At 45.0% G+C, this 144,179-nt stretch overlaps 1 protein-coding gene across 1 annotated transcript; it reads right to left on the bottom strand.

Annotated features, from left to right (window-relative positions):
• Positions 1 to 32,188: 32,188 nt before the first annotated feature.
• On the bottom strand, positions 32,189 to 106,770 carry SMAD6 (SMAD family member 6). Its single transcript, XM_083371576.1, has 4 exons — positions 105,344 to 106,770; positions 95,796 to 95,852; positions 90,901 to 90,975; positions 32,189 to 33,116 (listed from the first exon to the last, which is right to left on the bottom strand). Exons 1-4 carry the CDS (start codon positions 106,056 to 106,058, stop codon positions 32,572 to 32,574), a joined length of 1,392 nt encoding a protein of 463 aa, XP_083227702.1. The 5' UTR covers positions 106,059 to 106,770; the 3' UTR covers positions 32,189 to 32,571.
• Between the last annotated feature and the right edge of the window lie 37,409 nt (positions 106,771 to 144,179).

Here is a 144,179-nt window from a genome sequence, read left to right as displayed (position 1 = left end):
AAAGGGATTTCAAGGAGAGAGACTGAGCTGTGAAAAAGGTAACCACAGGTTCTTTCCCTTTTTCTTCTCAGCAGCAAGTAAGGTTACATCTGAAATCTCTTGGGATTAAGCTGATTGGCTCTCATCGAATTCCACTGGACTCTTTGACTCAGTTGAAACTTTGATTTGCTATCAGAAAGAAAGTGAATGCAGGTAGTCCTCAATTTACAACAGCTTATTTAATGACTGTTCAGTTACAATGACCGTGAAAAAAGTGAGTTATGACCATTTTTCTCCCATATGATCCTTGCAACATCTCTGTGGTCATGTGATCAAAATTCAGACACTTGGCAATTGACTCATATTTATGATAGTTGCAGCATCCCAGGGTCACATGATCCCCTTTTGCAACCTGCAAATTCAAGGGGGAAGGATTCACTTAATAGTTTTACTAACTTAACACTTGCAATAACAATAATAGAGTTGGAATGGACCTTTGAGGTCTTCTAGTCCAACCCCCTGGTCAGGCAGGAAACCTTATACCATTTCATAACAGTTTCTTCTTAAATTTTTTTAGAGTTGAAGCATTCACAACTTCTGGAGGCAGGTTGTTCCACTAGTTGTTTGTTTTGACTGTCAGGAAATTTCTCCTTAGTTCTAGGTTGCTTCTCTCCTTGATTAATTTCCATCTGTTGCTTCTTTTTCTGCCTTCAGGGGCTTTGGAGAATATCTTGACTCCCTCTTCTTTGTGGCAGCCCCTCAGATATAGGAAGACTGCTGTCATATCACCCCTGGTCCTTCTCTTCATTAAACTAGACATACCCAATTCCAGCAGCCATTCTTTATATGTTTTAGGCTCCAATCCTCTGGTCATCTTTGTTGCTCTTCTCTGCACTTTTTCTAGAGTCTCAACATCTTTTTTACATCATGGTGACCAAAACTGGATGAAGTATTCCAAGCGTGGCCTCACCAAGGTATTGTAAAGTGGTATCAGCACTTCACATGATCTTGACTTTATCCCTCTGTTAATGCAGTGATTCATGTTAATGCAGTAATTCACTTAACTGTTATGGCAAGAAAGGTTGTAAAATGGGGCAAAGCTCCCTTAACAAATGTCTCATTTAGCAACAGAAGTTTTGGGCTGAATTGTGATTGTAAGCTGAGGACTACCTGTAACTGTCAAAATGGGTCTGACCAATTTAGAGCTTGAAGTGAAATGCTTTTGAATACAATCTCCAAACTAAACACTTGCACAACTCTGCTTTTACAACTCCTTGACCTTGCTTGAAGGGGAAGGGGCAAGGACAATTGGTCTCCCTTTTTAATGTTTTTCAACATTTGAAGAGTTTTGCTCACAGGACTGAAAAAAATCAGGTATCCCTGATGAAGGGCTTAAAGGAATCAAGAGATCAGCAGCAGCTGTGTGATTGAAGCCTGTGATCAAGTGGAAACCATCTTTGTCTCATTACAGGTAGTTCTTAACTTACAACCATTTGTTTAGTGACCATTCAAAATTACAACGGCACTGGAAAAAGTGACTTATGACTGTTTTTCACACTTACGACCCTTGCAGCATCCCCATGGTCACGTGATCAAAATGATGGATACGGCTGAACCAGTGTCCAGTTCCATCCTGCAAGGAACACCTTGCAACTCGACTTGAAGCTGAAGTTTGGGCTTAAGGGGGCAGTGAGCTCCCGTACGGCAAACACTCCAAAGGCTGGAGCAAAACCCTACTTTATGCTCCCCTGGGGCCCCGGTACCTCTTCTGATTGGATCATCCGATTGGTGGTCCTTCTGGCGACCTCTACAGACTGATGCGATGTGGCCGGTTTTCCTGCAGGCCCGACATGTGGCTGTCCGGAACTGGCAGTCCGCTCATTGGCGGCAGCCACCAGAGCCCGAACACTGAGGGAAAGGAACTGCCTGGTAAGGGGGCTTCAGTTCCTTGTCATGGTGCCATTGGATCTTGTCAACTTCATGGTCAAAGTCAGCATCTTCTGGAAGTTCGGCGTCCTCGTGGTGGATGGCTTCCTTGTGAGGAGTGCTTTTGGAGGACCGCAAGGCCTTCACTGCTCCGCCTGCAGCTTTGTCCACCATGACTTCTTTTAAGGCTTCCTGGAGCAAGAGAGTCTCTTTTGTAAAAGGTTTCTGTTGCAGCTCTCTGTTCCTTAGTCCACAGACGAGTGGGTCTCAAAGCCTTTCTTCCAAGTCCGAAAATTGGCACAGGTGCAAAGCTTGTCTCAACGTTGCGATGAATTCAGTGGCCACCTCTTTGGGTTGCTGAACTCATTTGAAAGCATGCCTCCACACAATCACTGACAGCTTGGGCTGGAAATGGTCGCCGAGCCTTTTCTTCAGGTCTGCATAAGTAATGGACTCCAGCTGCGCCGGTGCAACTAAGTTCTCCACGATGTCGAATGTTGCAGACCCGCAGACACAGAGGAGTGTTGCTGCCTTCAGGCCATCTTCGGCGACTTGGTTGGCACAGAGGTAGTTTTCTACTCTTGAGATGTAGGATGACCATCTCTCTGGGAGAGTAACATCAAATTACTCAAGCTTTCCAACTTTCGCCATCATAGGGAAGTCTTCACGGCTCGTACCTATCGTTGCCTCATCCTCCTTCTTCTGTAGGCCCTGGGACTGGTCCTCAGGGCGATGTGGTCACTAGCGTGGCTTGCTAGGCCGACCAAGGGGGGGGAACGCGGTCCCTGCCAGGTGCTTTGCTGGCCTCACCCTCTAGTGACTTTCAGCTCACTGTCTCTTTGTTCTCACTGTCAGGAAATTAGATTGCATCTCTTTTTGATAAGTTTCCATCCATTACTTTTTGTCCATCCCTCAGTTGCTTTGGAGAATAGGCTGACCTCCTCCTCTCTGTAACAACTCCACAGATTTTGGAAGACTGCTGTCATGTTACCCTAGTACTGCTTTTTCTTTGTTAGACTAGACATTCCCATTTTCCACATATGGTTTAGCATCCAGTCCCCTAATAATCTTTGTTCTTCTCTATACTCTTTCTAGAATCTCAACAGCATTTTTGTATAGTACCCTGGTGAGCAAAACTGGATGCAGTATTCTAAGTATCATGTTACCAGTGCAGTACACTTTACATGATTTTGATACATGTCTGTTGATGCAGTCCAGGACTGCATTGGCGTTTTTGGCAGCTACAACACACTGTTGGCTCATGTCCACTAGGACTCCTAGATCCCTCACACAGTTACTGTTGTTGAGGCAAGTACCACCTTCTATACCAATGCATTTGGTTTTTCTTGCCTAAATGTAGGGACCTTACTTTTCTCACCACCAAATTGCATTTTGTTGGATAAGACCCAGTGCTCAAATCTGTCAAGATCCTTTGGGGTCTTTAGCTTATCTTCTAAAGTGCTGGATGTCCTACCCATCCCCCCAGCTTGATATCTGCAAATTTGATGAGTATGCTATGTCCACAGCATTTCGCTGGTCTACTAATTTAGTCACTTTGACAAAGAATGAAATAAGATTTGTCTGGCATGATCTGTTTTTGACAAACCTGTGTTGGCTTCTAATAATAGCTTTGCTTGTTTCTAGGTCTTTGCAGATCAATAATCCAAGTATTCATTGTTTTAGGGCAGTGGTGGTGAACCTATGGCATGCGTGCCAGAGGCAGCACTCAGAGCCCTCTCTGTGGGCACACGCGCCACTGCTGCCAGCGGCTTGCACATGTCCATTTGGCCGCCGCTGCTGCCCAGAGCAGCAGCTCCACCAAGCACAAAGGAGGTGAAGCAGCCAGCTAGCAAGCTCGAGTAGAGGTGGCAGAGGATGCCCATGCCCAGCAATCCAAAGGCCACCCCGAGTGGGAAAAACCAGATCCCCATCAGCACCACGGCCCCCCAGTCCCAGCTAGGAGTGCGTGCCTTCCCCATCTATGCTGGGCCTCCTGTCCACCGCCCCACCTGCCAGAGACCCCCTGGATCTCCCCCAACCCTGCCCGGCCCCCGCAGGCATCCCCCCATGAGCAACATTGAGGTGGCCATGCACACTCCAGCCACACCCGTCCAGTCTGCTGTGACAACGGCAGCCATGCCCACCCAGTGGGCCACACACCCCTGCCCCTCCTGAAGGCACCACAATGCTGATGCGGCCCTGGCACAATGCGATAAATAAGTGGGTTTGGGGTTGTGGTTTGGGCACTCGGTCTCTAAAAGTTTTGCTATCATTGTTTTAGGGGAACTTTTGGAAAATTTTGTGTGTTTTATCATTCCCTTACTATAAAAGATCCAAAGCTTACTTCGCAAAACCCAGAATTGTTTTTATGGGTTCTCAAGTAATCTCCTGTCCATGTTACATCAGGAGCAATGAAATCTAATATTCTTTTCCTACATGTTTTCCATTATTTATTCACTGTTGTGTCACTTAGAATACAGATCAAATAAAAAAAGCATAATTCTTAATGGCTTTACCCATTGTTATTCTTTGACAACTGTGCTGATAAGCCAATTCCTGATTTAATAAAATATCTGCCAAATGGAAGCTATCAAGACACCCCATGCTCTGTTCTTCCAGACTACCCATTGATATAGGCCACATAATTTTTTTAAAATTTTTTTATTAAATTTATTATTTAAAAACATTGGACACAGTACCAGCGGGCTGACAAAACTTTTTGTCTACAATGTTCAAATATATATATATACATGTATATATGTACATCAAAGAAACACTCAGATACACTTAAGTTACAAATCAGTGAAATAACAGAATATTTAAGACAATGAGCTAGTCTGTAAAACCTATTAAAGACCTTTCTTTTTATCCCTCCAAAGATACAATTTGTTCCAAATTCTATAATAGTCTGATTGATCTTTATTCTTTAGTTCCAAAGTTAATTTGTCCATTTCTGCGCAATCCCAAATTTTCCTAATAACCTCTTTTTCTCCTGGGATCTCATTCTTTTTCCATTTTTGCGCAAATGACATTCTAGCTGCTGTGATAATATGGATCGTTAAATATAGCACATCTTTAGGATATTTCTCTTTCGTAATTCCCAACAAGAAAAGTTCTGGACTAAACTCAATATCTTGTTTCAATATTTCTTTCAGCCAAATCCAAATCATTCTCCAAAATTTTTGTGTTTTACTGCAAGACCACCACGTATGGAAGTATGTGCCTATCTCTTCAGAGCACTTCCAACATTTGGGAGATGCTGTTGTATACATTTTTGCTAGACGGGCTGGGGGAAGATGCCATCGATAAAACATTTTAAATAAATTTTCTTTATACGATGAGGCCAGTGTTATCCTTTTATTTCTGTCCCAAATTGTTTGCCAAGTACCTAAGTCAATGTTATGTCCTAAATTGTTAGCCCAGATCAACATGGGATCCTTTACTTGCTCTTCAAACAGCTTATATCCCAAAAGCAATTTATATAAATTCCTTATTTGTTTAGAGTCTGGTCCCAATAATATTTTGTCCAATGCTGTTTCAGAGGTATATATCCCCCATTCATTTTTATCCTTCCTAAATCTTGATTGGATTTGTAAGTAGGCCCACCAATCGAGTTTTATACCTTGTAATTCTAGTTCATTCCTAAGTTTCAATTCCCCCTCCTCATTCAGAATATCCTTGTATGAAATTATGTTACCCAAATCAAATAGATTTGGGTAAACAATCGCTTCAAGGGTGGATAGCCAGACCGGTACTTTAGTGTAATTGTGAAATCTAATTTTTTTCCAGGTATTAAGTAAGGCTTGCCTGATCCGATGTTTTTGAAAATGTGAGAAAAGACCTTGTTTCTCCGTCCACAGGAAAGCATGCCAGCCATATTGCAAATCGTGACCCTCTAAAGTTAATAGTCTTCTATTTCTCAAGATTACCCATTCTCTAATCCAACTCAGAGCCGCGGCATGGTAATATAATTCCCAGTCTGGCAATCCAAAACCCCCATTTTCCTTCGTGTCCTGTAAATATTTCAATTTAATTCTTGGTTTTTTCCCCTGCCAAACAAAATTTAATGATAATTTATTCAAATTTCGAAAAAATTTAGAATCGAGTTGTATTGGGATATTCTGAAACAGAAACAGGATTTTAGGCAAAATATTCATCTTAATGACAGCGATTCTTCCCAATAATGAGAGTTTTAGATTTCCCCATCTTTCCAGATCACCTTTTATTTGATTCACTACATTATCATAATTATCTTTTTTGAGTGAGGTGCATATAGCCGTAATATTAATCCCTAGATATTTTATTTTCTTGACTATTTCTATATCCATGATTCCAGCCAGATTTTCTTTTTGTTTATTGGTCATATTTTTAACAATCATCTTGGTCTTATTTCTATTTATTCGCAGTCCGGCAACCTCACCATATTTAGATAGTTCTTCCAATAGATTTGGTCCCGTCTGACATGGATCCTCCATAATAAAAACCAGATCGTCCGCGAAAGCTTGAAGTTTAAAGGTTTCCTTTTTAATGGTTAATCCTTTTATCTTTGGGTCGTTTCTTATAATTCTCGTTAATACTTCAAGTGTCAATATAAACAGCAATGGTGATAAGGGGCAGCCTTGCCGTGTTCCCTTTTGAATTTGAAACTTCCTAGATGCTTCCCCATTAATAATTATTTTTGCTTCCTGGTTGTCATAAATTGCCCTAATTATATTTATAAATTTTTCACCCATATTCATGAAGCTAAGTTGTTGGTGCAAAAAAGACCATTTAACATTATCAAATGCCTTTTGGGCGTCTAAAAAAAGTAATGCCATCTGTTGTCCACTATGTAATTCATAGTACTCCAACGTATCTAATATTATTCTAATGTTGTGCTTAGTGTGTCTCTTAGCGAGAAAACCATTCTGGTCTGCGTGTATGAAATCGTTCAGAAATCGTTTCAATCGTTCCGCTATAATTGATGTAAATATCTTATAGTCCGAATTAAGAAATGATATGGGTCTATAATTTTGGATTAATGTATGGTCCGTATTATCTTTCGGGATAAGGGTTATGTTTGCCTCCGACCAAGATTTAGGCGTTCTTGCGCCTTCTAATACTGCGTTAAATACCTCCACTAGGGGTTGTGCTAAGATATTTTGTAGTTCTTTATAGATTTCTGACGGGAGACCGTCAGGGCCCGATGCTTTATTGTTCTTTTGTGCATTGATAGCTTTTATCACCTCAGATAGCCGAATTTCCTCGTTTAGCATATTTCTGGTATCTTCTGTGACCTTGGGTAGTTTGGCTTTTTGAAAATATTCCTCCATTTTCTCCACACTTGCCTGGCTATCTTCTTTGTATAAACGCTCATAAAATTCCTGGGCTATGATTTTTTTCTTTTCGGTCTTTTCGGTCTGCAGGTCAAGACTGGCATGTTGAGCTGACCAGATGGATTGAAGTTTGGTTGGTTCAACAGTGACGAGACAGATTTCGATCCATATGTAGCTGCTCCAGCTCAACATAAGTTGATGTAAGCCAGTGGGTCTAGCAACCTTTAATTTATTTATTTATTTTGCTGAAAGAGTAAGGCAATAGGCATGAAGGTGAATAAACATTATGTTAAGAGTAAAGAAATGGTTATACAATGAAGGGGTGCTAAAAGTGCAGCAAGGCAAGAAAGTGATTTTCTTTTTTTCTTTTTTTAGAATTTTAGCAGAATACTACACCTATATCATGCCATACAAAAAAGAATCTGGTGCACAAGGCAGGAAAAGGAGAAAGATAGAGACAGAGCAACAAGCTAAGTTAGCTGGAAGCCTTCACCGGTTTTTGGTGAGTACTGCTGAAATTACAGCAGGACCATCAGCAGCACCACAGGAGACTCATAATCCTGATCCTGTGTCGGTGGACATTCCTGATCCTGCATTAGAAGCAGAGACAGTTTCATCTAAGGATGTTTATACTCAGCCAAATCTGCCAGAAAATATTGACCAAAAAGTTTATACTGATATTGACTATTGGCCTGAAACCATGGATGAAACCTTGAAAACTGAACTTGTCAGGCGAGGGACAGAGGAACTGCAGAATAAGGATGCATGGTTTCCAAGAGACAGTAATGGCAGGTCATTTTCCAAGGATTGGTTCTACATATATTTGGAGAATGGTGAGACTATGTTAAGGACATGGTTGGTGTTTTCTCCTGTAAACAATGCTGCATATTGCTTTCCTTGCATGCTTTTTCAGAAGGCTAAAGGGAAAAGTTCATTTGGAAAGTCAAGTGGATTTAATGCATGGAGAAAGTTAAGCCCTAGATTACTAGAGCATGCGCGCAGTTCATATCACTTGAGTGCATTTACAATGTGGAAAGAATTAGAAATGCGGCTGCATAAACAGGAGACTATTTAGATGCATTTTACTTTAATTACATCAGTATTTTCATAACAAACAATACATGTGCTTAGGGGGTAAGGGTTTCTTTAACTAATCCAGTGGAAGAGACTCGAGTGCTAAAATCCACGGGTTAGGGGGCGCAAATTACTTGCCTTGCCCCGGGTGCTGACAACCCACGCTATGCCACTGAGTGGAGGTAGCACAGCTCCTCACATAACTCTCAATGTTTCTTTTCATCCCTGGCCACCAGAATTGCCTCAGCACTAAATGTAACATTTTCAGGAACCCAAATGACCTGCCTGCTTTGCATCACTCAAGGGCTTGGAGTCTGAGGCCATCTGGGAGGTATAACTTAGAGTCTTTTTAGTTTCTCGAATGCACCTTGATATTCTAGGGACCAAGGCAATGGCTGACAAGGTCGGGATTTCTCCCCCCCCCATTATCATTATCAATAAGTTGGTTATTGGCATAGTTATCTTTGCAAAAGAGGGGATAAATTGGCAGTAAAAGTGAGCAAACCCAGAAAGCTTTGAAGTTGTTTACTTTTTGTTTCACTTTTGAAGGATCCATTTTTATCCCCTCATTTGAAATTTGGTACCCTAGATCAGGGCTTTTCAGCCTTTTCACAGATTGTACCACTTTTAGGACATGACAATATTTGAGTACCACCAGTGCTTAGCAGGGTGTCAAAAACATGTCAAAAAGGGGGGGGGGAAATTTGGGTTTTACTGATTAGATTCATTTGTTGTTGTAGAAATGGCTAGTTTATAATATTATGGAAAAGTAAAAACTTGAGGTTCAATGTTAATGCTTCCTTCTACTGCAAGAGAGGAAGTCTGTTCTTTTTCCCTTCTCCCCCTCACTTCCCCTCCCTTTTCCTCCCCACTGGGTCCTACTATTTGCTTTTGTATTTTTGTATTTTATTCTATAATCTAATAAAATATTACAAACTGTAGAAAAAAGTTTTAATTTCTTTGGTGGCTGTTCCTTTGCTGAATCACTTTCCCTTTGCATTGACAAATGTATGATGAATTTATCCATGTTTATTAATATGCACCATTACCAGCTAGCTCAGGAGCCTTCAAACTTGACACTTTTAAGAATTGTGGACTTCAGTTCCCAGAATTCCTCAGCCTTCATGGAATTCTGGGAGTTGAAGTCCACAGGTCTTAAAGTTGCTAAGTTTGTAGACCCCTGAGCTAGCTGGTCAGCCCTTCTTCCTCTCTCCCTTCTGAGTGTAGTAAGAATGCACACACACACCCAATCTCTGTGCCCTTAAAGACACAGGAATCAAGTGCAAAGCAAGAAAGGCTCACAAAATAAAGAAACTCCATTTTTTTAAAGCTGCCTCAGGTGTGTCTCGTGTCACAATGTTGCAATCTGAGACTGAAAGGCTCCCTCATTTGCAAAACGTTTTAGCCTTAAATTAAGCCTGTTTACCTTCAAAGAAAACTTTCTAAAAGCCATAGACAGACTCACGATAAGGGGTAAAACTAATTACACTTGTTTAAAGAGATAAAACCTACAGAAGTCAACACTTTGGACTCATTGCTAGCCTAAAATACAGACTAAAATATTTCAGACAATCCTTCAGCTGCAGCTGCCTCTCCCTCAGGATTAGGTCACTTTGGCTCATTCCCCTCCCCCGCTATACTTGGCTAGCAATCGTGTACCACCTGCCACATGGCAAAGTACCACAGGTGGTATGTGTACCACCAGTTGAAAAGCCCAGCCCTAGGCATGTCTGGTGAAACTCACATTGAGAAAGCTTTGCATACAGTTTAGCCTTCAGCAGTTTCCTCAGCACTTCACGGACCAATTTAATGTGCTTTTCCATAGTCTCAGTGTAAATGAGAATGTCATTAAGATAAACTAAAACCCCTTTTAACAGATTATCATGGAGCACCTGATTGATTAACTGCATAAATAGAGAAAAAACTTCTTCTGGTCCAAAAGGCATCACTTTAAACTGGAAGCTTCCCAGGGGGCAGTTTTCTATTTGTCCTCTTCCTTAATCCGGAAGCAGTAATAAGCCTCCCTTAAATCCAACTTTGTAGTTCTAAGATGGCGGCACCTGGATCGGCTGCGGCTGCATTGGCTCTCGAAGATGAAAAGTTTTGGGAGGGATATAAGGGATATAGGCCACATGATCAGGAAGGTTTTGATGTGTTTGAGCAACATGATGGAACTAAGCTAACATACGACCGACAATCTTTGCTGGCATGGTGAGTTTCTAGCTGTGTCGGAACTGTTGGTGAGACTGTTAAGTCATTGGTGCTGTTTGAAATTGTTCTCCTGGCAGCAAGATCGGACTGCTGGCCCAGCGATGGATTCTATTGCAAGTCAGGGCTGTTTCCAAAGAAGGCAGAGGAGGAGAGGTCCCGGGGCTTATGGAACAAAGGAACTGTATGAGGCTGTCGGCAGGCCCAGAGGAAGAGAGAGAGGCTTTTGGAGGAGGTGGTGGTGGCAGCAGCAGCATGCTCCAGGGGTGAAAAAAAGCAAGGTCTCTTTAAGGAAAAGGTGGAAGAGACAGGAAAGGAGGCAAGGTTGTCATGCAGGAATGCAAGCTAATTTGAGGGGTAATCCACATGGAGCTCTGTTTCCATCTGTCCTGTTTACCATAGTTCGCTCCCTAGAGACTAAAATGGACGATCTGAAACTTGAGCTGGCCACAAACAAGGAGTGGATATTGGAGGTGGTGACCCTTTGAGAGCTATATGCAATGAAATTTCATTTTAATGTATGCTGATTGGTGTGCATTCAAAGTGACAATAAAGTTGTTGTTCTTGTAAAAACTTTCCCCTTTGCCATGTGGGTTAACATGTCCTTCATTAAGAGGATGGGGTACATGTTCTTGGCTGACAGTATTTAATCCTTTAAAATCCACGCATAATCTCAATGATCCATCTTTCTTTTCTTTGAACAACACATGGGCTGCTACACAAGATTTTGCTGGTTGGATGAAACCCCAAGCCAGGTTCTTATCAATGTACTTTCTTAACTCCTTCATCTCTCTGGGCATCATTAAGTACATTTTTGACTTTGGGAGCTTGGCCCTGAATAAGATTTCAATGGCACAGTCCATAGCCCGGTGAGGGTGGAGGACATCACATTCTTTCTCACTAGCCTCAGCTAAATCATGGTATTCGGTTGGGACAAGCTGGATTCCTGGCAGCTTCTCTACAACAGCAGTTAGTGTTTCAGGATGTTCTCCCTGAGCCTCATTTATGCTATAGTCCTTTGTGTCACTGGTGGTGGCAGGTGGGAGGAGGCCTATCCCCAATCTTAAATTCCTCACTCCATTCTCCCACCAGATGGTTGGGCGCCACTTATCAAGCCAGGACAGACCCAAAATCACAGCCTCTGCCATTTTTGGGATCACCACAAAATGAATGATTTCCCAGTGCTGGTCTATTTCCAATCGCACTGGTTCTGTCAGGTGCATGGCAAGTGCACCGCCAATAAGGGATCCTTCAGCTTGTTCAAATCTCATGGCTAGGAGTAACAGCCTTGCCTGAATCCCCGGCTTGATCACTGTGGATTCAGCATCTGGTGCAACCTGAGTCTATTAACACATTTAAGTATATTTGGGGCCCAGTTTTGGGTACTATTATGTTGGCAGGGATAGCAAAAGGTGGGATGGGTTGACTTACCATTAGATCCTCCTCGCCTTCCTCATCACTGTCACAGGGCACCGACATCTGTAAGTGTTGTGATTCAGGGTCAGCCTGTGGGTTCAGCATTTGGGTTGGATGATTCAGAGGAGGAGGAGGGGGGTGTTGGAGAGGTTGCTGAGGGGGTTGGAGAGCTTGCTGATGAGAGCCCTCAGCCAGGCCCCTCCCACCTGGTCACGACGCAGACCCAGCTGTGTGAGCCTGACAGCATGGATGAAGATGACCCACAGCTGAAGGACGCCCGACGCAGGAGGCAGTCAATCAGGAGTAAACAGAGGAAGGCAATGGGGCACCTCGGAAGGAGGCAGAGAGAAGCCACGCCCTGAACTGTATAAAAGGGGAATGCGTGGGAGGGCTGGTTTGCTGAAGGCAACCATTTGAATAGTTCCTGTTTCATGGTTCGTGTTTGCTCTCTTTGCTCTCTTTGCTCTGGTTTTTATGTTAATAAATTTGGCAAGCTTATTTCCAGCCTCTTGCCTTCTTGTAAAGGGGTTGTCCCTGCCTTATCTGCAGGGCCGGTAGCAGGCTGGTACAGAACAGTAATGGCTCTGGTTGGGCTCTTGCCTCAGGCTTGGCAGGAGGGGGGTGTCGAACGGCTGGTTCCTGTCGTGCCCAGTTTGTCTTGTCCCTTCCTCCCCTGGGGGCTTTTCATGACTTTAGCGGTGACAGCTGGTGTGCTTCTGGCCTGGGGCTGGGGGCTAGGCACTCCACAGCACGGTGACCTATTTGACTGCATCAGTAGCATTTTATTGGAGCTCTGACTGGTGCTTGGGGGACGTTGGTGGTCATGGTGGCTTGCGAACATTGGCCAAAAAGGCGCTTCTCCTGGGCATGCAGTGGCTTGGTTTTGGCTGTGCCTGGCTTTCTGGGGTGATCCAATTCAATGTCCAGCATTACCGCCGTGCTGTACCACTCACGCAATTGGTTAGGAAAGCCCCAAATGAAGCAGGCTTGTAGCAGGTTGCAGTCTAGCCCCTGCTTGAAGTAATTGATCAATGATTGTTCCAGCCACTGCCCTAGGCAACAAGCAACTCGCATGAATTCACAAACGTATTCCTTAGCGGGGTGGCCTTTTTGCTTCAGACATTGGATCTCCTTCTTGGCCAACAGAGCCTGGTATTTGTCTTCAAAACGATTTCTCAATTACTACCTGAATAGGTTAGCATTCTGCAGCTCAGGAGCCCCTTCATCAAAGTGGTTGGTTGCCCAGTCGGCCGCTTCCCCCTCCAAATTGGCTGCCTGTCAGAATCCATTTATATCGCATTCATAAATGTATGTTTAAAATATTGTGACCTCCCTGGATTCTGCCATGTCTCCGAGGGGGAGAGGAGAAGGCGTTTATTCAGCCTGGCCAGAGGCTGCATTCAAAGACCAGGGAAAACCCTTTTGATCTTAGGACAACAAAGGAGGGGAAGGGAGGGGGATCTGGTTTGTATCTCCATTTGAATCTGAAAAAGAAGGAGGCAATAATCATAAAGACACAGGAAGTTCCCTCTTTCCCACAAAAGGGTTGACACTGAAGTTTAATTGATGTGGGTCTGACCAAATGGGTTTTGAGGGGAGGGGGTTGAACCGGGAACTCTTTATAAAGTATCAAGTGTAACACAATGCCAGATCCTGTCTTGTATTTCCACAACCAATCACATCCTAGTAAAACCTCCTTTTGGACAAGCCCTGGCTCCAAGAGTTCTTTATTTTCCTAAGATGTGGATTGGGGTGGGTCCTGACACTGCCACAGCATTCACCATCTGAGCATCATCCAGGTAGGCATAAGAGTAGCGATCTAGATGAGCCCACTCTTGGTTCAGGAAGCTTCTTGAGCTTGATGGGAAGTGGCTCAAATCATGGTGGGGCCACCTGCTGAGCTGCTTGTTGGTCCTGGGGATGTGGCCGAACCACCCTCCAGACTTCCCTTTGCCGGGCTCCTGGACTGGCTGCCCGAGGCCACAGAAGCAGGCTTGGTGGGATACAGGGCTTGACATCACCGCTGTCTGGGAAATAGATGAGGCAGCATGGGCTCCTGCAGTTGGGCTGGGACTCCAGCGAGGGGGGGAAAGAGATGGGTAGCCTTTGGCATTCCCCCCCCCATGGTGCACACATCCTGGGCAATGGGAACTGTCCCTTTTATCTCCAATCTGCCAAACTTCTCCTTCAGCTGCTTGAGCAAGGGGCTGTGAGAGTCGTCCCCTCTGATCGATCCCTTTCCCTTCTGATATGCCATGGATGAAAACCCCTGGGATGGCAGCAACAGGAGTTCCTCTTCAGCAGCAACAGGAGTGCTCCTGTGCTGAGGGGCAGCCTCAGCTTGATAGAGGTCCACCAGGATTGTAGTTTCCCCCTGCAGTACCAGCTTCCCAGGTTGGATCAACCGGGACTTTGGCCCTACCAGTGACACCTCCTTGGTGGCTGGAGCGGCTGCTTGTTCCACTCTTTTCCTCAATCCTCAAATCTTTGCTGAGCCTTTACTGGTCTCCCAAAGGATGGGTAGGCAGTCGGGTCCCAGGACCCCAAAAGAAAATGAAAATTTTAACAGACTTGGTTTAATGTCATGGTTCCGACAGACAGAGACGAATAAAGCAGAACTCTGACGCTTTGTGCAACCTCAATTACACAGTCACAGCTGCCATCTTGAAGTTTTGGATCCTGCCTGTGGATGCTTCTTTTTACACACATACACACACACACACACACACACACACACACACTTGTCATGCTTTTTAATAAGATACTCTTCCAAACCACTTCGGCCCACTTTGGATAATGATGCCGGGGGGGTGGGAATTCAAGAGATGCATGGACAGAGTAAGCAGAAAAAAATCTGTTTCATTACAGGGAGTAAAGTGTAGGGAGGTATAAGTTACCTCTAAAACATAAGTTTGGGGAGTGATAAGGAGCACAAGTGAGATGAAATGCATCATGGCAAAAAACAAAACCAGGAGTCTCGTAATTATGCATTTGAATGCAATTTGTTAATCACAAAAGGTGCTTCCTGGCTTATGACTTTTTGCCAGTATTGAACAGTACTTGTTTCTTAACCTCAGCAACTACAAGATGTGCAGAGTTCAACTCCCACTATTCACCAGCTAGCACACTGGCTATGTGGACTTCAGCTCCCAGAATTCCCCTGTCAGCCATGCTAGCTGAGTATTCTGGGAGTTGGAGTTGGCAGGGAATTCTGGGAGTTGATGTTCCACACATTTTTAAATTGTCAAAGTTGAGAAATCCTGGTTTAAATATGTGTGATCAATACTTGGGGTGCCTTTCGTGAGGCCCGGTCACTCCAGCTGCTGAGCAGAAGGAGCCCCGCGGCACTATTAATCCACTTGCCCTGCAGCCGGCAACCTCATCTGAAGAGCAGAAGGCTTTACCAACGGGGGACAGATAGGAAAGGGAGGGACACGAGTGACTTCTGGGTGGCTCTCCAGCGTCGCAGAAGGTCGGAATCGACCGCCGGCCCTTTGTTTCTGTTTAAACCGCTGAGCAGCCGACAATCAACTGCTCCGCAGTGTGAAAACCCCACCCCTCGGGTGAAGAGGGGAGGGGGAGTTCTCAGGTAGGGGTAGAGCACCCTTAGAGCCCCAGAGCGTTTGTTCTGGGGCTTGAAGGGTGAGGGCCCCCCCCAAAGCCTGGGAGTCTCCAGAGCAGAGGAATCTTCTGCTGTTAGCAGAACAAGACGCTGAATCCGCTCCTGCCAGATTTGATTGACATCTAGAAACATTGTTGCAGCAGAGCAGAGACAGGAGTTCTATAAACAGCAAGTACAAGGCTTTAACCCTCGAAAAACAATTCTTTTTTCGTCCTGCTTATTATTTGGAAAAGAAAGGGAAAATGGCATCTGAGTGAATAGGGAGGAGAGAGAGGAAGAACTTTTTTTTCCTTTTTTATAAGAGGTGAAGGGGTTTTTCTTTTTTCCCCTCTCTCACCCTTTTTTATATAGTGAAAGTGTTTGCTGGGAGATTGAGGAAGAATTGGACTTTAAATTTGCTTTGCCTGAACTTACAAAATGTGGTTTTAGTTCTTAAAGGAGAAGAGAAGTGAAAGTGTGAATGGAGAGTTAAGTGCCTTGAAAATGGCTTCTAAGCCTCCTAGAATCCCTGTTGCTAAAAGTGCAGGGACATCGCCTGTTCAGCAATCTGGACTGCAGTCTTTGACATCATCCCCTGCAGCTTCTCCACCTGTAACGTTAAATGACCTGCAAGATGCGTTAAAAGCGGCTTAGCCACTCAGTCTGAAAAAATAACTGAAAAAATAACTGAACAGGTGGCTGAGCTTATTGAGGAGAAGAACAAGGAAATGCGGGAGGACATTCTCTTAGCACTTCAGGGGTTGGCAAGATGTATTGAGACTTTGAATGAATGGGTGGAAGAAGTGAAACAAAATAATTTGTTGTTGGAGGCTAAAATGGGTGAAGCTGAATTTAAAATGGACAAAACGGAGGAAGAGGTTTTGATGTTACAGTATAGAGATATGGAGTTTGCTCTAAGGATCAGAGGCTTGAAAGAGAATTTTCAGGAGAACTTGCAAGAGATGCTGGTGGATGCTTTGGCACCTGTTTTGGGGTTTAAACCCGAAGAAATCTTTGGGGAGATAGATAAAGTCTTCAGAGTTAACTCTTGGATTGCCAGGCAGAGGAAATTGCCAAGAGATGTGGTGGTGTATTTTACGAAGAGGAAGATAAGAAATGAGATTATCCAAATTTTTTATAATAAGAGATTTACAAATGCTGGTCAAGAAGTGTTGATTCTGAAAGAGATTCCCCCCAAAAGTTTTGAGAAAAAGGAAAGAATTTGCCTTTTTGGCAGAAGAATTGAAAAAACAACAGCTTCAGTTCAGATGGGAGATTCCAATGGGGATTGTGGTGAATTTTGCTGGAATAAGATACCGTCTTAATACAGTTTTGAAGGTACGAGATTTTTATACTAATATATTGAAAACAGCAAACTTCAGAAATTCTGCAATCCTTGGCTTTAGCAGAAGAAACTTTGACTCGAAAGAATAACACGGGCTGCATCTAGACGTAAGGCACAACAACAACAATGGCAACAGGATCAATGTTTGATGATTACAACTCAAGAATCAAGTGAAGCAGTGGGAGGAGCGAAGCCGAAGAGGCAGATTTCTGAAGATCTTCAGGAGGCGCTCCGGAGGCTTCAAGTCGCAAAGGATGGCGACAAAATTCCTGACCTGGAATGTTAATGGTTTGAATTCACCACAAAAGAAGAAGAAAATATTTCAGTATTTGAAACATTTTAAAAATGATGTTGTATGCTTGCAAGAGACGCATATTTGCATATCTGATCAGAAATATTTGATAAATCTGAGACTGGGTACACAATTTATTGCATCCGCTCCAGAGAAGAAAAATGGTGTAGTAATATATGTGAAGAAGGGTTTGATAACAAAATTAATAGAAGCAGATATACAAGGAAGATATATTATTATTGAACTTTTGATTGAAGGGAAGAAAATACTTTTAATTGGAATATATGCTCCCAACCAACAATTTTTTATATTGCTTCATAACAATATAATATAAGCAATTTTATAAATTGCTTCATAACAAAATAATTCAATGGGACTACAAGTCTTGTATTTTCTTGTCCTTCTGCATGTCCATCACACCATTCCAGTCTCCCGACTGGAATGGTGTGATGGACACGCAGAAGGACAAGAAAGGTTTTTTAAAAAAATACTCCTAATCATGCTAGATTGCCTAGATCTTTTTTTGATTTGAAAGATGATTTGGAATTGAGAGACATTTGGAGAGAAAGAAACACGGATGAAAAGGATTTTACTTTTTTTTCTGACAGACATCAATCTTTTTCGAGGATTGATTTTATATTGATTACTAATGATTTTTTTTCTAGGATTAAGAAGATTAAGATATGTCCAAGAACTTTATCGGATCATAGTCCAGTTTGGATGGAATTGGATAAGGGTAACGGTGATAGAAGATCATGGAGATTAACTGAATATGTATTTAGATATGTAGAAAATGTGGAAGCATGTGGAAGAATGTAAAAAGCAGATGAAAGAATTTTTTATTATGAATAGGCACCTCTATTGAAATGGTATGGGATGCAAGTAAAGCTTACATGAGAGGTGTCTTGATATATTTGAATAATAAATATAGACGTAGAATGGAATTTAAGCATAAAGAAATAGAGGAGGAAATAAAGAGGAAAGAGAAAGCCTTTACTATGGATCCATCTGATAAGAGGCTAAAAGAATCAATTAATTTGTTAAGAAGTCAGTTTGATATGTTAATGGCGGACCAGGTGGCAACAAATTTAAGATATGCTAAACATCATATTTTTAATAATGCAAATAAACCTGGTAGGTGGTTAACTTATTTATTAAGGGAAAAACAAAGATCTCGTCATATAGACAAGATAGAATATAGGGGTAAAGAAGTATTTCAGCAAAATCTTATTAAAAAGGCCTTTGTTGAATTTTATTCAAAGTTGTATGCAAAGGATAGTCAAGGTGTAGATATAGATAGTTATTTGCAAGGAGTGAAGATCCCGGCGCTTACACAAGAGCAACGGGAAGAGATGAATCAATTGATAACCACTGAAGAAATTATTTTAGCAATTAAACAATTAAAAGTAGGACAGATGGATTGACTGCTACTTATTATAAAAATTTACAATTAGAGATGGTGGAACCTTTAAAAGAACTGTTTAGAATGATTCAATCTGGAGGGGAGGTACCCCCATCATGGAAAACAGCATTTATAACGTTGATTCCAAAGGAAGATCAAGATCCTGTACAAATCAAAAATTACAGACTGATTATAAGATATATGCAAAAATTTTAGTAAATAGATTGATGAAGGTTATGCAACAAATGATTTATACTGATCAAACAGGATTTATAAGTGGTAGGCAAATGAAAAATAATGTGAGATACATTGTAAATGTATTAGAATATTTAGAAAGAAATAACCAAGTCCCTGCAGCGCTGATTGTTCTGGACGCTGAAAAAGCTTTTGATCAATTGGACTGGCAATTCTTATTTAAAGTATTAGAGAAGATGCAGTTTGGGGATAAGTTTCTACAATCTATTAGGGCTATATATCACAAACAAACAGCTCAAATAATAATTAATGGTAGCTTATCAGAAGCTTGTAAAATTGAAAAGGGTACAAGACAGGGATGTTCATTATCACCATTGTTGTTTGTTTTAACATTGGAAATATTATTGATTCAAAGAAAATACAGGAAATTAAAATTAGAGATCAAGATTATAGACTGAGGGCGTTTGCAGATGACTTGGTTGTTATGTTAAGTCAACCAATTCAATCAGTTTTGGATTTAATGGAAATAATTTTACAATATGGACAAGTTTCTGGATTTAAGGTAAATAGAGAAAAAACTAAGATATTGTCTAAAAATATGACTATAGAACAAAAGGTTGCTTTAGAAAAATTAACGGGATTTGAAATAGTTAAAAAGGTTAAATATTTGGGGGTATATCTTTCAGCTTCAAATACTAAATTATACAAGAATAATTATGAATTTTTATGGTCAAAAATACAAAAAGAGCTTGATAGTTGGAAAAAATTACAACTGTCTTTATTGGGAAGAATTGCAGCTGTGAAAATGAATGTTTTACCCAAATTTTAATTTTATTTCAAATGATACCTATATTTAAAAAAGATTCAAATTTGGAGGAATGGCAGAGAGGTATTAATAAATTTATCTGGGCAGGGAAGAGACCGAGAGTTAAATTTAAGATAATGCAAGATGTATGTGAAAGAGGTGGTCTCAAAGTGCCCAATCTTAAATTATATTATGGGGCGGCAGCAGTGGCGTAGCGTGGGGGGTGCAGGGGGGGCCGGCCACACCGGGCGCAACATCTGGGGGGGCGCGCTCGCACTCGGAGGGATGGAAGACGCGCCGAAGCGCCCTTCGCGCGGCTGGAGTCCCGCGGGGGGGATCCGGGGCTGAGGCGCACTCGGGGAAGCAGTAACTCACAACCAGCTACTCTTGGGGGACGGAGGCACAAAGCCGGCCAGACAGGGCTCGGAGCCATCCCAGACCACAGCTGCACTTCCACCTTTCCCAGGGCGGCCCCTGCAGACGGAGTGCAGTGCAGGGCACCAGCATGCCCCACTGCCAGAGAAGCGCCCGCCAGTGCGGCCCCGACTCCCTCACCCCGCGGCAGGTGGCGGCGGCATAGCGGGGCTTGCGAAAAGCAGGGTAGTCGGCGGCGGCTGCTCCCGGCGCCGGGCAAGGGCAAGCAGGGCAAGGTCGCTCCTGCTCAAAAGCCAGTGGCTGGCGAGGCGCTCGCGCGGGGCTCTCCCGGGGCTGGCGGCCCGAACGGGGACCGGCCTCCCCCTCTCCGCGCGAGAGCAGCCCCACGGTGGCGGCCCGGCGCACGTGGCTGAGGGGGCGGTGGTGGCGGGAGGGGGGTCAGAGGAGCGAGCCGAGCTCTCCCGGGGCAGCAGGTGCGGGTTGGTGCGGCTCCAGGCTCAGCCGCAGCTCCGGCCATGGGCTTCCAAGCTCATGGGGCATCGTGCCGGCCCCCTCCCTCGCTCCCCGCGCCCGGATGCACCCCCAGCAGAAGCCCCGGCCAGCTGCGGTGCATGCCTGAGCGAGACGGGCAGCTGCGCTGGCGGGTCCCGCTCTTTTCCAGGCATCAGAGGTAAGAAAGGGAAGGTGGCGCCCCCAGCCACCCCCCCTGCCGGCTCCGAAGCGGAGGCTCCGCTGCGCCGCCCACCTCCTGGCATGGCCTCAGGTCCCGGCGCTTCTGCCGCACGTGAGGGAGGGGATGCCGGACCTTCCCCCTTTTCCCGGGGGAGGCGTGGGTGGGGGGTGCGGCGGACGCCCAGGATGCGGGGCTCCCTGCAGCAGACTCGAGTGCTAAAATCCACGGGTTAGGGGGCGCAAATTACTTGCCTTGCCCCGGGTGCTGACAACCCACGCTATGCCACTGGGCGGCAGCATTATCGTCAATTAGTGATTGGTTTAATTTAACACAAAGGAGTCTATTGAATATTGAAGGGTGGGATTTGTTATATGGGTGGCATGCTTATTTATTGTATGATAAAAAAATGGATAAAGTCTTTAAAACACATATATTAAGGTCTGCCTTGTTGAGATTTTGGAAAAAATATCAATACAAGTTGAATTATAAAATTCCTATTTGGGCAATACCTAAACATGCAATAGAAAATATAAATGTGGGATTTAAACATGATGTGATAACATATAAAGAAATTCTTAGATTAGAAAAGAATGAATGGCAACTGAAGTCTTTTAATATTTTAAAAGAAGAAAAAATAGTACAAACTTGATTCCAGTATGGGCAGTTACAGGCTAGATGGAAAGAAGACCAGAAAATTGGTATTTCAATATCAGATGGAAATTTGGTAAAGCAAATTAGAGATCAAAGTCAAGCGCATATAAGAAGGATATATAATGTATTGATAGAAATTGATTCAGAAGAGGAATTGGTTAAGGATTTTATGATAAAATGGGCCCAGAACTTTCAAGAACCAATAATAATGGATACTTGGGAGAAAATATGGGTAAGGAATGTCAAATTCACACAGGCACAAAATCTAAGGGAGAATTTTTACAAAATGTTTTATAGATTTCATTTTCATTTCATTTTATTAAATTTGTATACCGCCCTTCTCCCAAAGGACTCAGGGCGGTGAACAGGGCATATATAAATAGCAAATACAAAAATTAAAAGAGAATTAAACAAGTGCCCAGATAAAAAAACAATAACAATATAAGAAACCCATTAAAAACCCTAACGTCCCCCATCAGGCCAGACCAGCTTGTTCAAATAAATGGGTCTTCAGACCGTGCCAGAAGGAGCGAAGGTCCGGTGCCATCCGGAGCTCAACCAGCAGTTGGTTCCATAGAGCCGGAGCGCCCACAGAGAAGGCCCTCCCCCTGGGGGCCACCAGTCGACATTCTCTGACCTGAGGCACCCTGAGGAGGCCCTCTCTGTGGGAACGCACAGGACGGAGGGAAGTTGACGCCGGCAGCAGGTGGTCCCCGAGGTACCCCAGACCCATGCCATGTAAGGACTTGAAGATCATAACCAAAACCTTGAATCTCACCCGGAAGACAACTGGTAACCAATGTAGCTCGCGGAGCAAAGGTGTAACATGGGAGTACCGGGAAACTCCCAAGACAACTCTCGTGGCCGCATTCTGTACCAGTTGGAGCCTCCGAGTGGTCTTCAAGGGAAGCCCCATGTAAAGAGCATTGCAGTAGTCCAGGCGAGAGGTCACGAGCGCATGAGTGACCGTACACAGGGCATATCGGTCCAGATAGGGCCGCAACTGGCGCACCAGGCGAACCTGGGCAAAAGCCCCCCTAGTCACAGCTACTATATGGTCTTCCAGGGTAAGCCGTGAATCTAGGAGGACTCCCAAGTTGCGAGCCCTATCCACGGGGGGTAAAAACTCACCCCCCATAGAGAGAGGTGGAATATTTTGAATGTCCCGGGATGCCGGAATGCACAGCCACTCAGTCTTGTCAGGGTTGAGCTGAAGTCTGTTCCTCCCCGTCCAGACCCGAACCGCCTCCAGACAACGGGACATCACATCGAGGGCATCACTGGGGTGGTTTGGGGTCGAAATGAAAAGCTGGGTATCATCGGCGTACTGATGATACCCAACTCCAAAACCACGAATGATCTCACCCAGCGGTTTCATGTAGATGTTGAACAGGAGAGGCGAGAGGACCGACCCCTGAGGAACTCCACAAATGAGAGTCCTTGGGGTCGACCTCTGCCCCCCTGCCAACACCGACTGCGAGCGTCCCAGGAGATAGGAGGAGAACCACTGAAGAATTGTGCCTCCCACTCCCAATCCCCTGAGACACCGCAGCAGGATACCATGGTCGATGGTATCAAAAGCCGCCGAGAGGTCTAATAGATCATTCACCAGAGATCATTCACCAGAGATCATTCACCAGAGCGACCAATGCCGTCTCCATGCTGTACCCGGGCCTGAAACCCGATTGGAATGGGTCTAGATAATCCGTTTCATCCAGAACCAAGGGGAGCTGATGCGCCACCACACTCTCAACAACCTTCGCAAGAAAGCGAAGGTTGGAGACCGGACGAAAGTTATTCAACACAGCTGGGTCCAGGGCAGGCTTCTTGAGGAGAGGTCTCACCACCGCCTCCTTCAAGACAGCGGGGAAATTACCCTCACTCAAAGAAGCAGATATAACTGCCTGGAACCAGCCTCGTGTCCTCTCCCGAGCTGCATAGACCAGCCAAGAAGGGCACGGGTCCAATAAACATGTGGTGGAGCTCAACCTCCCCATAATCCTGTCCACTTCCTCAGGGGTCACAGAATCAAACTCCTCCCAGATAACATCGACAAGACCGCCCGTGTCCTGATCGTCGGACTCTGCCCAGTTGGAGTCCAGACCGGTCCGAATCCGAGCGATTTTATCCAGCAGATGTTGACCAAACTCCTCGGCACGACCCTGCAAGGGTTCCTCCCTCACCTCCTGATTAAGGAGGGAGCGGGTCACCCTAAACAGGGCGGCCGGGCGATTATCTGCGGACGCGATGAGGGCAGAGAAGTAATTACACCTCGCCGCCCTCATCGCTGTCTTAACCTAATAAAGGTTCTTAGTCACAACCGGTCGGATTCGGATCGGCTGGACCTCCAACAGCTCTCTAGGCCCCATTTCCGATGCTTCATCTCCCGGAGCTCCGTAGAGAACCATGGAGCTCGTTGGGATCTGCACCGGGTCAGGGGCCGCAAGGGTACAACTCGGTCAAGTGCCCCAGTGGCCGCCCTTTCCCAGGCTTCCACTAGGGCATCCGCCGAGTTGAGAGCAACGGAGGCAGGTGGGGACCCCAGTGCTGCCTGGAACCTGTCAGGATCCATTAAGTGCCTGGGGCGGTACCATCTAGTTGGCTCCGTACCCCCACGGCGGGGGGTGGCAAAACAGAAGACCAGCCACAGGAGGTAATGATCGGTCCATGACAGGGGCATAATGAATGGAGAGCCCCCACCAAGATCATCAAACCACCGTCCAGATAAAAAAACCAGGTCAAGGGTGTGGTTGAGTTGGTTCAGAAATTACTTGCGTCAGGTCCATGGCCGTCATGGAAGCCATGAACTCCCGAGCTAACTCAGATGAACCTCCCAGGGATGGTAGATTGAAGTCACCCAAAACTATAAGTTTGGGGAACTCAATCACCAACCCAGAGAGGACATCAAGTAGCTGAGGCAGGGCTGCCGCTGCGCGACTAGGCGAAACGTACACCAGCAGCAAGCCCAACTGCGCCCCCGGACCAAATCTCAAAAAGAGAGACTCACACCTGACTATCTGAGGAACGGTGGTCTCCCGCGGACATAAGGTCTCCCTGATAGCTACCGCCACACCCCCGCCCCTACCTTGAGCCCGGGGCCGGTGTAGCACCCGGAAACCTGGTGGGCAGAGATCAACCAAAGGGACCCCACCCTCTGGGCCCAACCAAGTCTCCGTGATGCAAGCCAGGTCCGCATGCTCACCCTCAACTAAATCCCGAACAAGGGGAGCTTTATTAACCACGGACCTGGCATTCAGGTACACCAGCCGGAGCTCAGGAGGCTGCGCATCCTCACTCCCGGGACCTCGGGGAAGAAACAGAGGGTCGGAGCGCCTCACCGCTTGTAAGTAGCGGAGACGACCCCCACGGTAACGATACGGCCCTCTGTTTATGCACCTGCTGCCATTCCCCAATGTCGTGGGAATCGGTAGTCCCACGACCCGCTCATGAGTCCCGGAGGCAACCACACCCCGCTCTCCCCCCGCGCGATCAGACCCAGGCCTGGCCTGAGCCACTGTTGATTGACCACCCCCCATAGCCAAACAACCCCCACCCACTCCCACCCCTCTCCCTAACCCCATAAAATTTTTTACTAAAAAGTTAACCAGGGGCCTCCTATTAAATTTATATTGAAGGCCCCTGCCCCTGCCTGGGGGCATTTAGATGGCATTTAGATCCCAAAAAATTAGCATGTATGTATCCAAATTGTTAGCCAAAATGTTGGAGATGTGGTTGTGATGATGCAATGTATTATCATGTATGGTGGACTTGTAAAAAAGTTAAAGCTTTTTGGATTAAAATTTGGTGGAATATGCAGAAGATTTTTAAGAAAAAGATAAGATTTTTACCACAATTGTTTTTGTTGGGTATTATCACTGATTGTACTGCTGTAGAAACCAAATTGATGTTGAATTTAATAACAGCTGCAAGACTTTTGGTAGCACAATACTGGAAGAAGGAGGACCTACCTACTATTGAAGAATGGACTTTGAAAGTTTCGAACTTGGCAGAAATGGCTAAAATCTCGGCATATGTGAAAGATCATTCGCAACAGAGATATATAGTGGAATGGAAAAGATGGATTGATTTTATTCAGAACAAATATGGGACTACAAAGTATCATTTAGCATTTGAATAGTTATTAGTTATTGTAATTAGAGGTTATATTATTTTTTCCCTATGTTTAAGGAGAGTTAAAGTGCGATAGGGTTCAAAGTGTAATTATAGTAATTAGATTATTTTAGAGTAAGATTGTATGATGTAATTTTTATTTATTTATTTATTTTTAATTTTAATTCCATTTATATCCCGCCCATCTCCGAAGATTCAGGGCGGCTTACAAGCTTAGCAGTAGCCTTCATTCGGCTCTGGGAAGTCGGGGTGGTGGTGTTGGGATGGGAGGGATGGGGAGAGGGGTGGGGTGGATGGGGTATATGTTTTAAAAATGTATTTTAAAACTTTTCAATTAAAAAAAGGAAAGGGACACGAGTGGAGAGCTGATAATCGGGGCTAGCAGCTTTTGGCTCAGAGGCGTTCCTGCAACCGCGTTGGGGGAGTGGCGTGAGAAGACAGAGCAAGCAGGAAACCGAAGCTGTTGGGTGGGAAAACCACTTCACCGAAGCTGTCCTGAATCCAAGCAAAGAAGTTGTTGCCCCAGTGCAACAGGCCAGGCATTGTGTACTTTTCCTTTGCGGGGGGGGGCATGTTCCCCCTGTGTGGATCTCTCTCCCAGAGTTCCTCAACTAGCAGAGCCAATGTTGACAATGCTGGCACGTACCCAAGCTGGAGAAGGCTCTATGAAGCCTCTTAATTTGTTTACACAGATGCAAAAAAGAGGGCAAGAAAACTATGAATTTTTCTCTGCAGTTTCTGTCCAACCACTGGCATCAAAAAATATACCATACCTGTATCTGGAGGTTTCAGGCTATTCTGAACCACTGACAAGTTTGTTCTCCTGGAACTGGGCTGGTCTCTTTGAATGGCCTTGGAATTGAGTGGCCAGCATCAGACTTCCAGGGGCTAAATTCTGCAAGTTCACAAAATGTTTGATAAAGAGGGCACTTCTCTGGGGAATCCACAGCTTTCTACCTAACTGCCTTAAGATTTGCCCCAATAAAAGACAACCTCACGACACCCTCATTGAACACACTGACTCTTTTGATGGGTTCCTGTGACACCTGAAGCCCAAAGACAGAAACAAAGAAAGAAAACACAATATGACCATCTGCTGAAACAAGGACTGGATTCCTACCACACCCTGAATCGCAAACCATCCAATCTCCAAGTCACGTGTGAACTGACCCAGTGGAGACTCCTGGACGTCTCCTGGCATCCCTTCAGGTTTTAAGATGAAGGCTTGGTTTGGAAAGGAAGTGGCTGGAATTTGCAAGACCAGGCTGCAAAGATGGCCCTTCACTTGTTTCCCAAATAAAGTAAACATCAACCCATTGTTTAGAGAAGATGTGGCTTTTCAGAGCAAAAGCAACATTTTGCTAGGGGGAAAGATAATTGTTCTGCAACACTCATTTTGTATAAAAGCTGCATTTGAGAGGGATTGGAGAGAAAAAAGGAGGATGGAGACAAACAGATCACACACACACCCTTCCACCATTTGATAAATCCTGAAAGACTCAGAAAGACTCCAACATTCTGATCTACGACTTCATTGTTTGCCACACCAAAGCGGAGTTTTACAAGAGTATCAAATAACCCACAAATGCCACAAAGGACAGGATGTGCGTGTTTGCTAAAGAACAACCCGAAAGGTTTCAGATGTCACATATTAACCAACTACAGCAGCTCAGCTCTTTGCAGTGAGCAAGCACAGAGGATTCCCAGCCCACCTCTTTGAAATGCAATTTTGAACAGTGCATGCTACATACTAATCAGTCAACTGTAAAACTTTTTTCTTGCTTGCTACAGCCCAATGGCTGTATTTTGGCTGTAATAAACTTACCCCTCCATAACCACTCCCTCACCTCACTTTTTAATGTCACATTTTACAAATGCATCTTACCTAATGGAAGAGAGTGTTTTTTAAAAACAGTTCTGAATAAGAAAATAACAGAATTGGAAGGGACTTTAAGTCTTAAAGTCTGGAAACCCATGACCTAGAGTAATCATTGGAAAGAAGAACCCAAAAACATTGTCTACTCTTCTGGATCTCCTTGTGACCTTCCAGATGCTTTTTTGGAAGCTGTTTGAGATTCAGGAAGCAATACTCAAGATTAAGCCCACTTTTCCCCCATGACTCGTCCAACTCCTCAGACATCCAGACTGGTGACCATCCTAGCCCAATGGCAATGGTTTTTTTGAAGCCACCTCCATTTAATTAGACATTTCTCTGAATTTAGCAATGTTGACCATCATCTCCCAATTCACTACCAAGATCTGAAATAAGCTGTAAGAAAGAAAAGACCTGTTGAAACCAAGAAAAACCAAGAGAAGGTCCAGATACCTGGGCTTAAAAGAATGGAGGCTGAGCAGAAGCATCAGCAGAAATGTCTTCCTAGAAGAGGGGTGGATTTCTTCAATTTTTAAAGGGAGCTTGATGGTCCTCTAAAAAGTACCAGAAGATTTCTGATAGAGCAGGAGTTGGATTAAAACAGCGTCCTGTCCCGGCCACAAAAGGAACCTCTGCCACATAGCACATCTCCCCCTTGCCTCATCCAAACTGTGGGCCTCTGTGGAGTGGTGGGAGCCCTCCCAGTGAGGAACAACACATTCAAATTGGTTCAGTCTCCTTTGCCAGGGATTAGTTGGAAGTCTGCCTAAAATCATAAAACAGCTTTGTAAAAGGAAGAAGGAAACTGACAGCACACTGCAAACTCTGGTGATGTCCTGGCTGAGGCTGGGCTCTTGTTTATCTCCCTCCATCTTACCCTGGATTCAATTTTATTATTTAAACAGTACAAGGAACAAGAAAGACTTCAGTTCATGAATCCTGGGAGAAGCCAGCTTCTTTTTGTATAAAGGCAAGGTTTTGCTGCTGCCGCCTTATCGGAGAAATAAAGACATGTTCTTTTTAGTTAATCAATCAGCCTATTGGATGAATGTGGAAAAACCAAGGTGCCTCGATTTACCTTCATACCGAGTGAGGGGTCATTAAGCAAGCAGCTGGGTGGAAGATGCCTGTGTCTCCATTACATGTTTATTATCACCAAGCACATGCATTTGTAGGGAACACACATGTTAGAAAGAGATTGCTGAAGATGCATTTGATTATTGTTAAAAAAAAAAGTCTTGTGCTCACAAAGGCACAGCTCTTAAGAATGCTTGTAATTTGTCCAAATGGGAGCTATGAAATAGTTGAGGTTGATTGTGTAATAGAGGGGCTGTTTTAATTTAACGGAATTTAGTACAACTGCAAGGCCATGTTTTCATTTCATTTTATTTTACTTTTCAGAGTAACCTCAGGAGAGAGACAGCTTTTTGGCAGGGGTGGGGGGAGAGCAAAACCCTGATGAGGCAGGATTCCTCAGAAGAGATTCGAGGAGAAGATGCTGCAGCTTCTCTGTGTGTGTGTGTGTGTTCTCCTGAGATGTTCAGCCAGGACCTGTTCCAGGCACAAGCAACCAGATATTAACATCCCTTATAATTGAGTCACCAACCAGAAGGTGGCTTCTCTTTTTGGGTACCTTTCTTTTCTTGCATGACTGATGTGTAATACCTGATTCACACTTCTCCCTGTCAGAAACAAGTTCATCTCGGACCACAGTCCCCTGCTTATTTGAGTTATCACAATTACCTTGACCTGTTTCCTTAATGTCCCTGTTAAGGTCAGCAAGGGCACTGTATCTGTTATGCAGGGACACAGCTAAAGATTTGGGTTTATGGTTCACAGCTCTCACTCTGCCAGATCCCACAGTTGTCCACACTGCCCTTCTCCTACAGGATCTTTGCGGTAGAGGGGGCTGATAGCGTGGAGGCTCAGTAGAGTAGGAGGGCTGAACTGAACACCTAATTTCTGCCTGAAGTGCACAGATTACAGACCCTAGATGAATAATCTTTCCTTGTAGACTAGTAATTTGTGTACATATAGGACAGTTTCCCAGTTTGAAAACAGTGCTGCGAAAGACAGCTGCAAAACAAGTGTTGCACTGAACTAAGGCAGACATGCTGAGATGAAAGGAATCTCAGATGCACTTGCCCTGAATATACCACCATTTTTGATTTTGTTATATGATTTGCACGCCGTTAGGTGCGCTGGCCGCTACTGTGCCCCTCCACCCACTTCTCCTTAACTCACAGTTTTGTAGCTTTTCCCAGCAGCCTCTGGCAGTTTAAAAGCAAAGAGGGTCCAATCAGCAAGGACTTAGCTACTGTGCCCCTCCACCCACTTCTCCTTAACTCACAGTTTTGTAGCTTTTCCCAGCAGCCTCTGGCAGTTTAAAAGCAAAGAGGGTCCAATCAGCAAGGACTTAGCTACTGTGCCCCTCCACCCACTTCTCCTTAACTCAGTTTTGTAGCTTTTCCCAGCAGCCTCTGGCATTTAAAAGCAAAGAGGGTCCAATCAGCAAGGACTTAGCTACTGTGCCCCTCCACCCACTTCTCCTTAACTCACAGTTTTGTAGCTTTTCCCAGCAGCCTCTGGCAGTTTAAAAGCAAAGAGGGTCCAATCAGCAAGGACTTAGCTACTGTGCCCCTCCACCCACTTCTCCTTAACTCACAGTTTTGTAGCTTTTCCCAGCAGCCTGGGAAGTAGTTGGTTCACATGGTGTGGTAGGATGGAGTGTAGTTGGTTCACATGGTGTAGTAGGATGGAGGGTTTGTTGTCACTGTGTGTTGGGGTGAGAGAGAATGGGGGGAGGCTCAGCTAATCTCAATGTACACATGTTGTACTTTGACAATAAAGGTTTATTTATTTATTTATTTTATTGGCCGCCTAGTGGCCAGCAGTATAAATAGCTGCATAGAAGCTTTGATTAACAGTTCAGTTCCTGCATTCAATGAAGCATGTTCCTGCCTGAACTCTCTCGCCTCGTCTCCTGCAAAGAACCCAGTACACAACAGCAGCGTTCCAATAACTCAGGGGCTGCCACAAAAAAGAGGAGTCAAGCTATTCTCCAAAGCACCCAAAGGCAGGACAAGAAGCAACGGATGGAAACTAATCAAGGAGAGAAGCAACCTGAAACTAAGGAGAAATTTCCTGACAGATTAACCAATGGAAAAGCTTGTTGTGAATGCTTCAATACTGGAAGTTTTTAAGAAGAGACTGAACAACCATTTGTCTGAAATGGTATAGGCAGAGTTTCCTGCGTAAACAGGGGGTTGGACTAGAAGACCTCCAAGGTCCCTTCCAACTCTGTTCTTCTGTTGTGTTCCATTCCATTCCATTCCATTCCATTCCAGTCTATTCTATTCATTGAGTACCAAACAAACAATGAGTACCAGGACAAGTTTCATCTCAAGCACCAAATTCAGTGACTTTCAAAGCAGTAGAGTACTGATGTACAGCACCTTTCCTGTAAGTTGCTAAGGTTTTGCCATTTTCAGTCTGAATTTTTCGTTTTAATTATGAAGTTTAAAAGAATTGAATCAGGTAGGAAACTGGCAGGCACTAAGCCAGCCATCTGTGGACTTTCTGGGCCTCCTGAGCATCAGGGACTTCTACCAACCTAAACCAACCTTGCTCGACCTAGTGCTCTCAAAATGTGTTGGATTACCCTTCCCGTGTTTATGAAGCATGGAGGGACCTTAGAGGCCATCTAATCAGCCTCTCTCACCTGGGGCTTTCTAGTTGCAGTGGGACCACAATTTCCAGAATCTCCATGTTAATTGGGAATGGGGGCTCAACACATTTGAATTCTAGACTCTGCTTTCAAACTATTATTTAAAAAAACAATTGCTGGAGTTCTTGCTTTGACTGTTAAACAACTTCCACAGTTAGGAAGCTTTTCCTGATGTTTTCCAACATCTGCTTCCTCACAAATACCATCCTGAACTTCAAGTCTGCTCCATCTTCCATCTGGGCATTGGATGACCACTATCTTCTTCATTCTTATCCTCAATTCAAGTATTCTTTGTTGGCTTTGTTCCAAGTTAGGAGTAACATGCCCTAAAAATGATGGCACATAAAACCAAGATGGAACTTGCAAGGTAGAAAACATTTCACAAAACATTTAATTCCCACAATCTGAGCCGCACAAAGTTTTGGCTTATGCCATTTTAAGCACACTGGTTGCACTGTGGATGTCTAGAATTTTTCAGCCTGTATCATTGCCTCCCTGGACATCGCAAGTTCCCAGAAGGCAGATTCTGATGCCAGTTGGGAAAGAGGGAGGAAAAATCCTAACAGGAACCGTAGTTGCCTAGAACAATTAGTCAAAGAGATGGGAAGGCTTCTTGCTGATGGACATGTTTAAACAGAGATTAGATGTGCATTTTTTTGTTTTAAATCTATGACATATGATTCTAAGCTTGAATAGGGCCTTTTGCTCAGAATATATGTGCACACCATTTTGAGAAATGCAAGGCCTTCTAAAGCAGGGGTCTCCACACTTGGCAACTTGAGGACTTCAACTCCCAGAATTCCTCAGCCAGTCAGGCACTAATGATAGTTTTAAAGCAGAAATCTGAGAGTTGAAGTCTACAAGTCTTAAAAGTTGCCAATTTTGGAGACCCCTGTTCTAAAGGAAACACAGATAGAGGAGACTCCTTCTACTTCATTCCAAGCCAACTCCAGAACTATATTTTCTTGAAGTTGTAAATAGTTCCTCTTCCAATTTTCTTTCTTTATTCAAAATGTAATAAAAAAGAGACAATGGGGCACTTATAAATGCAAATAGTTTATTATCAATGAGCAACTGGTACTAGCTTTTGGCCTGGATATTACTATTAAAAAAACTATACAGCCAAAATCTTGGTAATACTCCAATATTTGCTGTATATTTTTTCCATCTTTTTTTTTAAAAAAAAAACCTGTAGTACTGAAAGACTTTTAGCCAAAGTGCATTTTCCATTTTTTTGTCCATATACACATTGCACAGTACATAAATAATGACACTGTAAAAATGACTCCATAGTTACAAGTATAATATATATTTTTTCATTCATGTGTATATATGTATATGTGTATACATACATACATATATATATACATACATATATATATATATATATATATATATATATATATGTATGTATGTATGTATGTATGTATATGTATATGTATATATATACATATATTCACACACATACATATATACACACACACACACACACAAACACACACACACACACATATAAAACTTTATATTAAATCTAGATAGATGACATTTTGGGTCCTCGGGCTTTGCTCCTCAGCATCCAACAGCTATCTGTTGTTTGTGTTGAGCAAAATTTCTAGCCAGCAGGGACAGGAGGTGATAAACTGCCTGGAGTAGCAGGGCCCCCAGCCTTTCGCAAAGCTGATCCGGACACTATTCGGGTCATAGGGCCCATCTGGATACTCTAAGTCAGTGACATGCTTCAAGAGACAGGACTTCTCATAGTCAAAGGCCTTGATCGAATATCCAGGCATCACTTTGTGCACGATTAAGGTTCGACAGTTGGGGATGTCCAGGGTTGGGGAATTGACAAAGATTGGGTGTTCGCTTCGGTTGTAAGCCCACACACCATCTGCTTCTTTGCTGAGCAAAATCCCATATCCAATTTTGTTCCGAGTCCTCTGGACTGTTTCGTTTCTGTTCTCCAGGCTGAGCTGTCCGAGACAGAAGCCGTTTCCTTGAGGTAGGTCATAAAAGATACTGACAGATTGTTCATACACTGTGTAGAGGCGGCCCACGCGTGTCCGATGCTCCCAATAGGCGACGCTGCACCAGTGACTGTGCTTCATGGCATCAGGCGACATGCTGGCCTCTGGAAAGAGAAGAAGGACAGGTCAGGTCAGCCCAAAGCTTTGAACCAACATGGTTGCTCAAGGCCTAGCTGTCAGAACAGCCCCCTCACTGCCAGTCTGACATGAACCCTGGGGGGGGAGTTGGAGGAGGGGGGGCACGAGGCCTGCAGGAAAGTGAGCGAAGACTTCAAGGTCGTTTCCCTGGGAGAAGAATTCCAACAGGTAGAGTGACTGTTTCCAAAACATCTCTTGGGCAATGAGAGACAGAAAATGGGAAGGGACAAAGGGAGGAAAGTTAACTGGCAAAAATCTGGTGCCAACTTCAGTTCTGGCTCGTACACTACTATAATTCAGTTGACTTCTAGTAAACCATACCTTTGTCAACAAATGCAGTTAAAGATCGTTTTTACTTAGAAGCCCAAGTTGAGGCAGATCTGCCGTTTTAGCCAAGTGGCCCCTTCCACAGCTGTCAATGAACATATCATCATACAAAATCATTATTCACAGATAGCTTTATTCAGGATTTACCTAGCTGCAAGTATGGAGGCTTGGAGAGGAGCGATGTTAGCACTTGCCCTTTCCTTCCAGAACCCACAACCTCCAAGAAATAGACTGAGCAATAACTCAGAGGGAAGGGCTTGTCTGGAAGCTTCTGGAAGTTTCTATGCTGGGAATCTCAATCCTGAAATGACCCCCAACGATGAAATAACATCTTTCCAAGCAAGTAAACCAGAAAACCTAGCAGGCTCTTTTCCAACAAGAGGACACAGTGGAGAATTCTAAAGATGACCGTTGACTAAATAAATTCTTCATCAAGGCAACCCCTCTCTTCCTTCAACTCCAGTCCAGCTTTTTTGCAGGACTGTTTCTGCTAAGTTGTGATTTTTGCATTTGACCCCTATGCCTCAGCCACCTTTGTCCTTTCCATCATCCAGATCATTTGTTCCCTAACTAAAGGAATGTTGCAGCTTCCCACCACATGGAGGGGTGCTGATCCTCATGGATGAGATAGGAAATCATGCCACAAAATGCGTCCCTGTTTTCTGCAGCCTGGAGGCCTTGCAAAGGAGACAGGAGCAGCTGGCTGGGTCTGAGCTGGCCAGTGGAAATTTTGTGCTGCTCACCAACCGCAACACCCAGTCCTGAGCACCCTTTTTCTGTCACTGCCCTGAACCTCTTGGCCAGGAACTCACTCCATACCACGGACTACCCTCAGAAGCGAAGTTGGGGGGTGGGGGGGGAGAAAATATTCTACGAGGAGTCCTCGACTTACAAAAATTCATTTAGTAACCATTCAAAGTTACAACAGCACTGAAAAAGTCTAACTGTTTTTCACTTGCAGCATCCCTGTGGTCACATGATCTAAATTCACATACTTGGCAACTGTCTCATATTTATGACAGTTGCAGTATCCTGGGGCCGTGTGAACCCCTTTTACGAGTCAGTGTAAAATCAAGTAAAGTCAATGGGGAAGCCAGATTCACTTAACAAGTGTTACTAACAACTTCAGTGATTCATTTAACTGTGACAAGAAAGGTTGTAAAATGGGGCAAAATTCACTTAACAATCATCTCACTTAGCAACAAAAATTTGGGGTTCAATGATGGTCATAAATTGAGGATTACTTGTATTTTGTTATACTATGTTCTACAGTTGAAATAACAATGGAAAAAACTGAAAACAACTCCACAACGAACCTGGCTGCAGCCATTTCCTTTGTTCTAAGTTGACACAAGATTGGGAGGGGGATGAGGATTTCTACTAGTCTAAACTTTTTACTGTCCTGTGGGAACCAAAGCCATTTCTGTCAGTTAGACAGGGGCTGGAGCATTTAGTTAGAAAGCCCGCCAAACTCTTCTATTGGGGAACATAGCAAATTGCATAGCACTGGGGTGGGAAGTTTAACTTTGTAATATTAAAATAGAATAGAGCTGGAAGGGATCTTGGAGGTCTTCTAGTCCAGCCCCCTGCTCAAGCAGGAGAGCTTATACCATTTCAGACAGGTGAATGTCCAGTCTCTTCTTAAAAATCTCCAGTGATGGAGCGTCCACGATTTCTGGGAGTAAGCTGTTCCACTGGTTGATTGTCCTCACTGTAAGGAAGTTTCTCCTTAGTTCCAGGTTGCTTCTCTCTTTGATCAGCTTCCAACCATTGTTTCTCGTCCTGCCCTCTGGTGCTCTGGTGAACAACCTGCCCCCCTTTGCCTTGTGGCAGCCTCTCAGATACTGGAATACTGCTATTATGTCTCCCCTATTTCTTCTTTTCTTTAGACTACCCAAACCCAAGTCCCTTAGCCATTCTCCATATGTATACTGTTGCTCTCTGAAGGGAATTTCAGACTTGGTTTGACTTTTGACCATGCCAATACTATATAACCAATAAATATGTTCTCTGAGGAAATCTCAAGCCTCAGAGTTCTGATTTGTTTGGTCTTCTCTGTCAGAACCTTGACAAATGGGTGAATACAACATTACTCAGACTAATTATAAACAATGGCATAGCAGCCACTTTCATCCATTGGAATCTGTACAAAGAAATTATTGTTGGTTTCCCAAATGTAGGACAGACAAAAATTGAGAAAGTTGTTGAAAATGAGGTTATGGGATTTTTTCAAACAAAATGATTAGGATCTAGGACAGTGATGGCGAACCTTTTAGAGACCGAATGCCCAAACCACAACCCCAAACCCACTTATTTATCACAAAGTGCCAGGGCTGCATCAGCATTGTGGTGCCCTCAGGGGGGGCATGGGGGTGTGGCCCACTGGGTGGGTATGGCTGCGGTTGTTACAGCAGACTGGATAGGCGTGGATAGGGTGGGCATGGCCACCTCTATTTTGCTCATGGGGGGGATGCCTGTGAGGGCTGGGCAGGGTTGGGGGAGATCCAGGGGGTCTCTGGCAGGTGGGGAAGTGGGAAAGAGGCCCAGCATAGAATGAGGGAGAGGCACACAATCCTAGCTGGGGCTGGGGGGGGCGTGGTGCCCATGGGGATCCACCTTTCCCTGCTTGGGGTGGCCTTTGGCTTGCTGGGTGTGGGCATGGACTACCACCTCTACTCGAGCTTGCTAGCTGGCTGCTCCACCTAGGGTGGGGATGCCGCTCCGGGCAGCAGTGGCAGCCTAATGGACCTGCACAAGCTGCTGGCAGTGGCAGCGGGCGTGCCCACAGAGACGGTTCTGAGTGCCGCCTCTGGCACGCGTGCCATAGGTTTGCCATCACTGATCTAGGGCATCACATTCCAAATAATGCCATAATTGGAAGGAAAAGAGCAATTTTTGCAGATATGGCAGTTTTGAAGATAAAAAAAGATTGAAATGGATGGATTATGGAAAAGTCATCCTTGTAGTGATTGATACATTAAGTGGAATAAGAGATTACACAAATTTTTGCAAAGAGTACAGATTTTTACAAACCAATAAGACTTTTCTGGCTGTTATGTCTCACAATGATATTTGGATAATTTCTAGGTTCCTGGCTGGAATCTGAATTTCCAAAGAGTTCCCTTCATCCTGTGTTAATTTTTTGATGAATAAAAAACAAGGTCAAACAGAGCGTCTCTCCTCTTGGCTGTTTAATTCTTGCTTAAACCAGAATCTAAGATGTGTTGACCTTTTCATTTCACCTTTATCTTGAACCCTTCAAACCTGAACAGCCCAGAGACAGAACCCCCCTTTCTTCTGTGCCTTTTTTTTTGGAGGGGGGCATGAAAATACTTTCTAGCAGCCTCAAAGTTGTTTAAGAGATGCCATGTTTAAATAACTAAGCAAATGGAGCATTAGAAGGTTGTCCCTTTGCTCCTATCTGCAGTCTGCATGCCATGACTAGTTTCCCCATCTCTGGCTAGACTTCCCCCCCCCAGGTCTTGTGGAACATCAGCCAAGCATTCTTGGTTTGTGGGAAAACCCTGAACCTGGTTCAGAGATTCCCAACAACCTATCTCAAGACTTCGCCCTTCTGACCTTGTACCTTGATGCCATCAAGTCCAATTAACTCTGAAGTCAAGCTGATACCATCATTTTGCTTGAGAGAGCAGCCTGACTCACTGGATTTCAAAAACAGAGGCCTACTTTCTCTCTCCCACCCTCCCCCCTTTCATTCTCAAATTTCACTGCCCAGGGAACCAACCCTAAACTGCTGTTGTTTTGCTAAAGATTAACTTGAGTTGTAACTCTAGTTTTCAAAGGAGAAAGGAGAAAAGAGGAGGAGGGGAAGAACTAAATGCCCTCTTCTCCCCCAGGCAAAACCTTGGACCAAGAATTTTTTTTGGACCAAAAAACAAAACAAAACCCCAAAATGAGTTTAGGCTACTTTAACCATTTCAAAAGCATGCTTGTGAGAATGCTCAAGATTAACAGCCACAGGGAAAAAGTGCCTGTGTGAATTGTTCTTCTGCAATTTGTCTCCTTTTATTATCAAATTGGCTGATGCGTTGATAAACCATGTTCTCCTGAACCTTGAGGTCTACTAAAATACTTTTTTTTATTGAAAAGTTTTAAAATACATTTTTAAAAGCATAAACTCCATCCCTCCCCCCCACTTTCCCACCCTTCCCCTCCCCCCCTGACTTCCCAGAGCTGAATACAGGGTATAAACTTTAACCAACTTAAGCTAAAATATGCTAACCAACTAAAAAAAGACACTTTAAATTCTATTGCACTTTAACTCCTGTTAACATACCGTATATACTTGAGTATAAGCCGACTCGAGTATAAGCCGAGACCCCCAATTTCACCCCCAAAAACTGGGAAAAGTTGTTGACTCGAGTATAAGCCGATCCGCCGTTCTGCAAGCCTCCGCCGCCGGCGGAGGCTGGATCCGCGCTCTGCAAGCCTCTGCCGCCAGCAGAGGCTCGATCTGCCATTTTGCAAGCCTGAATACACAGGAATACCCTGTGTGGCCGCGGCTCTCGGGGAAGCCCTGGCTGTCCGCTTCCTCACTCCACGCTGCCATTTGGGGCCCGCGCGTTCCCTGGGCAAATCGCGGCGCCCAGCAGGCGAGGAAACACGCCCGTTCCAGTCGCCCCCCCTTCCCTCAGGAGACGCGAAGCAAGTGACTGCCCGGAGCTTACCGAGGACTTGCGCGCGGCCGAGGCTTCGGTGCTTCCAGGATCGCGCGCACCTCTCCCAAGCCGCCGCCGTCCGGAGACCTGCCGACGTTTGGGAAGGTTTGGGGAGGTGCGCACGCACCTCCCCAAACCTCCCCAAACGTCGGCAGGTCTCCGTTCCTCCGCGCAGACCTGCCGACGTTTGGGGAGGTTTGGGTTTTTAATTACCCTGTAAACCGCCCTGAGTCCTCCGGGAAAGGGCGGTATATAAATGTAATAAAATAAATAAATAAATAAATAAATAATTGCCAAAATAATTTCTTCAGCATTTATCAATTGATTCATCCCTTTCCTTTTTTCTTATGTAAGTACAGGGATATTCACTTCTTGTAAATATCTATCTATATCTAAACCTTGAATTTTATCCCCGGCATATAACTTAGAATAAAATTCAACAAAAGCCTTTTTAATATAATTTTGCTGAAACAGCTCTTTACCCTTATATTCTATCTTATCTATGTTACGTGACCTTTGTTTTTTCCTTAACAAATAAGCTAGCCACCTACCCGGCTTATTAGCATTACAAAAAGTATTGTGTTTAACATACCGCAGGTTAGATGCCACTTGATCTGCCATCAACATATTAAAACTGACCTCTTAAAATAATTGCTTCCTTCACCCTCTTATCAGATGGGTTCAAAGTTAGAGCCTTCTCTTTCCTCTTGATTTCCTCCAATCTACGTCTATATTTATTATTCAAGTATATTAACACTCCTTTCATATAGGCTTTACTTGCATCCCAAACCATTTCAATAGGAGTACCCTTATGCATATTTATATTAAAAAATTCTGTCAACTGTTTTTTACATTCATCCACATTCTCTTGATATCTAAACAAATTTTCATTTAATCTCCAAGATCTTCTATCTTTCCTCTCCTTATCCAATTACAACCATACTGGACTATGATATGATAAAGTTCTTGGACATATCTTAATCTTCTTAACCCTAGAAAAAAATCATTAGTAGTTAATACAAAATCAATCCTAGAAAAGGATTGATGTCGATCAGAAAAAAAGGTAAAAATCTTTTTTTCCAGATTTCGTTCTCTCCAAACGTCTCTCAATTCCAAATCATCTTTCATCTCAAAAAAAGATTTAGGCAATCTGGTATGATTCGGAGTACTTTTAAAAAGACCTTTTTTGTCTTTCTGTGCATCCAAGACTCCATTCCAATCTCCCATCAAAATACACGATTTATAATCCCATTGAATTATTTTATTATATAAAAATTTATAAAATTCTCCTTGTTGTTGATTAGGTGCATATAGTCCAACTAAAAGTATTTTCTTGCCTTCTATTAAAAGTTCAATTATAACATATCTTCCTTGTTTATCAGCTTCAATTAAATTGGCTGTTAAATTCTTCTTTACATAAATAACTACTCCATTTTTCTTATCTAAAGCAGACACACTAAACTGTACACCCAGTCTGGAATTTATCAAATATTTTTGGTCTGATACATGAATGTGCATTTCCTGTAAGCACACAACATCATTTTTAAATTGTTTCAAATACTGAAATACTTTCCTTCTCTTTTGCGGGGAATTTAAGCCATTAACATTCCAGGTTAGAAACTTTGTCGCCATCTTTTGTGACCTGAAGCTTTTGGAACACATCTTGCAAAACCACAAGCACCTGCCTCTTCGGTCTCGCTCCTCCCACTGCTTCACTATAAGTAGATTCTTGAGATATAATTGTGGATTTCTGTTCTTCTTGTCTTATTCGTCTGGTTGCAGCACACATCATTCTTTGTTCCTTAACCTCTTCTAATGATGCCTGGGGCTGCAGTTTCTGAAGTTTGCTGAAGTTCTTTAACCATCCGCGAAATGACTTCTTCATCTCCCTGTGTACTCTCCATTTGTGTCTGTCACCCTCCATCTTCCTTCCTTCCTTTAAATTCTGGGGATGGCGGAGAATATATTAGAATATATATTTCAATATATTAGAATAAAAGTCTCGTGCCTTCAAAACTGTGTTGAGATGGTATCTTGTGCCTGAATAATTCACCACCAAGCCTATTGGTATCTCCCATCTGAACTGAAGCTGACGTTTCTTTAGTTCATCTGCCAAAAAAGTAAAGTCTTTCCTTCTCCTTAAAATTCTCGGTGGAATTTCTTTCAAAATTAAAACTTCTTGATCAGCAACTTTAAATCTATTGTGATAAAAAGCTTGGATAATCACATTTCTGATCGATCTCTTTGTAAAATAAACAACCACATCTCTAGGTAGTTTCCTTTCCTGGAAATCCAAGAATTAACACGAAATATTTTATTTATATCCCTTATAATTTCTTCTGCTTGACAGCCCAAAATCAGTTCCAGGGCTTCTGCCAGTAACACTTTCAAGTTTTCCTTTGGATTTTCTTTCAATCCTCTTATCCTCAAAGCAAACTCCATATCTCTATATTGTATCATAACCACCTCATCCTCAGTCTTATCTATTTTATTCTCAGCTTCTGACATTTTAGCATCCAATCTCAAATTATTTTGATACATCTCTTCCACATGTTCATCCAAACGCTCAGTGCAAACTGCCAGCCCCTGAAAGGCCACTAAAATGTCCTCTCATATTTCTTTATTCTTCTCATTAATAAGTTCAGTTATTTGCTGAGATTGATTTTTTAAAGCACCTTGTAAATCTTTTAATGTTAATGCAGGTGCAGGTACCGCAGGGGGTGGCATCAGTGCCTGTAATGAAGAATGTTGAACTGGTGATGCACCAGTACTTCTAGGAGCAGAAGCTTTAGCTGATTTAGAGGCCATTTTGACACCCAATTAATCTTCATTGTGCACTTTCACTTTTCCACTCAGCTTGCAACTTTGTTTCTCCCCTCTTAAATATACAAATCCTTAAGTTCACTTTTAAACCAATTTCAAATATTTTGCGCAGAGTGACTTTAAAAAAAACGATTTCTTCCTTCTCAGTCTTTATATTTTATAATATATTCCTTGTCCTTTTATTTTTCACTAACAATTCACTCCTGCGCCATCTTTCTTCCTTTCTTTTAGTATAAACCGGAGTTAAAGATCATATACTTGCTGTTTCAAAATTCTCCTGCACAGCTCTGCCTGCATCCAAGTAATCCAAAATACAATGTTGATTGCAGGGATGGTTGCAGTGTCCTGCTCTGTTCCAAAGCCTTGGAACAGAGGAGTCCCTGAGTCCAGAGCTAATTCAGGCTACGGGGGGGGGGGGAGCTCTCACCCTTCAACCCCCAGAATAACAATTCTAGGGGTCTAGGGGAGCTCTACCCCTGCCTGAATTCTCCCCCTCCCCTCTTTTCCTGAGGGGGGTTTTCTGAACCGCAAAAAAGCTGATTGTCGCTGTTTTCACGGTTCAACGGAGAACAAGGCTGACGGTCGAAACGGCCGCCATCAATGGAGCCTTGCCACCCGGAAGTCCAAAACGAGGTCTACTAAAATACTTGTGTCCAAACAAATCGTGCCACCTGCCACACAGTTCCTTAAAAACTAAGTTAGGAGGAACATGAGGGCTTGGCCTGAAAACAACAGTCCTAACTTAATCATCATCAAGCCAAGGAATAAAATATGGTTTCTGAACTGAGAAGATTGAGGGAAACATGGGCAGGTTCAGAGGAGTTACTCAGCAAAGCAAGGGCAAAAGATGAACATACTTGGAAGGCCCTGAGAAGGGACAGGAACCTACATCCTTAAATGAGAGATTACTGCCCTTTGACAAGGTTGAGGCTCTTGCAAGTGACTCTTCCAGCTCATCTTCCAGATTTATATCCGATTCTGGCAGTCACCCATTGACTGATACCAGATCTAATGATCTTGGAGGTATTTCCTGGATGTTGTGATTCTGAACATTTGGACATTTGGGTGGCAATATATATTTTTGCATTTAAAAACAAAAAACTATCAGAGTGCTGCTGGCACATGAATCTTACTATAGATGTTTGTGGGATCTAAATGTAATAAAGTATTCATTCTTGGTGATAGGAAACAAAAAGAAAACATTTTGAGGTTTCCCAAACTCAAGAGACTCGGCATTCGGCCTTGATTCTGAAGGAAAGGCTCAAAAACTCAAAGGGTTACTGAAATGCCAGATTTTGTGGTGGAAGAAACAGTTCCTGCTGAAAGCCAGTCAAGAAAAACAGCATTAATTGGAAAGGAAAGACTGGACATCATGTAACTCAAGGCCTGGCTCATTCTCTAAAGTCATGGAAAAACTCTGCACTTGGACTCAGCTGGACTCTAAACAACAACAAAATGGTTCCTGATGCATCCAAATTCCACTGCCATCTTCCTCTGAAAAACAGAAATGGCTCCAAAGACATTTGACAGTGGCAAACAAAATTTAGAACATAGAATGTCAGAGTTGGAAGGGACCTTGGAGGTCTTCTAGTCCAACACCCTGCTCAAGCAGGAAACCCTAAACCATGTCAGACAACTTACTGTCCAGTCTCTTCTTAAAAGCCTCCAGTGATGGAGCGTCCACGACTTCTGGAGGCAAAAGCCATTCCACTGGTTGATTGTTCTCACTGACAGGCAATTTCTCCTTGATTCTAGATTGCTTCTCTCCTTGAATAGTTTCCCTCTTGTCCTGCCTTCTGGTGCTTTGGGTGGCAGCCCCTCAAATACTGCAACACTGCTATCACGTCACCCAGTTTTGTTCCTAATTCTTCTACATCTCTGTGGAGCTTCCAAAGCTTGTTAGATTAATTGGAACCACTTGACAGACTTTTTGCATGAAACAGAAAAGAATACAGGAAGTCCTCGACTTACAACAGTACATTTATTGACCATTACAAAGTCACAATGGCATTGAAAAAAGTGACTTATGACCACCTGTGCAGCATCCTCGTGATCATGTAATCGATATTCGGACACTTGGCAACAGGTTCATACTTGTGACGGCCGCAGTGTCCCAGGATCATGTGATCACATTTTGTGGAAGAGCACTTTATTACATTTTGAAAAGCTCATATTTTAGAGGAAAGCCTGGGCAGGCCTGAAAATGCCGCCCTTCAGCATTCTGTCCACAATCCTTGAGGATGCAGTGTGTGGTCATCTCTCCTTCAGGGTCAAACAAGTTTTTACTTCCTTAAAAGAAGTAGGTATTAAGACCTCTACTGAAAAAGGTTTCTTTCGGAGATCTTTTAATTATGGGCCAGCCTCAAATATTCCATTCTTGGGGAAAAGGAGCAAGAAAATGATGGCATATGACAAGTGTTCCGAATCTAACTAAGATTAGTGCAGGAAAGAAGGCGGCGCCACAGGGGCTAGGGATGTCTTCAAGCCCTTCTAGCCAGAAGTCCATTGAGGACATGCTACAAAGGGAAAGGCCAAACTCCTTTAAAGATTTACAAGTCCTCTTACAAAATATGCATGAAGCAATGACCAAGAACCATGAGGAGATGAAGAAAGAGATAGGTCAAGTAAGAAATGATACTGGTGAGCTTAAGGAAAGAATAGAAGTGATTGATGGTAAATTTGAGGGGATCCAGCAACAAATAATTAAAAATGAGCAAAGACTACAGGAAATGGAAGTGAGAATGGAGAAGGAGGAGAAGAAAGTAGAGGATTTAAGTGAAACATTACTTCGGGCAAATAGGGAGCTCGAAACAACAGTGATATTCCTGGAAGCGGAGAAGGCTGCTCACTACTTGCGCTTTCAAAATATTAAAGAAAAAAAAGGTGAAGATCTGCCGGATATGATGGCAGACTTAATGGCAAAGGCGCTTGGCATAGGGAAAGATGAAATGTTGACGAAAATTGATGAGACATATAGGGTTCAAACTAATTATGCGAGGAGACATAATCTCCCAAAGGAAGTACATGTAAGGCTGGTCAAAAAATCGATTCAGGATGAACTATTACATAGATCAAGAGAAGAGCCATTAGACTTTGGAGGACAACAGATAACAGTTCTCAAACAAATACCTAAAAGGCTGAGGGACTTGAGACATGGTTATCAATTCTTAACATTGAAATTGATTAGATATAATGTGAATTTTAGATGGCTAACCCCAGAAGGTATTTTAGTCACATGGCAAGATAGAAGGTACAGATTGGATTCGATAGAGAAGGCAGAAGATTTCTGTAAACTCCACTTTAATAATGAAGATAAAGTAGAAGTAGAAGATCAAGATGGAAGGGATGTAAGAGAAAGAGATGTAAGACGGATAGCCATAGAAGGGAAAGTATTAGGAGCAGAGGACAGAGGAAATAAATCTGGAAAGACTACAGAGATATATGGGGGTAGAGATAAAGATGCGAGAGAGCCCTGGACAATGAGAAGCACAAAACCTAGATATAAGTAAAATAAAGGGAGAAGAATGTAGGATCTTGTCCCTGAATATTAATGGGTTAAACTCGCCAATGAAAAGACGGAAATTTTTTAATAAACTTATTTGTCAAAAACTAGATTTAATTGCAATTCAGGAAGTTCATATAAAGGAACAACAAAAATATCTGTTAGATCAACCAAAACTAGGAAATCTATTTGTCTCATTAGATTGACAAAAAAAGTGGGGGGTGGCATTATACGTGAATGAGAAATTGGTAAACAAATTTATAATGGTAGCGAGGGTAGAATATTGATAGTTGAGGTAGAAATAAACTATAGGAAGGTGATGATTGTAGAAATAAATGCCCCGAATGGAAATCAAGAACAATTTTTAAAGCATTACATAATAAGATATGTAGTATAGACTATGATGAGATTTGTCTGTCAGGAGATTTTAATGCCATTTTAGACAACAATTTGGACTATAAGGGTAATAAGACCAGGAAAAGGAAAAGAAGAATATTATCGAGATCCTTTTTTAAATTGGCCAAAGACTTAAACATCCAGGATATATGGAGGGAAAGGAACCACGAGGCTAGACAGTATACATTCTATTCTAACCGACATAGTTCATGGTCCAGGACTGACATGGTGTGGATGTCAAAGGAAATTAATTCCGAGGTTGAAGAGGTGTGTATAGACACAAGCACCTGGGCAGACCACAACGCTATGAAATTTAGTTGGAAAGGCCTCAAAAAAACACCTAGATGGACTATACAAAGATCAACTTTAAAAGAAGATGACTTTAGGTTAAAGATGGAGAGAGAATTAGATTTCTTTTTTAAGGAAAACAGCTGAAGACACCTCCATACAAAATAATTGGGATACAGCCAAGGCGATTATGAGAGGGGTAGCAATGGCATATATGGCAAAAAAGAATAAGGAGAAAAAACAACAACAGAAAAGGTTAGAAGGGGAATATAAAAGATTAGAAACAATATCCAACAGGAACCACCAAAAAAGAATGTCAAACAATTAATGGCTTCAATTAAACATAAACTTAATATTTTAGACAAAGACAAATTAGCTCAACAGATGAGAGGTATAAAACAGAACTTCTTTGAAAATGCAAACAAACCGGGCCGATGGCTTGCATATAAATTGAAAAAATAAAAGGAGAAAAGTTGGATTAGTAAACTATGTGATGATAAAAGGAGAATACACTATCAAGAAGAGGAGAAAAAGATTATAGCTCAGGAATTTTATGAGCAATTATATAAAGATGATAGTCAGGAAATTTAGGAGAAAGCAGAGGATTGTTTCCAAAAAGCCAAACTACCCAAAATCACAGAGGAAATTAGAAATATGTTGAATGAAGGAATTAGGATGTCTAAGGCGATAACGGCTATTAATAAACAAAATAATAATAAAGCATCGGGTCCTGATGGCCTCCCGATAGAAATTTATAAGGAACAACAAAATATTTTAGCATATTTTAGAGGTGTTCAATGAGGTCTTGGAAGAAGCAAGAATTCCTAAGTCATGGTCTGAGGCAAATATAGTCCTTATCCCAAAAGATAATGCCGATCATACATTAATTCAAAATTATAGACCTATATCTCTACTTAATTCTGACTACAAGATATTTACAACAATCATAGCAGAACGACTAAAAAAGTTCCTAAATAATTTTATACATGTGGATCAGAATGGTTTCCTTGCTAAAAGGCAAACTAAGCACAACATTAGGGTAATATTGGACATGTTAGAGTATCACGAATTACATTCTTAGATGCCCAGAAGGCCTTTGATAACGTTGTTATTCTTAGATGCCCAGAAGGCCTTTGATAACGTTAAATGGTCATTCTTATATCAACAACTTAGATATATTGCTATGGGTGAAAAATTTACAAATATAATAAGAGCAATTTATACTATGGTAATCAGGAAGCAAAAGTAATTATAAACGGGGAAGCATCTAGGAAATTTCAAATACAAAAGGGAACACGGCAAGGCTGCCCCTTATCTCCATTACTGTTTATATTGACATTAGAAGTCCTAACGAGGATAATTAGAAATGAACTGCAGATAAAAAGATTAGACATTAAAAAGGAAACTTTCAAACTTCAAGCATTTGCGGATGATCTGGTCTTTATCATGGAGGACCCACAACATTCAGGACCGAAATTGTTGGAAGAACTAGTTAAATATGGTGAAGTTGCTGGGCTGAAAATAAATAGGTGTAAAACCAAGATGATTGTTAAAAATATGACTAATAAGCAGAAAGATAATTTGGTTAGAATTATGGACATAGAAATAGTTAAGAAAATAAAATATTTGGGAATCACTATCACGGCTAGATGCACTTCACTTAAAGAAGACAATTACGATAAAATAGTGAAACAAATAAAAGGTGATTTGGAAAGATGGGGAAACTTGAGTCTTTCACTACTGGGGAGAATTGCGGTGATTAAAATGAATGTCTTCCCTAAAAATCTTGTTCCTGTTTCAAAATATTCCAATACAACTTGATTCAAAAAATTTTCAAAATTTGAACAAACTGTCATTAAATTTTATTTGGCAAGGGAAAAAACCAAGAATTAAAATGAAATATTTGCAGGATGCAAAGGAAAACGGGGGATTTGGACTGCCAGTCTGGGAAATATATTATTATGCCGCAGCGTTAAATTGGATTAGAGAATGGATAATTCTGAAGAATATAAGATTACTACCGGTAACTTTAGAAGGCCATGATTTACAATTTGGTTGGCATGCTTTTCTATGGACTGAGAAACAAGGATTATTTCCACATTTCCAAAAACATCAGATTAGACAAGCGTTATTCAATATTTGGAACAAAATTAGAAACCAAAACTATACCAAAGTACCAGTCTGGCTGTCCACCCTTGAAGCAATTGTTTATCCAAATCTGTTTAATTTGGGTAATAACATTACATACAAAGATATTATGGATAATGAGGGGGAATTGAAATCTAGAAGCGAATTAGAACTACAAGGGATAAAATTAGATTGGTGGGCCTATCTACAGATACAATCACGATTCGGGAAAGATAAGAAAGAATGGAGGATAAATACCCAAGAAACTGCTTTGGATCAAATATTATTGGGGCCAGATGACGAACAAATAAGGAAATTGTAGTTTGTTTCTGGGATATAAAATGTTTGAGGAACAAGTGAAGGAACCTATGTTGACTTGGGCCAAAAATTTGGGACATGGCATCGATCTTGACATATGGCAAACACTCTAGGATACAAATAAAAGGATAACACTAGCCTCAGCCTATAAAGAAAATTTATTTAAAATGATTTATCGATGCCATCTCCCCCCAGCACATTTAGTCAAAATGTACAAGACAATATCTCCTAATTGTTGGAAATGCTCTGAAGAAATAGGCACGTATTTTCATGTATGGTGGTCTTGTAGTAAGACGCAAAGGATTTGGACTTGGTTAAAAGAAATACTAGGACGCAAAGTCGAGTTTAGACCAGAATTTTTTTTATTGGGCATAACAGATGAGAAATACTCCAAAGAAGAGTTATATTTGATGATCCATATCATTAGAGCAGCAAGAATATTGTTCGCCCAGAATTGGAAAAGGAGTGAAATACCAGAGGAAAGCGAGGTGACAAATAAAATTTGGGCGTGCGCAGAAATGGACAAATTAACTCTGGAAATCAAAAATAAAGATCAATCAGGCTATTATAAAATCTGGAATAAGTTCTATTTTTGGTGGGAACAAAAGGAAGGTCTCCATTTGAGTTCATGGATTGGTTGCTTGTTTTAAATATGGTATAAGTGTATATAACTGATGTGTATATTATGTGTATATGTAAATCTCAAAAACAATGTAAGACAAGAAGGTATGTCAGTCCATTCACATCGTGTCCAATGTTTTAAACAATAAAATTTGATTAAAAAAAAAGAAAAAGAAAAAAAGAAACCTCCTCCAAAACCTAGCTGTGAACTGCACCCCCCTGTCCGAAATTATTCGTTTAGGGGTGGCTTTAGGACTGGTTAGATACTGTCACCAATTTAATAGCCCCCACCTAATTGCGAAGGCCTCCTTCTCCCAGATTGCCCATCTCCTCTCTCTTTCAGTAAATTTTTTAGAGGTGTAGGCACAGGGTTGCAGGACCCCACTTTTGTTCTTTTGCATTAATACAACTCCGACTGCCACGTTGCTGGCGTCAGCTTGAATTACAAAGGGCTCTCCTGGGCAGGGGTGCTTTAGGATCAGTTCAGCAGCAAATAGTATTTTTAAATTCTCAAAAGCTGTTTGACAGCTCGTAGTCTATGCTAGAGGTTGGCCCAGTTGCGCTTTCCCTTCTCCTTTGCCTGTTTTGAGTAGTTCTGTAAGGGGTAGGGCAATCTCGGCAAAGGAGGGGATGAATTGACGATAGAAGTTGGCAAAACCTACAAAGCTCTCAAGCTGTTTGCAAATCTTTGGGGGCTGCCAACCTATTCAATTGTAGGTTTCACTTTGGCTGGGTACATTTCAATGCCCTCGTTGGAAATTCTATAGCAAAGATAATCTAATCAGGTCTGGTAAAATTCACATTTTGACAGTTTGACATAAAGTTTGGCATTCAATAGTTTCTTTAATACTTCTCTCACCAGCTTTATATGATCAGTCATGTTTGTGCTGTATATCAGGATGTCATCAAGATACACCAGAACCACTTTGTATAAATAATCATGTAGGACCTCATTAATCAACTCCATGAATTACAGCTGGGGCCCCCTGTAGTCCAAATGGCATGACTTTGAACTGATAGCTTTCCATGGGGCAGTTGAAGGCAGTTTTTCACTTATCTCCCTCCTTTATTCTCACCCGGTAATATGCTTCTCTCAGGTCTAATTTAGTGAAGACACTCCCCTTAGCCAGATGGGTTAGTAAGTCTTTTAGGAGGGGCAGGGGGTATTCATTTTCCACACTCACAGCACTGAGACCCTTATAGTCTACGCAGAGATAAAGAGACCCATCTTTTTTTTCTTTAAACCATACAAGGGTATCACAGCAGACTTGGCCCATTCAATGAATCCCCTTGCTAGGTTTTTGTCCACGTATCACTGCATCTCCTCCATTTCAAGGGGGGACATAGTGTACATTCTCAGTTGTGGGAGTTTGGCTCCCAGCAACAGTTCAATGGAACAATCATTGGGTTGTGAGGAGGCAGGGCATCACATTCTTTCTCACTAAATGCCTCCGCTAGGTCCCGGTACTTGCTGAGGATGAGTGGCTCGCCTGGGGGCAGTGAGGCAGCCATGTGCACTTGCTCATTGGATAGGCTAAATTTTCCTGTAACGTCTGTTGAATCAATGGGCCCTACAGGTAGCTTCACAGTTCTCATTCTTTTTTCCCACCAGATAAATGGCTTCCATTTGTCCAACGAGGCTAATCCTAGGATCAAAGTTTCAGTCATTTTTGGAGCCACCAGCAAGCAAAACTCCCAATGCTCACCTATTTCTAGGCATAGGAGCTCAGTTAATTGTGTGACTAAAGTCCCTCCCATCAGGGAGCCATCAGCTTGCTCTCAAACCTCATGGGTTTGGAGAGCAGTTTTGCTCGTATGCCCATTTTCATGGCAAATGGCAAGTTAATGACGCATTGGGACAATTCAGAATCAACTAGCACTTTTAAATCTACCTGTGTACCCGACTTAGGGATTATGAGTTTGGCAGGTAGTGAGAAAAGTGGGATGTGTTGACTCACCATCGGGTCGTTCTCTCCTTCGTCGTCGCTGTCAAAAGAGGGGGGGGTGAGTTCCGGCATCCTCCTGTGTGGGGGATGTGACTTGAGCAACAGATTCCTGTGTGATCCAGTTAGATTTTTCTCTTGTTGGCTGCTGGGCAGGTTTCTTTCTCACTGCTGGCCCTGATCTATTCTGCTGTTGGAGGTAGGGGACTGGGCAATTCAATGTGCGATGTCCCTGCTGTCCACATCGGAAGCACTTGATTGGCAGGCCTGCAGGTGGCCTGGGTCTTTCAGCAGTTGCAGCAGTTGGAGGTTTTGGGGGCGGGGTTTGCCATTTGGGTTGCTCTGGCCTCGGCTCGGCTTCAGGTGGGGGAGGCTTCTTATAGCGTGTGAGCTGAACTTCTAGTCTTACCGCTGCCTGGTATCATTCTTGCAGCTGATCAGGTACTGCTCAATGCATGCAAGCCTGAGAGAGGTGATCGTCTAACCCTTCTTTGAAGTGATGGACTAGGGACTGCTCAGGCCACCTCTCTATGTGAGCAGCTATCTTGCGAAAACTCGTACGTACTTCAGAGCAGGCCTGCCGGCTTGTTTTATTGTATGGGTTTGTTCTTCTGCTTTGAGGGCAATGGATGGGTCCCCACACCTTGCTCAGTCCTAGGAGGAAGAGGTGGGGGGTCGTCCAATTCAAGGGCTTGCTTGTTATATAAATTATTCAGCCATTCAGATGCCTCTCCCTCTAAGCTGGACGCAATCACATCAACCATAGCGGCTGGGTCAGGGTAGAGATAGGCACAGTGATTCACATGAGAGCGGACTTGGTTGAGAAAAAAATCAGCTTCTCTGGGTCCCCATCGAAGGTTGCTCTGAAAGGTGGAGCAATCAATGGCTGCTGAGCCCCCCCCTGTGGCTGTTGGACCCCCAGTTGCTGCTGGCCCCACCCTGGCTGCTGCTGCATTCCCAGTAGTTGCACATTCGAGGGGCTGCTGCAGTCCTCCCTGCTGCTGGTCAGCGGGGAGCTGTGGCACCCTCAGTTGCTGTAGGCCCCTCAATGGTTGCTGAATGGGTGGGGGTTGCTGCTGTCCCCCCTGCTGCTGGTCTGCTGGAGCAGTGGCATCCTCAGTTGCTGTAGGGCCTCCTGTGGCCTCGGAAGGGGTCATTGCTGGATCTCCATCATTTGTGGGCCCCTCAGTGGTTGCTGTACATTCAAGGGCAGTGACCAACCCCCTTGCTGCAGCTGTCCTCCCCTCGGTTGCTGGTCTCCTGGCCTCTGCATCACCCCAAGTTGCTGCAAGGCTTGTATTAGCTGCTGCAAGCTCAGAAATTGCTGACCTCCCACCTGCAGGGGCTGCCATATTCCCCATTGCAGCAGGGGGCCCAGACTGGGTGATTGATATGCACATTGGTTGGGGACTGGCTGTCCCAGCGACTGCCCAGGCCCTCATCTCATCGGAAGCGGTCAGGGCTTCTGGAGGGGTGGTGACTGGAGCTCTCTCTCTCTCTGTGGGGCTGGAGACTCTGGTGGGGGGCTTAAGGGACAGGAAGGCCACCTGATCTGTGAAGGAGAGGCTGGTTGTTCCTCTCGGCAGGAGTTGATGGTTGCCTCGTCAATCATCCTGATCGCTGGCGTATGGGGAATGGGAAGGTTGTTCTTTGCTTCTCATTTCTACCTCCTCAAACTTATCCACCAACTTCTCCACTAACTGACTATGAGCTGCAGACAGGTACTTCCACTCACCCGAGTCCTCAGTGGCAGACAATCTGGTAACTCTCCACCGGCCTGAGGAACACGATATGCAGGAATCCCTTCATGGTAGCTCAACCTCGTCTGCTTTTGAAGCACTTGAGGGTGGCAAGGCCGTCTCGAGGCATCTGGAATCTCCGCTGGGCTGGGCCCATTCCGACAACCAGATCAGCTGTCCTAGCAGCTTGAGTTTTGCTCCCAGCTGGGACGCCTGAATAAGCTCCTTCTCCACCAGCGCGCTGGCTGTCGCTCCCCCCACCAGGGTAGCAGCTGCTGCTGGGGTGCTGGCTTCAGGCGTTTCTCTTTCTCCATGATGAAATCTTCCCCGAATCTTTATCAGCTTATCCCTTGATTCTAGGGACAGTGACTGGGGCTCAGGACCCCTAGATAGTTAGGAAATTTGGAGATTTTGGCTTAATGTCATGGTTCCAACAGATGAAACTCTTCAAAGAACTTTGAGGCATTGTTTTCCTTAAAGAATGTTTATTCAAGTAGCATAGCATCGGCATGTACATAGGTGAAGCTAAAATCTGAATTCCCCTCCCCTGAACACATAGTATCAAGCTCAATTCTCTCCTCTGATTAACAGTCATAAATCACATTCTTCAATTAGTTTGAAATGCAGGCTTTCCCTCCAGTTCTCCAACCCATTTCTTATCATCTCTTATTTCAAAAAACCTTGATTCTCACACTGCTACAATATTGTTATAACTAACATTCACATTCCTCCTCTTCCCCACCCCCCACCCCCAGTATCATCTAATTTTAACTCTAAGAGTAAAACATAAGAAGGAAAATGGCTGCATCTCCAAGAACATCCGATGTTAGCAGCGTTGACACCAGCGTCTTAACTACTGAGCCATTATGCTGCCCTCCACTTTTTAAACTAGGAGTTAGGTGAAGGGAATGTAGCCTTCCAAAACTTACCAGAGCACTTGGCCACTTTCAGTATTATTGGCTTTGATACTCTTTGGGACTATGATGGATTTGGGCCTTGAGAGGTCTGTTTTGCCCAAAGGTGGGTGTTGTAGGCTGTTGACCTTTTGTGTCTATTAAGAGTCTGTCTCCTACACTATTTAACATCTATATCAGGGTTGTCCAATCTTGGCAACTTTAAGACCTGTGGACTTCAGCTCCCAGAATTGAACTGAAGAAGCTTCTTGGATTAGAAGTGAAGCATTTTCAAAGAAAACACTAAGAAAGTCCAATAATTCTGTTGTGCGAACTGCACTGGTTGCTGGTTTGCTTCTGGGCCAATCCAGTGTTGGTTATCATCTTTAAAGGCCTTCATGTCACGTGTCCAGGCTACCCAAGGAACCATCCAATCCCAATGGAATTGCTGTGCCCCACTCGCTCCGGCAAAAGGGCATGCTGCAGATCCCATCAGACAAAATTGTTTTCATGTTTTTGTATTTTGGCTTGTACGATGTTATAAATTGCCCAGGATCACTTGGTAGTGAAACAGGCAGCATATAACTGTAATAAATAAATAACAGAATAATAAGAGTTGGAAGAGACCTTGGAGGTCGTCTAGTCCAACCCCCTGCTCAAGTATATACCATTTGAGACAAGTGACTATTCAGTCTCTTCTTAAAAGCCTCCAGTGATGGAGCACCCACAACTTCTGAAGGCAAGCCGTTCTACTGGTTAATTATGTGAAATACAAGAAATGAAAACCCCAATCAAGTTTTTCATTACCCCACCACAACCAATAGTAACACAGCCTCCCCCGTTCTGGTACCTTCCAGAGATTCTGGAGGATGGTTTGCACCTCTCTCAGGCAGCTTGTGTGTTAGAACTGAACAGAATGTGAGAACAGAATATTAAAACACAGTAACAGAGTTAGAAGGGACTCCGAGATTGCGAGTTGAGACCCTGAGACTCAGAGTTGGAAGTGTTGGTGATGCTGTTTGGGCACAAGAGCAACTGTAGTCCAGCACATCTGGCCACTGCTGCATTGTGGGAGGTTTTATCAGCCCCTGCTTCAGATTCACTCAGCCTCAACTTACTTCTGTCCCATCTCCTGAGGACGGGTTAGTGCTGCCCTCTTATCCAAAGTCATGCCAGCAGCACCATAATTGGAGATTTTCTCTGTAAATGTCTAGGTTTGGGAGCAACTAAAGGCTTTGCTGTATGCTTTACCACTTCTCCGTTTTCTAAAGCACATAAGATATATAGGCATGGGGCTATGCATGTGCAAATGGTCTCACTTTTAAATACTTGATTTCCCCCCCCCCCCGCCCACCCCTCCTAAAAGAGAGGTGAAAACTTGCTTGGCTTTGTGATAAAGGGCAAAAAATCCCAATGTTCATCTTCTTTCCTGGAAATGTTTCTAGAAGTCAATTTTATCCATTCATGTTTTAGGGATCTTTAGAGTAGAGTGAATCCTGTTTGTTTTTTTTTACCCAGATTCTCTCCTTCTGAAAAGCACATACATTCAGCTAGGTGTTTCTATTGAAGTGAAAGTCAACAGCCTATTCGACCGCAACTGCACAGTGTGGTGAAATAGAAGGAATTGAATAAATCAGGGTTAAACAAAGAACTAGGTCTGTGACTATGGAGCGTGTTTGAGCAAATGTGGGAATTCATGCCTGGTGAGATCTCCAGAAAAAGATGGGTTAGCAAGTAGAGCTTTGGAGTGATCAGGCTTATGACTTCTGTGCCTTGCAGGGTTGTTTTTGTGTTTGTGTGCATGCATGCGTGTGTGTGTGTCCAATCTTCAGAATTCCACAAGTAATTCCACAGATCCTTTTTGCACAAAGAATATTTCTCCATTCGATGACCTCAAGTGCTGGTTTTGGAATGCAGCAAAGATCTATGACGATCGCTGGGCCGTATTTCTGGCTTTTACCAACCAACAATCAGCAGCCAGGAGAGAAAAGGGACAGAAGCATTGAGAGGTTTCATTTCTGATTAAGAAGAGGGGGAACTTCTGTTGCCAAATAGGGGCTTGCTTTCAGGTGTTTGCCATCATCTTGCCAATACTTTATCAATACATCCATTTATCCTGCCCCTTTCTTCCTTGCTCTTTCTACAGACAGTTCATGAATATTCATTAACTTCCAAAAGAGCTTCATGGTGACCAATTCAGGTCTCCTCTTTCACACACCTACAGCCAGGTAAACTGGCAGATTCTTTTTGCAGTGATGGGGTGAATCATTTTCCTGCCTGCCTCCTGAGGTAGAAGATAACCTGGCTCTTGGTCTTCCAGGATCCCTTTTGGCCAGCCGGGAAACCCTCTCAGAGCAAGAACCTTTGCTAGGAGAAGAAAGCCCAGCCTGGAGTCCTGCTTTATGTTTACCTGGGTCTCTGACATCGCAGCTAAAGAAAGGAGCCATTTGCAATGAAGCCCAGCCATCCAAAGTGGCCTATGGCTGGTTGGCCGTCCAAAACCAAGGCTCTGCAGATTGAGTGCTTCTGTTCACACAAATTAAAAAGGGTGCATCCAGAAAAAACAAGTTGTAGGCAAAAAAAAAGAACAGGACTTGTTTGTTACCATCTGGAATGTGCACACACACACACACACCCACACCCACACCCTGCAAGCCACAGGTCTGATCATTCTAAAAGCCAACCAACTTGCTAACTCATCTTCCTCTGGAGATCTCACCAGGCTTGAATTCCCACATTTTCTCAGACTCACTATATGATCACAGACCTACTGTTTGTTTACCCATGATTTATTTGGTAAACTACCATTCACCCAACCTGTTCAGCCATAAACCATGGTTTACAAACCATGATGTTTGTGTTCACAGCCCTCATTCTGCTAAAATCAAACTACCTGCATTTGGATGTAGCATGATAGTAACCCAGTCCTGGATACTGGATAGCCAGTTTGATGAATGATTGAAGTTACCAGTCTAGAAATGGGAAGGCTGTGAGTTCCAGTCCTACCCTAGTCACAAAGCCAGCCAGATGAGTCACTTCATCTCAGTCCTAGCAAGAAGGCAAGGTCGACCCACTTTCCAAAAATCTTGCCAGGAAAACTTGGTGGACTTAATCAGTTGCCAGGTCTTAAGAATGTCATGAAAGAACAAAACCCCAATCGGGGTCATCAGTGCTCTATGAGCTTGGTTGTTTTCTTGCAGATGTTTCTTTACCCAAACTAGGTAACAACATCAATGCTAGTCAACTGATGATGTTACGTAGTTGAAGTAATGAAACGTCTGCAAGAAAACAATCAAGCTCAGACAGTACCAAGGACCTCTCATTTCAACCCTGAGCTACAAATATTCTCCTTTACTAAAACCCCAATCACAGTTTTAGGAAAGAGGCTTGCTAATGTGATTACCCTTTTATCTTCATCCATTGCATCGGAATCCAGCAGCTATGGTCTCTAATCCGTGTCTTTTGGAACAAAAGTGGCCCAATACAGAACAAGTTAAAATTCCCTTGTAGAAACTGCTACCCAGAAGGGAGGGAAACAGCCATCCCAGCTCCAGTGCATCCTGGCCCAGTAAGACCCTGAATTGCTTTTGTTGAGTTGGCATGCTTAAAAGTTCCTTAGGCTTACAAGCTGCAGCTGGAATGCATCAGATAAAACAGAGCTAGCCCAACCCCTGGAGTGCCCACTGCATTAAAAACTTCCAATGGAGCGTGAGTGGAATATCTGGTGATGGAAGCCAACATGCTCCCCTTCAAACTCTTCCCTCCTGCACTATTTCATTACTGCAAGGTGAGACTGGTGGGTCCTGGAGCAAATGACCCATGACACACCAATCCATGAATCGCCACCCCAGCTGGGGGCAAGGCTGGAGTTGCGTTTTCACAGCCTCAATCTGCTTGTTTGTACAGGCCAGCTCTTCAGACACATACCTTCCGAGTTCAGTCATTCTAGGCGGCAGCCATAAGCTCACTTTTCTTCGCTGCCCTTTCTTTCAAGACCCTTCCTCACATTTTTAAAAGGTTGTCTGGAATGGAGAGGAAAAACACAAGCGCACCTTCGCGTGTGGCAGATGGGGCTCTCCAGCAGTGCCTGTGGTTAGCAGGAGGGCACCTCTAAAGCAGGGATTTGGAGGTCAATGGGGCTTGAGAAGGTCCTTTCTTGGTGAAACAGCCAAAGAGCTTCCAAGAAGCCACAGGGAGCATTTCTTTGGGCAGCAGGCACATTCCAAGCTATATGATGATGATGATGATGATGATGATGATGATGATGATGATGATGATGGATGTGAGACTACGGATGTGGTATTAGGGCTGCTGGCTCTAAATGTCTCAAAGATGAGCATCAAGTTAAGGAGAATCAAACAGCCTCACTGTGCAATTCCCAGGATGTCCTGCCAGCATGCCTGCGGAGAGGGAATTCTGGGAAGAGAAGTTCTAACACATCTGGAAGGCACCAGTTTATGGAAGGTCATCTACACAGCTCCAGGATGACTAATGGCAGCACACATTATATCACAGCCTCAAATAGCTGGTCTAGCTTGTGTCATGCAGAAAACTTTCTGATTCTGTAACCGCTAACTCAGCACAACCAAGCAAAGGTTTTCATAAAGTCCAAGAGACTCGCCATAATAAATCAACTCATTTCAAAACAGCCTCTCTTGCCCCATCAGGCCAAGTTTATCTCCCTGCTCCTCAGAGACCCAGGGCGAGCTGCCAGCAGTGTTGCTGTTGCTGTTATTAATTGGTTCTGCGGGTGCAAATACATTTCTATCTTAGCTGTCTGTCCAGAACTTACTATTGTGGTTTGTGGCACATTCAGCCAGATATTTGCATTTTTATCAACCTAATTGAATCTTCCCAAGGATCTGCGAAGTTTGATGGTGTTAAAAGTATCATTGCAGGATGTCACATGTTCCAAAGATGCAATTGACCGATGGGGATTTTGTCATTGCTGATGGTGTTCAGATGATGCTCCAGATTTATTTATTTTATTTATTTTATTGGATTTGTATACCGCCCTATTCCCGTAGGACTCAGGGCGGTTTACAGAGCAGTTAAAACCATGAATACAAAAAATTAAAAACAATTAAAACAATTAAATTAAATTCAAGCCCCAAGAGTAAATCTAAAACCCAGTTAAATTAACAACCCCACAGTCTGGACCAAACAGATCGAAGAGCCAAGTTTTCAGGTCCCGGCAAAATGAGCGAAGGTCGGGGGCAGTCCTAAGTTCTGTGGGTAGTTGGTTCCATAGGGCAGGCGCACCCACAGAGAACGCCCTTCCCCTGGGAATAACCCACCAGCATTCATTAACCGGCGGTACCCTGAGAAGGCCCTCCCTGTGGGGGCGCACAGGACGATGGGAAGATGATGCCGGCAGCAGGTGTTCCCTTAGATAGTCCAGACCCAAGCCGTCCCTGATAATCACAATGAGGTGGTCACTGACCTCGAGCCAGACATCCTAGAATGTGAAGTGGTGGGCCTTAGAAAAGCTGAGCAACAACAAAGCTAGTGGAGGTGACAGTATTCCAGCTGAGCTATTCAAAATCTTAAAAGACAGTGCAGTAAAAGTGCTACACTCAATTTGCCAGCAAATTTGGAAAACTCAACAGTGGCCACAGGATTGGAAAAGATCAGTTTACATTCCAATTCCAAAGAAAGGCAGTGCCAAAGAATGTTCAAACTATCGCACCATTGCACTCATTTCTCATGCTAGTAAAGTCATGCTTAAAATCCTACAAGCTAGACTACAGCAGTATGTGGATCGAGAACTACCAGAAGTACAGGCAGGATTTCGAAGAGGCAGAGGAACTAGAGATCAAATTGCCAACATACGCTGGATCATGGAGAAAGCTAGGGAGTTCCAGAAAAACATCTACTTCTGCTTCATTGACTATGCTAAAGCCTTTGATTGTGTGGATCATAACAAACTGTGGCAAGTTCTTAAAGAGATGGGAGTACCAGACCATCTTATTTGTCTCTTGAGAAACCTATATGCGGGTCAAGAAGCAACAGTGAGAACTGGACACGGAACCACTGATTGGTTCAAAATTGGGAAAGGAGTCCGGCAAGGCTGTATACTGTCGCCCTGCCTATTTAACTTATATGCAGAGCACATCATGAGAAAGGCAGGGCTAGATGAATCAAAAGTTGGAATTAAGATTGCCGGAAGAAATATCAACAACCTAAGATACGCAGATGATACCACTCTAATGGCAGAAAGTGAAGAAGAACTAAAGAGCCTCTTGTTGCGGGTGAAGAAGGAGAGTGCAAAACTTGGGTTGAAACTTAACATTAAGAAAACCAAGATCATGGCATCTGGCCCTCTCAATTCCTGGCAAATAGATGGGGAAGAAATGGAAGTAGTGACAGATTTTATTTTCCTGGGCTCCAAGATCACTGCAGATGGGGACTGTAGCCAAGAAATTAAAAGACGCTTGCTCCTGGGGAGAAAAGCCATGGCAAATCTAGACAGCACACTAAAAAGCAGAGACATCACCCTGTCAACAAAAGTGCGTATAGTCAAGGCTATGGTCTTCCCAGTTGCAATGTATGGCAGTGAAAGTTGGACCATAAGAAAGGCTGAGCGCCAAAGAATTGAGGCCTTTGAACTATGGTGCTGGAGAAGACTCCTGCGAGTCACTTGGACTGCAAGGCGATCAAACCGGTCAGTCCTAGAGGAGATCAATCCTGACTGCTCTTTAGAAGGCCAGATCCTGAAGCTAAAACTCAAATACTTTGGCCACCTAATGAGAAGGAAGGACTCACTGGAGAAGAGCCTAATGCTGGGAAAGATCGAGGGCAATAGAAGAAGGGGACGACAGAGAATGAGGTGGCTGGATGGAGTCACTGAAGCAGTAAGCATGAGCTTAAATGGACTCCAGAAGATGGTAGAGGACAGGAAGGCCTGGAGGAACGTTGTCCATAGGGTCGCGATGGGTCGGACACGACTTCGTAGCTAACAACAACAACAACAACAACAGCACCTTGAATCTCACCCGGAGGGCAACCGGAAGCCAATGCAGCTCACGGAGAAGAGGTGTTACACGGGAGTATCGGGAAGCTCCCATCAAAACTCGCGCGGCTGAATTCTGCACCAGTTGAAGCCTTCGGGTGGTCCACAAGGGCAGCCCCATGTAGAGGGCATTGCAGTAGTCTAACCTGGAGGTCACAAGCGCATGAGTGACTGTACGTAGAGCATCTCGGTCCAGATAGGGACGCAACTGGCACACCAGGCGAATCTGGGCAAAAGCCCCCCTGGTCACGGCTCCTATATGATCTTCCAAACTGAGCCGTGAATCCAGGAGGACTCCCAAGTTGCGAGCCCTCATCCCCTATTGTTAATGATGGAGAAGGCTGGTCAGCCCGAGATGCCGGTATGAACAGCCACTCAGTCTTGTCAGGATTGAGACGAAGCCTGTTTCTCCCCATCCAAACCCGGACCGCCTCCAGGCAATGGGACATCACAGTGAGGGCATCACTGGGTTGGGTTGGGGTGGAAAGAAAAAGTTGGGTATCATCAGCGTACTGATGATACCCCACCCCGAAACCACGAATGAGCTCACCCAGCAGCTTCATGTAGATGTTGAACAGGAGGGGAGAGAGGACTGACCCCTGAGGGACTCCACAAATGAGAGATCTCAGGGTGGACCTCTGTCCTCCCGTCAACACCGACTGCGAGCGGCCCAGGAGGTAGGAGGAGAACCAATGTAAAACGGTGCCTCCCACTCCCAGCCCCCTGAGACGCCGCAGTAGGATACCATGGTCGATGGTATCAAAAGCCTAATAGGACTAGGACAGAGGAACAATGCACCCAAAGAATCTATTATTATTGGTACGATCTTTGTTATTATTATTAATAATAATAATAATAATAGAACTTATATGACAATCTTTCATCTCCATCAATTTTCCTCAGCTCAGTTCCAGAGATCCACCCAACGTAGCTATTCTCCAGACAAGTGGATTGAGAATGGCCACGTTGGGAAAGGTTGGTATGTATAAGGGGAGCTTCTCACAAACTTCACTGAGATGACCAAATGAGACAATATCATATTTTTTATTCTTCCTTACTAGAGTGAAAGTTGGAGTTTAAAGTAACTGGGAACCAGTTACTAGCATATCTCCTATGGGACAGACAGATGATAACCTCAGTCTTCCTCAACCTGACACCATTCGAATGAGACTGTCACTGCGATTCTTCTGTTTTGTCAGCTCAGCACGTCTCACTCTGTTTTTCTGCCAGCTGCATTGTAATCTTATCATTGTAACCAGGGTGATTGTCACATGTCCAGCCATGTTTTGGTTTCATGTCTGGATCTATTATGATGTGCGCATGTCCAAACTTTACTTTCATCTTCTCTCTGTGCTGTCTGATGAGAGCATATAGTCAGTTAGGGGTTTTTTCTTTGTTTTCTGATTAAAGTTTTATTACAGTAGAATATGCTTCGGATTTTCTTTATTTTACCTGATGTGCACCATGCATCAAATGAACCACGGTTCATTGCCCTCTGATAGGGAGGTTTTGATTTACCCACGTGACATGGTAGCAGAGAATGGTTTGTTTTTACTTTCAAGAGATTTATGTTTTGCTGCTGATAAACGTATAGGCTATTAGTCAGTTAGTTAGGTCAGCGACTGAGGAACAAGGAACGCTGTGCTTAATTGCTGCAATATGCCAAAGAAAAAGGGCAAGAAGAAGAAAGCTTGTTATCAATCTGCTGAAGAGGAGACAATCATTTCACAGAGATATCTCCCTTCCAGTTTACAGACCCCGCTGGCATCTGCTACACATCTTGGAGAAGAAGATGATTTAAGGTCAGTCACACCGTCTTCTGATTTTACAAGCTCTCAGGCAGCCACCCCAGAAAGAGTTCACACTCAAGGGGCCCATGCTGAATATGAATGGCTTGGTGCCAGACCTAAAGTTTCACTAGGGAAGGAAGTAATTTATTACCCACCCTAGTCCTGAACAAACTCTGCATGAGAAGGCCGTGCAAAGTTATTTTGATCAAATAGAGGCTTTTGAACAGAGTCTACAACAGGCAAAAGCATATGCCTCATTGATTAAGCAGCATGAGAGAGACTCTGCTGTTATTCAAATCCCAGATTCCGACATATTGCCTTCTTCTTCCAAGCCAAAGCCACTCCCACAAGATTCTGCCATATTGCCTTCTTCTTCCAAGCCAAAGCCACTCCCAGAATGGAGTGTTGTGGCAGACGAATGGGAACAGGAAGCTCCTGCACCACAGTCTCATGATTATGTGCAGTCTCAAATGACACACAAGGCTACAGTGATGCCTGACTCTAATGTTATAGCACCATCTACTGGTGAATCTGTTCTACAAGGAGGAAATGAATTACTGTCTGAATTGCAGGAGCATATACAGAAATTGCAGCTCTCTTTTTCGCAGATGTCTATTAATGAATTATTGCTCCAGGCTGCAACACCTCTTAATAATATTACTGCTATCCAAGCTCCAGCCCCTGATGGAGCACAGAAGCCTTCAGCCCAAGTGCAGCTTCCACTGGGCTCTCAGATACAAAGGCCAGCACCTTCTGCAGGCCAAATTAATGTTTTAGCTCAAGTGCCAGCACCTCCTGTTGGCCAGGGTGGAATTGCAGCTCAAGTACAGCCACAGCCAGCACCGGTACCAACGGCAGTTCCAATGCACCTGCCACAATTCTTGGCACAGGCGCCACCGGTGCCTCCTGCAGGTCAAGTGCAGATTGCACAACCTGCACAGCCAGTACCTCAAATGCATGTTCCTCAACAGGCATCTTGTGGATTGGAGAGACATGCCTACTGGACTTTTTTCTTCATCTATAACAATACCATCGAACTACCCTTTGGACATATCTGTAACATCTGCCCTATGTGATCACTCTAGTGCTGCATGGTTTGCTTCCATTACTCCGAAGCTGATCTGTATGCCCTCAGGGGGGTTTCTCCCTCCTGGGCGCGACCCACCGCCTGTTTCCACACTCCCCTTAATGACGAGCACAAGTGTTGGGACTTCGAGAGGTGGCTGGGCCTAGATAGGGGCCTCGAGCTGAGACGTGCTAAGAGGCCCCTGATAAAATTTTTAGCCGGTTATTTTAAAAGGTTAGGGAGGGGGAGGGGTAGGAGGGTGGGGAGGGAATCTTTAACCGGCACTCAGTCTGGGCCTGTTAGGGGTCCTGACGGGACGGGGTTGGGGGAGGTGGCTGCTGGTTCTGTGATTGTTGGGGTGGGGCTTCAAATCCCCACAACGATAGGGAATGGCAGCAGGTGGTTGCAGAGAGGGCCATATCAACACCTGGGATGGCGCCCCCGCTATCTTCGAGCGGTGGCGCGCTCCGACCCTCCGGTTAGCACCCTCTTACCCGGGGATGAGGGCGATCAGGTCCCTGAGCTCAGGCTGGTCTATTTTAACGCCAGATCCGTCGTTAACAAAGCTCCCCTCATTCATGATTTGATCGAGGAGGAATGTGCGGATCTGGTGTGCATTACAGAAACTTGATTGGGCTCGGAGGGAGGGGTGCCTCTGACCAAGTTATGCCCTCCAGGTTTCCGGGTGCTACACCAGCCACGGGCTCAGGGCAGGGGTGGTGGGGTGGCAGTGGTTGTTCGGGAGACTTTGTGCCCGCGGGAGGCCACCATTGTCCAGATGGCCGGGAGTGAATCCCTCCTCTTGAGATGTGGTCCTCGGGCTCAGTTGGGCTTGTTGCTCACATACCTGGCGCCCGGCTGTGTGGCAACAGCCCTGCCCGAGCTGCTCAACACTCTCTCAGGGCTGGCGGTGGAGTTCTCCAGGCTTATAGTCCTGGGTGACTTTAACCTGCCGTCACTGGGAGGGTCGTCTGAGTTAGCTCGGGAGTTCATGGCCTCCATGATGGCCATGGGCCTGACCCAAGTTATTGAGGGCCCGACTCATGTGGGGGATCATACTCTCGACCTGGTGTTCCTATCTGGACAGTGGTTGGATGATCTGGGAGGGGGTTCACAAACCATCACCCCCTGTCATGGTCAGATCATTACCTCCTGCAGCTGGTTTTCCGTTATGCCACCCCCCGCCGCTGGGCTGCGGAACCGACCAGGTGGTTCCGCCCCAGGTGCCTAATGGACCCGGAACGGTTCCAGAGGGCGCTTGGGCCTATACCCAACACCCTTACTCACAGCCCAGTCGATGCTCTGGTGGATGCCTGGGAAAGGGCGGCCGCCGGGGCACTTGACTGCGTTGTACCCTTGTAACCTCTGACCCGGCGCAGATCCCACTGGGCTCCATGGTTCTCTGTGGAACTCCGGGAGATGAAGCGTCGGAGACGAGGTCTAGAGAGCGGATGGAGGTCCAGCCGATCCGAATCTGACCGACTGCAGTTAAGAACCTTTATAAGGTCTTATCTTGCGGCGATAAGGACGGCGAAGTCTAACTACTTTGCTGCCCTTATCGCGTCCGCAGATAATCGCCCGGCCGCCCTGTTTAGGGTAACTCGCTCCCTCCTTAATCAGGAGGTGAGGGAGGATCCCTTGCGGGGACGAGCCGAGGAGTTTAGTCATCATCTGGCGGACAAAATCGCTCAGATCTCCCGATACTCCCATGTAACACCTCTACTCCGCGAGCCGCATTGGCTTCCGGTTGCCCTCCGGGTGAAATTCAAGGTGCTGGTGATGACCTATAAAGCCCTACATGGCTTGGGTCCGGGATATCTGAGGGAACACCTGCTGCCGGCATCAAGTTCCCTTCGTCCAGTGCGCTCCCACAGGGAGGGTCTTCTCAGGGTGCCACCGGTAAGAGATTGCCGGCGGGTAACACCCAGGGATAGGGCCTTCTCAGTGGGGGCGCCTGCCCTTTGGAACCAGCTGCCAGTGGAGCTGAGGACTGCCCCCGACCTCCATTCATTCCGCCGGGGCCTGAAGACCTGGCTCTTCGAGCTCTCTGGCCCAGGCTGAGGATTAATTTATTTTAATTGGGGTTTTATTTATACAGGGATAAATTTAATCTTTTTTAAACTTGGTTTTTAACTTTTGTATTTTTGGTTTTTAATTACCCTGTAAACCGCCCTGAGTCCTTCGGGAAAGGGCGGTATATAAATGTAATGAAATAAAAATAAATACAAATAAATCTTCTATTGTACCACTGGTTGGCGACTCAAAATTGAAGCAGTCAGGACAAAAGTACAGGGCATGAGTCAGTGAAGTTGGACTTTTGCTCCACAGAGAAGGTACCCATTGCATGGTATTTAATCCTCCTGACCAGCCATGGACTCCTGACATACGGGACTTGAATAATAAAGCATGCACAACATTATTTATGTCAATGGACACTGAATTGCAGCTCACGTTTTCACAAGATGCAACTGCTCAACAAATTTGGACTCAATTAGAAGCATGTTATCGGCCTACGTCAATTGAGTCTACATGTTTGCTTTTGTCTGAGTTCCATGGTTCTAGATTAAAACCTGGTGAACATATTGGAGAACACTTAACTAAAATGAAAGGAATAAGAAAAGAACTGGGTGAAAAAGGCTATCCTATTGATGATTTTCAAATGATCAGCATTATTATTAACTCATTGAACTATGAATGGAAAGATGCTATTACCAAGATTAATCAAGTGCCCATTGCTCAACGCACAGTGGATCATGTATGCAGAATTTTAACCGAAGAAGAGGCACTTATGCAAGCCGCGCCACATTTCAGAGGACCACCTGCATCAAGAGCTCCAGCGAGGCGTCCCTTCTGTGGAAGAGCCTACATTCCAAGGATGCCAAGATGTTACATCTGCAATCGAGTGGGACATGCCACCCGGTATTGTCCCCAACGATTTCCAGCACCCACCACGTACCAGCCCAGAGGAACAGATTCCAGAGGAGGCAAAGGTAGAGGCGGACGACAAGGTGGTCGTGGTCCCAGGCGTGATCCACAAGCTCCACTTGCCACATTGGCTTTAACCAACGATCCACAACCTCAACCAGAGTACGACAGACGACTTCTTTGGACTTTGGACAGTGGAGCAGCATTACATGTTACCTATAGAAAAGAGCTTTATACAGAGATGCACGAGCCTGAACCTGAACTTTGTGAGCTTTACTCTTTTTCAAATCATCCTGTTCAGGTCATGGGGAAAGGAACTGTTTATCTTGAAGAGCTCGATGCGTTTATTCCTGATGTTTATTATGTACCATCAGCTAATACTAATTTGCTTAGTCAGAGTCACTTGTCTAGGGTATCAAAATTCCAGGTTCATCTTGAAAAAGCAAGTTATGTAGTTAAAGACGGAGATATTGTTGCTGAAACCATGTTGATTGGTGGTGTTTATTACATAAAGCCAAAATCTAAGCAGCAAGAGCAGGCAAGTATACAAACCCCAAAAAAGGAGAGTGCAGGCCCAGGGAGAGATGTCCCAGAGAGAGATCCTGTTACTATTTCAATGGCTCCTAAAGCTAACAGGAAGACAAATAAGACACAGGTTGCTCACGGCAAGCCTGAGGTTCCTAATAAACATGCTAATGTTGAGAATTCACTAACAGTTAAACCTTTGCATTACAGGTGTATTCATAAGTGTCATAGAAGGTTGGGTCATGCCAGTTTCCGTGTTCTGAAGAAGATGCTAGAGTTCGCAAGAGGTTTGGATCTAAAGGGGTGTAAAGTGTTCTAGGATTGTGCTGTCTGCCAAAAATCCAAATCCAAAGCAGCAGCAATTCCAAAGCGCGCTACACGCCTGTCAACACGCATTTTTGATTTGGTACACACTGACATAGTGGGTCCTTTTACACCAACAATTGGTGGTAAAAGATATCTCTTGACAATTGTTGATAATTACTCTAGATACGGGTATGTATTTCCTATAAAAGAAAAATCTGAGACTTTTCAGATCTTTAAAGACTTTGCCGCTCTTGTATATACCCAACACGAAGTCAGCATCGCCAGAATTCAGAGTGATCGCAGTGCTGAATTCATGTCTCAGCATTTTCAGGACTGGATGCGTAAGAATGGCATACTACACCAGACCTCAGCTCCTTCCACTCCAGCTGAAAATGGAGTGGCAGAACGCAGAAACGGGGTTCTGCAAACCATGATGTGTTGTCTCCTTGAAGACGCTAACCTCAGTCTCCCATACTGGGGTGAGGCTATTAAATATGCTAATCATATCATCAACCGTACTTGGAGTAGTGTAATAAATCAGACCCCTTATTTCATGTTATATGGACACAAGCCTGATCTCTCGCATCTCTATATTTTTGGTTCATACGCCATGGTGAATATTCCTTTAGCTCAAAGAAAGAAAGGGGGTCCTGCAGCAAAAAGAATGAGATTTATGGGTATTGATGATAATTCAAAATGGAGCAAATACATCGACTCTTCTCATGTAATAGTGATTTCACAATCCGCTACTTTTGAAGAAGATGCTGACTGGTCCAGGATTCATTCTAACGATCCTGGAGTTTATTTTCCTAGAGATGTTGCTGCTAATGCCACGCAGCCTGATGATCAAGATTTACTGGCGAATGTTCCTTCCATGAGTTCTTCTCAACCTACTGTTCCGTCTTCGCAAGCTGCCGATGCTGCTGCTGGCACCGATGATGAAGACGAGGACGAAATGGAAGAAGAATGGACGGTTGTTCCGAGACGTTCCAAGAGGACCACAAAGGGGATCCCTCCAAAACGGTATTCATGGCAAGTAACCTTTACCTTTGATTTGTAATGTTACACTGCCTCCTGATAAGTTCACACAAATCAAACATCTTCCTGAAGCAGAGCAAGAGAAATGGTATGAAGCAATGCAGGCTGAAATGGACAGTCTAAAGAAACTCCAAGTGTTTACGCCTGCAAGCCCTCCAGCAAACAAGAAAGTTATTGGCACTCGATGGGTCTACAGAATTAAAAAGAAGCCAAATGGTGAGTCGTTGTATAAGGCCAGACTTGTAGCTCAGGGTTTCTCTCAATATTATCCTGAGGACTATACAAACACTTATTCACCCACAGTGCAGACTGAGAGTGTGAAAATCGCCTTAGCCACTGCAACTATCCTTGGTTTAGAGGTTTTCCAGTTCGATGTTGAAACGGCTTATCTACACATTTATCTAGATGAAGAAATCTATGTGAAAGGTCCTCCAGGTTTCCGACAAGAAGGGGATACAAAAGTCTTTACGGTCTGAAACAGTCTGGTTTAATGTGGTTTAATGTGGTACATATGTGTTTCTGACAAACTAAATTCAATGGGCTTTATTAAGTCCGAAACAGACGAATGCATGTTTACTAAAAGATCTGATAATAGGTAAGAGATAGTTCTTGTTTATGTTGATGATATTGTTTATATTGGTCCAAATAAGCAGATGAGTGAGATTTTTGCTAAAGCTTTACAAAAGTTTTTCACATTGAAGTCTTTAGGGTATATTAACACTTATTTGGGTGTTCAAGTTGTCAAAACTCAGAAGGGGTTTAGTCTCAAACAAGAAGATAAAATTGAACAACTATTGCATCACTGCAACATGAAGGATGCTAAGACAGTGAGTATACCCATGCAAACCAATTTTCACAACTTGGCACATGAACCAAGTCCTGAGTTCGAAGATCAAACACTTTATCACTCAGTCATTGGGTCGCTGCTGTATATTAGTAGTTGGACTAGACCCAACATTGCACTTAGTGTTAATCTCCTATCACGACACGTAGGCAAGGCAAAACAGTTTCATTGGACATGTGTTAAAACATTATTGAGATACCTAAAACACACTAAAAACATGAAGTTATTGTTAGAACCGACACATACTGACTATGCAGAGTTATGTTGTTATGCAGATTCTGATTGGGCGAGTGATAAGAAATCACGTAAAAGTACTTCAGGTTATATGATGTTTTTAAATGGATGTCCTGTTTACTGGCATGTGCGTAAACAGAATTTTGTTTCTTGTTCATCTATTGAAGCTGAATATGCTTGTGTTTCAGATGCATGTAATTCTCTAACGTGGTTTGATGCTTTAGTCACAGATATCTGGACACAGCCGATTCGACCGATCACTGTGATGGAAGACAACAAATCTGTGGTTTGCATATCTGAAACAGCTATCTGAAACGCATATCTGAAACATCTTCATAATCTCCAGCCAACCCAGCTAATGACCATCCAGACAGCAACAGGTTGAAGGAGATTTGACCAAGATAACATGGAGGATTAGAATGTGGCCAAGACAACATTCTAGATCATGAATGGATGCCCACCACCAGGCCAGAAAGAGGCTACAGACATGGCAGAGCAAATATTCCGGTCACCATAGAAGGCCAAACTACAGAACATAAGTGCCTAAATTCTTGACTGGAACTTCTTTCCAATGTTTCCATCCCAAAACTGTGATAAGTGGACAGTTTGATAAAGATCTGGGCAATGCTTGATCTCTGTAATCCCAGGTCCCAGGAGAACACCACAAGAAACAGCAAGGAGCAGCTCCAAATAAAGTAAGCCTCAGGGCACCGAAACCAGAGTCAAGGAATAACAAAGAAAGAAAAGGATATCTGATCTGTTTTGTTGTAGGAATCCTGTGAAGGATCCCAGCAAAGGCACATGCTGGAAGTTCTGTTTACTACAGTTTATTTTTGTAAGGTTTCTGACTGTGTTTTGGGGAGGGAAGGAGAGGGAAGACGCCTCCAAGGGTCCCCTCCTCCCGCTGAAGAAGGCAAAGGGAACTGCTGGCTGCTAAGATCGTGTGCAACAAACAGGAACAGCATCCCCCCCACTTTCTTTCTTCCTTCCCTGAAGGGCTCTGCTCACTTTTGATGAAAAATAAGAAAAATAAGATCTAAACTTGGGTTAAATCAACATCTGCCAAAGATATCCCCACTGAACAAAATAGCAGGATTTCATTAAGTCAATTGCAACTTAGCAAAAATTCTGAAAAGAAAAAAGGGAACCCGTAGTCAGGCCTGTAATTTAAGCCTTGTTTGAGGAGCAGTGGCCTGAATGCAACAGACTGCAATTCCATGACTTTTATTTTTTTAAAAAACCATGCCCTGGCTCCTGCTACCCCATTCAGAGAACCACAAGGTTTGCAGGTAATTACAACATTCAAAGACTTTTCCTGCTGGGGAGAAAAAGAGAGGGAGGAGGGGAAAAATCTTTTCAGAAGCCTCCACAGTGATTTAATGTGCAAAGCAACTAGGTTTTAGGAGAAAAGCAGGCAGAGCCTGAAGGTGGAGTCAAGAGAGGACTCAGCCAAGAATCCTTATATATATACACAAACACTCCAAGTCCAGCCCCTACTGAATTAGAATCAGAATAGAGCTGGAAAGCCCCCTGCTCAAACAGGATATATCCTATACCATTTCAGACAAGTGACTATCCAGTCTCTTCTTAAAAACCTCCCGTGATGAATTCCGTTAACTCTTGCTGACCTTTAGTTGACTAGATTCTTATGTGTAGGCTTGAAGAATAAACCAACGTCACTAAAACTTAATGAGTGATTCTGATTCTTCCGGTCTGATAAAGACTTGGAAGTGCCAATGTAGGCAAAAGAACTGCCAGAACAGATGCACGAGGCAGGTATAAGTCCACTTGGCCAGGCAGGCTCCTAAGTCCTGCTCCAATTATTTCCTTCCAATCCCAGGTCAAGAAAAATCCACTTGCTTCAAGCCTCAAACTCAGCTGCATAAGGCTTTCCATCCACTGAGTCGTACCCAGAAGACAAAAGGTTCTGAATGCAGGGAAGGACATGCAGCAGCCAACATGGAGGCTGGCTTCCTGCAACTTCCCTGGCATTTACGTTTCCAGGGCAGCGTTTCTCAACCTTAGGGACTTTAAGATGTATGGACCTCAATTCCCAGAATTCTCCAGTCATGCACTGTCTCTTGTAGAGAAATCCATGCGCTTTGAAAAAACATCACAAGAGCTCTCTGGGTGATTCCACGTTTGCAGAACAAACTGGCACCACAAAGGAGGAAGAAAAGATACAACACACCAGCCTTTCTGACACTCAGCCAAGGGCTTCATTCACCTATTCAGTGGTCAGCAGCCCCTTGTCCAACCGATGCATTTGATCAAAAAGCATGAACTTGCAGCTCAGGAAAATCATACTTTTTTCAATTAAATTAGTTAGTCGGAAAAGGGGCTATCAAACCCTCTCTGATGTTTGGCTACCATAAATTGACACGCCTCTCCTTTTACAATGCCTGAGAACCTCGCCCATCTCTCCACACCCCACCAGCCCCCCAAGAAGTGGATGAATCAGAAAGACAAAGTATTCCAGACCCCCTAAAAACAGGGGGAGGGGAGGACTTCTGTCAGATGCTTTATAAGAGTATAATCTACTCAGATTAGATCAGTGTTCTTCAACCTTAGCAACTTGAAAATGTGGGTGAACTTCAACTCCCAGAATTCTTTAGCCAGCATTCTGGGAGCTGGAGAATTCTGGGAGTTGAAGTCTACACACCTCAAAGTTGTTGAGATTAATAAACACTTGATTAGACTATGGCAGTTTAGAAGGTCAAAGACATTATACAAATCCATGGTTTGTTTTAACCACCACAACAAGCCCAATGGTCTGCTTCATAATCATGCTAAGCTGCCAAGGACTGTCAACCCCTTTGATGGCTTCTAGTTTTTGGGGAGAAAGATGGCTGTACTAGATAAGGGAGTGGGGGGGAGGCCTGTGGTACACTAAACTAGGATTTTCTGCATTCCACCCGCCCCTTGCTTTTTGTTTTTGCTTTTGCTTTTTGGGGGAAGGAAAGGACACGATGATACCAAACTAGAGTCCCCAGTGCCAAAAAGCAGGGTTGGAGAAGACTTCAGAGGACCCACATAAAAGGGGCTGAAGAGGAGAATGGAGGGCTGGCCCTTGAGACTGCTGGCCTCTGTGCCAAGTCACAGGAAAACTCTTCCAAAGCACAAGACTCAGAAAAGGCCTATTCATGCATGAAGGACTTTTCTGTTTTTTAAAATACTAAATTATATTGATCTTAATAAGTTTTACACACACACACACACACACACACACACACACACACACAATTACTGCTTTATAAAGCCCTAGTAAGACCATACCTAGAATACTGCAGCCAGTTTTGGTCACCATACCACAAAAGAGATGTTGAGAGTTTGGGAAAAATTAAAGGAAGAGCAACTAAGATAAACAGGGGCCTGGAGTATAAAACATACGAAGAATGGCTACGGGATTTGGGTCTGGCTAGTCTAAGGAAAAGAAGAAATAGGGGAGACATGATAGCAGTGTTCCAGTATCTGAGGGGCTGCCACAAAAAAGAGGCACCAGAGCATCAGAGGGAAGGATGAGAATCAATGGTTGGAAACTGATCAAAGAGAGAAGCAACCTGGAATTAAGGAGAAACTTCCTGACACTGAGGACAATTAACCAGTGGAACAGAAGTTGCCTCCAGAAATCCTGGGCGCTCCATCAGTGGAGATTTTTAAGAAGAGACTGGACATCCACCTGTCTGAGACGATATAGGTTCTCCTGCTTGAGAAGGGGGCTGGACTAGAAGACCTCGAAGGTCCCTTCCAGCTCTATTCTATTCTATATATACACAAAACTGGGGGAAAAAATGCCAACAAACTTCAGCAGAAAAGAAAAAACACCTAAAACAAAGCAAGGAGGGAAACTATGTATACTTATTAGATATTCATTAGATATCCAACAATATTTAAACGTTTCTAAATCTACATTTTAAAAAAATAATTCTCTATTGCTAAAAAATGCCAAAGTAGATGAAGTGTTGTGTTACTTTTGGAAAAGTAGACAAAATTGTTCAAAAACAAAACATTACAGATAAATCTCTGTCAGAAGCAACATCCTAAAAGATGCCAATGAAGCAAGATTCCTCTCTTTGAGCAGCTTCATTCATCCCTCAACTTAAGCATCAACTCAGCCCCTTGTTCCACTCTCGCCTTCCCTTCCTTCCCCTTCGGCTCAGTCCCGCTAGGCAACCAAGGGTCTCTGTCCCCAGAACCAGCGATCTTAGCAAATCTATGAAGACCTAATAATTGGCTAAGTCATCTCTATACAGGTAGTCCTTAACAACAGTTCATTTACTGACCGCTGAAAGTTACGACTGCACTGAAAAGAGTGACTTATGATCTTTTTCATACTTACAACTGTTGCAGCACCCCCAAGGTCACAAGATCAACATTCAGATGCTTGGCAACTGATTCATATTTACGACGATTGCAGTGCCCCAGTGTCACCTTTTGCGATCTTCTGACAAGCAAAATCAATGGGGAAGCCGGATTCACTTAACAACCATGTTACTACCTTAACAGCTTAACAACTGTGGCAAGAAAGTTCATAAAATGGGGCAAAATTCACTTAACAAATGTCTCACTTAGCAACTGAACTTTTGGGCTAAATTGTGGTCAAGGACTACCTGTATTTATAAATATGTCAGGTGCAAAAAACCAGGAGGCAGGGTAGAGTTCAAAAGCACTGCAAGTTTATTCCATACAACCTATGCAAATAATCTGTTCTGCTAATGGTCAAGATTGATGATGTGCTTGACGCCACTCTGATCCCCTCCTGCAAAGAAGGTTGGAATTGTGTTTCATTCCTTGAGAATTATTCAGGAGGGAAAGTCATAACTGAGTTCAATAAAATAAATCCATGTTCTTACAGGACATGATCACATTGAGCCCACCCCATAAAGAGAAACAAGTTTTTGCCCTCTAATCTGAGCGTGCAAAATGAAGTGCATGAACAGCGCACAAAGTAGCTTCTGTGATGTTTCAGATATTCTTCTTATTTCACTGATAATGTTCCAGCTAGGGAAAAAAGCTAAGAAAGCTAAAGAATTAATTCCCTTTGTGGAATAAATATTTAAACGTAGCACTTTATTGATTCAGAGTTTACTAGCTTGAAAATTACCTAATAAAAAACACAGAGCACAGAGAATTATTCTAGTTTTATTATTTTTTTTACAAAACCTCACACCATTAATAATACTATGTTCTGTCACTAGATGCCACTATTTACACCCTGTAGCAGGGTTTCTCAACCTTGGCAACATGAAGAGATTACCAGAATGACAAGAGTTGGAAAGGACCTTAGAGGTCTTCTAGTTCAACCCCCTACTCAAGCAGGAGACCCTATACCAGGCATATCAAACTCGCAACGTCACGTGACGTCGCGTGACATATCGTGATTTTTTCCCCCGTTGCCGGCAATGGGGAGGGCACAGTTTCATCACGATGCATCTAGCCTGCGAGCCGGCAGTTTGACATGCCTGCCCTATACCATTTCAGAGTCTTTTCTTAAAAAAAACTCCAATAATTTAGCACCCACAACTTCTGATAGCAAGCCATTCCTCTGGTTAATTGCTCTCACTAGTAGGAAATTTCTGTTTAATTCCAGGTTGCTTCTCTCTTTGATTAGTTTCCATCTGTTGCTTCTTGTCCTGCCTTCAGGTGCTTTGGAAAATAAGTTGATCCCCTCCTCTTTGTGGCAGACCCTCAAATACTGGAAGACGGCTATTATGTCACCCCTAGTCCTGGCCAAACCAAAATGTGGACCAGCTCTCAAACTGGCTGGGAAATTCTTGGAGGTGAACCCCACACCTCTCCAAGTTGCAAAGGTTGAGAAGAACTGATGCTAAAATGGACTGCTAATTGGGGGCAGCAAAGCTATGGGGTCCAGAGAACTTATATGTGTTGTCCCCATTTGCAGTGTATCAAAGCATGCCCTCTTTTAAAGATGGTAAAGCTAGCCCCATGATTTGCACCCATCTCAAGAGAGCTTCCCTATTTGGGAACATCTCGATACCTCTGGCATCCACTCTCAAAAAACATGAGAAATGTTTTCCTTCCACAGGAATCTCAGGATAGAAATAGTAGGAGCCCCCAACATATAATATGCCCTAAAAATACAATGAAATAACAGTAGTATGAAATCAATTAGATTTAAGAAAGAACTTTAGTTCTAGCAGGTGTATAAGTACCAATGCTGTTTCTAGCAGTTGGAAATAGGTCTGCAAGAAGACAAATTCCTCTACCATCAAAAATTTGCCCGTAATCTCATTGTAAATATAGCAGAGACACAACCCCCACCCCCAAAATGCAAAGGAATATGGGAGGAGAGAGAAAATATGAGAGGAAAAGCTAGAAGAGCAGGATTTTTCCTCTACGGAGCCCTCAAATGTACCTTGCTGTTCACCATCTGACAGGGACCAAAGCTGCCTCCTCCACCTGCCCCAGCTCTTACTTTCTCTCTCTCCCCCCCCTCTTTCCACCTTTACCCTTGGCTTCTCTCTTGCAACCAAGAAGGCACTACTTAGAACAGGTGCCATTTCATTTGTCTGGAATAGGGTTTCCTGTTTATGAAAGGAGTTGGACTAGAAGACCTTCAAGGTCCCTTCCAACTCTGTTATTCTGTTATTCAGAGGCACGAGGTGACCAGGCATGGAACAGCCACATCTCCATGGCTTTCCAGACGGGAACCACATTTATGCTCAGGGCAGCATCTTTTTGCTTTTCTCCAGATGAAGCATAAAGGAAGACACATCCAGTTTGTCATTCTATCTTGCTTCACATTTTTATGGCTCGAATAAAAGATGCTTCATTTAGTCAGAGGTGTTGACCAAAGACAACATTTCTGCAATTGTGCTTGCTTTTTGGTGTGTTAGGGGGTCACTTTTCGAGAGTTTGTTAACCTGCTGAGGCATAAAAGTGCATTTATGACTATCACATTAGCTTTAGCAGTCTGGAGACTGCTTCAGTCCCTTGGCTTTTCACACAGAAAGTGAGCTTTGAAGGTGTACCCTGTATGATCACAGAAGGTTACTGGAAATGGCCTACACAGGAAGGGTTAATACAGGTAGTCCTCAATTTACAACAGTTCATTTAGTAACAGTTCAAAGTTACAACAGCGCTGAAAAAAGTTACTTATGATCATTTTTCACCCTTATAATCGCTGCAGGTTCTCCCTGGTTCTGTAATTTACATTTGGATGCTCGACAACTGACTCCTATTTATGACGGTGGCTGTGTCCCAGGGTCATATGATCCCCTTTTGCAACCTTGTGACAAGCAAAGTCAATGAGGAAACCAGATTCACTTAACAAACGTGTTACTAATTTAACTACTGGAATTCATTTAACAAATGTGACAAGAAAAGTTATAAAATGGGGCAAAACTCACTTAACAATTTCTCATTTATCAACATAACATGTGGCTTTTACAGGTAGTCCTTGACTTACAACTATTCTTTTAGTGACCGTCTGAAGTTACAGCAGCACTGAAAAAAATAACGTATGACTGGTTTTCACTCTTAATGACCATTGCAGCATCCACACAGTCACGGGATCAAAATTCACGTGCCTGCTGCAGCATCCCAAAGTCACGTGATCACCCTTTGTAACCTTCCCAGGGGGCTTCCGACAGGCAAAGTTATTGGGGGAAGCCAGATTCACTTAACAGTCCCATGATTCATTTAACAACTACAGTGAACAATTTTGGCAAAAAGATCATAAAATGGGGAAAAACTTACTAAACAACTGCCTTGCTTAGCACTGGAAATTTGGAGCTCAACCGTGATCATAAGTGGAGGACCAGCTGCAGGGCTCACCCTCTTTGGCCCAAAGAATATATTTAGCTCACTGGGTCCAAAATTAGCATTTGGGAAAAACTGTTTGGGTTATTCTCAAAATTGTTCAGCCTTTCTAGGTAGGAGACAGATCAAAGTTTTAAGACTTAAATCTACTGTACATATTTTAGGAAGTTCTTTAAATATTTACTATACGAACACTTAAGGAAATCTTATTATGTCTCTAAAACAGGGCTTTTCAACCAGTGGTACAGGCACCACCTGTGGTACATTGGCACCTGGCAGGTGGTACGTGACCATCCTAGAAAAGTGGTAGCGGGGGAGGGGAATAGCAGCACCGCACAAGCCTGAGTGATAGTCGGCTGGAGCTACAGGGCTGTCAGGGCTCAGTGGAAGTGCCAGGATCATTGCCAGGCTCCAGCTGGAGCTCAGCGCTGATCCTGGCGCTTCTGAGCCCAGAAGAAGCACCGATCAGCTGGAATGTTGCAGCATCTGATTCATATTTATGACGGTCACAGTGTCCCAGGGTCATGTGAAATGACCAAAACCTGCTGCAACCACCCGGCAGACAGGTGGAATAAAAACCAAATACCCTGCCACCCTACCCCCAATCCTCAACAGAAATGCTCACAACAATGAAAACCTCGGACAGGAGGAAGAGCACCGCCGTGTGGGCAGGCAAGTGTCTTGCTTGGCTGTGGCTTGGGGGGCACTTTTTTCAGTGCCATTGTAACTTTGAACAGTCACTAAGCGAACTGTTGTAAGTCGAGGACTACCTGTACTGCATCACTTTTTTCCTTCTTTTTTTTTTTGGTCATCAAGTTTTTGACACCTTGCTAGGCGACTGGTGGTACTCGGATGTTGCCTTTTCCAGGAGTAACCAGTTTATTTTCACATTTTAAAAAAATCTCCTTAGTTTATATGGTTGCACTGGGAGGGAATTGGAAAATAATGTATTTGACTGATTCTGGCCACAAAAGTTAGAAACTGTTGTGGGCTGGCAAGGGAGATACCAATGCTCCAGCATTTGGTGTGTGAATAGCAGGGCACATGCACACAGCTGTCTGAGGTGCCAAATGATCAGAGCACCTTTCTTATCCTCCCAGCTTTTCCTTCGGGCTCTCCATCTCAGCTGCTTTCTCAAGATCTGATCTGCCTGCCAAAACACAGGGAATCTGCAAGCCCTAGCTGAAATCACTCAACACACTTTGGAGACTCCATTCTGAATAATCAAAACTCGGCCAAAGACAGTAACTACTTCCAAGTTACTGTGACTGACTTCTCTGCAGTTGCATTTGTTCGCAAAACCAATCTGGAGACTGTTCCTTGTGCCTTAATCAATGCACAATTGCTGAACTCTGCTGAAACCCTGCCCTGCTTCAGTATTTTCCCCACAGAGCCAAGATGCCTGTTTACCTATGCAAACCAACCCCCCCCCCCCAAACTACAAAAGATCCCAAGTCCACAACATTCTGCTTTGGGAATTCCTGCTTACCCCAGAGCAAGTCTGTGTCTATTTTACTAGAATGGCCCAGAATGAGGGGTTCTTTTCAAAAGCAATTCAATCGTCTTTCCAATGAAAATGGACTAAAACTCCCATCAGACACATCCAGGCAAGAGATTATGGAGCAAAAGTCCACATTAATGAGGGTATGGAAGCTGCCAGACAGAACTGAAAGGCCAGTCCTATCTGATTCATATTTATGACGGTCACAGTGTCCCAGCTTAGGGGTCTCCAACCATGGCAACTTTAAGACTTGTGGACTTCAACTCCCAGAATTCTTTAGCCAGCATGGAATTCTGGGAGTTGAAGTTTACAAGTCTTGAGGTTGGAGATCCCTGCAGTCTAGGCAACTTTCTATCGGTAACTTTCCTGCAGTTTTCAAGGAAAAAAGCTATTTTTCACAACCAGCTGGTTTCAATTGTGCCTTTTTCACAGCACGCCAAAGCACTGGGGGATGGAAAGCAGAGGGTTGTGGGAAAGGCTGGTGCCCAATGAAGATTAGAGCAGAAAATAATATTGTGGGTAGCTCAGACAAAAGCAACTCGACTGGAAGCAATCGTAGAAAAGGCAGAGGAGAAATTTGCTGCGTCCCTCTGCAAAACAAGGGTTTCCTGCCTGAGCAGGGGGTTGGACTAGATGACCTCCAAGGTCCCTTCCAACATTATTATTATTATTATTATTATTATTATTATTATTATTATTATTATTATTATTATTATTAATATTAATATTATTTTCATTATCATTATCATTATTATTATTAAATCCTTCCATTCCCCACCATCCAGTCATAGCTGAAGAAGCTTCTTGGATGAGAAGCAAAACATCTTCGAAGAAAAACAAGAAAGTCCAGTTGCCTCTTGAAAAAGCACCTTTGGGTGTCACTTAAAAGATGTTGGGACCTCAGTTCACTGGAAAAAAACAGGATGGCCTGTTTTCTATGGCTATCTTGGATGGTGCTGGTGTTGGTCAACTCTTACTCTGGACAAAACAACTTTGTCCCAATCCATTAAAAGTGACAAACAGTGTAAAATAACTTCTTCAGGGCAATTCAAAGATGAGTCACTGGAGAGAGAAATTGCCCATGAATCAGCTGTAACAGGGATCTCTAACCTTGTCAACTTTATAACTTGTAGACTTCAACTCCCAGAATTCCTCATCCAGCATGGCTGGCTAAGGAATTCTGGGAGTTGAAGTCCACAAGTCATAAAGTTGCCATGGTTGGAGACCCCTGAGCTACAGGACCCAGGAGAAGCAAGCATGCAAGTCTCCGAAACCGCCCCCTTGTACCCCCTGAACTGCCCCTCTGAAATCTGGCGGCAGAAGGATCATTTTTAGAGTTCCTAGTTAAGCTAAAAATTGTGCTTTTAAAAGGTTAAAAAGCATTATCCCATCCCACCAGAGTGACAGCACAGCCCACTTCTTCTAGAGACTGAAACAGAATAATTAGTGGTACGTCACTATTTGTGGTTTATTGGTTTGAAAGGCATGACAACTACTAAAAGTACTAAAAAAAATGACAAGTACCAAACCATGTGACTAAGGTGTCACCCTTTGTTTCCGGTAGTGAGCTACAAAACAGCTGACACCAACAGGTTCTAGCTTGCACTTTCGAGTACCAAACAAATGATGAATACCAGGACAAAATTTTCACATCAAAATATGCTGAATACCAAATTCGACAAGTTTCAAAGCAGTCAAGTATGACTGTAGGTTAAAAGATTTAACCCCCCCCCAAAGGGTAGCCCATCCCAGTTCCAGCAAAGAACACCATTTGAATATAAGGATAGGTCAGTGTCTACTTCTAGCAACTATGTACATTTTTTTCAGGATTTCACTTGACATTATTCACCTAAGAAAAAAGCTATATCCTTAAAGTCTGCTTTCATTCCTCCTTGATTTGCATAGCAAAAAAGAGTCAACAAGGAAGTGCACTGTTTTTACAAGAAAAGGAAAAAAATTGCAAGTTTCATCCAGCAGCATTTCCCAACTGTAAAACAAGGTTCACTTTATTTGTTATTTTGCAAATATAACTTACTTCCAAAAGGAAGAAACGGAAGGATACCGCTTGCCAGGGTTGGTCAGTCTGCTGGCAGTGGGCCAGTCCCATAAATATTTGGCAATCGGTGGAATACAGAGCTCCCTTCTGCCCTCTTTGACTAAAAAGGGACTAGTTATTGCAACCCCCTCCCTCCTTCCTGAAGGATTCACAAAACAGTCTTCATAATTCAGGATGTATTTCCTTGAGCGTCCCCAGTCAACTAGCCTAGAACTAAGGAGAAATTTCCTAGCGGAATAATTAATAGAAAGTCTTGCCTTCAAAAGTTGTGGGTGCTCCATCCCTGGAGGCTTTCCAGAAGAGACTGGAGTCTGGACAGTCATTTGTCTGAAATCGTTTAGGGTCTCCTGCTTGAGCAGCAGGTTGGACTAGAAGACCTCCAAGGTCCCTTCCAACTCTATTATTCTATGTTCTATCAGAAAGTGAATCCTTCGAAGCAGCTTTTTTCAATCAGTCTAGCAGAAAGCAAGCTAGTATCTTCCCTGCACCAGCACTATCAACTTACTGAAAACAGGCTTTCTACCTATGTGGGCCTCAAGCAACAGTAAACAGGCCAGCTTCCTCATGTTCTTCTAGTTATCACCCACTCTTTTTCTGCTGGAAAAGCTGATTTCCACCCCATGGCAACTACACTCGATTCCAGCTCCACAGAAATTCAGTAGAAGAGCTCTGATTCATGTTACAGGTACTCCTCAAATTACAACAGTTTGTTTAGTGACTATTTGAAGTTGCAATGGCACTGAAAAAAGTGACTTATGACCATTTTTCACACTTATGACCATTGCAGCAGCCTCATGGCCAAATGATCAAATTTCGGGCACTTGACAACTGGCATGTATTTCTGAGGATTGTGTGTCCAGGGGTTTTGTGATTCCCTTTTGCCACCTTCTGACAAGCAAAGTCAACTGGGGGGGGAGAGCCAGATTCACTTAACAACCCTGTTATTAACTTAACAACTGCAGTGATTCACTTAACAGCTGTGGCAATAAAGGTAAAATGGGGCAAAACTCACTTAACAAATGTGTCATGTAACAACAGAGTTTTAGAAAATGGGCATTAATATATTGTTTTTATTTGCTCTTGTATCTGATCCTCACCCACTAAATCGGGGGTCTCTAAATTTGGCAACTTTAAGACAAAGACGGCTGAGGAATTCTGGGAGCTGAAGCCCACAAGTCTTACAAGTTGCCCAAATTGAAACACTGCGCTAGAGATAATGCATTTCATGGTCCCAGTGAAATAAAGCAAAATACGATCCAGGAGAAGCAGCCAAAAGTTCCTTGCCAGGGTGCCAAGGAACTCAGATTGGCTCTTTTATAGTTCAAGGGTTGCATTTCAACATTTGCACCCCAGGAATGCAGTTTTGGGACCAACAAAATGGCTGGATCCATAACATCTGTTAACCGATGACTTAGCCATCATTTTGAATGGTTTACAATGAGTGGATTAATACATACACATAGTCCCCAAAGTCACAACGGACCTCCTCGGTAAAGTGACCACATGTCAAACAATCAGCACATGGTCCACATCTATGGTCATCTGTAGCATCCCCTGGTCGCATGACTGTGTTTTATACCATTGGTTCCCTTAACAATGACAAAAAAGGATATAAAATTGGATAGCTCATGTGAATGACCTGTTTTATGATCATCATGACTTCTGATTGTGATGGGCAAGCTCTACTATGGTCATAAGTCGGGGACTAACTGTAATGGTAAACTAGAGATGTTTTATGTTTGGGGGCTGAAGGTTTGCTGGAGACAGCCCATTCAAAAGGGAGCCATAGCAGGGAAACAAAGAACACCAAAATCTCTATCACCATCTTCCCCCAAAAACAAAGTCATGCAGGATCTAATCTGGGTCGGTCACTCGTGCTGGAGCCCATCTTTGGGAAGCTTCTCTCTCTGGAGGAATGGGTCCTTTGGGCTGTTCTGTGTGCTGTATTTATATGGTGTATGTTGTAAGTGGGGGGTTTTAGATGTTGATTGGGGTGTCGATGGCTGGCAATTAAGTCGTTGGCTGTCATTTGTCTGTGCTGCCCAGCCCTCTCTTCCTCAGTGCTTGATAAGCTGGTGGTAAATGGGCACTCCTGTTGACCGATGAGGGGCCCATTTACCAGGCTTCCATCACATCCCTGGCTGTTTTTGTGCCTGCTCGTCCAACAATCTTAGTAGTTGAATGTATGCCCTTCTTCAACGCAGTGTGAGGTTACTAGAACGGTTTCCTCCTCCTGACCACCATTCGCTTGTGTTCTTGCAATCTGATGGTAACCTAAAGATCCTGGTTACGCAGGGAGGAAACGGGGCCATTTTTGAGTCCGTGGAAGGGGGGAAGTGAGAGAAAGGGAGTATCTCCACCTTAGTTACACCAGGTAGAAGTCAATTTGGAGAATTTCTTCCACAGGCTTTCAAAATGCTTGTCAGATTACCCTCCTCATCATAAAATCTTCCCAGAAAACCAAACATCAGAAGAAGCTGGGAAAGTGGCATAGTTTAGCAAGTTCGCACTGGAAGGCCCAACTATGGGAAGCAAAGAATTTGGATGTTCCTCTGATAACTCCAATGTGAGGCCTCAAGTCCCCCCCCCTCAGGCTCCACACACCCCCTTGATAATTTCAGAGGTTGGAAAGTTTAGAGGTCGAGGGCCAACTCCCTTAGAAGGCACAAGGTTGGGCTAATACTGGGGTGGGGAAGGGCAAGTCACCCATTAAGTTGTGTCTTCAAGGTTGCTTGATCCCAGAACTCTTGTTGCAGGTTTGCAAGAAGAATGCTGCTGCCTGTTTACGGATTGTGAAAGTCCACGTGGCTAAGCCAGAAAACTGCTGGAAGAATATTCTGTGGATGGATGAGACCAAAACAGAACATTTTGGCTTGAGTAAAATTGACATGTTTGGCAAAAGGCAAACATTGCATTCCAGCAGAGCAACGTTATCACATATGTGGAACGTGGCAGTATCATGGTTTGGTTCTGCTTTGCTGCCTGTGGACCAGGATGATGTCCCCCACTGATGGACCTGTGAATCCTGAATCGTGTCCCCAAATTCTACAGGAAAGTGGCAGGACGTATGCTTGTGAACTGAAGCTCGGGAGAAAGTGGGCTAGGCAGCAAGACCACGATCCAAAACACACAAAAGTTATGACGAAAGGATGGATACAGCAGAAGGCAATGAATGCTTTGGAGTCGCCATGTCCAAGTCCTGACTTTAACCCTCTGGAAAAGTTGGGGAAGGAAGGCAATTCATGTGAGGAAACACAACATCCCTGAGGTGAAGCTGTTCAGAAAGGAGAAAAGGGCAAAACTTTCTCTGAGCAGAAGTGCAGGACTTGATCGGCAGTTATCAGAAATGTTTATTTGGGCAGTTGTTGCTCTCCGATGGAGGCACACCAGTTACTGAATGCAAAGGAACCAAAAAAAAGGTTGCTTGATCCCATCTGGAAGAGTTTGGCCCAACAGCTTCTTTTGTTGTTATATTCTCCTTAGATGTAAAGATTTTTTAAAATTACAAGTAGTCCTCAATTTATGACCACAACCAAACCCAAAATTTCTGCTGCTATGCAAGATAGTTAAGTAACTTTTGCCTTTTTGCGACCTTTCTTGCCACAGTTAAGTGAATCAGTGCTGTTGTTAAGTTAGTAACACAGTTGTAAAGTGAATCTGACTTCCCCATTGACTTTGCTTTTCAGAAGGTTGCAAAAGGTGATCACATGACTCGGGGACAATACAACTTTATGACAGACATGCCAGTTGTCAATCACCTGAATTTTGATCATGTGACCTTGGGTCATAAATAGCAATAGCAGCTAAGACCTATATACCGCTTTCTAAGGAGTTTACAGAGTCAGCCTATTGCCCCACCCCCAACTACCTGACTCCTCATTTTACTGACCTTGGAAGGATGGAAGGCCAGTTAACCTTGAGCCGGTGAGAATCAAACTGCTGTGGGCAGAATTAGCCTGCAATACTGCATTCTGACCACTGCATTCTGACCACGGCTCCTGCACCACCACGGCTTCACACATAAAATGTGAAGAATGGTCATACATCACTATTTTTGGTGCCTCTGTAACTCTGAATGGTCACTAAATGATTGGTTGTACGTAGAGGACTACCTATATGCCTTATCCTGGAGAACCAAGGAAGGTTTTGCAAAAACTGAAATGTGGGTGGTGTGCATGTAGGAGAACCAGCGAGTGTGAAGACTATGAAAACCAGGGTTGAGGGGGGAGTGAAAATGTTCAAAATTTTATATTTATAAAAGTCATAAGATAATTAAAAATATGTTATATGTTGATGTTACTATTACATGCATAAATACTAAAAATGTTTATATTCAACTTGGTTTGTACTGAAAATATTAAAAATTATATTTGTTTAATATGGGAGATTACAAAAGGAGATTACAGGAAGAAGAGAGGATCAAGTAATATATTACCAACATATTAATTGTAGAAATTAATTATCATTGTTTTAAATATATGAACCCAGACAACACTGTTCACGAAGCACCAAAGATTGCTGTTGTAAAAAATTAATAAAACATATTTTTTAAAAAAAGAAAATGTTCAAAGGTTTATTCAGAGTCCTTGAGCCTTTGATGTTCTTTCCTACTTACCCCCCCCCCCAACCAGCTGGCTCTCGCCACCTCAGTCTCACAGCAAAGGCCAAAGACAGGGACGCTGGCATCCAGGGCATCCATTTGAGTAATACATTTCCGCCTTAAAAATGCTGCTTTTTGCCTTTCAAATATTTTGGCTTCTTTGGTTTGCAAAAACCCAGAAAGGGGGACGAGTGGAGAGTGCAGAGCGGGATTGGAACAGCTCAAAGGCTTGGCCAGGAATCTACCCTGAAGTCCCTCAGCTGTTCAAAGGCTTTGAGATCTTAACCAGAAGCAGTAGGTGCCATTTCCCAGAGCTGAATCTTCACAAACAGCCTCTGTTCAGGTCAGAAGGTTTGGGGAATCAGAGTTGTTTTTTTGGAGTCTCTCTTGCCTGCTTCACTTCGAAAGTTTAAACTTTCTCATCTTTCTCCTCTTCTACGTTTTTTAAAAAAGGATCCTTCCAACGTCCAATTCCCTGTTTCTTCTTTTTAGACCAGGATGTCCAAGCTTGGCAACTTTAAGACTTGTGGACTTCAACTCCCAGAATTCCCCAGTCAGAATGGCTGGCTGGGGAATTCTGGGAGTTGAAGTCCACAGGTCTTAAAGCTGACAAGATTAGACACCTCCGATGTAGACTGATGTAGCCTGACACCTCCGATGTAGACCCATGGTTGTAAGTGAAAAACAGACATCAGTCACTTTTTTAGTGCCGTCATAACATTAAACCATCACCAAATGAATGGCTGTAAGTCAAGGACTATCTTTACTCAGTTCTGCATTTCATAATTTGGCACTCCAGAAACACATTGAAAGGCACAATCATCATGCAAACTGTTTTTCCATCTGAAAATGCATCTTGCCTGGTGAAGAATTCTGTCCAAACACACCCTATGTAGCTTACTGATTTTGTTTCTGCTTCCAAAATGAAAGTGAGTAAACTTAATGTAAGGATAGGGAAAATTCACAAATTACAGATCCTTTCAAGAACATTGCTAAAAGCTTCAATTTAAAAAGTAGCTAATTTATGGCACCAACAATCCTGCCCATCAAGCTGTATTGTTTTCAGGAGAAATACAAAAAAAATAATAATTCTGAGGAGGTTAGATGACACCAGAAAGGGAAAATAGAAGGGGCTTTTCTTTCTTTAAATACTACCTTTCATCTGAAAAGGTAAGGAATTTTATGAGCTTGTTTTGATGCGGTTGTAAAGTGGCTGCTGCAGTCATTAAAAGAACCCATTGCTTGCAAGGGGGTGTTTTTGTCAACCCCCCCCCAATAAAAGCTAGTTTTCAGAAAAAACATTGTAAATCATAGTCATGTGCCTGATGCAAACGGCCATAATTTCAAGCCAGTTGCCAAGGGCCCAAAATGCAGTCTTGTGGGTGGGTGCATCGCAACTAGGTTTTAAGTACTTTTGAGAGGATTGGTCATAACTTCAAAATGGTCCCTAAGTGATCGGTTGTAAGTCAAGGACTATCTGTAATAGCAAACTTGCAAGATAACTGAAAAACCAGGATTGGCTGTAAACAGAGAACGAGGGTCTTGATCTGCTGGACTCAGTCCAATACCTGCCAAAGCCTCCCAGTTAGAACTGGACAAACTTCACGGCTTCTCAGTCATATGGGAATCCAAGGGTATCTTTTGCACTGACTGTGTACACTTGGGGCAAACTAAGCAATCCATAAACATTCTGTGAAGGCCAAGGTGAGGTTCACAAAAGGGAATATTCAACTTTCCCTCAAATTTGCTTTCTTTAGGTCTTCTCTTCAGTGGAGCATTATTTGGGGGGGGTGGGAGGAAAGGTGGTTTCCCAGGTCCAATATGCATTAAGTCCAACCAAAAAGATGGGCCACACGTGAAAGACGGGCCAGGGAAGGTAGGTGAAATTTCTTCTATCTTCTCACCATACTGTAGAAGAAAGTGGGCCAAGGGCAGGAGACCACAAGGCCACCGACCGAATCTTCTGCCCTGTGTCTCCTTGACTAGCATTTTTATTGGATTGCTGGTGATTACATTAAATGTTTAAAGCGGTTCTCCCGTGACAGTGGCCAAGTCCTGAGGTCACGGGATTCCCTTTTGTGACCTTCTGACAAGCAAAGTCAAGGGGGAAGCCAGATTCCAATACTTGCTCTCTACATGGGGCTGCCCTTGAGGACCACTCGGAGGCTTCAACTGGTGCAGAATGCGGCCGCGCGAGTTGTGATGGGGGTTTCCCGATACTCCCATGTAACACCTCTCCTCCGCGAGCTGCATTGGCTTCCAGTTGCCCTCCGGGTGAGATTCAAGGTGCTGGTGATGACCTATAAAGCCCTAAATGGCATGGGTCCGGACTACCTATGGGAACACCTGCTGCTGGCGTCAACTTCCCTTCGTCCTGTGCGCTCCCACAGAGAGGGCCTCCTCAGGGTGCCGTCGGTCAGGGATTGCCGGCTGGCAGCCCCCAGGGGGAGAGCATTCTCTGTGGGCACGCCAGCCCTTTGGAATCAACTGCCTGTTGAGCTCTGGACAGCTCCCGACTTGGTTGTTTGAACAGGCCAGCCTGGACTAAGGGTTTGAGTTTATTTTAACTATTTATTGTTAGGGCCAATTAATTTAATTTTCTTTTTAACTTTTGTATGTTGCATTTTATGCAACATACAAAATCAACAATCAACCAGTGGAACAGCTTGCCTCCAGAAATTGTGGATGCTCCATCACTGGAGATTTTTAAGAAGAGACTAGACAGTCATTTATCTGAAATGGTATAGGTTCTCCTGCTCTAGTAGGGGGCTGGACTAGAAGATTCTATTCTATTCTATTCTATTCTATTCTATTCTATTCTATTCTATTCTATTCTATTCTATTCTATTCTATTCTATTCTATTCTATTCTATTCATGTTTGCCCTCCCACCCATCCCAGAAAGGAAAGGAAAAGTCCGACCCCTCAACGTCTCTATTGAGGACCCAAACTCTTCATCAGACTCATCCAATGGACCCTGCTTGGGATCAATCTCAAGAGGCCTTGGGCAATGTTGCCTCCCCTAAAGGGCAGCCGCCCAAGGAACTGGGGGTACGGTTCCACCAATTCACCACCAGCATCTGGCCGTTCTGCTTGCCAATCCAGGCAACTTCAACCAAAGCACATCTGCTGCCTCCCAGACTGAGGAAAGCTGATCTTGGAAACCACTCTCGGATCACAACTGTTGCTTTAGTCTGGCGACTCAAGAGTTAAACCACAGCAAGCCTCTTATCCTATAGATGTAACTCTGCTCACTGGGGAAAGATAAATAACAGACATTAGACTCTTATGAAAAGCTGAGCCACTTGAAATTCCACAGTAGGAGATGGGCAGATCCAATTACACTACCATTTTGGTTACAAAGTGATCGTTATTTTGTTCTAGCAGAAATGTTTAAGCCCACTTTTTTCCTTCTTCTGATGGTTATGCAAAGGTAAGATGCCACATGTACCCACCACCTTTTTACCCTGGAAGTAAAGAGCATCTGGACACTGATCCACAGCTCATTTAAAGAGAGAGAATCAGCACTGGGTCACACAAAATGTTTCGGAGCTCACCCTCTAAAAGTTGATAGTAAAAGTGCCTTATGTTGCCCCCTCCCTCCCCCGCTCTAGGTCAGTGGTCAGAATCTTGACTTGACTTGAGCTTCAGAGCTGGGTCAGGAGCCAAGACAGGCTGAGTTATACCACGCAAGCACATGTCCCTTCCTGAGGCCCAAAAAATATCTCACATTCCTACACGCTGGAATCAAATTTCTGGAAGCTTCCTCAACCTTTCCTCTCAGAGTTGGCACACAATCCATCTTGAGGGGGGGAAAAAAGCATGAGCATCACTCAGGCTTTACTGTTTCCTGAGCATGAGGCTGTGGAAATGGTAGAATCTGGACCAGCTCCGTTTTTGGATCTTAAATTGCCACCATGTTTTGAGTAAGCAACACATTTGCAGGAGTTCATTAGCTCCAGCAGCTTTTAGGAGCAATTGCAATGAGCAGGAAACATTCCAGGGTGGATAAATTAAAGTTCACCCACAGACAAGGATCTGTACTGAAATACAACCTAATGGAATATCATATTCCTATGCTGGGGCCTGGAAAACAAAAGGTATACAGGTAGTCCTTGACTTATAACAGTTTGTATAGTGACTGTTCGTAGTTACAACAGCACTGAAAAAAGTGACTTCCGCCCGTTTTTTACACAACTGTTGCAGCAATCCCCCTGGTCACATGATCAAAATTCAGACATTGGCAACTGACTCATACTTATGACAGTCACCATGTCCAGGGGTGACACGATCCTCTTTTACGACCTTCTGACAAGCAAAGTCAATGGGGAAGCCAACTGCAGTGATTCACTTAACAACTGCGGCAAGAAAGGTGGTAAAATGGGGCAAAGATCATTTAACAACTGCCTTTGCTGCTTAACAATGGAAATTTTGGATTCAGTTGTGGTTATAAGTCAAGGACCACCTGAAGTGCAGTTCTAACCTCAGCATCTGCCAAGCTGTGTGTCTGTCTGTGACTAAGGGGCCAAACTGCCCTCAGGAACAGCCAGTGACCCCTCAGCAGATGGCCTGGATGGAGCCACCAGGGCCACTTTCTCACCCCCTTTCCCTCCGCTCTGTGCCCCTCCCCATCATCAACACTGCCAGGCTTCCTGACAGCCAAACTTCAGGGGGGCTTCTCAGCCGTTACCTTTCCTCTAAATACAATCACCAAGAACCACATTATTTATAAGGCAACAAACAAGGGCCCGTGAGCATCTTAGTGAACTCTAAAACATAAACCAAACACAAACCTGCAAAGCACATTTTCAAAAGAGGACCTAAAATCAGTAATGTGATTTTTTCCCCCTGCTTCCCTACACTGGTAGTTTCACAAACAATAATAAGAGAAGGGTGAGAGTGAGGCTATCGAAGTTCCTGAGCAAACAGTCCTGCAAAACAGGAAGACCATTCCTGGACTCCTTGCTAAAAACAGGGCAGGAACACTTTTTGAAACAGGAGAGGTGACATGCATGTCTGTGTGTATAGAAGTCACATGCACACACATGTGCATTTGTATGTGTTTCAAAGAAGTAATATACTATATTCAGAAGGAAAATCTACTAGCAATTTAAGTAATATACAGGAAGGGTTGGGGTTTATTCTTTCCTACAAAAAACATAAACAAATTAATATTTCGGAAATACTTGTCAAGAATCAAGCTTCAGGTTACAAATAGAACCAGCTGAAGCTTATTTTCAAATATGAGCATTCAGCCTATTTTTGGAGACACGAATATTCAGATAAATGAAAATATTTACACAAAACACATTTGTAGTCTATTTGAGGAAAACCCATTGGCTATGAAAGATACTAGTTTTCAATACCACCATCAAATATCTGTTTTTCTTCTTTCCTTGTTAATTCTTAACGAGTTTGACAAATGCAGATGTCTGGAGCTGAGAGAGTTTGTCAGAATGTATTTCATGCTTTCCCTGTACTGATAGAATGCATTACTTTGCACATCTTAGCAGTACCAGTGCCAAAGGCATATAAACATGGGGAACTCTTATTGGGATTGGCAAGTGATCCATAGTGCCAAGTCCATGTTAGGAGATCCTGAGAGAGAGGAAGTACAAGTAGTCCTCGCAGGGCTTTTTTTCTCATAGAACGCTCAGAATGGAGTTCCGGCACCTTTTTTGGATGGAACCTTGTAGGGTAGGCAAGGCGGGTTGTATGACATGTGTGAGTTCCGGCACCTTTTTCTTTTACAAAAAAAGCACTGAGTCCTTGACATACGACCACAATTGAGCCCAAAATTTATATTGCTAAGAGAGACAGTAGTTAAGTGAATTTTGCCTCATTTTACAACTTTTCTTGCAACAGTAAATCACTGCAGTCATAAATATGAACCAGCTGCTAAGCATCTGGATTTCGATCACGTGATCATGAGGATGCTGCATGGTCTTAACTGTGACAACAGTCATAAGTCACTTTCTTCCGTGCTGTCATAACTTTGAATGGTCACTAAGTGAACTATTGTAAGACAAGTACTACCTGTATATTAACTAGCTTTTTCTCGTGAAGGCATTTTGATTCTTGTTATTTAACACTGGGACCACCTCTGTTGCTGTTTTAGTACACACGGTTCCAAGGTGCTTTTTTCAAAAGGTGACAACTTTCTTGGTTTTGGCTCCAAAACGTTTTGTTTCTCATCCAAGAAGCTACTTCAGTTCTCCAGAACTGATGAAGATTCTTAGATGAGAAGCGAAACATCTTAAAGGAAAAACAAAGACGGTTCAGTTGCCTTTTGAAAAAATGCCTTTGGGACAACCATGACCAGGGTGAGAATCTCCATAGACGTTTTAGTACACAAGGTATTTTTCTTCAGAAAGAAAAAACAACATTGTATTCCACACATTTAAAGATCTACCTACCAGAAAAGTCTCTGATGACAGTAGGTGAATTTGTAGCCTCCGTCTCAGTGTAGGACAATGTGGAATTTGAAAGGTCTAGGAAGCAGAGGAAAAAAGGCACATGTTATTTCCAAGATCGTCAATCATTTTACCATCCCAAGAAGCATTCCCACAAGGGCTGCCCAACGGTTCTCATTCAATTCCCCAAAGCTGCCTCCACATCTATAGGAGGGAGCACTCATACGACTTGTCTACTTTCCCATAAAGCAGCCACATAGTTTCCAGGGATTCCAGAAAACAGCTGGAAGCAGAGTTTTGCCATCTGAGAAGGACACAGCTGCTTTAAAAAGGTGCAGACAGATTCTATACTTTAGCTCAAAAACACCTTTTTGGAGTCAAATCCAAAACACTGCACAGCTCTGGTTTGTACTGCAAAAGTCTTAGTTTGAACCGCAGGCAACATTTTAAATCATGGTTTATAAAAGCAAAAGTGGAAGGACAACGTGTCTTTTTTCAGCAACAATAGTTAAAACAGCTGTGGTTTAATGCACTTTGTGAATCTAGAAGCAACTGCTGCCTTTTCTGCTCCTGCCTTCTTGCCTGGCTGACTTTTAAGTAGCTCTCTTGATGAAAATATAGGAAATCAAGCCCAAATCCTGATTATGAAATACTCCTCTTTCTTTTTAGAGGAAGAAGCAAGAAAGATTGGGGGGGGAATGACCAGTAATATACTAGCAACTAACCGTTATCTTTGCAGAGGCCTTTTTAAGAAAGTCTTTTTCAGCCCTTCCCAAAGGAAGAATTACTTCTTTCCTAGCAAGAACAAAACAGTAACTCTGGCTAGCTCTTAAGACATCAATAAGAGGGGGGGGGGAATTGTACTTGACTTACGATCATAATTGAAGCCAAAATTTCCACTTCCAAATATGACAATTAAGTGAGTTTTGCCGCATTTTACGACCTTTTTTGCCACAGTTGTTACGTGAATCACTGCAGTTGTTAACTTAGTAATATGGCTCAATGAATAAGTCTTTCCCATTGATTTTGCTTCTTAGAAGATCCCAAAAGGGGATCATATGATCGCAGGACAACTACAACCATCATAAATATGAGTCCATTGCCAAGAATCCAAATTTTGATCACTTGACCATGGGGATGCTACAACGGTCATAAGTGTGAAAAACGGTCATAAGTCACTTTTTTCAATGCCATTGTAACTTTGAACAGTCATTAAATGAACTGCTGTAAGTCGAGGACTACCTATAATGTAGGTATTTCTAAGCAATTGCCCTGAGAAGATAAGTTCCTGGAAGTTATCGCCATAGAAAGCTGCCTTCTACAAGGTGAAATCACCAGTCTCTCCTGTGTGGATGCCGTTCACCAAGGTTTTTCTCCTAACCTAACCAGACACGACTGAAGGGTTCTTTTTTTTTTCTAATGCACAAACAACACTGGCAAGATTTCGGCCTCCAAAATAACCCAGGTTGAGGGGACTGAACAAGTAAGAACTTGGAGCTCCATGGCTAAGGTTACACTAAGCCTCCAAACAACTCATTGTTACTATACTTAATTATCACTATTAAAATTCTTGAAGCTGTTTATTCTTGTTTCCTTCCTTCCTTCCTCCCCTGTAGAGACCAAGAAAACTTTGTTTTAACAAGTTAAAAGTCTTTTGTTAGACTCTCCCTCTCTCCCCTTCACTTGTACCATTTTATCTAAAAGTCGGCTCCAAAATCAATTTGTTATTGTTGGTTTTCCCTTTTCTTTTCAATCCTGCTGGTTCAAAAAGCAAGGTTCCAATACGTGAATTCAGAGATCCTCGTCTACTAACTTAACCACTGCAGTGATTCACTTAACAACTGTCGCCAGAAAAGTCATAAAGTGGAGCAAAACTCACTTAACAACTGTCTTGGTTATCATCAGAAATTTTGGGCTCAATTGTGGCCGTAGGTCGAGGACTTCCCTTATCGTCTCCACCCTGCTTACTATCCAGGGTGGAGACGATAAGGGAAGTCCTCGACCTACGGCCACAATTGAGCCCAAAATTTCTGATGCTAACCAAGACAGTTGTTAAGTGAGTTTTGCTCCACTTTATGACTTTTCTGGCAACAGTTGTTAAGTGAATCACTGCAGTGGTTAAGTTAGTAACACAGTTGTTACTAACAGTCATAAAGGGGATCACATGACACACACACCCAGGACACTCTGACCGTCATAAATATGAATCAGTGACCCGGGGGGATTGCTGCAACAGTTGGAAATATGCAAAATAGCTATAAATCACTTTTTCCAGTGTCGTAAGTTTGAATGACCACTAAATGAACTGTTGTAAGTTGAGGACTGCCTGTACTTGATTTCTTTTTTTGCAAATAAAAAATTATCCACAAAATTGTACAACGAAATACCATACAGTCAGGAAGACTGATAATCCACTTTGCTATACCACTTTGTTATACCCTGGGACCTTTGGAGGACTGCCAGGCCACCACATTGTCTACTAGTCCTTATCTTGATTATTTCTGGATGACAATGAGTATAACATGGGCCCCAGCAAACTGATTGTAACCCATTATTTATACCTGAGGAATCCACCACATCTTTGAAAAACGTCTCACTTGGAGAATTTATGGGTATGCAGGGAGTTTGGTTTGATGGGTCCCACATTCTGCAGGTGTCATCTACATCAGGGGTCCCCAGCCCCCAGGCAGCATGGCCTATTCCAAACCAGGCCACATGAGTGGTGGGTGGGCTGGCATGCATGTGCGCATGCAGCTCCACTTGCGCGAGTGGTGGGGCGGTTTCCCCCCTTCAGCCTGGCTGCCAAGCCACAAAGGTTAGGGACCTATGAAATGGATGTGGTCCAGATTGCTACATAACTAGTATAGGTAGTCTTGCAGTTACATCCATTCATTTAGTGATCGTTCAGAGTTATGATGTCACTGAACAAAGTGATTTATGACCAGTTTTCACACTTATGGCTGTTGCAGCATCCTCATGGTCATGTGATTAAAATTCAAACGCTTGCAAACTGGCATGTATTTATAACTGTTGCACTGTCTCGACGTCGTTTGATCACCATTTGTAACTTTCCAGACTTCTACTGGCACCGCGAGTAGATGGCATTGTGCCCTCAAGAAATCCTTCTCTGAGAAGCAGCAGGAGAAGGTGAGAGCCACTGTGAGGGACCAAGGTTAGGCTCCCAAGTCTTGTCAGAATTGCCTCCTCTGAAATTTTGGACTCAGCCCAAAGTAAGAACAACACATGCCTAATCCATCTGCAGGGGAGACAGAAGTCCTGGACCAGTGATGGTGAACCTTTGGGCTCAGCAGATCAAAATTCAGAAAATGCCTACCTTGGTTCTGCTGAGCTCTCTCAATCTGACTCTCTTTCAATCTCTCTCTCACACACAAGGAAAGCCTCTCCACATGTCCTCTCTGGACACTCTGGACTTCTGTAATTTTCGGAGGCTCCAGGGGTTTTCAGAGAGCAGGGCCCTCTCACACAAATTCCAGAGGGTCAAGAGGCCTGGCATGTCACCTGTGACACGTGTCATAGGTTCACCATCATCATTCTAGATCGGGGTCCCCAACCCCCGGTCCCTGGACCAGCACCAGGCCACGGCATGCCAGAAACCAGGCCACACAAACAAGCAAATCCCCATCTGCGGAGTGCAGGCAGCACACCAAACCAGGCCCCCTCCGGTCTGCAGAAAACCCTCCCCCCATGGAACCGGTCCAAAAGGCTGGGGACCTCTGTCCTAGACTGCTGGGAGAAGCATCTTTTGAATCATGGCTCACTCAGAAAGGTGTCACTCCTTCTCAATTGTCTAAGCAACCCTAGCTGGTCTTGAGATCCTGGGTGAAAGGTAGTCCTCGACCTACAACCACAATTGAGCCCAAAATTTCCATTGCTAAGCAAGACAGTTATTGTTAGTTTTGCTCCATTTTACAACCTGTTAAGCTGTTAAGTTAGTAACACAGTTGTTAAGTGAATCTGGCTTCCCCACTGACTTTGCTTGTCAGAGGGTCACAAAAGAGGATCATATGACCCTGGGACACAGCAACCGTCATAAATACACACCAGTTGCCAATTATCCATATTCTGATCAAGGGAATGCTGCAACAGTCCTAAGTGTGAAAAATGGTTGTAAGTCACTTTTTTCAGTGCTGTTGCAATTTTGAAAGGTCACTAAATGAATAGTTGTATGTCAAGGACTACCTGTAATGCTGAAACAAGATCTCCAATAGACTGAGGAGGCCTCCTTGTCTCTCGAAACCATTTTTGCTATGTTAGCTTGGATAATTCAATCTGTGCCATGACCCTGCTCTCTGTAGCAGACCTTGACCAGTCTTCTTACTGACTTTGCAATGTGTAACACTGAATTTGATCCAGGATAGTTCTATATCCTCTGCACAATCCACAACAACATTGTACAAGTCTTCTATGTACTTCCATGTACTTCACTGTACAAACCCTCCAAGATCAACCTATTCTCCAAGGCACCAGAAGGCAAGAAAAGAAACAATGGATGGAAACTAACCAAGGAGAGAACCAACCTAGAACTAAGGAGAAATTTCCTAACGGTGAGAGCAATCAACCAGGTGGAATAGCTTGCCTTCAGAAGTTGCAGGTGCTCCATCACTGGAGACTTTTAAGAAGAGATTTGGGTCTCCTATTCAAGCAGGGGTTTTGACTAGAAGAAGTTCCTTCCAATATTATTCTATCTTCTATGTCTAAGTTTTGCATCATCTTGCATTATATAAAGAGAAAAGCCAAAGGCATCTATCTTCCTTTTGGAAAAGAGTCAAAAGTTGCCAACAAAATACAGGTCTTCAGTTGTTCACATAACACCTGGACCACTCTTGCTAATGCTTCGCAAGCTGCAGGAGGAAAGTCTGGGTGGAAAACATACTTACTCAATGGCTTTTGCTCGTCCTTGGGAGACAGCCGGGAATAAGGAGGGGGTGGTGATTCTGAAAAAGAAAAAGGAGGCAAATGAGCCATCATCCAAGTTTTCAGAAAGTGGGTTTCTATCTCAATGAAATCACTTCTACTTGAACGAAGGATAGGATACTGATCAGAAGCTCACATGTATGAAAAGATACTACAGTTGACAGAAAGCAGAATAACAGAATCCACTTCCTTTGCCAAGCTGCAGGGCTTAGATGCATGCAAATCTCAGGGGCAGAAGACTTCCACGGTCCATAAATAACCCTCCTTCAAAGTTCCCTTGCTTGGTTGACCCAACACTTTAGACTTGACTAGGGATAGGATAACTTATGAGTCAGCCTTTTCTAAGAATCTAAGATTGTCTTAGCATAGTGTTTCTCAGTCTTGGCAGTTTGAAGATGTGTGGACTTCAACTCCCAGAAGTTGAAGTCCACACATCTTCAAACTGCCAAGACTGAGAAATACTGTCTTAGCATGTTGCATCCACCAAACCATAATGCTCAATCATAAGATGGCATGGCACAAATATGCACTTTGTCCCTTGTACAATACATAGAATACATCCATTACATAGGTTTAGCATCTTGTACATGCCACCAGATATGCCTTAAAGAGACTACTGCTTGCAATTTTCAAGCTCATTTACCCTACAACAATCCCATCAAACGCAACATAGTTTTGGTTGGCTGAATACAGGTCTGGTCCTCACAAGGAATATGATCCAGCCTGTGCAGGTAGTCCTTGACTTATGACCACAATTGAACCCAAAATGTCTGTTAAGTGAGACATTTGTTAAGAGAGTTTTGCCCTATTTTATTACATTTCTTACCACAGTTATTAAGTGAATCACTGCAGTTGTAAGTTAGTAAACTGGTTGTTAAGTGAATCCAGCTTCTCCATTGACTTTGCTTGTCATAAAATTGTAAAAGGTGACCTTGGGACACTGCAAACATCATAAATATGAACCAGTTGCCAAGCACTTGAATTTTGATTACAAGGCTATGGGGATGCTGCAAAAGTTGTAACTGTGAAAAATGGTCACGTCACTTTTTTCAGTGCTTTTGTAAACTTTGAACAATCACTAAATGAGCTGTTGTAAATCAAGGACTACCTGTAGTTAGTTTTCTCCATGCTGGTTGAAGAGGTAGTCCCTAAATTTAGAAATTTCTTCCCATGTGCCTGGAAAATTACCAGCTTTTGCTGAGATCAAAGTATCTTCCTCACACTTCCAGAGCAATACAAGAACACAGACCCTGTTAACAGTGACACTGTTTTCAACTAGTAATAGCTTATTCCAGGGGTTTTAAACTGCTGGTTTCATGATACTGAAGCCGTGCCCACCCCATTGCTGGAAATGCAAAGAGTCTCGATACGTCACGCCACGTCACATGACATGGCAAGTTTGACACCTGTGGCTCATTCGTATGTTCATTAGCGACAGAGTCTTAGTTTGGACAATGGACCAAATCCAGACCAAACATATGGTTTAAGAGAATGTGTGAATCCATTAAATGCCTTTTTTTTTTGCTTTTAAGAGCATCAAAGGGACCTGTAATTGTGGTCCATGGTTCCCAAAAACTTGAGTTAATTCAAAAAACTACAACGAAAGATCTGGTTTTCAACAACACACAGCCTAAAATGCACTGGGTTAAAGGATCTGCATGTTGTGCAAATCCAACCAGAAGGTTTGATTGATGGTTCAGGTGTTTTAAGAATTTGTGCAACTGAGCTAATTCAGCAAACCATCTATTATTGCATTGGGTAAACACAGCCCAGAGCTCAGCAAGGAACTAAAATAGTCAGAACTGACTACCAAACAAAACTGATTTAACTCTGAAGTAGAAAAATTTGAAACAACAGTTACTTTTTTGGCAAACCAACACTTCCTCTGGATATGTCCAACCATGCTCAAGACAGCCAAAACTTTCCTCTTAAGTTTCTGTGCCTCTATTACAAGAAACACGGTATTTGGTAATACGGTAATAGTCAAGGGAAAGAATTCCATCACTCCCGATAGGAAAGATACAAAAGGCTGAATTCAGAGCATAACAGGAAAAAAAATGGTATTGCAAAAAAAAAATGAAGGAAAGCTCGTCTCCAAATCGACTTACAGCTTTAAGAAAAAGGAAAATTGCTAACAGCGATGTTAGGGTCCTTGGAGTCCCCCCCCTACACACTTTAAATGACATTTAAAAAAAATAGAAGAGAGAAAGCAGCTCCCCACTCTTTCACAAACATGCTTATGAGATCCAGGCTATCACAACTTGCACCCAAGAAACAGTCTCCTGCATTCTTACTCAGTTCCACATCTAACTGCATTATATTACTGGAGCAAGAGAAAAATTCATAAAAACCATGACATTCAGGCTCAGGTAGCTGGTTCTTCTTCTCCCTTACAGGTTTGGCAAGTTTGAAAAACACGTTTGCAAAAGGAGGTTAAAAAAAACTTGCCATAAAGATCTGCTTTTAAAAATAAGAGGCGCTGCTGCTTTAAGACAGGCCGTCAGATACAAGGGCCAGTCACGCTGGCGCCAGCCAAATGCAAACTGCATATTATCACCACTTCTTCACCTAAATAGTGGGTTTGGGGGTGTGTGGAAGAGAAACTCCTTCAGAAGTAAGGGGGAAGCTTTCTAAGCACAATTTCAAAATGATCTCAATTGAAAGGGGATAATAACGCCAGGCCAAAAGAGAGGGATTTGCCTACGTGTGTTTTCTCTGCAATTGCCATCTGTTTTTGCCTGAACAAACCAGTGATTTTCACTACCTCCAAAACCTTTTGTCTCCTTTAGTTATAAATCCAGGGATTTCCAACTTTGGCAACTTTTAAGATCTGTGGGCTTCAACTCCCAGAATTCCCCCAGCCTGGAATTCTGGGAATTGAAGTCCATGGGTCTTAGTTGCCAAGGTTGGACACCCTTCTTATAATAAAAAACAAGAGTACAGGTAGCCCTCAACTTACAATTACAGTTGAGCCCAAAATATCTGTGGCTGAGAGAGTTGTTGCAAGTGAGTTTTACCCATTTTATGTCCTTTCTTCCCACCGTTATTAAGTGAATCACTGCAGTTCAGTCAGTAATCTGACTTTCCCATTGACTTTCCTTGTCAGAAGGTCACAAGAGGGGATCATCACATGACCTCGGGACACTGCAACCGTCATAAATAGGAGTCAGCTGACAAGTGAATTTTGATCACGTGACCATGGGGATGCTGCAACAGTCGTAAGTGTGAAAAATAGTCATAACTCCTTTTTTTCCAGTGCCACTGTAACTTTGAACAGTCACTAAACACACTGTTGTAAGGCTAGGACTACCATTAATTTTCTGGATACAACCGCTGTTTTTGAAAGAAAGCAAGGCAGGAAAGGCCACCATTTTACAAAGGAACTTTCTAGGAGTCAATTCTCCAAAGTTTTAAAAAGTTTAGAAAGACAGAGGAAGAAGCAAGGGGGGCCCAGTCTTCTGAACTCAAGCTGTTCTCATTACAATCCTCGGTGGTATAAACAGAGGCACAGAATCAAAATCACGTGAAGCACTAGTACCGCTTTATAAAGCCTTACTAAGGCCACACCTGGAATACTGCATCAAGTTTTGGTCACCACATTACAAAAAAGATGTTGAGACTTTGGAAAAAGTGCAGAGAAGCGCAACTAAGATGATTAAAGGCCTGGAGACAAAAACATATGAAGAACAAGTGCAGGAATTGGGTATGGGTTGTCTAGGGAAAAGAAGGACTAGGGGAGATATGATAGCAGTACTCCAGTATTTGAGGGGCCGTCACAAAGAGAGGGTCAACTTATTTTCCAAAGCACCTGAAGGCAGGACAAGTAGCAATGGATGGAAACTAATCAAGGGGAGAAGCAACCTGGAATTAAGGAGAAACTTCCTAACAGTGAGGACAATTAACCAGTGAAAAGCTAGTTGTGGATACTCCATCACTGGAGGTTTTTAAGAAGACAGCCACCTGTTTGAAATGGTATAGGGCAGGGGTAGGCAATCTCGGCTCTTTTATGACTCATGGACTTCAACTCCCAGAATTCCTGAGCCAGCTGTTTCAGGAATTCTGGGAGTTGAAGTCCATGAGTCATAAAAGAGCCAAGGTTGCCTACCCCTGGTATAGGGTCTCCTGCTTGAGCAAGAGGTTGGACTAGAAGACCTCCAAGGTCCCTTCGAGCTCTATTCTGATTCTCTCCACCTTTTGAAAAACTGCCAATCGATGTTAAGAGCTCCTTGCTGCCAAAGGAAAGTATAAAATTGGACAAGTGCTGGTTGATCCGCCTGCCTCCCCTTCCCCTCCCTTGGATTTAGCCCTGCTCCAGTGAACAGCAGCTATTCTGCTTCAGCCACAGTGCAGGGGGTGGCTGGTTTGCCGGCTGGAGAGCCCTCCCCCATTTTACTTGCCCCTTCAGCAAGGCACTGCAGAAACTTTCAACTGAGCAAGCAAAACAAGAATTTTTTTGTTCAGCCCCAAGAAAAGAATTTAATTGCACATAAGTAGGAGGTGCAATGCTGTTGGCTTCCGGGTCTTTATTATGGGTTTCTTCTTACCAGCCAGCCTGGAATCTAACAGATCCCATTCCCGCAAAAGTTTCCCCTCACCCTCTCTCAGGAAAATCCATTGCTTTCTTCCTTTTAATACCAGTCCGATAGAAAAGTTAACTCTTTGCTGGCTGGAATCCAGCCATGGCTGCAGGTTTCTGATTCTTTTCCATCAGGAATTTGGAAACGACCATCCTTCAAGTAAAATGCAAATAAAGACAAGCTTTGCTTGGATTTTTGGATTTTGCATAAATCATACTTTGCCTTTCAATGGATAGTTCAAAGGCTCAAACCTATGATGAACAGTTCCAAGAACTGGGTGTCTAGTCACAAAGAGAAAGATTATGGGTGACATGATAGCTGTCTTCCAATATTTGAGGGGCTGCCACAAGGAGGAGGGGGCCAAGGTATTCTCCAAAGCACCAGAAGGCAGGACAAGAAGCAACGGATGGAAACTAATCAAGGAGAGAAGCAACCTGGAATTAAGGAGAAACTTCTTGAAGTGAGGACAATTAACCAGTGGAAGGGCTTCTATCCAAAAACTGTGGGTGCTCCAACACTGGAGGCTTTCAAGAAGAGACTGGACAGCCACTTTGTCTGAAATGGTATAGAGCCTCCTGCTTGAGCAGGGGGTTGGACTAGAAGACCTCCGAGGTCCCTTCCAACCCTGTTATTCTCTTAAAGAGTTGGCCAGCAAAGTTCAGCCAGAGAGTTTCCTTTATCACACATCAGCAACCAGGTTTCACCAGTTTTAAAGCCTGTGGATTGTGCAAAAAGGGAGGTGGGGGCAGCCACCCAAAGGGCACCCAGTCAGAAAGACAGGAGCCAGACCAGCTGGACCAGTAAGGAGAGATCCTAGCAATTGTGATTTGGCAACATCTGCAAGGCCCAAGTTCTTGATCCTCATGTAAAGTATTGTCTGCAGCCAGACTGGGACTGAACTGAATTCCCCCCTCAGCTATTAAGACTTTTTAGCATAAACTGTGTGTGCCGGGCCCTGTACAAAATAATGCCATGCCAAAATTCTTGACAAAAGCAGAATTTTGGTGAATTCAGAAGCAAAATCCGTAACAGAAAGATGAGGTGGAGGGAAAAGTTATTTCCCTATTTCCCTAGAACAGAACTACATATTCCTTATTCCTAATCATTTTGGGGAGGGGGGTAGACCGTTTGCAGGCTCCAAATATTTATCTAAACATGTCGACAGTGATGCTTTAACAGCCAGAAACAGCAAATGAGGAAGCAAATCAGATTCTGCCCTACTTCAGATAAAAAATCTGCAGGATGAAATCTCCATCCAAATCACTCCCTGAGCTGACACAGGGGACAGAAATAAATTCCATTTGCTGTAGAACTTTTCAGATGGTAGGTATCATTAATGCCTCTTTCTTTCTTTCTTTCTTTCTTTCTTTCTTTCTTTCTTTCTTTCTTTTTTCTTTCTTTCTTTCTTTCTTTCCTTCCTTCCTTCCTCCCTCCCTCCCTCCCTCCCTGCTATTCCATCTCCCTCTCTCTCTCTTCTTCTCCCTCCCTCTTTGCTTTAGATACTGGCACAAGTTCCAAACCAAAGAATCTCTAAAACACAACAGGCCTTACCTGGGAATTACTCAAAGGCTGATCAAGAGTTAACTGTTGTGTGTAAAACTAGCTGCAGCAATGCCCAAAGTTTAGCCAGACACTAGATTCTTAAAGAGCTCTGAAAGAATCAAGACTGACCCAGTTTCAAGAAAACCATAAAACCAAGAGGAGATCAAATATAAATATAAATCCATGTCATATGGGGAATGAATAGTTTGAGATCAGAGATTTGTAACTTTCATGGGGGAGATTTAAGTTGCACCCCAGAAACTCATCAAGGCTAGATAAAATTATTTTTTGCAATTAAGTTTCATTACACTGAGCAATTTTCTTATGTCACATTAAAAATTGCAACTGGGTGGCAACTTCAGGAGAGATGCAGACTGCACAAACGTCTTAGGACTTAGGGCCTTCGTGTTCTTCAGGTTGTCTGTTGGTCCTAGATGTGGGGGATGATTTCTTTAACATGACACAAACTGGTGCTCAATTCCATCTTAAAGTATTCAGGCAAACACTACCCAGTCTGAGCAGTAAAGCAGAGTTAAAGAGTCAAGCTAGCAATGGTCCAATTGTTGGAAAAAGATCATTTCTGTCCTAGTGACTTCAGAGCATCTTCTGGAGCAGTGTTTCTCAACCTTGGTCAGCTGGGGAATTCTGGGAGTTGAAGTCCACCCATCTTAAAGTGGCCAAGGGTGAAAAATGCTGCTCTGAAGTCATCCAAACTTCATTGTGGACAGGTTTCTATCACCAACAGTGGCTGGGTGATGCCATGAAGATGCTGTCAGTTGCTGGGGTGATAATGGCCTAGGACAGTGTTTCTCAACCTTGGCAACTTGGTGGGTGGACTTCAACTCCCAGAATTCCCTAGCCAGCTACAGACACAGAAACTCAGGTAGATGACTTGGGGCCAATCTTATTATTTTGCTTTAATCTGTCTCACCAAGATTGTTGTTGGGGAAAATAAAATTAGTGAAGTGCCTCCTTGTGAGTGCTCGGGAAAAGGCAGGACATAAAATTCAGTGAATGAATAAAACCATACAGTTGCCACAAGTAGCATCATGACTAAAGACTCAGTTTGGATTATGCATGTTCGTTCTTGATTTCTCAAGAATTGGGTGACTATCAGACTGCTGAAAGCCTTGAGAGAGCACTGCAGGTTGGGGTTTTAAAATTCTCTAGATACGGAATTTTCCAAACATCCAAATCATGGCTTCATTTTAGGATCAAGCTATAACATGGCTTCCTAATCCATTCCTTTTCAGGGCTAAGTTCAAAGGGTGAACTTGGTCTTGGTTTATTTACAGATTTGATTTATATGGCTGCCCATCTCACACAAATCCAGTACACATGTCAAAAAAGAATATATAAACATATAAAATACAATTATTCAACAAATCCCAGCTTAAAAGAAACCATGGTACAAGTAGCCCTTAACTTAGGACAGGGGTAGGCAACCTCGGCTCTTTTATGACTCCTGGACTTCAACTCTGGGAGTTGAAGTCCAGGAGTCATAAAAGAGCCAAGGTTGCCTACCCCTGACTTAGGACAATTGAACCCAAAATGTCTGTTGCTAAGTGAGATAGTTATTAAGTGAATTTTGTCTCATTTTATGTTTCTTGCTACAGTTGTTAAGTGAATCACTGTTGTTAAGTTAGTAACACAGTTGTTAAATGAATCTGCTTTCCCATTGACTTTGCTTGTCAGGTGGTCGCAAAAGGAGATCATGTGACCCCAGGAAGCTGCAACAGGTCATAAATACATGCCAGTTTCCAAGTCTCTGAATTTTGATCCCATGATGGGGATGCTGCAAAGGTCGTAAGTGTGAAAAACACTCCTAGGTCACTTTTCTCAGTGACATAACTTTGGTCATTAAACGAACTCTTAGAAGTTGAGGACTACCTGTATAATGCAACCTATAGTACCAGTAGATGAGAGTAAACAAACACTGTGGGGCTGAATGCTTCCAGCATGCTTAGTGTTTACAAAGAAGTTCTCTGCCTGGAGGGAAGGGGGGAAGTTTCTACCAGCAGTAATTCACCCATTCAAGGAGCTACCAGATGCTCCAGTTCTCAAGTGAAGAATCTTCATGTATGAAAAAAATCTTGATTCAGTGCAAAACTGAACTACGTAGGGCAAATGTTTTCTGAAGGCACATGGCATTTGCCTCCAAAGAGCATCTTTTAAGGGAATCTGAGATGATGAAAAAATAGAAGGTCACCCCTTGCTGGGGCATCTCGGAGTCTTGGAGGTTTCCAAAACTACCATTCTTGAATGCCACTTGCTAGAAACCACAACTTCTAATTTTCACAAGGTGGGCAAAGTAAATTTAAGCTAACATTTCCAGCTGAAGAAAGCACAGTAGAGGAAGTTGCCAACTGCCACAAGAAAGGTCCTGAAGCTCAGGGCTTCTTGGAATAATCCTCAGAAGAGCATTCTGCAAATGCTTTTAGGTGATTAAGACACACAAGGACCTCAAGAGGCACTTCATGAAGTTTCAGAACACAATTAAATCCTTTCCAGTCTCTTTATCAAGGGCTTGGGCGGAGCTCCAGGACTGCTCAAACAGAGGAAGAAGAGATGGCATCTGTCTCCTCCAGAAATGGAAATCACATTGTAGCAAAATCCATCACCCCCCCCCCCCGCCATGCAGTTGGGGGCCCCTCAAGACAGAGCTGCAGAATCCTTGCCTGTCCAGACCTGTTAGGGTCAGCATTCCCAGGGTGGGTGGGCGGGGCTAGAGGCAAGGGAGGTGGGGCTACAGAGGGGTCTCTCCTCCTTGTTCAGAGTGCAAGAGGAGGGGAGGGAGACATTTGCCTCCAGATCACCCCCTCCCCTCCCCAGGGTGAGCTTCCCCCCCTCTTTTGGAGCCAGCCCAGAGCCAAAAGGGAGATTGATTTTAAATGGTACAAGTAATGTTTTGGGGAGGGCGGGGGGGGGGAATCGTGGCCCAATGGAGTCCAGGCTGGCCCATCAGCACCTCCATCTCCAGAGGCTTCCCTGCCCACGACCTGCATTTCCTCCAGTGGCTTTAATGGGAGTTACAAGGGCTCCGACACCCATTTGAGCAGAGTCGCTGGCTAAGATCAGGCCGAATCGGCCTCGTCCGGCTTTCTCCGGCCTGCACCACACAACACCCTTCTGTCGGGAAAGCGGGTCGCTGCTCCCAACAAGATTTGCTTAGTCTGGACAGGATGCATCACAACTTCACACTAAACAATCACGAGCCACAACCCTAGCCCAAAGGCCCGCCACTACCATTCTCATCCTCGAGGGCAGCCAGGCCCAGAGGGCGGCGGGACCAGTCCAGGGACCCCGCCGCATTGGGGAAAGCAGCCCCCGACCCGCCAGGTGATCAGCCGGGCGCTCCCTCCCCGCCGGCCCCGCGCAGGAAGGCGCCTTACCTGGCCCGCACAGCCGGCTGAAGTGGTAGGGGTTGCAGCAGACGGTGGGCTCGTCGGGGAGGCCGAAACTCCGGCACTCGCACAGCGGCTTCAGCTCGGCGGGGCACTGGAGGTCCGGCCAGCGGAAGAGTTTGCCCAGGAGCAGCTGCGGCGGGGCCGCCTGGCCGCCGAGCCGCACCTCCAGTTCGGCCCGGGGGACCAGGACGCAGCCGCTGGGCATCCCTCCGCGAGACTCGACGGCCTCCAGCAGGCTGTCCAGGGAGCGCTCCTTGAGGCGCTTCAAGAGCGCGTAGGTGACGGCCTTCAGCTCCTGCTCCAGCAGCGCCAACCTGGAGCGCCCTTCGCTGCAGGAGGCGCCGTCCGCGCCCCGCTCCTTGAAGAGACAGCAGCCCACCATTTGGCCGTCGTTCTCCTGTGCCCACCAGCCGGCCTCCTTCGGGCCTCCGCCCTCGGCCTCCTGCGCCGCCACTTCTCCCGCCTCCTCCAGAAGGTCGCCGTCTTCGCGCACCATGGACCGCTCCGGAGCGCCCGGCTCCTCGACGGTGTCTCCGCAGGTCACCGGGCGCCTCCCCTCGCGCCCTCCAGGCTCATCGCTCTTCCTGAGGCTGCCGCTGCCCGCATGTCCTCCTCCCGGTCCTCCTCCGCCGCCTCCGTCGGGGAGGACCCGACTTCGCCAAAGTCGCCGCACAAGCCCTGCCCGTTTGGACCTGAACATGCGCTTCGCCCGGGCTGCCGTTCGCTGGCTCCGGGTCAGACCCTCCCGGATGGGCGCCGCATGAAGGAGCGCTAGCGAGGGCGGCTGCGGCTGCTTCTACCGCCGCAGCGTCGGCGGCCTCGGCGCCCGGAGCAAGGGCTCGCACGGCCGGCCCAGCCAATCGCCCAGGGTCGGCAGCCGCGCTGCCGCATCAGGAAGCGCAGCAACTGCATAGAGCGCAGCCCCGCAGGCCGACGGCGCGGGAAGGGCAGCCAAAGCGCCCGGCCGGTCGGAGCCGCCGCCGCCCCCCGCCCCCTCGGCTCTCTCTGCACGAAGGCGCAGCGGCCGAGACGGCTCCTTCCCGGAGGCACCGCAGTCGGGAAGGCCGGCAACTTCCAAGCGGCGTCGGCGCTCCCGCTCGTCTCCCTCGACGGCGGGCTCTTCCTCGGCAGGACCGCTTACAAAGTTGCCCGGACTTGACCAGGGAGCAGGAGGCCGCCTCTCGGGCTCGGTGGCGGGCCGGCGCAGCCCGGCATAGCCCGGCCGGGCGCAGCGATCCCCGTCCCGGGGCGAGCCGGCGAAGCGGCGCCGCAGGGGCTCCCGTCCGCGCGCGCAGTCGAGCCCGGCGGGGCGGCGGCGCTTTCCGCGGGCGACGGGGCTTCCCCGGACGAGCGAACGGGAGAGGCGGGCGAGCGCGGCGCCGAGCCTGCCCGTCCTCCCTCGCGTTGCTGGCTTTTTTGTTCTCCTGCACGGAGCGCTCGGGGCCCCCTCGGCGAGCGCGGAGTCATTGGCTCCCTCCCATCATGTGCCAGTCTAGACACTTTGGCGGCGCGGGCGGGTTGCGCAAACAGGCGCTCGAGTTTCTTCCCTCTTAAAGGAAAACGCCTCCAGCCGCCGCCGCCTGCCGCCCCCCCCCGCCCCTCCGCTTTGGTCCTCCGGCCCCGGGGAGGGAGGCCAGGCGGCGAAGGGCAGGGAGGCGAGCGAAGCCAGAATGACAGACTCGGAAGGGACCTCGGAGGTCTTCTAGTCTAGCCCCCTGCTCAAGCAGGAGACCCTATTCCATTCCGGACAAGTGGCTGTCCACTCTCTGCATGGAAAACCTCCAGCGATGGAGCACCCAAAATTTCTGAAGGCGACCCACTCCACTGATTAATTGATCTCACCGTCAGAAAATTTCTTCCTAGTTGGATCTCTCCTTGATTAGTTTCCATCCGTTGCTTCTTATACTGCTTTCTGGTGCTCTGCAGGGCTTCCTCAGAGCACCGGCATGGTCCTGACTCCTGGGGGGAATGGAGGGGCAACCGGGGAGGTCGAGGCAGGAACCTGAGGGTCCCCTTTTGTTCGACTCCTTGTCTCTGGCCTTTCTCTTCCCCCCCCCCCAGAAGTCCCTGGGATTCAGTTAGGGGTCTCCTCCTTTGATGCTCACAACAATCCTTCAAGGAAGATCAGGCTAGAAGAAAATGACACTTAGCTTTTTTAGCTATCAACTGTGCTGATCAGAAAAGAGTACAACGTGGTTGTTACTGCGGGGGGACCACCAGGAAATTACTGGGGTGGGGAACCACCAGGAAATCCCGGGGCTGCAGCCTAGACTAGAGTTGAAAAAACTTTCTAGAAGGGGGCAAATAGAGAATGGGTGATGACATAATGGGGGACCTCACTCAGGATGGGATAAAACTTTAGGAGCGAGGGCACACCCCAAGGGCCCAAATGAAACCCACTGTATTCATGTATAATATTCATTTGGGCATTTTTTAATGTTGGTAAGTTTCTGGCTTAGCACATAGCATGAATACAGCCCATTTAGTCAGTTTGCTGTATTGTGCAACCTTTTAGGATTCATTGAGCAACAATTTAAACCTGCAAGCATCATGGGGGAGCAAATAAATGATATTGGAGTAAGGGGAGACTTGGGAGATAAATTGCTGTTCATCTCTGGAACATTGCATGATACATAACAGAATCTGCAACATATACCCTGTTCATAAATATAATTAACTGCTATTTATCATTCCACCTTCATTTGGGTTTCATTGTGCATACAAGAATTTACAATGTCATAAGCCAGTCTTTTTCAAACTTGACAATTTTATGATGTGTAGACTTCAACTCTCAGAATTTCCTGGCCAACTTCTTTAAAGTTGCCATGTTTTTAAAAAAAATTGTCACAGGTGTCCCCTTTCCCAAATTTAATCTCACAGCAGTCCTGCCAGGTAAGAAAAGCTGAAAGGTAAAAACAACAAAGGAGACCCCCTTCGCTCCAGAGTTTAGGGTTAGGCCTCTGCCCATTTTCCCCAACCAGATGCCCTCCAGGTAGCACATCTGGTTGGGTCCAAATTGGGGAAGGTTACACACCCTCCCTAACATGCCATAACTTCTTCCAGCGAGAAGCATGAGCAAGGAACGTTCAAGTTTTAATCTAGTGGGACACATAGTTGGAGTCCTGAGCATTTGGTCATTCTAGAGAGGATGGGTTTTCAAACTTTTTTTAGGCTGCGCAAAAAACCTTCAATCAAGAGACAAAGCTCTACTCATAGGAAAGTGGTTTTGTTCAAGTGAACCCTTGTGGTTTCTGCCCTTGGTCTCTCAGGGAACCCAACAAGTTCTCGCACAACCCTAAAGATCCACAGAATACAATTTGTAAATACCCTGGGCCAGGAATGGGCAACCCACGGCCCCTTTATGTCTATGGAGATTCTCAGTCATCAAGGTCATAGTTGTCTCAAAGGTGCTTCTTCAAAAGGCAACCAGACTTTTTTTTCCTTGAGAAAAAGAAGACATTTTGCAGATTCAGTTGTTAAGTGAATCTGCCTTCCCCATTGTCTTTGCTTGTCAGAAGGTCACAAAAGGGAATCACGTGACCCAGGACACTGGAACAATTGTATGTATAAGCCAGTTGCCAAGTGTCTGAATTTTGATCAGATGCCCATGGGAGTGCTACAATGATCGTGTGAAAAACAGAAGTCACTTTTTCCAGTGCCGTTGTAACTTCAAACAATCACTTAGTGAACAGTTGTACATTGAGGATTACCTGTCCTGCAAAAGATCCCATAATCTCTTGGAAATTCTGATCCTCCTGTCCTGATTGTTCACCACCCCCTCCCCGCAAAGGAAGCACAGCCCATAATCTGCAGACACTCCTTTCTCTGTTCCAGCTCAGAAAGCCAGGCTTGCTGTTTTTTTACAGCCTCTATAACACCTCATTACAAACTCTGCACTGTCAACAAAGGTGGTGACACCAGGCCTGACTTAATAAGGAAGCAACAGCTCGGAAGCTTCGGACCTTGGAAAGCAGGGCTGAAAGGGCCCTCCAGCTGCCCGCAGGCTGGAATATAGTGAGACAGATTTTAAAATAACCTAACATGCAAATTTGGAATCTTGAGCGGTTTGGGAGTTGTTCTGTTTGTGGAATAGTGTGTTTAAGTGTCTCTCTGTGTGCATCTGTATGTTTAAAAGTCTCATTGTATTTGGATGTAAACTCAGGTCTAACCTTATTTGGTTCCCAAATTACAGAGAAGTATCAATTATCACTTTACTGGGGCTAAATTATCTTGAACCCTAAAAAAATACAGTGCTGTAATACAAACATCTAATCCTGACAAATCCTTATTTGTTAACCAGATCTACTTTACCATGATTTTGCAAGCAACCACAATTGATTAGGTTCACACAGTAGGGTAAACAAAAACCAAATGTTTAATGCAATGTGTGAAACTGACTATAAATACTGTAAGATGTGCACTTTGTACTAAGATGTAGTTTGTTTAACCATGAAATGCTGTGTCAGTTGTAACAGGCACAATTCACACATGCACTAATTCTGCAAAGCTAAAACCAAACAAACCACACTAAAACTTAATGGGGTGGTAAACCATAGAATCCCAGGGCTCAAAGGGATCTTGGAGGTCTTCTAGTCCAGCCCCCTGCCCGTATACTTTGCCAGCCCAATGACTGCCCAATCTTTTCCTCCAAGAACCAAATGCTTGATTTTTTCCCCCCAGATTCTCCCCCAGTATTTATTATATGTAAGTGTAGTGTAAACCAGGAGATTCAAAGAGGTTTTGGCAAGAAAATTTAATAGGAACTTTCACTGTTCAAAAAACACATAGTCCTTGATTAACAAAATTCATTTAGCGACCTTCAAAGTTACAACAATACTGAAAAGACTGAGTTAAGTCTGATCTTTGCACTAATGACCATCACATCATTCCCACAGTCCTGTGATCAGACTTAGGGTGCTTGGCAACTGGCATGTATTTATGATGGTTGCACTGTCCTGGGTCATGTGATCACCATTGGCAAGCTTCCCATCCAGCTTCCAACAAGCAAAGTCAACTGAGAAAGCTGGATTTGCTTAACTTCAGTAATTGCTTAAAACCCATGGCAAAAAGGTCATAAAATTGGGGATGACAACTCACTTAACAACCAGGGCTTTTTTTCTCATAGAACGCTCAGAACGGAGTTCTGGCACTTTTTTTGGATGGAACCTTGTAAGGTAGGCAAGGCGGGTTGTATGACATGTGTGAGTTCTGGCACCTTTTTCTTTTACAAAAAAGCACTGTTAACAACCATCTTACCTAGCAACAGAATTCTGGTCCCAATTGTGCTCATAAGTCAAGGACTACCTGTAAATAAGTGGCTTTCTTGAAGTTAATGCCAGCAAAACTCAGATTTTAATTGGAGGCTTTTGGAAAGGTGCTGTGAAACGTGACGGCAGTGTTTCTCAACCTCTTAACTTTGAGTTGTGTGGATTGGGAATTGGGATGCCGGCTGGGGAATTCTGGGAATTATAGTTTACACATCTTCAGTTTCACTAAGGTTGAGAAACACTGCCTGAGGGACCTTGATCTGGTCATTCTTGAAATGTTCCCTCCTTGGTCAGACTTTACTGGTCTGCTCAAGTGATGAAAACATGTAGTTCTTAGGCAAGAGGCCTGAGGTGAGCAGGCTGTCTTGGGAAATCAAAAGAATAATGAAACACCGGTCTCAAATAGCTTCTGTGTGGTTGCATTAAAAACTCCGGGGTTGGGGGGGGTAGGAAGAAAAGCCACCTGAACATAAAGGAAAATGTTTGTTTGAAAAAGGGAAACATTTCCCTAGCTCAGTGTTTCTCAGCCTTGGCAACTTTTAAACTTTGTGGACTTCAACTCCCAGAATTCCCCAGCTGGCATAGCTGGCTGGGGAATTCTGGGGGCTAAAGTCCACACATCTTCAAGTGGCCAAAGTTGAGAAACACTGTGACCTAGCTTATTGAACTATTTGTTCTTTTTGAAACCTTGAAAGTGTGGGGTTGGGCAGACCCCTATTTCGTCCCTTGCAGAATTCAAACGTGAAATGTTTTAACGGTGTTTCTGTAGGGCCTCAGGGAAGCCGCCTTGAGCTGTCTTAGGAAAAGCGAGATATAAATTCTGCAAATTAAAAAAATTATCCGGCGCGCCAAGAGTTAAACCGCCTTTCTCTCTCTCTTTCTCCCCCCCCCCCCAAGTCCGTGAGGCTGGGCCACGCCCCCGGGTTGATTAACTTGTTCAGGGTAGCAAAAGTTCAGGCTCCGGAAGCTCCGATTGGCCTTTGGAAGGAGGCCGCCCCGCCTCTTTGGTGTGTTGATTGGCTTGGGAGTTCCATAGACCCCCCCCCCCTCCTCCCAGAGAAGGCAGATTGCTTCTGAATGAAAGAAAGGCCTTGGCGCACCGCCCAGCGATTGCGCAATCTCCCGCCGGGCTCTTGAATGGAGGCGCCGCCACGGCCAGCGGCGGGACTTACTCGCTGGGCTTCAGCCCTACCTGGGCTGCTGAGCCGCCGGAGCGCGCTTTCCGAGCGGCCGGGCAAGGCTTGAGGAGGAAGGGTTGGGTTCGCCGGCCCGCCTGCGATATTCTCCAAAGTGGTCACGGATGCTCTTTCCTCGAGAGAGCCGTGGCACCTGTGAGTGGTGGCTCCCGAAAGGAGGGAGTGTTGTTTGGAGACACGACGGGGTGTCTCTGGGCATGTAAAACGCGCTTAGAGAGCAGATCTACAACAGGATCAATTTTAAAAAACAAAACCCTAAAACATTTGAAGAAGGGTTGCAGGATTTGGGTTTGGCTAGTTTAGTGAAAAGGAGGACCTCAGGATTCCAATATCTGAGGGGCTGCCACAGAGAAGAGGGAGTCACGCTATTTTCAAAAGCCCCCCCCCCCCCAAGGCAGGACAAGAAGCAACGGATGGAAACTAATCAAGGAGAGAAGCAACCTGGAACTAAGGAGAATTTTTCTAAAAGTGAGAAAAATTAACTGGTGGAACCGCTTCCTTCCAGAAGTTGCAGGTGCTCCATCACTGGAGGCTTTTAAGAAGAGATTGGACAGCCACCTGTCTGGAATGCTAGAGGTTCTCCTGCTTATGCAGAGGATTGGATTAGACTTCCAAGGTCCCTTCCAACTCGTATTCTGTTAAAAGCAAAAGATCCTGACTGATTTTGCTATCAACTCAGTGACCACAAAGATACACCTGATCCAGGTGGATTCATCCCCACCTGTTTCCCAGCTATGCCCCCATCACAGCTACAACTGAGTTCATCCATCCTTCTCTCTCTTTTCCCTTCCACCTTTCCTTATTCTTTGAACCTTGCTGGATGTTTGCTGCCCGCTGAGCTTGTCGATTGGAAGGTCGGCAGTTTGGCGGGTCGAATCCCGAGTGCCGTGTAGCAGAGTGAGCGCCTGTTACTCGTCCCAGCTTCTGCCAACCTAGCAGTTTGAAAGCACGTAAAAATGCAAGTAGAAAAATAGGGACCACTACGGTGGGAAGGTAACAGCATTCCGTGCGCCTTTGGCGTCTAGTCATGCTGGCCACATGACCACGGAGACGTCCTCGGACAAGCCCTGGCTCTTCGGCTTTGAAACGGAGATGAGCACCGGCCCCTAGAGTCAGAAACGACTAGCATGCATGTCCGGGGGAACCTTTACCTTTTAGGCTGGGTGGTGGAGTCTTGGGCAAACTCTCCAAAGAATCTGAGCATCATAACTTCCTCCTGCCTCCTTTGACGTAGAATAGTGTTTCTGAACCTCAGGCACTTTAAAACTTGTGGACTTGAGCTCCCAGAATTCCCCAGTCAGCATGCTGGGCACCCCCCTTTGTGTCCCCTAAGGAATTGAGAACCTGTGCAGATTTTCCAGAGCAAGGGTTATATTCCCCTAACAGGTTCCAGGCACTCTTCAAGAGTGGTCTGCATCAAACACTTGCAGTAGTCAAGAAGATGCTTCTATCTGAAAAGACCCAAGAACAGCTTAATGCCCTAGTCGCTGGAAATCTGGTGGCATGTAAATTTTAATAAATTATTAAATCAGAATCAGAATACAGCTGGAAGGGGCCTTGGAGGTCTTCTAGTCCAACCCTCTGCTCAAGCAGAAAACCCTCTACCAGGTGGCTGTCCAGTCTCTTCTTAAAGGCCTCCAGTGATGGAGCACTCACAACATCTGAAGGCAAGCTGTGCCACTGGTTGATTTTTCTCACTGTTAGGAAGTTTCTCCTTAATTGATTAGTTTCTATCCGTTGTTTCTTGTCTTGCCTTCTGGTGCTTTGGAAAGTAAGCTGACCCCCTCTTTTTGTGGTAGCCCCTTGAATACTGGAATACTGATATGTCACCCCTACTCCTTTTTTTCTCTAGACTAGCCATACCCAATTATGATAGTTGATTGCACAGTCAACCAAATGTTTAGACTGGCTTTGGCACTTTTGCCCACCTATCGGGTCCTTCTCAAGAATCTGAAATAGGCAGATGTTGTTTGATGGGGTTCTCGTTACTTGTAAGCTGTTCCAAGTAAAATTACCTTTTGCAATCGAGTGATGGTGATTTTGTCAATGCACTTCTGATATTTTGGAATTGCTTATTATTAGTGGCATTAACCTTTTTTTCTTTTGCCAAAGTTCTTTTACATCTTTTTGTAAGTCTTTATTTTGTGATTTTTCTCCAATTCTTTCTCTTTTGCTGCCTCCAGGTACTGCCATGTCCCCTATCCAGACGTTTTTTTTATCTTATCAAATTTTTATTATTGTTATGACATTAAGAGCCGTTAAGCCCCATGTAAAATTATATGTGAGCTTAGCAGAAGCTGAGTGCTTACCACACAAATCAAAGTAAATCCACAAAGGTAAAATTAATTAAAGAGCCCATATGAGCAAATTTGTCATGCTTGGACTAACTGTTGCTGCGTTTTCACTGCAGCCCTGCAGAATTTGGCCATTGTATTGATGATAGCATGATCGATGCCCGAAAGAAGATCAGTCTAAAATTCTTCAATCCTTGAGAGATTCTGCTAGGTAATGCAAGGGCCTCAGACCACCTGACTGGTTTCTTTGTTGATTAAATATTTTTAGCTGGGGAGCTGAAAAAGTCACGAATGTAGCTGCAGTGGAGTGATCCAAGTCCCGACCTTTTTAAAAAATCCCAGGTTGCACGCCTGTGATGCAGATAAAAAAGAGCAGAGTTCAGTCATGGATCACACGCTTCTGACAAGCAAAGTCAAGATTCACTTAACAACCATGGCATAAAAAGCCATAAAAATGGGTGCAGCTCACTTAACAAGCACCTTGGTTTGCTTAGCAGAGGAGATTCTGGTTCCAATTGTGCTCATAATTTTTTTGGTCCAAGTGTGTTGTGCAAAGACAGCAAATTTAGTGAAATGATTAAGCAGCTTCTTTGGGAAATAGATTCTAGCTCAAATCTGAGATGCAAAGAATAAAGATGCCACTAAATCAGGTTTATCTCGTGGTGACTTCATGGATCTAATCAGGCAGTGGTGGCCCCAAGCTCATCCTGGCTAATTTTGGAAAACTAGGCAGAGTTGGAGTCAGACCTGGTGAGAATTGGGACAGGAGACCAGCAGGGAATCATAGGGGTTTCTTTTCCCTTTTGTTCAGTCATGTCTGATTCTCAGACTGCCTGGACAAATCCCTGCAGTTTTCTTGGTAAGGTTCTTAATTTGCCATTGCTTCCTTCCTAGGGCTGAGAGAGAATGACTGGCCCAAACTCACCCAGTTGGCTTATGTGACTAAGGCAGGTCAAGAACTCACAGTCTTCTGGTTTCTAGCCCAACGTCTTAACCTCTACACCAAACTGCCTCTCAGTTTGCAGTTAGACTAGGACATTTAAAATAAAATTCCAGAAGAAGACAATAACAAACCATGTCATTGAACATGTTTTCTCCAATGAGTGGATAATATTTCATTTTATAGTACACAGAGCAGATTCTGCTTTGGGCTAATTTCTATCACATGCGGAACGGTCTTCTTCCCTCCTCTGGCAGCTTGCCTGGTTTGCTGACTGGTTGTATGGATATCTGCCAGCTTGTGGGGTCTTGATTTCAGAGGAATTTTAACTGGAGGAATTTGCTTGGGGATGTGTGACTAATTTATGTTACTGTTACATTTTTTTATTTAACTCAAGGCAGAGAACATATCCAATACACATTCCTCCTACTATTTTCCCCGCAACAATCCTGTGAGGTGGGTTGGGCTGAGAGAGAGAAAGAGAGAGAGAGAGAGAGAGAGAGAGAGAGAGAGAGAGAGAGAGAGAGAGAGAGAGAGAGAGAGCATACTTGAACTCACCATCTCCCAGCTTCTAGCCTGTTGCCTTAACCACCAGACTAGACCAAACTGGCTGTCATGTGTTGGATTCAATGCCTGGTGCTTACACAGCAACAATACAGAAGTGTATCTATCAAGGTCATCATTCTAGGGGCTGCCACCTAGTGTCTGTTCTATGCTTTTCTTTATTCTCAGTGAAGTATTGCAGAAACTAGGTATGTCTAACGAGGAGAAGGAGTAGGAGTCTTTCAATATTTGAGGGAAAGTCACGGAGAAGAGGGGGTTTAACCCTTCTCCAAAGCACCAGACGGCAGCAGAAGAAATAACAGATGGAAGATTATGAAAGAGAGATCCAAGCTAGAACTAAAAAGAAAGTGAGGACAATCAACCAGTGGAACAGAAGTTGCCTCTGGAAATTATGGGTGCTCCATCACTGGAAGTTTTCAAGAAGGGACTGGACAGCCATTTGTCCAGAATGGTAGGGTCACCTGCTTGAGGAGAGGGTTGGACTAGAAGACCTCCAGGGTCACTTCCAACTCTGTTATTCTGTATTCTGTAATATTTTAGCACCCAAAACAAACAGTGCATTGCTCTGAAGACAATCTCTTTTGTAGTACTCTGAGCCTCTGCGTGCTATAAGTAGAAGGATAGGAAACACCCCCTTCCGAATATAACTGTGTGGCCCACTTCCCAGCTCTTAAACTCACTATTGTCTATAGATTTAACCTCTTGCAGGAGTGACAAACCACAATCATTTTTTGTCATGACACTCGTGTCCTTCATAACAATGTCATTCATAAGATTTTCATTTTAAAAGAATTAGCATCATGCCTACTTCACTCTTTTTCCATCTCTGAAAAGAGAAGAGGGCAAAAGATTGTAAAGGATGTTCTCTTACCTGTCTCCAGGTGAAATAACTCTGGGGGAGGACCAGGGACATCCATCAGCATAATTCTTCAGGGATTGCATGCATTCTTTCCATGGAGATGTGCAAGAATCATAGAATTGAGAGAGAGAGATGACACCAAGCTGGCAGGAATAGCCAACACTCCAGAAGACAGTCTTAAGATACAGGAGGATCTGGACAGACTTGAACATTGGGCACTATCTAACAAACTGAAATTCAGTGGTAAAAAAAGTAAGGTTCTACATTTAGGCAAGAAAAACCACACGTATAGTATAGTATAGTATAGTATAGTATAGTATAGTATAGTATAGTATAGTATAGTATAGTATAGGTGGTACCTTGCTCAATAGTAGTAACTGTGAGAGGGATCTCAGAGTCCTAATGGACAATCACTTCAATATGAACCAGCTGTGTGCTGCAGCTGCCAAAAAAGCCAACACATTCCTAGCCTGCATTAACAGAGGAATACAATCAAGATCACTTGAAGTGTTAATACTACTTTAAAATACCTTGATAAGGCCACACTTGGAATACTGCATCCAGTTTTGGTCACCACGATGGAAAAATGTTGAGGCACTAGAAAGAGTGCAGAGACGAGCCACAAAGATGATTAGGGGACTAGAGGCTAAAACATATAAGGAACATTTGCTGGAATTGGGTATGTCTACTTTAATGAAGAGAAGGGTGAGGGGTGACATGATAGCAGTGTTCCAATATTTCAGGGGCTGCCACAAAGAAGAGGGAGTCAAGCTATTCTCCAAAGCACCTGAAGGCAGGACAAGAAGCAATGGATAGAAACTAATCAAGGAGAGAAGCAACCTAGAACTAAGGACAAAGTTCCTGACAGTTGGAACAATTAAACAGTGAAACTGCTTGCCTCCAGAAGCTATGAATGCTCCAACACTGGAATAAAAATTTCCAGAGAGAGAAGAGACCGGACAGCCAGTTGTCTGAAATGGTATAGGGTTTCCTGCCTGAGCAGAGAGTTGGACTAGATGACCTCCAGGGTCCCTTCCAACATTATTATTATTATTAATTATAGGTAGTCCTTCACTTACAACCACAACTCAGCCCAAAATTTCTGTTGCTAAGTGAAACATTTGTTAAGTGAATTGTGCCCTATTTTAAGACCTTTCTTGCCACAATTGTTAAGTGAATCATTGCAGTTGTTAAACTAGTAGCTCTGTTGTTAAGTGAATCTGGTTCCCCATTGACTTTGCTTGTCAGAAGGTCGCAAAATGGGATCACATGACCCCAGACACTGCAACCAACATAAATGTGATCTAGTTGGCAAGCATCTGAATTTTGATCACAAGACCATGGGGATGCTGCAACAGTCATAAGTGTGAAAAATGGACATAAGTTGCTTTTTTCAGTGCCTTTATAACTTTGAACAGTCACTAAATGAACTGTTGTAAGTCAAGGACTACCTGTATAGAACCATAGAGTTGGAAGGGAGTTAAGAGGTCATCAGGCTTAACCCCCTGGTTAAGACAAGATTTGCTTAACTCATCCCTGCTGGATGACTATCCAGCCACTCCATGCAATAACAACTTAATTCACTAATTGACAACTCTTTGTGTCACTAAATTCTTCTTCGTATTTAATCCAGTGTTTGTCAACCCTAGCCACTTGAAGATGTGTGGACTTCAACTCTCAGAATTCCCCAGCCAGCCTTGTTAGCTAGGACATTCTGGGAGATGAAGGCTGTACATTTCCAGTGACCAACATTGAGAAACACTGGTCTTAATCTGTACCTCCATCCTTGAAAATTAGTTCCATTAATTCTGGTAGAGCACTGAACCAGGATAATGGTCTCTCAACAAAGTAAGTTTTGATAGATTGCAAGGATGATCTTTGTGGTCCCTGCATTGCCTTAATTAGCATGACAGTCTTCTCGTTAGACCATCTGGAACAATATGTGTGCAAGAAAGAGTACAGATTGGAGGAGGCAAATGTTGAGGGTGTCTACTGAGGGAAGATGACAACTGACTGGTCAAGAACCTTTCACTGAAAAACATTCTGGCGACCTTCTTGAGCTCCATTCAGATGCAAAAATGCAACCTGATTCATTTAAAGCCCTCACTGTAACTTTGGTGAAAATCTATGGCCACTTTAGTTTACTAGTGTTTTTGGTGGCCTAGTCCCACCTTAGGTATGAAAGCCGGTTGGTGACTTTGGGCCAATCACCAGGAGACAGACCTTAGGGGTGAAAGTCAATTTGATGACTCTGGGCCAGTCACCAGCAGATGGTGAGTTATAAAGATGGGATAAAAATCAAATAAACAAATAAAACCTTGTGCAAGCACATTTCTCTGCAGTTTATTACACCTGTCAATCAGTCCTTTTGCAAGCTTCTGTGGAAACCTGAAAAACATTGCAGCTGCTTTAAGGTAGTAGCTCATCAAAAGGTACTTTTAAAGCAGACCCAGCTACTTTCAGATGACTTGCATGGTAGGAGAGGAGTGGGCTGCTTTAATGAATAGCGGAGAAATATTAGTGCTTCAGCTCTTAAGAGATTCAAGGTACTTCATGCACTCATTATTTATTAATTAAATGTAATTGCAGGGGGGGGGCGCAGTGGCACAACGATGTGGTCAAAGCCCTGCCCTTCTTTTTGCTTGTGTCTCACAATTGTGACTGGCTTTTTTGACTCCTGGTGGCCACAGCATTTGCCAGTCTTCACCTTCCTCCTCTGCTTTTCTTGCGCAGTTTCCTCAATTTCCTCTTTGATGGTCTCTCCCACCCCCCATCTCAGCGTCTGCCTTCCTTGAGCTGCTTGGAGACAGGCCGGGTTAGGCCCTCTGGCCCCGAGTTGCCATTTCTGGTCTCCCCCCAGGTCATTTCCAAAAGTTTCAGTGCACAATGGAAGAGAATTAAGACTGGGGAGACCCACAGGAAGCCGAGCTGAGATGGAAGAAGCAGATAGTCCTTCACAAAGGAGCTCAGAAACATTTTAGCAGGGCAGGGCTGGCTCTGCTTCCTTACCAAACATTCCCTATTTTAAGTTTCTTTAGGAACCAAAAATGGTCATTCAAAGCCCAAAGTGCTTTCCACCAGCTCCATTCAAGCCAGGCACCCGAGATCAAGGAAAAGAAACTCAGACCCTGCTTTTTTAAAAAAAAAAGAAAAAGAAAAGTTGAATTCTTTTAGCAAAGTCTGGTTGCAGAAACCAGAGCAATTTTGTCTCTTTAATGCAAGTGTTATTCAGAAGTAGCAGCCATGGCACTTACACATAATGTCCAAAAAGGCTCAGAGTTTTCCTTTGCCTTCTTCCCCGTCTACAGCAGTTTTTTTCAAACTTGGAAACTTTCAGACATGTAGTCTTCAACTCCCAGAATTCCCCCAGCAGCATATATGACCTTCAACTCCCAGAATTCCCTATCCAGCATGCTGAGAGTTGAATCCATATGCCTTAAAGTTGCTAAACCTGAAAACAGTGGTTACAGCAAGAATGCAAACTGACTCTTGATCCTGCTGAAACCAAATGAGCTGGCCAATTTTGAAAGAAGGCATCACGTCAAACTCTTATTCAAAACTTAGATAAGCAGCTTGGTGCTGGGGGATTCAAAGACAGAATGTCATGAGAGTCTCTCTGGCTGCTGGCCCCGTCTGGCTTGTACTTTGGTTTAAAAAAGATTATAAATACATTAGAAGCTGGCCTGCTGCAAACAAAGAGTCGGCTTCTAGCATTATCTTTATTCCCAAGAGTGCCTCTGGGCTTTGCATAATTCCTATAGGCACTTGGAAAAAATGGAAATTGACAGTGGCTGCAAATCAGGGTGTTGTCGGTCTACTCAGGACAGAGAAGAGAGTGGCAGAGGAAAGGCAGGAAGTCACCTCAATAGTTGGCATTGTAAATTTGTCTGATGGGACATGCTGTGTTTCCCAATGGCAAGTATTCTGAGCAGGGATCTTCCCTGCATCTGCCCTTTTGGGAGTGCTTGACTTCACATCTGGCAGGGGGATGGACTAGATCAGGGGTCTCCAACCCCTGATCCATGGGCCGGCAAGCAGGCCGCACAAATAAGCAAAGCTCCATCCTCAGGATGCAGGCAGTATTCAAAAACATACACTCTCTGGTCCGTGGAAAAATCTCCATGGTACTGGTCCCTGGTGCCCAAAAGGTTGGGAATCTCTGGACTAGATGACTCTAAGGTCCCTTCCAACCTTTATGTTCTGGTTCTAAGGCTCCACTTAGGCTCCCTGGCCAAAAGAGGTTTCCTACCTGGGTGTAGAGGAGGAGAGAATGGAAACTTTGCAGTGAATGATACAAAGTAAGGAGGAATTTATTTTCTGATTGGGAGACCTATAAATCAGTGGAACAGCCAGCCTCATGAAGTTGTGGATGCCTCATCGCTGGATGATTTCAAGAAAAGAAGGAACTGCCATTTGACCAGCATGGAATGAGAATTCCTGCAATGGGGAGGGTAGACTGGAAGATCTCTAAGGTCCCTCCCCAGTCTAAGATTCAATGAACACTTCCTTTTAAAAGTCACTCCACACAGTGACTTTTGGCTCAATAGAAGTAATTGTGTAGTAATTTACTACTAAGTAAAAGTAGTAAATGTTTAGTAGTAGTAGCACTAGTAATAAAAGTTTAAGTAAAGTAGTAATTTACCTGGGTCAGTAGTAGTAATTGTGAGAGGGATCTTGGAGTCCTGGTGGACAATCACTTAAGTATGGGCCAGCAGTGTGCCGCAGCTGCCAAAAAAGCCTGCATTAACAGAGGGATAGAATCAGGATTACATGAAGTGTTACACCTTGGTAAGGCCACACTTGGAATATTGCATCCCGTTTTGGTTGCCCCTATGTAAAAAAGATGTTGAGACTCTAGAAAGAGTGCAGAGAAGAGCAACAAAGAGGATCAGGGGACTGGAGGCTAAAACATATAAAGAACAGTTGCTGGAATTGGGTATGTCTAGTTTAATAAAGAGAAGGACCAGGGGTAATAAGACAGCAGTCTTCCTATATCTGAGGGGCTGTCACAAAGTAGAGGAGAGATCAACCCAATCTCCAAAGCCCCTGAAGGCAGGACAAGAAGCAACGGATGGAAACTAATCAAGGAGAGAAGCAACCTGGAACTAAGGAGAAACTTCCTGACCATTAGAACAATTAATCAGTGGGACAGCTTGCCACCAGATGTTGTGGATGCTCCAACAGAGGGTGTTCTTCATAAGAGTCTGAACAACCATTTGTCTGAAATGGTACAGGGTTTCCTGCCTGAGCAGGAGATTGGACTAGAAGAACTCCAAGGTCCCTTCCAACTCTGCTATTCCGTTCTTTTCTGTTACAGCATACCCCAGTGCAAGGAAAGAGTCTTCAGTTTATACCAGATTTTCAGCTGAGAGGAGGAATGTTTGGAATTAAAACTTTCTCTATTTGTAGAGACAGCCAGGTTAGATAATGATAGACATGTTTTTCCTTCTCCCTTTGAACATGTGGGGAAAATAGGAGGAGGAAGGTGAATTGGATATGTTCACTGCCTTGAATTATTTATAAAAAATAATAAAGGTGGGACATAAAAGAATAAATGCCTGCTGGAAATTGCCACTGCCCAGCCCCAACCTTCCACCACACACTGAGTGTCAAACCTTGACAGACTTCAAGGGTCCCCTTGGGACAGTTTAGAAATAAATGGGGTGGGGTATATTTTAGCAACCACAAGGACAGTTTGCTGTTTCTTTAGCAATGTCTCTTTGGAGGATGCTGTGAATAATTGAAGCCCCTGGGAAAACTTCCCTGCCTGCCCCCCCCCCCTGCCCAGGGCCTCACAAGGGAGGAGGGTGAAGGACACCTTAAGGCTGTCTCACTTCAAGTCTCGAGATCAGGTGAAGTGGACAGAATACAGGCAAGTTCTTGACTTACGACCATTTGTTTAGTGACCGTTCAAAGTTACAATGGCACTGAAAAAGTGACCTGTGACCATTTATCACACTTACAAGCTTTGCAGCATCCCCTCTGGTCACGCGATCAAAACTAAGGCGCTCGGCCACTGGCTTGTCTTTATGACGGTTGCGGCGTCCCAGGGGGTCACGTGATTCTCTTCTGCGACCTTCTGACAAGCAGAATCTATGGGGAAGCCAGATTCACTTAACAGCCGTGTTACTAACTTAACAACTGCAGGGATTCACTTAACAACTGTGGCAAAGAAGGTCATAAAATGGAACAAAATGGACTTAACAACTGTCTGACTTAGCAACATAAATTTTGGGCTCAGTTGTGGTTGTCGAGGACCGCCTGTAATAATAAGAAGGTAGTTGGACCGTGACAAAGCCAAATGGAAAAAAGCTCGCCCTTAATAGGACTGCTCCCTCTTCCACCCCCCACCTCAAACCCCTCACTAATGCAGCTTCTCCAACCTGGTGCCCTCCAAACATATAAAATCTGAGCAACAGATGTGCTCAGCTCAGGTTAAAAGGAAATAAAATTCTTCTGATCATTCGTGAGAAGGATGGTGGCTTTCACCTGACTGATACAAAGTTGAATTCGGTGTCTTTGATCAGCAAGTCGGAGGGTGTGTGCAATTCTTCATCGACACACTACCAAATTGGTGGGAATTTTCCACTGAAATGTTGTAGCTTTTATGGGTGTAAAATATTGACTGTGTTTCAATAGGCTTGTCCAATTTTGGGAATCCAGACATTCATTCACTAAACCCCACACTTGGCAACTTTAAGATACATGGACTTCAACTCCCAGAATTCCCCAGCCACCCATGCGTCTTAAAGTTGCCAAGGTTGGGAAAGCCTGCAATAAATAATGCATAAACAAGCAGTCCATCAGGTGTCAAAAAAATGGCCATGAACTTGTAACCAGCACCCCCTTTTCAGATTGCTTTGATGGTACAATTATTTTTATTTTTATTTTATTTTTTAATTCCATTTATAACCCGCCCTTCTCCGAAGACTCAGGGCGGCTTACAAGCTTAGCAGTAGCCTTCATTCTATGTATATGCCTGCTTATTAGGGCTTTCACACACACACACCCCAAGCGGCATTATTACAAAGTCAGCTTATTGCCCCCAACAATCTGGGTCCTCCTTTTACCTACCTGGGAAGGATGGAAGGCTGAGTCAACCTTGAGCCTGGTGGGACTCGAACCTGCACTAATTGCAGGCAGCTGGTGTTACTTAAGGAGGCATTAGCCCACTGCTCCACCAAGGCTCTTGCCAGCATCTTGACTTTTTTAACCCTTTCCCACACTAAACAAGCCAGGATCCTGCGAACTTTCCTTCCCTAGGTTTGAGGGACCAGATTGGATTCCTAAATGATGCTCCTCAATTCTGCAATCTGATGAGAAACTGCAGAGGAAATTTTAGGGGGAAAAAACCCTCTCAACACAGAAATATTTGTTATGGCTGCAGATTGCCCTGCCTAGGAGAATTAGGACTCTGTCGCTATCTGGACAAAGCTGCTTTGTCTTGCTTGTTTTTCCTTTACAGACATTTTATCTCCGACTGTAATGAATTTTTCTGCCCAGTTGCTGTCAAGGAGAGAGTCCTGAAGGCGCAGAAATAACAAATAAAGGAAAAACCATTTGGAACAGGAAAGATACAGGTGGGCAAGACATTTGCGCCTGTGAGGTGGGGAAGGAGGGTGGTCATTCTTTGATCCTGGTTTTCAGGTGGGTTTGCCCTCTTTCAGCCTGGAGGCCCTATTACCTATGGTTGTGCTTTCTTCTGTTCATTTCTTGGAGTCATGCAGTTTTCTTGGCAAGGTTTTTCAGAAGTAGTTTGCCACTGCCTGCTCCCTAGGACTGACTGACTGGTCCAAGGTCATCCAGCTGGCTTCATGTCCAAGGAAATATGTAAGAAGGAATGGCAGAAGGTGAGGAGGGAGTCAAAAGAGGAATCAGCCTAGAGCAGACATGTCAAACACAAGGCCCCGGGGGCTAGATCCGGCCCACGAAGTGGTTTCATGCGGCCCGCGAAGCCATCCTGGAAACAGTGAGGGAACAGCCCCCACTGCCTTGGCCCTGGCCCAGAGACCCTCCTCCGGCCAGAGACCCTCAGATCTGTCCCACTCCTGCCCAGGCCCCCATAGGCACCCTTGATGCGAACGATGTAGAGCTGGCCATGCCCACCCAGAAGGCCATATGCACTCTAGCCACACCCACCCAGTAGGCCACGCCCACCCTGGCCACACCCACCCGGCCCCCTGAGGGCAACTGCAATGCTGATGCGGCCCTCAATGAAATTGAGTTTGACACCCCTGGCCTAGAGTCTCTAGGTATCCAACCTCCCTTGAATTTCATTGACCCTTATCTAGGGCTCAAATATTGCTGTTAGTTGAGTAGGTTTCTGTGTATAGGCGTGAGTAGTGGAACTTCATGTGTGGTCCTGGTCTTTCACATCTGACAGGCAGGGTTAGAACTCACAACCTTCCATCTTTTTAGCCTGTTGCCTTCTCCACCATAGTAAACTCGATCATTCCCTATGAATAAAACTCTGGGCCAACTCCCAAAGGTGTTTTTGCAAAAGGCCACTGGACTTTCTTGGTTTCCTTTCCTTTATTTATTTATTTATTTATTTATTTGTTTGTTTGTTTGTTTGTTTTTATATACCGCCCTTCTCCCGAGGGACTCGGGGCGGTGTACAGAGTAAGGTAGGAATACAATTAAACAGTAGTAAAAACAAATGAAAACCCAAGAGCTATCAGGCCAGGCTGGACTGCTGGAACAAGTAAGTTTTTAAGTCGCGCCGGAAGGTGCGGAGGTCGGGGGCCATCCGGATTTCGGTAGGCAAGCAGTTCCAGAGGGTTGGCGCACCCACTGAGAATGCCCTCCCCCTGGGGGCCACCAGCCGGCATTCTTTGACCGGTGGCACCCTGAGGAGGCCCTCTCTGTGGGAGCGCACAGGACGGAGGGGTGTTGACGTTGGCAGAAGGTGCTCCCGTAGGTAATCCGGACCCATGCCATGTAGGGCTTTGTATGTCATCATTAGCACCTTGAATTTCACTCGGAAGGCTACCGGAAAGCAGTGCAGCTCACGGAGGAGAGGTGTGATATGGGAGTAACGGGAGGCCCCCAAAAGTGTTCGTGCAGCTGCACTCTGCACCAGTTGAAGCTTCCGAGTGGCTCTCAAGGGCAGCCCCATGTAGAGAGCGTTACAGTAGTCAAGGCGAGAGGTCACAAGTGCATGGGTGACTGTACGTAAGGCATCCAGGTCGTAGTTGGCGCACCAGTCGAACCCGAGTGAAGGCCCCCCTGGTCACAGCCCCTATGTGCTCTTCCAAGGATAGCTGTGAGTCTAGGAGGACACCCAGGTTGCGGGCCCTATCAACCGGGGGTAATAGCTCACCCCCGATGTTAAGGGATGGGATGCTCTGAGTATCCTGGCATGCCGGTATGTACAGCCATTCAGTCTTGTCCGGGTTGAGTTGAAGCCTGTTCCTCCCCATCCATTCCCGAACCGCTTCCAGGCAACGGGACATCACGTCGAGGGCATCACTGATGTTGTTTGGGGTTGAGATGAAAAGCTGGGTGTCATCAGCATACTGATGGTACCCTACTCCAAAACCACGAATGATCTCACCTAGCGGTTTCATGTAGATGTTGAACAGGAGAGGCGAGAGGACTGACCCCTGAGGGACTCCACAAACGAGAGGCCTCGGAGTCGACCTCTGTCCTCCTGTCAACACCGACTGCGAGCGTCCCAGGAGAAAGGAGGAGAACCACCGCAGAACTGTGCCTCCCACTCCTAATCCTCTGAGACGCTGCAGCAAGATACCATGGTTGATGGTATCGAAAGCCACCGAAAGGTCTAATAAGACTAGGACAGAGGAATGGCCCCTGTCCCGGGCCCTCCAGAGATCATTCATCAGAGCGACCAATGCCGTCTCCGTGCTGTAGCCCGGCCTGAAGCCCGATTGGCACGGGTCCAGATAATCCGCTTCCTCCAGGATCTGAGGAAGCTGATGCGCCACCACACTCTCAACAACCTTCGCAAGGAAGTGAAGGTTGGAGACTGGACGAAAGTTGTTCAATGAAGCTGGGTCCAAGGTGGGCTTCTTGAGGAGAGGTCTCACCACCGCCTCCTTCAAGGAGGCGGGGAAGTGGCCCTCACTCAGAGAAGCAGAGATGACCGCCTGGAACCAGCCTCGTGTCCCCTCTCGAGCTGCATAAGCCAGCCAGGAAGGGCACGGGTCCAGTAAGCATGTGGAGGAGCTCAACCTCCTCATAATCCTGTCCACTTCCTTTGGAGTCACAGGATCAAATTCCTCCCAGATGACGTCGACAAGACTGTCCATGTCCTATTCCTCAGACTCTGCCCAGTTGGATTCCAGGCCGGTTCGGAGCCGAGCGATTTTGTCCAACAGATATTGACCGAATTCCTCAGCTCGACCCTGTAAGGGTTCCTCCCTCACCTCTTGGTTCAGAAGGGAGCGAGTCACTCTGAACAGGGCAGCCGGGCGATTATCTGCGGACGCGATGAGGGTGGAGAAGTAATTGGATCTCGCCACCCTTATCGCTGCGAGATAAGACCTGGTGTGGATTCTTAGTCGCAACCGGTTGGATTCGGATCGACTGGATCTCCAATGGCTCTCTAGGCCCCGTCTCCGACGCTTCATCTCCCAGAGCTCCGTGGTGAACCATGGGGCTCGTTGGGATCTGCGACGGGTCAGGGGCCGCAGGGGTACAACTCGGTCAAGTGCCTCTGTGGCTGCCGTTTCCCAGGCTTTCACTAAGGCATCCGCCGAGCTGTGAGCAGGGAGTGCAGGTGGGTTCCCAAGCGCTGCCTGGAACCTATCAGGGTCCATTAGGTGCCTGGGGCGGTACCATCTGGTTGGCTCCGCGCACCCACGGCAGGGGGTGGCAAAGCGGAAGTCTAACCGCAGGAGGTGATGATCGGTCCATGACAGGGGCATAACGGTTGGGGAGCCCCCACCAATATCATCACGCCACCGTCCAGATAAGAACACCAAGTCGGGGGTGTGGCCTCCCTCATGAGTCGGTCCTGAAATTATTTGCGACAGGTCCATGGCCGTCATAGAAGCCATGAACTCCCGAGCTAGCTCGGACGACCCTCCTAGGGACGGTAGGTTGAAGTCGCCCAAAACCATGAGTTTTGGGAATTCAACCACCAACCCCGAGAGGACATCGAGTAGCTTAGGCAGGGCTGCCGCTGTGCGATTAGGTGGAAGGTACGCCAGCAGCAAGCCCAGCTGCGCCCCAGGACCGTATCTCAGAAAGAGAGATTCACACCCGACTATCTGAGGGACGGTGGTCTCCCGCGGGCTAAGGGTCTCCCTGATGATTACTGCCACTCCTCCGCCCCTACCATGGGCTCGAGGCTGGTGCAGTACCCGGAAACCAGGCAGGCAGAGGTCAACCAGAGGGACACCACCCTCTGGGCCCAGCCAGGTTTCCGTGATGCAAGCCAGGTCCGCGTGCTCACTCTCCACTAGGTCTCGAACAAGAGGAGCCTTATTAGCAACGGACCTGGCATTTAGGTAGACCAGCCTGAGCTCAGGAGGCTGCACATCTTCGCTCCCGGGTCCTTGGGGAAAGTACAGAGGGTCGGAGCGTCCCACCGCTTGTAGAAAGCGGGGATGACCCTCCCGGTGTCGATACGGCCCTCTGCTTGTGCACCTTCTGCCGTTCCCCAACGTCCTGGGAATTGGTTGTCCGTTAGCTCGCCACTGGGCTTCGTCGGAGACAGAACCCCGCTCCTCCCTTTCGCGAGCGATCGTAGGCCTGGCCTGTGTTATGGTTGTTGGAAGGCCCCCCTTCGCCGAGCAACCATAGTCTTCTCCCTAACCCCACAAAAAACTTAACTAAGAACTTAATCAGGGGCCTCTTGTTGGACTTATGTTGGAGGCCCCTGACCCTGCCCAGCCATCTCTCAGAAGCCCAGTGGTCGGGCCCGTCATCGAGATTGGATGTAGTGCAGGCGGGTCGCACCCAGGAGAGGGGGGAACCCCTGAGGGCGTGCAGTACTGTGCTGGAGTATTGAAGGAGCATAGAGCATAGAGTCACAAGGGGTTCCCGGAAGGCAGTCCCCTGGATGGTGAATTTGCAGGAGGGTCGAGTCGGACAGGTGGATTCCTGGACCGTCACCCAGCCACTGCCACTTGGCTGGGTGAACCCCAGAAGCAGGCCACTCCTCATCCTCTCACAATGGGTTGTGACTCTGCTTCCGGGGGTGGTCCAGAGCGTACTCTGGGTGAAGCATACGCCATAGAGCTCCCACCTCTATGGGGTTGCAGGTCTAAGGCCAAGCCACTCTGCCACCGTGGCTTGCACCCAGGCCCGTCATGTCCTGTGGGGAGAGAGTGGGCAAGGATGGTTGAGAGTGGGCAGAAGGCAAGGTGGAGGGAATCATTAACTGGCATCGGCTTTGGTGGTTCAGCCGCCCTTACAGTTTCCTCCCTGATACTCTGGGCGCTGTTCCCGGCCGCAGTTCCATAGGCCCCTATTGGTTGGGGACCGTCCAAGAAGCCATCATTTAGGAATCCACTGAACTTAGAACTGAAGAAGCTTCTTGCATGAGAAGCGAAATGTTTTCAAAGGAAAAAAACCAAAGTCCAGTGGCCTTTTGGAAAAGCACCTTTGGGACAATGCGAGACTTGGAGGATGGAGACACTCCATTGACGTCTGGGCCTTCAATGACGTCCTAGCCTTCAACCCTTTGTTGTGGGGCGGGGGCGGGCAGCCATTATTCCTGCTCTGCCACAATTCAGAGGAAATCCTTAGTCAACTTCCGGCTGCAAGAATTAGGCTCCTAGGGCGCCCCTCGTCTGCCCGAGCTGCCTCCTCGGTCTCGAGCTGTCAGGGGTAGGCAACCTCGGCTCTTTTATGACTCATGGACTTCAACTCCCAGAATTCCTGAGCCAGCTGGGAGTTGAAGTCCATGAGTCATAAAAGAGCCGAGGTTGCCTACCCCTGCGAGCTGTCCAGGGATGTTCAAATCGCACAGAGCGCTTCATCCGACAGCCAGGAATCTCCCCCGACAGGATTCCCTGCTCTCCGATACCGCCAGCTTTATTTGGGGGGGGGGGGAAATCCCCCCTCACCTGTCTTTGCGGGGGGTGGGAGGATCGTGGCGGGAGGACCAGGTAGAAAAGGGGCAAAACCTGAGAGGAGGAAGTGCGCGGCTTGGCCCCGTGCGAAAAACTCGCGTGGCACTTTCGCCCGAGAGGAAACCCTTCCTGGGGCTCATCCCCGGATCTTTGCTCGGGGTACCGTCCGAAGGCGCTGGAGAGCGAGCCACTTGGGCGAAGGGAAGGCGAGGGCACCCCCCCGGAGACCCTTATCCGCTCCCTGGCTCCGGCGGGGTGGGCGCCTGCGAGAAGCCCCAGCCAAGAACCAGCCAGACCGGGCTCCGTGGGATGCAGGGGAACTGGCAGCCTTATCTGGGCCGGCCAGTTTGATGGAGCGCCTGGCGTCTGACTGGGGGCGGGGGGGGGGGGGGCGCAAAGACGGCTCCCAGTCAGCCCCACTAAAAACGGCCGCCTGGAATGCGGAGCTCTCTCTCTCTCTCTCCCCTTCTCCCTCCCTCGCCTGGTACCGGGTGGGGGCCTCCCCTGGACCACCCTTTCCCCAGAATGGGTGCCTGACCCCCCTGCATTTTCACAGGGTGGGAGGAAATGCACGCCCGCCAGGCCTGAGCTTCCCCAGCCCAGTTTCTCTCCTGGATCTCTATTTTCCCCACCCCTACCCCCCCCCCCCCGCCGCCCCCGGTCCAGACATCCAGGAGACCGGCTGGCGATAACAGCCTTCCCCGCCCTCGCCTCTGGCTCTGCTCTGCCGCCAGCCTCAGGCGGGGATCGGCAATCTCGACTCCCGGTTTGCTCGAGCAGCTTTACTCTTCCCACCCCACCCCCCCACCCCGAGGAGAGCAGAGTGGAAGGTTTGTAGCTTAGCTGGTTTTCCTTTGTAAAGAACAATGACCTTTCTCTGGGCAGCTTTGCAAAATTAGAATCATAGGGGCCAGAAGGGACCTTTGAGGTCTTCTAGTCCAATTCCCTGTCTAAGGCAGGAGACCTTATACCAACCTGGGCAAATGTCTGTCCAATCTTTTATTGAAGACCTTCAACGATGGAGCATCCACACTTCAGGAGGCAAGCTATTCTACTGATTAATTGTTCTCACAGTCAAGAAATGAATCTTTAGGTCTATCTCTCTTTAATATTCTTCCACCTGTTACTTCAAGTCCTTTGGAAAATAGGTCAACCACCTCTTCTCTTTGACAGCTCCTCAAATATTGGAAGATTACTTTCATATCTCCCCCTAATCCGTCCCTTCATTAGAATAAACATCCCATTTCTACAACTGTTCATCGTATGTCTTAGCCTCCAGTCCCCTAACCAACTTTGTTGGTCTTCTTGCACTCTTTTGGAAGTCTCAGCATCCTTTTTTGTCCCCTTTTCAAGCTGATGCTTAAAATGGGGTCTTACATTTCCCTCTGTGTTGCCCAGAAGAGACTTCTGCAAGGCTTTCCCCCCCCTTGTGGCAGCCTCTGATCTCTACTGTGCCTTTATCTTGGCTGCCATTTTGTCCCCAGCAACTGTGATGCCAACTTTACCAACAGAAGAGAATATTTATGGCTCAGGATTGAAGTGGAGTCCCTGGTGCTCTCTGAGCGTGCCTGTTTTCTTGCAGACAATTCATTACCAAACTAGGTAACCTCATCAGTACCAGAAGGGAGTGGGGTTTGCAGAGAGGAGGAGGAAGAGGATTGGGGTCCTTGATGCTCTCTGAGCTTGGCTGTTTTCCTGTGGATATTTCATAACCCAACTAGGCAAGATCAGTAATAGAAGGATTGTGGCCAGAGAGCAAACCCTACTCCCTTCTAGCCAAGTGAAATGTGACAACAGCTAAGCTCAGAGAGGATTCCCTAATTCCCTAATTCCCTACAGTGTGTACACTCCAGCATCTATAACAAATGTTCTCAACCTTGGCAACTTTATGACGTGGTGACTTAGCCATGGATGAGAAATGCTGGTCCACGAGATGGACCTTCCAAGGGCTGAGCATCTCTGGTTGTGTGTCTCCAAAGGCAGGACCTTTGCAGCTGCCTTCCAGGACAGCCCAGCCAGCCTAACTAAGAGCACGGAGGATTAGCTCTCCTGGGGGCAGGACAGATGTCATCAGGTGCTCCTGCTGTAATCATGGCTAAACAAGGTTAGCTGCTTTCTTTTCAGCCAGAAGCTGCAACATAAATCATGCTTTCCTTCTGAGGATAAGGAGCAAGAAGATGCTGGGATATTTCATTGGAGATTTCAGGACAGAAATGGTCAGCATTTGGAGATTTCTTGAGTTATTTCTTTCAACAACCAAATAGTGTATTGAAGTACAGGTAGCCCTCAACTTACAACAGTTCATTTAGTGACCATTCAAACTTACAATGGCACTGAAAAAAGAGACTTACGACCATTGCAGCATCCCCAAGGTCACATCATGCAAAATAAGACATTTGGCAACTGGTTCATACTTATGACGATTGCAGTGCCCTGGGGAAATATGATTTGCTTAACAACTCATGTTACTAACTTAACAACCACAGTGATTCACTTAACGATTGTGACAAGAAAAGTTGTAAAAATGGGACAAAAGCTCAACAACTGTCTCACTAAGTCGAGGACTACCGGAAGTCTTTCACAGATGTCTTTCCATTTTGAATACTGTGTATGATTTGATCAATCTTGGAATATTCCATTGATTTCTCTGTGAACACAGGTTGGGCCCACTTCATTGTAAATTTTGGCAGTTCTGGGGTTGCCAAAAACAATCCCATGATTTCTTTGCCACAAAGAAGCCCAGCCTCTTCCAGGCCTCTCCCTTCCATTCTGTTCCTGCACCCTTCTCTCTCTCTCTCTCTCTCTCTCTCTCTCTCTCTCTCTCTCTCTCTCTCTCTCTCACTCTCTCTCTCTCTCTCTCTCTCTCTCTCTCTCTCTCTCTCTCTCTGCCAAAAGACTGGACCCAGCATGCCATTAAAAATGCAGACTTCCAAACTTTTCCCTCAAAGAATAATTTATGATTGTGCAGTGGAAAGTACATTTTCCCACACCAATGGAGACAAAAAATATCTTTACAAAAATATATCAGCAGCAGAGAGAGACTTGGGCCTGCTGGAATTTTTCATGGGGAAGGAATATTGGCTGTGGTAGTGCAACAACTTGAAAATGATAAGGGCTATTTTTGTGAAAATCCAATGAACTCACAGGCAGCGGGGAGAATTAAGCATCCAATTAAGAGCAGGGCAGAGCTTGAAAGGCACCCTTTGGGTCATTCAGACGCTTATCAAAGTATCCCTCCAGCAGGTCTTCTTGTCTAAGACACACTTCTGCCCTGGACTCAGATTCCTGTTATCTCTTGGTCTTTCTCCTTCATCAGGATGATTCCTTCTGCCCATCATGACAGGCTAGAGCAGGGCTGCTCTGCCCAACTCTCCTTCCACTCTTGCTCTGGGTCTTCAGCCACCTGCTCAATAAAGTACAGATAGTCCTCCACTTACAACAGTTCATTTAATGACCATTCAAAGTTACAATGGCACTGAAAAAAGTGACATGTCCATTTTTCACACAACCATTGCAGCATCCCCAGGGTCGTGTGATCAAAATTCTGGAATTATATTTTTTAGGATCGCTGAAAATACAGGTATCTAAGACACTGGTGAGCATCATGCTAATTACAAATTATTTTAAATTAAGTTAAACCAGACATTCTGGCCGTGCCTTTGTTCTTGACCTCTCCCTGCGTGAGATGCCCCAAACCCCACCCAGAGGACCACCATGAACCCAAAGAATTTCAGCTGACAGTGTCAAGAAGAAAAGCCTTTTTTGCTGGAATATTCTCCTGCTGAAGGTCAGCTCCCCCCCCCCCCCGCCTGCCTCCTGGCCTCCCAGAAGAGCCAAAAACCGGCTTTGCCACCTGGCTTGGAACACAGAGAGGATTTATTAAATTAATGAATGAATGAATTAAATTTTTACACCACCCATCTCTAAGGGTGACTCTTTAGCTTTCCAGTTTAACTCTTCCAATTTTAATTGCCTTGTGGTACCTTTTTTACTTTTCATTATATTGTAAGCTGCCCAGTATCTCTGTATTAGTGAGATGAGCAGCATAAAAAATTAATAAACAAACAAACAAATCTCTGACTGAAGGAACTGGTGATCCTTTTGCCTCCCTTTGGAGCTGGGATGCAAACAAACGCCCCTCTCAAACTCTGAGGAGGTCTGCTCTGCTTTATTACACCTTTGGGGTAATTCCAATGCTTCGCCCAATATTGTATCTGGACCCTCTCCATTCTTCAGAGTGGGAGGCTGCCTCCAGTCCTCTCTTAACAGAATAACAGTTGGGATGGATCTTGGAGGACTTTTAGTCCAACCCCCTGCTCAGGCAGGAGACCCTATACCAGGGGTCTTCAAACTTGGTCCTTTTATGACTTGTGGACTTAACTCCCAGAATTCCTCAGCCAGGCACGCTGGCCATTTGCATTCTTTTAGAGCTTAACTGAGGCCACTTGGAGGCTTATCTGTGTCTTCAGGGTTAACTGAGTAGTGCAAATGGGTGTGGCACCTTCTTGGAACTGCTGAAAGGACTGTGTTGTAGCCTGGAGATAGATGCTGTCTAATCCCCCCTCTTTGTTCAGAGAGGGCTGTTCAGTTTGGACCTAGATAGCCTCTTTGACCCCTCTCTCAAACCAACCATCCTCTTTGCCCAAAATGTGGACTTTGCTGTCTTCAAAAGAGTGGCCTTTGTCAGATGCTGAATCTTGTCCTGATGTGTTTGTTCTCCTATGTTGTGCCAGGCATTTATGAAGTCATTGTTTAGTTTCCCCATTGTAGACCTGCACATGGCTCACTGCACTACTGCATATACCAGGTTGCTCAGTTTGTGTCTGGGTGTTTTATCCTTGGGGTGGACAAGCTTCTGCCTTAGTGTATTCTTGGGTTTAAAGCCAATACAACATACATGCACACTTTAAACCTGGCTGAGGAATTCTGGGAGTTGAAGTCCACAAGTCATAAAAGGGCCAGGTTTGAAGACCCCTGCTTTAAACATACCCAATTCCTGCAACCGTTCTTCATGTTTTAGTCTCTAGGCCCTTAATCATCTTCTCTTTTCTGTTGGGGGGGAGGTTTAGTAATGCTGCCAAAGTCCTGTGCAGAGCATCATCCCATTCTATAAGGCAAACTTTTCCCCCCAAACTGACCTTGGAAAACAGTCTTCAGGAGCAGGAGTTGCAAAGGGTCCAGGAAGGGCAGGAAGGATAGGCTGAACTATCCTAAGAGTCACAATGGAAAGATGGGTCTCTCTGTCTCTGTCTCTGTCTCTGTCCCTGTCCCTGTCTGTCTGTCTGTCTGTCTGTCTCTCTCTCTCTCTCTCTCTCTCTCTCTCACACACACACACACACACACACACACACATGCACACACACACACACACACACACTCAGTCCAAATCCATCTGGGGAATGAAGAGGAGTAAATTTGGAAACAACAGGGAAGAAAAGAGAGGGGGGAAAATGAACAGGAAGAGGGAAAATCAGAAGTCAGAATCTGAAACAGGAAAAACCCAGCGTCAGGGTGAGACTGGCGATAAAGGCAACTGTGCTGAATACACAAACAAGCGGAGCTCTGATGGAGGCCAGCGGGCAAAGGACCCCTTGGCTGATGTCCCCAACATCGTAGACCACAGGATGGAGCTGAGATCCAGAGGGAGAAAAGAGGCCAGGCCACATGGGAAAAGAGGGCTGGATGGGTTGAGGGAAATACCTGCATCGATTGAGGGGCTGCAGATGAAGCACTTTGCTATGGCAGAGAAGTGGGGGAGGGGTGTCACAGGAAGACGCCTGATTGGGAGTTGTGGAGGAAGGAAGGAAGGAAGGAAAGAAGGGGGGTCTATGGGGGTCAAAAAAGTGAAGATGGTAACCCAAGCAAAGCCCCATCCCTAGGAAGTTGGATGAGACATTTCTCCTTTTGTTAGGAGAAATGGTTTTAATTTGGGGTGGTGAGATGGCTTGCAACGATTTCCAGGGATTATATATTGTTATGTATGGGGTTTAATAACACTGCAAGCATCAGCTCTATCGATACACCAGGTGGTGCGGGCCCAAATGCTGCGGCAGGAAGCAGCATTTCGGCGGGAAAGCCAGGTTTAAATCTATTGGCTGGAAAGTGTACCTGGACAGGTATAAATAGGGCACAGGTAACCCTATCCTCTCAGTACAGTTTCCACCACCAAATAAAGAGCTGCTATGATGTATTCTTCTGCCTGGCGTCCTCCATGCATTCCAGAACTCACTACACAATAATGGCGATGAAGGTGCGATCCTGCTTCACCTGAGAGCTGAAGTCACGGGGGAACGGCATCGTTGCTGGAGGAAGAGGCATGTTCCTCCCCCCCATTAATGGCTGGGAGCCATCACGTTACGGCCAACTCAAAGCAGGATTCATGGAACAAGATGCAATATGGCTCAGATCGGTCAGATCCATGAATTCAACGTCTGCCATCCCGAACGTTGGGAATCGCATATGGGACAGGTCAAATTCTACCTCCTAGTAAACTGAATCACAGAGGACAGCATGAAAGTGGCGGCGCTGCTCTGCATCAGTGGCCCCTCCGTTTATGACCTTGCTGTGGGACTGTGCTCACCGACTGCAATCGGGTCTGTCTCCTACAAAGACCTCACCGAAAAGCTAAATACCCATTTCAACCCCAGGATGTCTGAACTGTCCTGGAGATTTCAGTTTGTCCAACAGGTCCAGAAGCTGGGTGAATCAGCAGCAAATTTTATCGCGGCTGTGTAGCAGGCTGCCCGTCTGTGCAAGTTTACTAATTTGGACGAGAGGCTGCGTGACCGCATTGTTTTCGGCCTTCGTGATAAACAACTGCAGCAGAAGCTGTTAGCTAAGCCCGACATGACCCTTTTGGAGGTCCAGGATGAAGTACTAGCCCACGAGTTGGCTGACGGTGAAGGCCAGACCACCCCCGACCCAGCAGCCCAGGAGGATCCCTGCACCTGCGTATGGCGGGAGCGGCGAAATGGACGAGGAGGCTGAGATCGATGCAGTACACCGGAGGCCAGAGCAGTGGCAAGAAAACGAAAACCAGGGGACCCAGCGGAAAGCAACCATCACAAGACACCGGTGGCTGGGGCAGGCCCACCTCTAAGTGTGCCGACTGTGGAGGAAACCATGTGAGGGTGGCCTGCAAATTTCATTCGGCCAAGTGTCGGGCCTGCGGAAAAACAGGCCACATCGCCGCAGTCTGCCGGAACTGTTCCAGAGACAGCCTACATGAAATCCAGCCTGAGGACGCACCAGCAAAAGGTATTGGGGCCCACCAACACACCACCATTGACTTTTTTGATAGCCGGAGGGCCGTCCTGCCAGATGGAGCTTGACTCTGGCTCTGTGGTCTCAGTGATCTCGCATGAGACGTTTAAACACGTGTGCGGCCGGAGCAAGCGGTGGGCCAAATTGAGGCCTTCTGATATTAAATTAACTGACTTCCAACACGCCCCCATTAAAATCAAGGGGGAAGCCACCTTGTCCGTGTGGTTCAGGGGGTTCCAGGGGCACTTGGATGTCCTAATGTTCGAGGGCCGGAGGACTAGCTTAGTGGGGTTGGATTGGTTTAAGGCCTTAGGCATATGGATCTCAGGTATCAACAACATCCAGGCCAACAGCATCAAATCCGTCTGCAAAATGTTTGTAGACGTATTCGATGACAAACTAGGCAGGTACACCGGACCCCCCCATTTCATTTAAACTAAACCCCAATGTCCTACCAGTAAGAATCAAGCCCCAGAGAGTTCCCTTTGCTCTCAAGCATAAGATTGAGAGCGAATTGGATAAATTAGTTAAACAGGGGGTGCTAGAGCCCGTAGATGGGGGAGAGTGGGAGACCCCCATAGTTACCCCCCTTAAAGCTAATGGGGAGGTTAGAATTTGCACCAACTATAAGTGCTCGGTGAACCGGGCCCTTAATCCACACACTTACCCAGTTCCAATGGTCAGCCATGTACTTGCTGCTCTCCAGGGCGGCGCCATCTTTGCAAAGCTGGATCTTGCGCAGGCGTATCAGCAGCTCCCGGTTACCAGGGTGACGGCAGACGCTCAAACCATAGTAATGCACAGAGGAGCTTTCAGAGTTAACCGTTTACAGTTCGGTGTCTCTGTAGCTCCAGGGATTTTTCAGGAGGTGATGGAGAAGACACTGAAGGGCATCCCTGGGGTATGCCCTTACTTTGACGATGTCCTCATCGCAGGGAACTCGGAAGAGGTACTGGCTGAGAGACTGCAGAGTGTGCTAAGCAGGTTCCGCTCTGCAGGGCTCAAACTTAAACAGGACAAGTGTAGCATTGGAGTGGCATCAACTGAATTTCTGGGGTTCAGAATTGATGCCAAAGGAATTCATCCTGTTGACTCCAAGGTAAGGGCAATAAAAATGGCTCCAACCCCCAAGAACAAGGCTGAGCTGCAAGCTTTTCTGGGGTTGCTCAATTTTTATCATGCATTCCTACCACACAAAGCATCAATTACTGAGCCTTTACCCAGGCTCTTAGATAAGAAAGCTACTTGGAATTGGACCAAGGCCCACAAACAAAGTTTTCAAACATTAAAAGACTTACTGTCCAGTAATTCCACCGTGACCCACTTCACAGAGACTAAGCCTATCTGCATTGTGTGCAATGCTTCCCCCTATGGAGTGGGTGCACTATTGAGTCATTTGGATGGGAATGGGGATCAAATACCCATTGCCTATTACTCCAGAACACTGTCAGGGGCTGAGAGGAATTACGCCCAAATTGATAAAGAAGCCCTGGCAATAGTGGCTGGAGTCAAAAAGTTTCATGACTACCTGTATGGCATGGAGTTCACGGTATTCACAGACCACAAGCCCCTGCTAGGGTTATTCACGACGGACAGGCAACCCCCCCCCAATTCTATCCCCTAGGATGCTCAGGTGGTCCATTTTCCTATCTGCATATAACTGCAAACTGGTGGATAGACCAGGGAAGGATATGGGCCATGCTGACGGACTAAGTAGGCTACCACTAGCACACTCAGAACCTGATCCGGCACCTGCAGCTCAGATACTGGCCATCCAAGACCTACCAGAATGCCCACTCCATGCAAAGGATATTGCTGCAGAAACAACAGCAGACAAAATCATGAGCAGGGTCCAGACATGGGTATTAACCGGGTGGCAGGAGAAGAGTCCAGGCCCGGAATTCCAGGCGTATTTCACACGCAGGCATGAGTTATCCATTCATAAGGGATGCCTATTGTGTGGTAGCCGGGTAGTAATTCCAGAAAAACTACAGAACAGGGTCATCCACTCATTACACAAAGGGCACCCGGGAATAGTGAGGATGAAGGCACTAGCTAGGAGGCACATGTGGTGGCCTGGGTTAGACAAGGCTATAGAAGAACAGGTAGCTGGCTGTTACACCTGCCAAAGGTCCAGGCCAGAACAGCTGCACCCGCCTGTCCACAAATGGGAGGCAACACACACTCCATGGTCCTGGGTACACATTGATTATGCGGGCCCATTCCAAGGGCAGCTATTCTTAGTGGTGGTAGATAGCCATTCTAAATGGCTAGAGGTAGTACCAGTCTCTAGCATGACCACAGTAAAGACAATCCAAGTGCTCAGGGGACTCTTTGCCACACACGGCCCTCAATTCACTTCTACTGAATTCCAGGCTTTCATGAGGGTGACGGCAGACGCTCAAACCATAGTAATGCACAGAGGAGCGATTAGGCACATCACATCCGCACCCTTCCACCCGGCAACCAATGGGCTGGCAGAGCGCATGGTACGCACAACCAAGGACACATTGAGGTGCATCATCAGCAGGGACTGGCACCAAAGGTTGGCCCAATTTCTACTTAATCAACACACCACACCTTGCACAGCCACAGGGAAGAGCCCAGCAGAGCTACGTTGGGGCAGAAGGCTCATCACAAAGTTGGACAGGCTCCACCCTGACAGAGTGGCTGCAGAGACTGAACAACCCAAACCCCTGAGAGAACTACACACAGGCGACTGGGTTTGGGCCAGAAACTATGGGCCTGGACATGTGTGGATTCCGGGGGTGGTGATTGACAAAACTGGGCCTTTGTCCTGTATTGTAGGGGTGGAGGGGGGCCGACAGATCAGAAGGCACATTGATCAGGTCAGGAGACGAGCTCCTGAAAGACCACGGGACAGCAACCAACAGGTGGGGCACCCTTCAGCACCCACAGATCTGCGCGACCAACCCGACTCAGAGGAGGACTGCATGGACCCAGTACTGTTGTCAGAAAGACCTGTCCGGCCCAGTCAACAACAGGCTCAGGATCATTCAGACAACCCAGCCACAGGAACAGACTCTGGGGCGAGTCCATCAGGCATGCCCAGAACCGACTTTGCTGCCCAAGAGAGGGGGGAACCCCTGAGACGGTCAGCCCAGTCTCATAGGCCACCTGTGCGGGCATGAGGGTGACCGAAAGGCTACTTATAACTTGTATCTTGTACATAGTTAATGTGACATGTTGTTCTGAACCAGCCTGCTACCGGCCTTGCAATAAGGCAAACCCCTGTTCAAACAGTAGAGACTGGAGAGCGTCTGAGGCTGAAAAGCGTCTGCCAAGATTTATTACTCAAACAACAGAACAAGAAACAAAAACACTGGAACTTGAATCCTCAAACGGAAGGGTTGCTTTCAGCAACCAGCCCTTCCCCAAACACTCCTTTTATTTAGAGTTCAGGGCGTGGTCTCCCTGTGCCTCCTCCCGAGGAGTCCCACAGCCTTTCTCTGCTTGGTCCTGCTCGACTGCCTCCTGCGTCGGGCGTCCTTGAACAGGGCCAGCTGTGGGTCATCATCCTCCGCACTATCGGGCTCACGCAGCTGAGAAGAGGGCCCCGGCTGGGGGCTCTGCGAAGCCTCCAAGCCGTCATCAGCCAGTTCGTCTTCCACACCCTCCTCCTCCCCCTCATCTGAGTCATCCGAGACATCTGAGCCATCTGCCGGACCCACAGGCTGGCCCTGAGTCACAACACATGTGTTATATGTGGAATGGTGTTGTCTGTTCTTAAGGGGGAAGGGGTGTTATGTATGGGGTTTAATAACACTGCAAGCATTGGCTCTATTGATACACCAGGTGGCGCGGGCCCAAAACTGCTGCGGCAGGAAGCAGTGTTTCGGCGGGAAAGCCAGGTTTAAATCTATTGGCTGGAAATGTACCTGGACTCGTGGCGGGAAAGCCAGGTTTAAATCTATTGGCTGGAAAGTGTACCTGGACAGGTATAAATAGGGCACAGGTAACCCTATCCTCTCAGTACAGTTTCCACCACCAAATAAAGAGCTGCTATGATGTATTCTTCTGCCTGGTGTCCTCCATGCGTTCCAGAACTCACTACACAATATATATGGTGATTTTTGATGCCTCTGGGTTGGTGATTGTTCTTTTAATTTTAATCTTGAGTAACGAAGGAGGAATTTTATATCCTCTGAGTTGGTCATGATTGGAGTGGCAGATAAATCCTTAGAAAATTGAGAAACACACAGTTACAGCACGGGTGTCAAACTTGCAACGTCACGTGACGTGTTGCAACTTTTTTCCCATTGCAGCAATGGGGTGGGCGTGGTTTTGGGCACATTGGGCCCGTGGGCCGGCAGTTTGACACCCCTGAGTTACAGGGAGCCAGGGTTAGCTATGTGTGAGTTTATTAAATTTGTTTAATAAAATTAAATAAATCTGACATTCCCAATCTTCTGGTGCATGGTGACTACACTTCCCATGATTCCCAGCCTAAACAGTTTCCTTTTATGCCTTTGTTTACCCTCAAATGAACCAAGGGTCCTGTGATGCCTTTAAGGCTAACACAGTTATTGTAACAAACACCTTTGTGAGGAGTTATTCTCAAGTGGTTGGGTGTGCATACAAACACAGACAGACAGACAGACACACACACACACACACACACACACACAATAGGAGAGGAAAATAAGCAGTTAATTCAATTGGAAATGAAACAACTACAGGTAGTCTTCAACTTACAACAGTTCATTTAGTGACTGTTCAAAGTAACAGTTGCAGTGTCATGTGATCCCCTTTTGTGACCTTCTGACCAGCAAAGTCAATGAGGAAGCCAGATTCACTTAACAACTGTTTTACTATTTTAACTGCTGTAGTGATTTGCTTGACAACTGGCAAGAAAGGTCATAAAAGGTCTTGGGGCAAAACTCACTTAGCAAATGTCTCAATAACAAAAATTTTGGGGTCAATTGTGGTCATAAGTCAAGGACTACCTGTATTTGACAAATTCATTTACAATAAAGTGGGTAGAAAACATTTTTGTGTTGTAAAATGTGCACAGAGCCAGGTCAAAAACTAAACTTCAATAGAATCACATAACATAGAATCATAGGGCTGGAAGGGACCATGGAGGTCTTCTAGTCCAGCCCCCCCTCCTAAGGGGGTTACATTGTATACCATTCCGGACATTGTCCAATCTCTTCTTAAAAACTTCCAGAATTCACAGCTTCTGAAGGCAAGCCGTTCCACTGGTTAATTGTTCTCACCATCAGGAAATTTCTCCTTAGTTCTAGGTTGCTTCTCTCCTTGATTAGTTTCCAACAATTGTTTCTTGCCCTGCTTTCTGGTGCTTTGGAGAATAGCTTGACTCCCTCTTCTCTGTGGCACCCCTCAAATACTGGAAGTCTGCTATCATGTCCCCTCTAGTCCTTCTTTTCATTAGACTAGATGTACCCAATTCTTGCAACCGTTCTTCGTGTTATGTCCTCCACACTCCTAATCATCTTTGTTTCTCTTCTCTGCACTCTTTCCAAAATCTCAATATCTATTTATAAAGTGGTGGTCATTACCATTATCATTCTGCTTGGCTTTGTTCTCCATCACCTCTTCATCCTCTTTAGATTATGACTGTAATTTTTTACTTTCATTGCTAAATACCAACTTTCCAGCCCCCCTGAACAGTCAGTAGCATTAGAACAGTAGAATGCAGTAGCATTCAGTTGTCTTAAATTTTGCCTCTACCAGGAGAAGCCTGGAATAAGTGTGTGCAATCATCGTTCATGACCCGTTCCACCAAAGCCTTTGCAAACATCCTGTGGTTGAAACCAAGTTCCACCAATAGTGAGATGCAAAGTCATTATCTTAATTCAGACCATCTGAAAATAAGAAGAAGCAAACCCTCACTTTTTCAAAAAACTGCAAGTCAGCAACTTCCAGCTGAACATTTCCTTTGAAGGTTTTACTTGTTTGTTTAAGACTGACCACTTGTAAGATTGGCCGCTGACTGTTCAGGGGGGCTGGAAAGTTGGTGTTTAGCAATGAAAGTAAAAAATAACAGTCATAATCTAAAGAGGATGAAGAGGTGATGGAGAACAAAGCCAAGCAGAATTTACTAGCTTGAGAGTCCCCTTAAATGGTATCAAAACAAGGGTGGGGGGAACCAGCTTCAATACAGTCATAGTTAAGAACTTCTTAATCCTGTCTCCATCCTGGCCGAGGGCCACCTCCAGAGGTCCTGGTAGAAAATGTTGGGGCCAGAGTTATTTGAAAACAAGGCCATTTGAGAGGAATAAAGTTTGCATAGCCAGATTCTGGGCTATGGGTGGTTTTCCTTCCTTCCTCTGTTGCATGGACCAGTTTGGGTAGGAGACAACAACAATCCAGATAGAAGCCACAAACTGTAATCAAAGCTTGTAATTCCCAGTCCACCGTTCTTCTGGGGTCCCTGGTAGACACATCCGTAGTGGGGATGATGGTCTGAAATTGGAGGAGGGCAACTTCTGAAGTGCCCAAGGAAGGCTCCACAGGGCAAGGGTTGGAGCAAAGCCTCCTGGAAACAGACCTCGCTGAAATCACTCAGCTGTTCACACATGCTGAGCAAGACCAAACGGAATTAGACAAAACTCATCAAACAGCTGTTTTGCTTAGCAATGAAAATTCGGTCTCCAGCCATCAGGAATGGCCTTATTTATTTATTTATTTAATTGATTTTATATACCGCCCTATTCCCGAAGGACTCAGGGCGGTTTACAGGGCGAGTTAAAACAATACAAATAAGTACACTTTAAAATAGAATTAAATAAGACTAGCCCACAATTAAACAAATAAAAATTAAAATTAAAATTAAAATAATTAAAATTAAAATTAAAATTAAAACCCCCTCAGTCCAGGCCAGCAAGATCAAACAACCAAGTTTTAAGGTCCCGGCGAAATGAGCGAAGGTCTGGGGCAGTCCGAAGTTCTACCGGCAGTTCATTCCATAGGGCAGGCGTGCCCACAGAGAATGCCCTCCCCCTTGGAACCATCCGTCGGCATTCCCTAACCGGCGGAACCTAAGGAGGCCCTCCCTGTGGGAGCGCACAGGACGCTGGGAGGCTGATGCTGGCAGCAGGTGCTCCCTGAGATAATCCGGACCCATGCCATTTAGGGCTTTATAGGTGATGACCAGCACCTTGAATCTCACCCGGAGGAGAATTGGGAGCCAATGCAGCTCGCAGAGAAGAGGTGTTACATGAGAGTATCGGGAAACTCCCATTACTACTCGCGCAGCTGCATTTTGCACCAGCTGAAGCCTCCGAGTGGTCCTCAAGGGCAGCCCCATGTAGAGAGCGTTGCAGTAGTCTAACCGGGAGGTAACGAGTGCATGAGTAGTCAGTGTGTAGGGCATCTCGGTCCAAATAGGGTTGCAACTGGCGCACCAGG

This window comes from Vipera ursinii (genome assembly GCF_947247035.1).
Source record: "Vipera ursinii genome assembly, chromosome: 11".
In the NCBI taxonomy this organism is placed as follows: Eukaryota; Metazoa; Chordata; class Lepidosauria; order Squamata; family Viperidae; genus Vipera; species Vipera ursinii.
This window is presented reverse-complemented; position numbering and strand designations above follow the sequence as displayed.

Excerpts from the sequence above, each read along its gene's own strand:
- SMAD6 (XM_083371576.1), bottom strand. The coding sequence starts at position 106,058 with ATGTTCAGGTCCAAACGGGCAGGGCTTGTGCGGCGACTTTGGCGAAGT. Across the intron at positions 90,976-95,795 it reads GGACGAGCAAAAGCCATTGA|ACCTTTCAAATTCCACATTG; the intron begins GTAAGTATGTTT and ends TCTGCTTCCTAG. Across the intron at positions 33,117-90,900 it reads TGTCATCAGAGACTTTTCTG|AGGCCAGCATGTCGCCTGAT; the intron begins GTAGGTAGATCT and ends TTCTCTTTCCAG.